The following is a 144,179-nucleotide window of genomic DNA, read 5'->3' as shown; positions in this document are numbered from 1 at the left end:
GCAAAGCTCAAAGGGCTGCCCAGGAAGCACAAATGGCTGCCCAGCAAGCAAAGGTGGATTCCCAAATAAAGGTTTTGCAAATGGAAAAGAAAGAAGCAGCATCCCTAGCAAGGCTGAAAGTCCTTGAACAAGCAATGGGAGAAAGTACTAATTCAGATTGGCATATTCCAGCAGATCTGGAAGACCCAGTTGAACGCACTAGTAAATACGTGCTAAAGCATAATATTTGCAACGATACAGAGTCATCTCCTGTGCCTACTACTAACACCATCGTTCTCAATCTCAACACAGAGACCTCTCAGCACCAAATGCCTGAGCCTCTTCAAATCCACAACACAAGTGCATCTAAGCAGCAAACCGCATCACCACCCGCTGACAATAAGGTGACTTCCAGTGACAAGCTGCAGCTCAAGCCACAGCTAGCAGAAGCCTTAGAGACTACACCACAGTTGAATGCTCTTGCAACATCATTTTATCCTGGTAAACTTCACCCTTCTTCACCAAAGAACTTTCACACCCAAGGGGTTCCTCAAGTTACTTTGGCACCAAGAGTGAGAGATCAGACTTGACTGACTTTGCCAGATACATGATACGCCGTGAGCTCATTAACACAAGCCTCTCAAGGTTTGATGACTGTCCAGAGAGCTACAGGGCCTGGAGATCAACCTTCAAGGCTGCTACCGCTGATCTCGACCTTACAACCAAGGAGGAACTTGATTTGCTCATAAAGTGGCTGGGGCCGGAATCTGCAGATCGTGTTAAAAGACTGAGAACAGTACATGTTGACCACCCAGATGCAGGCCTCGTTGCTGCATGGGCAAGACTTGAGCAAGCCTATGGTAGCTCTGAAGCCATAGAAAGCGCTCTGTTCAAGAGACTGCAAAACTTCCCAAAAATAGGAAACAAAGACTATCGCAAGCTCCAAGAATTAAGTGACCTCCTCATGGAGCTAGAGTTGGCAAAGACAGACCCACGTCTACCTGGACTAAGCTTTCTGGACACTGCTCATGGTGTCAATCCTGTGGTGTCTAAACTGCCATATAACCTGCAAGAGAAATGGGCACAATAGGGCTCAAGATACAAAAGAGACTATAACGTATCCTTTCCTCCATTTTCATACTTTTGCAGGTACATTAGCGATCAAGCCTGGATGAGAAACGATCCCAGCTTCAGCTTCTGTGAACCCAACTTGCCTGCTTCATCATCCTTACCAACATCATCAAGGTATGATAACATGGCAGCTAAACGTAGAGACTTTAATAGAGCAATATCTGTTAAAAGGACAGACATCTCATCACCCGTATCCTCTCCTGCAAACCAGAGTGACTCAGGCGAGAGAGATAAAGACCCTAATCGTCAGTGCCCTATTCACAGGAAGCCTCACCCTCTTAGGAAATGTCGTGGGCTTAGGTCAAAGACTTTACAAGAGCGCAGGGAGATTCTCCAGAAACATGAAGTCTGCTATAGGTGTTGTGCTTCTTATGGTCACTTTGCTAAAGACTGTAAAGATGTTATAAAGTGCACAGAATGCAGTAGCGACGGACACGTTACAGCTATGCATCCTACTCCACTTCCAGACAACCCACAGCAGCTAACTGACTCCACCCCTGTCTCAATTCATGGCGGGGAGCAACAAAGTCGTGCTCCAGTCACAGCGAGTGTTTCCTCTGCATGCACAGAAGTATGTGGAGAAGGCTTAGACTACAAATGCTGTGCCAAGGTATGTCTAGTCAAGATTTACCCACAGGATCAACCTGAGAAAGTTGCTAGAATGTATGCTATAATAGATGAACAGAGCAACAGATCCCTGGTTAAGCCTAAATTCTTTGAGATCTTCGGCATAGAGGGTAATGCAACACCGTATACTCTCAGAACCTGTTCTGGTCGTGTAGAGGCCTTTGGCAGAAGGGCCAATGGATTCATGGTCTCTCATATCAAAGGAAATGAAGGCATACCCCTACCAACATTAGTCGAGTGTGACCAGATACCAGGCGAAAGGGAAGAGATTCCTACTCCAGAGGCTGCCTATCACCATCCTCACTTAAGGCACCTTGTTGATGAGATTCCGGCAATGGACATGAATGCTCATTAACACAAGCCTCTCAAGGTTTGATGACTGTCCAGAGAGCTACAGGGCCTGGAGATCAACCTTCAAGGCTGCTGCCGCTGATCTCGACCTTACAACCAAGGAGGAACTTGATTTGCTCATAAAGTGGCTGGGGCCGGAATCTGCAGATCGTGTTAAAAGACTGAGAACAGTACATGTTGACCACCCAGATGCAGGCCTCGTTGCTGCATGGGCAAGACTTGAGCAAGCCTATGGTAGCTCTGAAGCCATAGAAAGCGCTCTGTTCAAGAGACTGCAAAACTTCCCAAAAATAGGAAACAAAGACTATCGCAAGCTCCAAGAATTAAGTGACCTCCTCATGGAGCTAGAGTTGGCAAAGACAGACCCACGTCTACCTGGACTAAGCTTTCTGGACACTGCTCATGGTGTCAATCCTGTGGTGTCTAAACTGCCATATAACCTGCAAGAGAAATGGGCACAATAGGGCTCAAGATACAAAAGAGACTATAACGTATCCTTTCCTCCATTTTCATACTTTTGCAGGTACATTAGCGATCAAGCCTGGATGAGAAACGATCCCAGCTTCAGCTTCTGTGAACCCAACTTGCCTGCTTCATCATCCTTACCAACATCATCAAGGTATGATAACATGGCAGCTAAACGTAGAGACTTTAATAGAGCAATATCTGTTAAAAGGACAGACATCTCATCACCCGTATCCTCTCCTGCAAACCAGAGTGACTCAGGCGAGAGAGATAAAGACCCTAATCGTCAGTGCCCTATTCACAGGAAGCCTCACCCTCTTAGGAAATGTCGTGGGCTTAGGTCAAAGACTTTACAAGAGCGCAGGGAGATTCTCCAGAAACATGAAGTCTGCTATAGGTGTTGTGCTTCTTATGGTCACTTTGCTAAAGACTGTAAAGATGTTATAAAGTGCACAGAATGCAGTAGCGACGGACACGTTACAGCTATGCATCCTACTCCACTTCCAGACAACCCACAGCAGCTAACTGACTCCACCCCTGTCTCAATTCATGGCGGGGAGCAACAAAGTCGTGCTCCAGTCACAGCGAGTGTTTCCTCTGCATGCACAGAAGTATGTGGAGAAGGCTTAGACTACAAATGCTGTGCCAAGGTATGTCTAGTCAAGATTTACCCACAGGATCAACCTGAGAAAGTTGCTAGAATGTATGCTATAATAGATGAACAGAGCAACAGATCCCTGGTTAAGCCTAAATTCTTTGAGATCTTCGGCATAGGGGGTAATGCAACACCGTATACTCTCAGAACCTGTTCTGGTCGTGTAGAGGCCTTTGGCAGAAGGGCCAATGGATTCATGGTCTCTCATATCAAAGGAAATGAAGGCATACCCCTACCAACATTAGTCGAGTGTGACCAGATACCAGGCGAAAGGGAAGAGATTCCTACTCCAGAGGCTGCCTATCACCATCCTCACTTAAGGCACCTTGTTGATGAGATTCCGGCAATGGACATGAATGCAGAAATCTTGGTCCTGCTAGGAAGAGACATTCTCAGAGTACATAAAGTACGCGAGCAGTGCGATGGACCAGATGATGCCCCTTATGCACAAAGACTTGATCTAGGCTGGGTGATAGTGGGCGATGTATGCTTGAATAGCATGCGTACGTCATCTGAGATCCACTCCTTCAAAACTTACATATTAGGAAATGGACGTGCATCCCACTTCAAACAGTGCTCTCATCATTATGAGGTAAGGGATAAGCCTCCTGACATCATCCAAATACCCGATGTTACTCCTATACTTTGTGACGACAATCTGGGTACCACAGTGTTTTGTACTACAAGTGATGACAACAAAATAGCCTTGTCAGTTGAAGACAGAGAATTCATCAAAATAATGGACAAATAATTCTTCAAGGACGCATCTAACAACTGGGTTGCACCATTGCCTTTTCGTGCTGCAAGGGTCAAACTCCCAAACAATCGTGAACAGGCGCTATCCAGATTCAACTCACTTCAATGAACACTAAAGAACAGGCCTGAAATGAAGGACCATTTCATTACCTTTATGAAAAGAATCTTTGACAATGATCATGCCGAACCAGCTCCACCACTTAAAAAACTCCAAGAGTGCTGGTACCTTCCTTTCTTCGGAGTGTATCATCCACGTAAGCCAAAACAAATCAGGGTAGTGTTCGACTCCAGTGCCAAGCATCAAGGCATATCCCTGAACGATGTTCTTCTCACTGGTCCTAACCTAACCAACAACCTTGTAGGTGTACTTATGAGGTTCAGAAGAGAGCCAGTTGCCATAACTGCTGATATTGAACAAATGTTTCATTGCTTCGTTGTACAAGAAGACCATAGGAACTTCCTAAGGTGTCTGTGGTACCGTGACATCAACATGGACAATGAAATGATTGAGTACTGCATGAAGGTACATGTTTTCGGAAATAGCCCTTCACCTGCGGTTGCAACATAAGGTTTACGAAGAACTGCTCTTGATGGAGAAAAGGAGTATGGTGTGGATGCTCGACACTTCATTGAGAGAGACTTCTATGTCGACGACGGACTTAAATCTTTACCTGTAGATGGAGAAGCCATAGATCTGCTCCAAAGGACACAAGGTATGCTTTCTGAGGCTAACCTCAGACTACACAAGATTGCTTCAAATAGTGTTGTTGTTATGAAGGCCTTTCAACCTGGCGACCATGCCACAGGGTTTAAAGACTTAAATCTGGGAATGGACATTCCACCTGTACAGAGAAGTCTGGGCATATGGTGGGCTTGTTAAAGGACACCTTTGGCTTTCAAGTCAGCTCTGCAGATAAGCCATTTACCAAACGTGGTGTCCTGTCGGTGGTGAACAGTCTATACGATCCACTGGGATTTGTGGCCCCCATCACATACAAGGAAAAGCACTATTGAGACAGCTCTCAGAGACTATTACAGATTGGGATGCTCCACTACCAATAGACAAGCTTTCAAGGTGGGAGTCCTGGAAACATTCTCTACATGCCTTAGATGGAATTGTATACCACGTTGCTACACTTCAGCTTCCCTTGCTACATGCCAGAGAAAAGAGCTTCACATTTTCTCAGATGCGTCTACTGAGGCCATAGCAGCTGTTGCCTACCTCAAGGTAAGAGACTCTTCTAATCAAACCCATATAGGGTTTCTGTTTGGGAAAGCTAAGTTAGCTCCTAAGCCTGAACACACAATTCCCAGACTTGAACTTTGTGGGACTGTGCTAGCTGTAGAAATTGCAGATTTCATTCTGCAGGAGCTAGACATCCAGATAGACGACGTCAAGTTCTACACAGATAGCAAAGTTGTTCTGGGCTACATATACAACCAGACTAAACGTTTCTATGTCTACGTCAGCAACCGTGTAGAAAGAATCAGGAAATCATCTAAGCCCAATCAATGGCATTATGTTCCATCTGAAATTAATCCTGCAGATCATGCCACCAGGCCGGTGTCTGCAAGTGTCTTTGCAAATTCTTCTTGGTTAACAGGCCCTGAATTCCTGCTGGATCATCCAGATGAAAACACAGCTGATGTCTTCAGTCTTCTAGAACCTGACAACGATCCAGAGATTTGTCCTGAAGTAAAAACCCTTGTCACCAGAACTGCACAAAGACTCGTCTTGGGCTGTCAACGCTTTGAACGTTTCTCCAAGTGGACAAGGCTTGTACGTACCATTGCAAGGTTAGTCCACATTGCACACTGCTTTCACACAAAGCCCACAGATGTTCACTGTCAAGGTTGGCACGTGTGCCAAAGGTTTCTTTCTGCAAAGGATATTGCTGAAAGTGAACTGTTCATAATACGCAGTGTACAACAGGATGTCTTTGGCTCAGAAAGTAAATGTATCCGTGACAAGAGGGGCATTCCAAAAAACAGTCCTATAGCTAACCTGAACCCATTCATTGATGATGATGGCATGTTAAGGGTTGGAGGACGATTAAACAAGGCTATGTTGGGAGGTCAAGAACAGAATCCTCTCATTATACCCGCTCGCAATCATATCACCACTTTGCTCATACGGCACTACCATGAAGGGTTAAGCACCAAGGTAGACATTTCACAGAGGTTGCCATAAGAGCTGCAGGCCTTTGGATTATAGGAGCAAAAAGACAGATTACAGCTACACTGCATAGCTGTGTTCAGTGCCGTAAACTAAGAGGTAAACATCAGCAACAACAAATGTCAGATTTGCCAGCTGACAGATTAAGTACTGACCCACCTTTCACTCATGTTGGTTTGGATGTCTTTGGACCATGGATGGTAACAGCCCGCAGAACTCAAGGTGGCCAAGCAAATAGCAAACGATGGGCAGTGCTGTTCACTTGCATGAGTGTGCGTGCAGTACACATTGAAGTAATAGAATATATGGATGCCTCAAGTTTCATAAATGCTCTAAGGCGATTCCTTGCCATCAGAGGACCAGTCAAAACATTAAGATCTGACTGTGGAACTAATTTCGTTGGAGCCTGTCGAGAGCTACATCTCAACTCTAGGCCAATTCAAGACCTTTTAGCTGAAAAGGGCTGTACATGGATTTTCAATCCTCCTCATTCTTGTCATATGGGTGGCTCCTGGGAGAAAATGATAGGCATCACACGTAAAATACTGGACTCCATGCTTATGGACTTGAAATCCACAAGACTCACCCATGAGATTCTAACTACCTTCCTGGCAGAAGCATCTGCCATAATCAGTTCAAGACCACTTGTTCCAGTTTCTGTAGATCCAGAGGCCCTAACTCTCCTCTCTCCAGCTACTCTCCTTACCCAGAAGCTTGGGTCTGTTCCTGTTCCCCCTGGAGACTTGAAAACAGGAAATCTGTGCTACAATCAGTGGAAGTGAGTTCAACACCTTGCCAACTGCTTCTGGAATCGCTGGAAGATGGAGTATCTCTCTACTCTGCAAGGACGCAGGAAATGGCAACGTCTGAACCCTAACATAAAGGTTGGAGATCTTGTTCTCCTCAAGGACCAGCAAGCTGAAAGAATCGAATGGCCCATGGGACTGATTGTAAAGAGCATTCCTAGTGATGATGGAAAGGTGCGTAAGGTGGAGGTGAAAGTTGCAATACAAGGGACTATAAAAACTTTCATCAGACCGATCATGGAACTTATCTTGCTCTTGCCCCTTGGAGACTGAACTTACTTATGTATGCTGTTGGATTCTTCCTGTGACATCAAGAAGGAAGTATCTCAAACTTTAATTGACACAACTTGAAGTTTATATTATAGTTGTTCTTGCATTATATGTATGTTCTCCTTATATCTTTCAGGTCTTCAAGACATCTCTGCAAATTACATTGTTATGCATAACTTCCGTTATTATTTAAATAGTGACATTTATTATGCCAGACGGGGAGTGTGCTGCCTCAATGAGGCATAGAATATTACATAGCCTCTGTTATGTTCATGTTGTTATAGTTAAGAAATCATATTTTTTTATGCCATTGTTTTCTAGGCTTCCCTGTGTTTGTTCTATACTGCCATCTAGCGACCCTTTTTGGTAATGCTCCTGTTTTGTAGAATGTCTTACCCCTGACCTTATTATGCATTTCCTTTTTGTGTATTGCTCCGCCCTTGTAGTTTTATGATGTTTTCCTGTGTCTTGGCTGCAGCTAACAGGCCTCATGTAACAAGCACTCATGTTAATTCATTGCAAGCTACGATCAGTATCATCTTTTGACCGCAAAATACTTTAACCATTCATTCATCTGCTGTATTCATTATCTGCTGTAACCTGATATTCAGAATAAAGCAACTTTGTGGATGAACAAGGTATTGGTGAGTTCAGCTATCTGACAAGGATTGTCTGCAGTGATTGTATCTTCTTATACAGGCCAGGCATAGAGGTCTCAGCAAGGGATAGATCATTATTACAACTATCTGAGTCAGAATACGATGAGTCATACAGTGTTGCACAAATAAATCTACAAAGTGATCCTTCAGCTTCTATGACACACTTTCACATTTTGCTAGCATTACAGATGCACCATCTGATGTAAACCCAACAATTTTTTTGGGTAGGATACTGATTTTACTCTTTCTCCAAGCAATCTATGATGGCTGCAGTTAGGTTTTCAGCATTACAATGTTCTGATATCTCAATTAAGCTTAAAAAATCGTTACAAATGTCAGCTTTATCAGTATCTACATAGCGGTGGTAAATAATCAACTGACTTTTATCACTATGGTCAGTGCTTTCATCACATATTAAATTAATGAAAGGGGCCTTGTTTTACTGCTCTAATTGTCTCACTAAACATATAGTCACCTATGTGTTCAGTGTTTCTTGCTACTGTTCTGGCACTACAGTGTAGGTGTTGAAATGGTATGGATTTTGGATACATTTTTACTGCAACTTCTTTAAAAACAACGCCAGCAGTAAATGGTAGTTTGGCTTTAGCCAAACAAAAGGCCAGATTGATGTCATTCTGGTACTATTTGGCATACTTTTTATCTCTGTGACTCTCTTTGATTTTGACTCTTGAACAAATTTTTGTTTTTGAAAATTGGTCATATTTGCAGTTTTAGACATATTTCTACACCATTTTTCAGAATGATCACGAGCTACTGTTGATTTCAGTTGCTTCATTACTTGTCCACATCTTGCACATTCCATGAGACAATCTGTAGATCTTTCAAACACTATCGCCTAGATTTAGAGTTCTGCTTTAGCCGTCCAAACCAGCGTTAGGGGGTCCTAACGCTGGTTTTAGCCGCCCGCTGGTATTTATTATTTTTTTAGGGGGCTTAGAGTAGGTGTAATTAGTTTAAAATTCTTGTAATCTTTTTTTTTGTTGTAATTTAGTAGGGGTTTTTTTGTAATTTAGTTTAGTTGATTTAATTGTAGATACTTGTAGATAGTTTAGTTAATTAATTTATTGATAGTGTAGTGTTAGGTTTAATTGTAACTTAGGTTAGGATTTATTTTACAGGTAATTTTGTAATTATTTTAACTAGGTAGCTATTAAATAGTTATTAACTATTTAATAGCTATTGTACCTAGTTAAAATAAATACAAAGTTGCCTGTAAAATAAATATAAATCCTAAAATAGTTACAATATAATTATTATTTATATTGTAGCTATATTGGGGTTTATTTTACAGGTAAGTATTTCGCTTTAAATAGGATTAATTTATTTAATAAGAGTTAATTTATTTCGTTAGATAAAAATTATATTTAACTTAGGGGGGTGTTAGTGTTAGGGTTAGACTTAGCTTTAGGGGTTAATACATTTATTAGAGTAGCAGCGAGGTCCGGTCGGCAGATTAGGGGTTAATACTTGAAGTTATGTCGGCGATGTTAGGGAGGGAAGATTAGGGGTTAATACTATTTATTATAGGGTTTTTGAGGTGGGAGTGCGGCGGTTTAGGGGTTAATACATTTATTATAGTGGCGGCGAGGTCCGGTCTGCAGATTAGGGGTTAATAAGTGTAGGTAGGTAGCGGCGACGTTGGGGGGGGCAGATTAGGGGGTAATAAATATAATATAGAGGTCGGCGGTGTTAGGGGCAGCAGATTAGGGGTACATAGGGATAATGTAGGTGGCGGCGGTGTACGGAGCGGCAGATTAGGGGTTAATAATAATATGCAGGGGTCAGCGATAGCGGGGGCAGCAGATTAGGGGTTAATAAGTGTAAGGTTAGGGGTGTTTAGACTCGGGGTTCATGTTAGGGTGTTAGGTGCAGACTTAGGAAGTGTTTCCCCATAGGAAACAATGGGGCTGCGTTAGGAGCTGAACGCTGCTTTTTTGCAGTTGTTAGGTTTTTTTCAGCTCAAACTGCCCCATTGTTTCCTATGGGGATATCGTGCACGAGCACGTTTTTGAAGCTGGCCGCGTCCGTAAGCAGCGCTGGTATTGAGAGTTGAAGTGGCGGTAAATATGCCTGTACGCTCCCTTTTTGGAGCCTAACGCAGCCCTTCAGAGAACTCTCAATACCAGCGTTGTTTAAAAGGTGCAGGGGGAAAACACGCGTAGCTAACGCACCCCTTCTAACGCAAAACTCTAAATCTAGGTGTGAATATTCAACTTCCCAAGCAGGGTTGAATGTTCTCTTTTTGGCATTCTTTGTTGATGATGCCATTACAAATCTAGATGTGTCAGACTCCGACCTGGGATTTATAAAAATATAAAAATAAAAACTATGCAACTACCTCACAGTCTCTGCTATAGAGCAATTCCAGCATTTTATTACTTACCTACCTATCTAGCTATGCCTCTGGTATATTTCTATAGTTGGTATTTATTGCCACACCTAAAGAAACAGTAAACACCTTGTAATTACAAGACATTTAGGTTGTGTTGCTATAGAATAACATATCAGCCAAGTCTAAACATTTTTAAAACAAAATTAAATTTTTTTTTAATGCAATTATTTTTCAATAGCCAAACTCCATCGACTATTAGCCTTCTTTGGAGGAGCCAGTCTGAGCTTTAGGGGCATATTTATCAAGCTCCAAATGGAACTTGATTCCCGAGTTTCTGGCAAGCCTTCAGGCTCGCCAGAAACACAAGTTATGAAGCAGCCGTCCAGATCAGATTCATAACCTGTCTGCCTGCGCTGAGCCGGCGCACAGAAATCAACTTGATCGAATACAATTGGGTTGATTGACATCCAGGGGGCGGTATTGCACCAGCAGTTCACCAGAACTGCTGGTGTAATGATAAATGCAGATAGCAATGCATATGCTGTCGGCATTTATCAATGTGCAGCGGATATGATCCGCAATATCGGATCATGTCCGCTCGCAACAAAGATAAATCAGCCCCATAGTGCACAGACATCAAGGCTAGCCACTGTAATATAAAGTTAGTATATAATTAACTTTTTTGAAGTTGTTATAATAAATTGATTCCAATTAGGGGGAGATATGTAGCAAGGTTAGACTTGAGAAAATTATATTAAAAGGGGGAAAATTAAATAATGACAATATACTTCATCTAGATTGTAAGTTCCCATGGGAATAGGGCATTTAAAGGACCAGTAAACACAATAGATTTTCATAATCAACAAATGCAAGATAACAAGACAATACAATAGCATTTACTCTGAATTTCAAATGAGTAGTAGATTCTTTTCTAACACATTTCAAAGTTATGTATATTTCCACTCCCCCTGTACCATGTGATAGCAATCAGCCAATCACAAATGCATATACGTATAGTTTGAGTTCTTGCACATGCTCAGTAGGAGCTGGTGACTCAAAAAAGTGTAAATATAAAAGACTGTGCACATTTTTTTTAATGGAAGTAAATTGGAAAGTTGTTTAAAATTACATGCTGTATCTGAATCGTGAAAATTTAATAAAACCTGAGTGTCCCTTTAATCCCACCTGTATGTGTTTGTAAATGTTGTCCTGTCTCATATTGTTTTATTTAAATTAATTGTATCCATGGACAGCGCTACGGAATATGTTGGCGCTTCATAAATAAAGTGTAATAATAATAATAATAATATACTTCAAAGTAGTTTCACGTTGTATAACTAAACACTTTATCTACAAATCTCAAGGTGTTACTGCGTACAGTGTTCATGTTTGTAGCTTTAGTTTAATTTTTTACATTTTTTTTATTAATGTCCTTTAACCCTTTTATTTTATTTGTTCTTTGGAAGAAAAAAAAAACATGCTACATAGGGTGTGTGGCATATTAATTTTTATTCAACTATATTATTTAGTATTGTTGCTTCATCTATAAATACAATAAATAATGCCACTCTTCTGATTGTATCATAGCATTTTTATTAGCTGTATAAAGTATGCTATGAAATCAGATCAGAAGTTAAACTTAGTGGAATTTATGTATTTATAGATGAAGCAATAATACTAAATACTGTAGTAGAATAAAATGTATATAGTAGATGTGATCCACCTGTTCTGTATGGCATATGCAAATAGTCTAGTATTTTTAATGTGCTATCATCAACAGAAATGTAAAATTATATTGCATATAGCAAATCACATTTACATTTACAATGAATTCCAGAATCCCAACAGCAATAAATAAATTTACACTGTACAATAAAAACAGCCCTGTTATTTTATTCTGACTGGAATCTAGTTGCAATTATTCTGTAAGTGCTGAATGATGATTTCAAATAATCATTCAAGCACTTACAGAATTATTTTTTAACCAGATTCCAGTCAGAATATTTTTATAATATCTTTTTCATACTGGAGTACACTAATTTCTGTCTGGTTGCTTGCTAATACAGTAAAAAAAATATGCAGCTGCTAGTGCTAATTGCTAACATAATAACTAACGACCTGGACCTTCCTGAAGTCCTGAACTCACCACCAGATATTTATATATATCAAATCTATTATTTTCTGTCTCTGCTGACTGGCTGTGCACTGTGCAGTGGTAGTAGCCGTTGGACTGTTCACTAGTTACTAGCTAAAATAAACTCCCGCTCGCACTGTGCACACTTCCTCTAGTAGTCTTCAGTGTTCACAGACTGGCTGCCTTTCGTCTCACTCTCTACTGTCTTTCCCGCTCGCACTCACAACTCGCAACACTGACTAATAGACTGACTGACGTCACGTGACGTCTTCCTCAACCCCCCCCCACGTGGCGCCGCTGGCTTGCGAATTGCGTCCCCTGTCCCAGGCACGCATTAATCCCTCCTCCTAGAGTCCTCCTACGTCCTGACTCCGCAGCACTCGCACAAAAATTCAGAAGTCTGTGGTGGACACTGCAAGGGCCGGTCACGGACACCAGTGTCTTTGTACGGAGACCTTGCCGATCCCTGTATAGAAGAGATTAATTAATAACATGTTAATTTTCCATTGTTCTCTCCAAGTATTGGTGATTGGTTTACAGACAGATATAAGATAAAGAAGCCTGTATACGTACAGAATGTGATAAAGTTATGAGATCTGATTATACCTATAAACTTAACCCATTTTATTAGGTTGTGGCTTCAAAACACGAAACCAGCTAATTCATATACACAAATAAACCTTAAAAAGCAAATCGCATACATTTTATACTCTGCAGCTGGTAAAAAAGTAATTGGAAACACATTAAGAGAAAAACAATTTTACAGTATACTGTCCCTTTAAGAATTTTATACTACTCCTGGTATAGCAAGTTCTGCTATCTGTTTTTTTCCAACTCTTATCACCCATGTGTTGCTAAGTTACAGATATGCATACTTTAAATTATAACATATATGGTCTAGCTTAAACTCACACCAGATACCCCTTAGAACTTATTTGTGAGGTATATAGTTATTTACCTATACAGCATCCCATTATTATGCCACCTAGAACAACATTTTGGCTTTAATTTGATATGTTTCTACTAGCCTTAGGCACTTAACTATATCTAAAGAACCTATGGTCACTTTCAGCTCTGCTCTATTATTCAGTAGCCTACTGCTTTCTGATGTCTCACTGTTTATTATGTTATGTCCAAATGCATGCAGAAAGAGAAGTGCTCTATCAGGAACAAACAACATCTCAATAGCTTCTTCTATGGTGGGTTACCACCTAGGAGCAGCCTCTTTTAGCCCAATTGTGCAAAAAAGCCAAACAAACGAACAGACGAGGGAATCAGTTGTGTTCCTTTCGCTCCTCAGGAGATCATAGTCCTCCTCTTCTCAGAAACCTGAGCCCTCCAAGTCAGCCTGGAAGCCTGGTCTGGTTCTTCGTGGTCAAAGAACAAACAATCCAAAAAGTCCAACAACACCACTAAATCAACAAGAAGGTGCGGCCAGAACCGGATTCTGTTCTATTAGGGGGCAGACTGATTTTTTTTTTCAGGAGGCCTGGTTCAGGTGAGTCCAGGACCCCTGTGTTCAAAATATTTCTCGGTCCAGATCATGTCAAGGATGATTCCTTCTGTCTCATATTCCCAAACTTCAGTCAAAGGCAGCTGCCTTTCTACACTGTGTTTAGGAATTAGAGAATATGGGGTTAATTATCCCAGTACCTGTATCTCCACAGGGTCAAGGGTTTTACTCCAACCTGTTCGTTGTCCCACATAAGGAAAAGACTTACAGACCTGTCTTTGACCTAAAGACTTTAAACACATTTGTCAGGATTCCCACAAAGATGGAAACCATTCACACAATCTTGCCCATAATTCAATAAGGTCAGTTTATGACTACAATAGACCTCAAGGATGCATGCCTGCACATTCCCATCCACAGGGATCCCTATTAGTTTCTGAGGTTTGCATATATGGACAAACACTACCAGTTTGTCGCTCTTCCGTTTGGTCTTTCTACAGCTCCACGTATCTTTACAAAGCTGCTTGGTGTTCTGTTAGTGGTGCTCAGAGCTCAGGGTATTTCAATTCCACTGTATCTGGATGACCTACTGGTGCAAGCTCCTTCTCTGTCATTTGCAATCACTCATACTCGCAAGCTTCTATTATTTCTCCAAAACCATGGCTGGAAAAGCAATGTTCCCAAAAGCTCATTATCTTCTGCTAAAAGGGTAACATTTTTCAGGAGTCATAATAGATTCACTCCATATGCACCTGTTCCTGACAGAATAGTGCAGGTTAAAACTCCAGAGAGCTTGTCTCTCCCTGCAGAGTACTCCATTGCCATCTGTAGCTCAGTGCATGGAGGTAGTGGGTCTTATGGTAGCCGCTTCAGATGTGGTACATTTTGCCGGCTTTAACTTCCTTCCCCCTTCAACTATTTTTGCAAATCTACATTTGGAGCAACTTATCACTCTGGATTCATCTGTCAGACAAACTCTGTCTTGGTGGATACAAAGTCCTTCTTTGACCCTTAGGGCATTTTTTCTTCATCCGTCATGGGCCTTTGCAATGATGGGTGCCATCTTGGGTGGAACTTCGGGCGATCCTGTAACCTCTTCAGGCCTGGCCCCTTATTAGAGGAGGAAAAATGTATACACTTCCAGTTGGGCAACATAACAGCGGTGGCCTATATCAATCATCAAAGAGATACCTTCAGTCTACTAGCCAAGCAGGAAGTCTCTTAGATTTTGTCCTGCGCAGAGAGGAATCAGTGCTCCCTGTCAGCAATTCACAAACCAGTTGTCAACAACTGGGATGCAAATTACCTTAGCCATCAATCAGGTCATCCAGGAGAATGGTCTCTCCATCAAGACGTTTAGCGGCATGGAGGTTGAACGCCTAGTTTTGAGACATAGATAATTCTCAGATTCTGTGATTGACACTCTGATACAGGCTTGGAAACCTGTGACTCAAAGGATTTACCACAAAATTTGGAAAGCATATTTTGTGTGGTGCGCTTCTAAAGGATTCTCTTGGTGTTCCTTTTGGAACCCGAGAATTCTTTAGTTCTTACAAGATGGCCTTGACCAGGGTTTATCAGCTAGTTCCCTGAAAGGTCAAATTCCCCCTTTATCTGTTCTTTTTCTTAGGAAGTTGGTTAAATTTCATGATGTTCAAACCTTTGTTCAGTAGTTAGTTATAATTAGGCAGTTGTAACTTCTCCTCCCTGGAATTTGAACTTAGTTATTTCAGTTCATCAAGGTCCTCCCTTTGAACCTATGCACTCCATTGACATAAAACTATTGTCTTGGAAGGTACTTTTCTTGTTAGCTATCTCTTCTGCTAGAGAGTTTCTGAGTTGTCAGCATTATTCTGTGATCCTTCATTTTTTTATTTTTCACAAGTACAAGGCTGTACTTCATACCAAATATGCTTCCTAAAGTGGTTTCTACAGATAACATCAATCAAGAAATTGTTGTTCCTTCTCTTTGTCCAGAACCTGCTAACTCTAAGGAAAGATTGTTGCATAATCTGGATGTAGTCCGATCTTTGAAGTTCTAGCTCCAAGCTACTAAAGAGTTCAGAAAAACGTCTTTGTTTGTGCATTACTCTGGGACTCGTAAAGGGCAAAAAGCTTCAAAGATAGAGTTGGCATCTTGGCTTAAACAGGTGATTCACAAGGCTTACTTGGTGGTGGGTAAGTTGCCTCCTAAACGTATTACAGCTCATTTAACAAGAGCAGTGGCAACATTGTGGGCCTTTGAGAATTATTCATCTTTGGAGCAGATTTGCAAAGCTGCCACATGGTTTTCTATACATTTTTATGTTTTCTAAATTTTATAATTTGGATGTCTTTGCTTCTTTGCAAGCAGCTTTTGTCAGGAAAGTCCTGCAGGCCGTGGTGTCGGCTAAATCGGAGCTGTCAGAGAAAGTATTTACCTACCCTTTCCGTAACATAGACCATCGGCTTAAGTATTAATCCCATATGTTATGGAGGACTGTGGACCATCATCATTTTACGAAATAAAACTAAATGTATGCTTACCTGATAAATTATTTTCTTTCAGAATGATGATGGTTCACACGCCCCACCCTCTTCATCTTATAATGACACCTCTATAGACCCAGCTTTGCCTTTCTATCTTTTCCTATTCTCGACACTGCTAAACGTAAACTAAGAGAGAGGTGGGAGGGTTTTAAAGCTCTTGTATGGGTTCTTGACCTCCTCCTAGTGGCCGGGAAATATCCCATATGTTATGGAAGACTGTGGACCATCATCATTCCAAAAGAAAATAATTTATCAGGTAAGCATAAATTTTGTTTTATAACATTTTGCCTGGCAGGTGCTTTAAGAGAGAGACTGAGACAAGTATTTCTTGCAGACCTTGAGATCTTTAGAACATCAGACCCTTATTGAGTGAGCCCAATCTATTTGGCAATCCCACAATAATCTGTTTTTCTAATGCATTCAGCTCAATATAAAACATATTCTATACTTTTCATGGGGACAGTTAGACACTTCTATTCCAATTAGTAAAAAAAAAACGATATTCTACTGTTTCTTAAATCATTCTTACATCTTGGAATTGTTGAAAACCATGTTTTGCCTGTTTCTAGTGTTTTTTTTTTTTTAATAATTTTTATTGAGGTGTTTAGACAAACATTGCATTATACACAAAGGAATCAATATTCAGTTGTTTTTACAGACTTACCATATGACAAAATATAACTGAAACATTAGTACCTCAATATGCAATGTCTTGAATGGCTCAAAATAAAATATTCTGAAGACAAAACAAAAAAAACCCTAAATACTTCAAAATGCAATGTTTTACACACACAAGAAAATGAACACACAATACAACAGCTCATTTGTTTCTGTTAATTATAAAATATATATCCCCACACAAACTGAAGCCACTTTTGGACTTCTGGTCACATTAAGACAACTCAGTAGGAGAGATAACAATTAAATTACACAGGCAACTTTTGGACCGCTGTAAATATGATAGAACTATTGTAAATATTTATAATAAATAACAAACTCATAGAACTTTTAGTTGTCTATTGAACTATATGGCATTAACTTACAGCTAAAATATGAACGGTCCTCCTAAAATATCTGAGGACACTTTTGAACTATAGAGAGACAGCATCTAGTTATGAATATAAAATGTTAAGTTAAGAAAATATTATAAAGCAAAGGCCTTTATTTCGGACCTGTATACACACTATAACAAAAAATAATAATATATCTTCAAATTACCGCTAATGGATATACATGGCAAGTTACTGATAATATTCTATAAAGAAAGCAGCATATGCTGCTAATAGTCAACTATATAACTAGGCGCTGTCATACCGTGTTACTGCTCTTGTAAACATATATATTTATACACCAACTATTGCTGTTATATAGAAAGATTCAGCAAGATGATATATTAAACTCAGAGTCACATATCCAGAAAATACAGCTTAGTTTAAATAAATATACCAAGCAAAAAGTGAAAGTGCCCACTCAGAGAAGGGAGCCAACATACAATCCTCAGAGCAATAAAGTGCAGATGCCCTTATAAAAAGCAAAATACTAATTTAGGTCTTGCATGTGGGCACAAATAAAATCCGAAAATGCTATTTCTCATACATTCTATACTTTGCAGCTGGTATAACAAGTCATTGGAAATACATTAAGCGAAAAACTATTTTAATGTATACTGTCCCTTTAACTGTTACGCTCAAATATAAAGTGTCACACAAAAAACATTGAATACATTAAAATGTACAGTTACACTCATAAGAACACTACCTATGTGTGTGTGTGTGTGTGTGTGTGTGTGTGTGTGTGTACTGATGTATTTGTGTTTTACTGTTTAAACATATTTAACATTCCAATGTTCTTCACTTACAGGATAATGTCCTTTTTATTCTTAAATACATATTTCTTTATATATGTGTATATACCTATACCTGCATCTCTATTCCTATAGCTATATATTTTACATGAAAAGTATCAAATATATATATATATTTCATAGTAAAAAGGACATTATCCTGTAAGTGAAGAACATTGTCTCTCTCATTCTGTCTTCTTCCTCTCTTTCTCACAGTTTCTCTTTATTATATCACTTTTGGGGCCCCATGTACTAACGGCCGTGCAGACAAGGTTGTCAACTTGAGAACCTGTCCGCAAGGCTTTGATCACTTGAGAGTGTAATGTGGCCCGCTGCGTGAGAGTCACCCTGAGCAAGTGTGTTCGGCTTGATTTGTGATGACCACTGTTTCTTATATTGAGGGAAGCAGGCTCGTATGTGCAAGCTTGCCCCACAAGGGATCAAAAGCAGCTTAAGCTGCCTAGTACATTGAGCCCAAGTCTATCTCGTTTAATACTGCCCTATATTGATGCTACATATTCTCTGAAACAAATGTTATCCTTATGATTGCATTGCCTTTCTGACATGGAGTTTGCTTGATCTTCCTTTGATTATGAATGATGTTATAGATGCCATGGATACTTCAATTTGAAGTAATTATAGAGCATGCACTGGTTATATTTACTCTCATTTTGTTCCAGTACACATTAAACCAGCACAGCTCAAGTTACATATTTATTCTCTGTTCTACAGTGACGGATGTTTTCAAACCCACCTGGACTTTTCTCACGATTCTGATCACATTTTACCTGACAGAAATATAAACTCTATATTTACACAGCTATAAAGCAAATAAGACCCTAGCAATTATAGTCAGCTTACTAAGTTGCATGGTGTGTAAATATCATCCTATTTATTGCATAGCCCATATTTATGTCTCATCCTATTTACAATAGAAAATTTGTTATTAGAACATTAAAATGTAACAACCATATTTGTCTCATGCTGCTTATGACACCAAATTATGGCGTTGTAGCCATGTAGCTTATGTTAATTTTGGGATAGATCTTCAAGTCACAATTAAGCATTCATGATTCTGATAGGGCATTCAAATTTAAACAACTTTCCAATTTACTTTTATCATCAAATTTGCTTTGTTCTCTTGGTATTTTTTTTTAAAAGCTAAACCTAGGTAGGCTCATAAACTGATTTCTAAGCTGTTGAAGGCCACCATTTAGACAGTTTTTCACAATTAGACAGTGCTAGTTAATGTGTGTCATATAAATAATATTGTGCTCACTCCCATGGAGTTATTTATGAGCTAGCACTGACTAGCTAAAATGCAAGTCTGTCAAAAGAACTGAGATAAGGGGACAGTTTGCAGAGGCTTAGATACAAGACAATCACAGAGGTAAAATGTGTATTAATATAACAGTGTTGGTTAGTCAAAACTGGGGTATGGGTAATAAAGTGCTGAAACTACTAAACAGCTAATCCATTCCCTAGTAATTTCCCGGCTGGACTACTGTAACAACCTACTAACTGGCCTTCCTCTCTCCCGCCTCTCCCGCCTCTCCCCCCTTCAATCCATCCTAAATGCCTCTGCTAGGCTAATCCACCTCTCCCGACGCTCTGTATCTGCCGCACCCCTCTGTGGGTCCCTTCACTGGCTCCCCATTCACAGCAGAATTAAATTCAAAATTCTCACTTTGACCTACAAAGCCCTTACCAATGCAGCCCCCCCAATACCTGTCCTCACTCATCAACAAATATACTCCAGCCCGTCCCCTAAGATCCAACAACGATCTACTCCTTGCCTCTTCTACCATCACCTCCTCTCATGCTAGACTACAGAACTTCTCTCGTGCGGTACCAACCCTCTGGAACACACTTCCTCGTGCTGTCAGACTTTCCCCCAACCTCTCCTCCTTTAAACGCTCCCTAAAGACCTTCTTGTTCAGGGAAGCCTATAACCAAATCAGTAACTAATGAATTCCACTTGCCTAATAGTTGCCCTCATCTAACTTCACACTAACATCATTCCCACCTTTGCAGTCCCCACCTCCTGTTTCTCACCCTCCTACCCATTTAGATTGTAAGTTCCCACGGGAACAGGGCTCCCAATTCCTCCTGTATTTGTTTGTTAAATTTTGTCTGGTGTCTCATATTGTACTGTCCTTTTATCTTTGTTACCTATGAACAGTGCTGCGGAATCTGTTGGCGCTTTATAAAAAAAGAATAATAATAATAATAATAAAGGGATTATCTTTTTAAACAATACAGATTTTCAAGTAGACTGTCCCTTTACGCCTATCACATTTATTTGCAACAGGACCTCTAATCGTCTTAATCCCTGTCACAAACAATGGAGACTCATTACAAATGAATATCCTGCTGCAAAAACAAATGAAAGCCCCATATTGATAGGTCTCAATAAATTACTCTTCCCATTACTTTCTGTGGAAAGGCCTTGTACATAGCATCACAAACCTCTTTTTCTTTAAACCTGACTTGATGTGATGTAAAGTTCTATTACCAGCCATAAGGCAGGAGTAAATTTGATTAGGATAAATATAAATGATCTGCTTTAACTGATTTAACTGGTACCTTATATACAGTAAATATATAGGGGCATATTTATCAAGCTCCATATGCAGGCTCGCCGGAAACAGAAGTTATGAGGCAACGGTCTAAAGACCGCTGCTCCATAACTTGTCCGCCTGCTCTGAGGCCGCAGACGGAAATCAACCTAATCGAATACGATCGGGTTGATTGACACCCCCTGCTAGCATCCGATTGCAGGGGGTGGCATTGCACCAGCAGTTCTTGTAAACGTAAACGTATGCAGCGGACATGATATGCTACTTTGTATCATGTCCGCTCGCACATAGATAAATATGGCCCATACTGTATATATATATATATATACAGTGGATATAAAAAGTCTACACACCCCTGTTAAAATGTCAGGTTTCTGTGATGTAAAAAAATGAGACAAAGATAAATCATTTCAGAACTTTTTCCACCTTTAATGTGACCTATAAACTGTACAACTCAATTGAAAAACAAACTGAAATCTTTTAGGTAAAGGGGAATAAAAATAAAAAACTAAAATATGGTTGCATAAGTGTGAACACCCTTTTATAACTGGGGATGTAGCTGTGTTCAGAATTAAGCAATCACATTCAAAATCATGTTAAATAGGAGTCAGTACACACCTGGCATCATTTAAAGTGCCTCTGATTAACCCAAAATAAAGTTCAGCTGTTCTAGTAGGTATTTCCTGACATTTTGTTAGTCGCATCCTACAGCAAAAGCCATGGTCCGCAGAGAGCTTCTAAAGCATCAGAGGGATCTCATTGTTAAAAGGTATCAATCAGGAGAAGGGTACAAAAGAATTTCCAAGGTATTAGATATACCATGGAACACAGTGAAGACAGTCATCATCAAGTGAAGAAAATATGGTGCAACAGTGACATTACCAAGAACTGGATGTCCCTCCAAAATTGATGAAAAGACGAGAAGAAAACTGGTCTGGGAGGCTGCCAAGAGGCCTACAGCAACATTAAAGGAGCTGCAGGAATATCTGGCAAGTACTGGCTGTGTGGTACATGTGACAACAATAGCCCGTATTCTTCATATGTCTGGGCTTTGGGGTAGACGGCAAGACGGAAGCCTTTTCTTACAAAAAAAAATATCCAAGCCCGGCTAAATTTTGCAAAAACACATCTGAAGCTTCCCAAAAGCATGTTGCAAAAGGTGTTCTGGTCTGATGAAACCAAAGTTGACCTTTTTGGCCATAATTCCAAAAGATATGTTTGGCGCAAAAACAACACTGCATATCACCAAAAGAACACCATACCCACAGTGAAGCATGGTGGTGTCAGCATCATGCTTTGGGGCTGCTTTTCTTCAGCTGGAACTAGGGCCTTAGTCAAGGTAGAGGGAATAATGAACAGTTCCAAATACCAGACAATACTGGCACAAAATCTTCAGGCTTCTGCTAGAAAGCTGAACATGAAGAGGAACTTCTTCTTTCAGCATGAAAATGACCCAAAGCATACATCCAAATCAACAAAGGAATGGCTTCACCAGAAGAAGATTAAAGTTTTGGGATGGCCCAGCCAGAGCCCAGACCTGAATCCAATTCAAAATCTGTGGGGTGATCTGAAGAGGGCTGTGCACAGGAGATGCCCTCACATTCTGACAGATTTAGAGTGTTTTTGCAAAGAAGAGAGGGCAAATCTTGCCAAGTCAAGATGTGCCATGCTGAAAAACACATACCCAAGAAGACTGAGTGCTTAATAAAATCAAAAGGTGCTTCAATAAAGTATTAGTTTAAGGGTGTTCACACTTATGCAACCATATTATTTTAGTTTTTTATTTTTATTTCCCTTTACCTAAAAGATTTCAGTTTGTTTTTCAATTGAGTTGTACAGTTTATAGGTCACATTAAAGGTGGAAAAAGTTCTGAAATGATTTATCTTTGTCTTATTTTTTTACATCACAGAAACCTGACATTTTAACAGGGGTGTGTAGACTTTTTATATCCACTGTATATATATATATATATATATATATATATATATATATATATATATATATATATATATATATATATATATATATATATATATATATATATTATATATAACTGCCTGCTCTATAATAAACAAAAATCCAAAGCAAATGTCCCAGCACTCAACGACCCCCTTGCCAGCCACTCCAGAGACCCACTCCAATCTCTGAGTCATATATCAAAGAAATCCACAGAGAGTAGCAGCAAAAGTTAGTGTTTATTAGGCACAACACAACACAATCAGCAACGTTTCGGTATTGCTACATTATTCATGCTAAACATCATACTCAAATGATTCTATTTATACCTTATCACCACTAGGTGGCGCTGCAGATGCAGCTTCCTATTAACCCTTTGTATACTTCTAATACATAATTTATTTTACTTATTCAAACAATTTAAAACCAATAATACAATGTATTAATAGAATCTTTTCACAATCTCAATTACAGACTTATATACAGATAACCTCCTATAGAAATACAGACATATCTAGATCTTTATTTAACCCATTCGGTTCCATAGTGCCTAGTTTCCAAATCCAAAAGCACTCCCGCTGTTTAAGGAGGCGTTCTCTATTCCCTAACCTTCGTGGCATGACTATTTTCTCAATAATTTGAAAACGCAATTGCCCAATTGAATGGCCCTTTTCAACAAAATGCTGAGCTACCGGGGCTTTTAAGTTCTTAGTTCTAATAGAACTTTTGTGTTCAATTGTCCTATCCTTGATAGTTCTAGTCGTTTCACCGACATAGCCCCGACCACATGGGCATTTAATTAAGTAAATTACATAAGTTGTTAAACATGTATGAAACCCATTAATTTTAAACTTTTTCCCAGTGGTAGGATGAAAAAATATGGGCCCTTTAGTCATATTGTTGCAGCATGAGCATCCCAGGCAGGGATAACAGCCCTCATTTTTACCTTTAATATATTTTTGTTTTAACTTGATGTTTGACCCTACATCAGCTCTAACTAGTTGTTGTTTTAAATTAAAGCCTTACTTATATGCTGGCATAGGTAAATTTTTAAATTCCTTTATTTGGGGGTTGCATTCTGATAATATAGACCAATGTTTCCTCACTATGCGTTGGATTTGGTTAGACTGAGCATTAAATTCAGATACAAATATTAAGCGCTCCTCTTTGTTATTTTGTTTCTTCTTTATACTCAATAAACTTTCTCTAGAGACTGATAGCGCATAATTCATTTCAGCTTCCAATATATCTGATGGGTACCCTCTCTTAGTGAATCTGTCTGCCATTTCTGTCATTCTTGTTTTCAATAAATTATCATCAGTGATAATTCTGCGAGCTCTTAAGAATTGACAGCATGGAAGGGCCTTAAGGATAGATCCAGGATGAGCACTATCAAAGTGCAATAAACTATTTCTATCTGTCTCCTTCCTAAAAAGATCCACCTTCAGCTCTCTTCCGTTTTTTATAATCTTAGTGTCAAGAAAAGTAATGTCACTTTCACTCCAAGTTAACTTAAATTTTATATGACCAGATGCTTCATTTATGTCATTTACAAACATCAATAGGGATCCAACGTCGCCCCACCATATCCCAAAGACATCATCGATATAGCGCCACCAACAGGCGCCATACCGATGAAACCCAGGATTGGAAAAGATACATTTCTCCTCAAATACATTCATAAAAATGTTAGCATAGTTAGGGGCGACGTTGGACCCCGTTGCCGTACCCTGTATTTGTAGGAAGTACTCATCTTCAAATAAGAAATAGTTACAATAAAGAATCAATTCCAACAACTGAATAAAAAAGTGAGTCTGAGCTTTAGAATAATTTTTATCCATGTCTAACACCAACTCAACTGCTCCCATCCCACTTTCATGGGTAATTGATGTATATAAACTTTCTACATCTAAGCTGTATAAGATAAACTTATCTGATACCATATCCAAAGTGTCAACCTTTCTCAAAAAATCACTAGTATCCTTCAAAAAAGAATTAGATATTTCTACATATGGTCTAAGAATACGATCTAAAAAAATAGACACATTGGTCAAGATAGATTGAGTACTCGCCACAATTGGGCGGCCTGGAGGGGTCTGTAAATTCTTATGCACTTTTGGTAATGTATAAAGCACAGGAGTGCAAGGGTGTTCAAAATATAGAAAATTAAACAGATCCCTATCAATAAGGCCAAAATTCAACACTCTGGCATACCTTTTTCAACTCTTTCTGAATAGAAAATACAGGGTTACTTGACAATTTCTTGTACACATCAGAGACACTTAACTGCTGTTTAATTTCTTCCACATAGTAATTTCTATCTAGGGCAATGATAGCTCCACCCTTATCGACTCGCTTCAAAATAATATCATCCCTGGCTTTTAAAGTTTTCAAAGCAGCTATATTGTTTGCATTAAAGTTACATTTTTGGTTTTTAATATGTTTTGAAGCGAGCCGATAAGGTTGGAGCTATCATTGCCCTAGATAGAAATTACTATGTGGAAGAAATTAAAAACGAAACACAAACACAGAGCGCAACCACAACTCAAGGTAAAAGTTTTAATGATGTAAATGGCGCTATCAAACAAATATGCACTTACAAGATTACTGTAAGAATGTTGCCTATGATAAATAATCTTTCCGGTTACACCAAAGTCTTTTAACCACTTCTGACACCCCTACCGCTCCTGTTGTGTCCCAGCGTGTATGGGGGTCAATGGCGCTGATGTGAAAACACTTCCGGTGGCAGTGACATAAGTCCTGAGTCTTGACAAAGTCCATACTAATCGGACGAAACGCGTAGACAGGAGGACAAAGGACAGCATTACATGACTCTTTTTCGCACCAGCACAAGGAAGAGTGAACTGCCACCGGAAGTGTTTTCACATCAGCGCCATTGACCCCCATACACGCTGGGACACAACAGGAGCGGTAGGGGTGTCAGAAGTGGTTAAAAGACTTTGGTGTAACCGGAAAGATTATTTATCACAGGCAACATTCTTACAGTAATCTTGTAAGTGCATATTTGTTTGATAGCGCCATTTACATCATTAAAACTTTTACCTTGAGTTGCGGTTGCGCTCTGTGTTTGTGTTTCGTTTGCAGTATCGATTGGGCTGGGCACTCTTTAGCGTCCAGCAACTAAGACAGCAGCATCGCAGTCAAGAACAGTGTGAGGAGGAAGCTGTATCATACAGAGCACACATTGTGGATATTTCTATCATACTCCTCGAGTCATTAAGGTAACATGAATTTATGTTAAAAATATATACAGACTTGTTTGTATCTTTAAATGCACACGCAAGCACAAGTGTGAGTTATACGCCAATATATATTGTCACTATTGGTATTTGGTTAAGATATTTTTTCTGCCGAGCAGCTCATCTTGATTTGTGTATTCAGTAGAAGATAAACGGGAAATTTCATCAGATGTGCCAGGGTACTCAAACGAATTAATCATTACATTTTTTGAGACCCAGCAGTTTTTTAGTCTGTTAGCGCAGTGCTAGAGAGTGAAGTGTGGAAGAAATTAAACAGCAGTTAAGTGTCTCTGATGTGTACAAGAAATTGACAAGTAACCCTGTATTTTCTATTCAGAAAGAGTTGAAAAAGGTATGCCAGAGAGCGTTGAACTTTGGCTTTATTGATAGGGATCTGTTTAATTTTCTATATATTGAACACCTTTGCACTCCTGTGCTTTATACATTACCAAAAGTGCATAAGAATTTACAGACCCCTCCAGGCCGCCCAATTGTGGCGAATACTCAATCTATCTTGACCAATGTGTCTATTTTTTTAGATCGTATTCTTAGACCATATGTAGAAATATCTAATTCTTTTTTGAAGGATACTAGTGATTTTTTGAGAAAGGTTGACACTTTGGATATGGTATCAGATAAGTTTATCTTATACAGCTTAGATGTAGAAAGTTTATATACATCAATTACCCATGAAAGTGGGATGGGAGCAGTTGAGATGGTGTTAGACATGGATAAAAATTATTCTAAAGCTCAGACTCACTTTTTACTTCAGTTGTTGGAATTGATTCTTTATTGTAACTATTTATTATTTGAAGATGAGTACTTCCTACAAATACAGGGTACGGCAATGGGGTCCAACGTCGCCCCTAACTATGCTAACATTTTTATGAATGTATTCGAGGAGAAATTTATCTTTTCCAATCCTGGGTTTCATCGGTATGGCGCCTCTTGGTGGCGCTATATCGATGATATCTTTGGGATATGGTGGGGCGACGTTGGATCCCTATTGACGTTTGTAAATGACATAAATGAAGCATCTGGTCATATAAAATTTAAGTTAACTTGGAGTGAAAGTGACATTACTTTTCTTGACACTAAGATTATAAAAAACGGAAGAGAGCTGAAGGTGGATCTTTTTAGGAAGGAGACAGATAGAAATAGTTTATTGCACTTTGATAGTGCTCATCGTGGATCTCTCCTTAAGGCCCTTCCACACGGTCAATTCTTAAGAGCTCGCAGAATTATCACTGATGATAATTTATTGAAAACAAGAATGACAGAAATGGCAGACAGATTCACTAAGAGAGGGTACCCATCAGATATATTGGAAGCTGAAATGAATTATGCGCTATCAGTCTCTAGAGAAAGTTTATTGAGTATAAAGAAGAAACAAAATAACAGAGGAGCGCTTAATATTTGTATCTGAATTTAATGCTCAGTCTAACCAAATCCAACGCATAGTGAGGAAACATTGGTCTATATTATCAGAATGCAACCCCCAAATAAAGGAATTTAAAAATGTACCTATGCCAGCATATAAGAAAGGCTTTAATTTACAACAACAACTAGTTAGAGCTGATGTAGGGTCAAACATCAAGATAAAACAAAAATATATTAAAGGTAAAAATGAGGGCTGTTATCCCTGCCTGGGATGCTCATGCTGCAACAATATGACTAAAGGGCCCATATTCTTTCATCCTACCACTGGGAAAAAGTTTAAAATTAATGGGTTTCATACTTGTTTAACAACTTATGTAATTTAGTTAATTAAATGCCCATGTGGGCGGGGCTATGTCGGTGAAACGACTAGAACTGTCAAGGATAGGATAAATGAACACAAAAGTTCTATTAGAACTAAGAACTTAAAAGCCCCGGTAGCTCAGCATTTTGTTGAAAAGGGCCATTCAATTGGGCAATTGCGTTTTCAAATTATTGAGAAAATAGTCATGCCACGAAGGTTAGGGAATAGAGAACTCCTCCTTAAACAGCGGGAGTGCTTTTGGATTTGGAAACTAGGCACTATGGAACCGAATGGGTTAAATAAAGATCTAGATATGTCTGTATTTCTATAGGAGGTTATCTGTACTGTATATAAGTCTGTAATTGAGATTGTGAAAAGATTCTATTAATACATTGTATTATTGGTTTTAAATTGTTTGAATAAGTAAAATAAATTATGTATTAGAAGTATACAAAGGGTTAATAGGAAGCTGCATCTGCAGCGCCACCTAGTGGTGATAAGGTATAAATAGAATCATTTGAGTATGATGTTTAGCATGAATAAGGTAGCAATACCGAAACGTTGCTGATTGTGTTGTGTTGTGCCTAATAAACACTAACTTTTGCTGCTACTCTCTGTGGATTTCTTTTGGTAACCACAATTAACTTAACCTTGCTGTCACTTACTACCCATTATCCCTGACTGCAACTCTCTTCCCTGACCATAATCGAACCTAACCACGCCAGACACCCACCTTACCTGAACTCCACAACCTCAATATATATTATACTGTTTTAGCCTCTATTAAAATTTACCCTAACAATCCCTGCCTTTTTTAAAGAAGTTGTCATATACTGGGACACCTCTATTGCATTAAACCTATACTTGAACCTAGTCACTTTAAACCTGTAATGTGCTTACATAGTGTCTGAGGACCCCTTAGAAACCCTCAGCTCAACCTTGGTTAACACTTAGGGCACCACGCTAAATGAACACCTAAAGAAACATCAAAGGAACAACACACAATTTAAGGCATTTTCCTCCATGTGCATGTCCTTCCACAAAATAAAATACAAAATAAAAATGTTGCCTACATATTTCCTCTCTCACTAGATGTCTATCTTCAACCTCTAATGTCCACTGCAAAAAAAGTCATTTGGTTCACATCATAACTTCAGTCTATCTAGTCCATTTTACCCCATTTTTCCAGACAGAAGATCTCCATTAAGGAATGCTACTCTAAAAGGTAATGTGGTTAGCACTTCTCTTTTTACTGGGGATTAATACAAGAGAGTTTAAATTATCTTGTATCACTTCAACAATTACAGAGCACAAAATCTCTATCTCTGACTTAGAGGTATATTTAGTACATGAACTGCCCATTAATATAACCAAGGCAGAAGGGAGTTGACTAAGCACCACAGCTGTTTAGGGGTTGACTCCAATCATATTGATTGTGTTTATCGACTGTTTTTTGGATGGATAAATCACAATCCAATAGATAACGCCATTTTTTGTGTAGGAAACATATCGGATATAGGAGATTTCACACATACAATGCATCAACATCACTGACTTCAGCAATCACAAACCTCCCTACAACAAGTTATTGACTAAATAGCGACAACAAAATAGACACATCAAATTCAGCACCCAAGTGTGTTGATAAAATGCAAACATGTTTACGAGTATTCCAACAGGAAAGAGGCCCCTCCTTTTCCTAGTTATACCCAACCATAAGCTCACTTGCTTTTGAGTTTTGAACTGCAACCTGGCTTTATTGTGCAAGCTGAGCTTACCGGCCTTTCCTGATGTGGCTTCACTTATGCCCCTTATAAGATTATAATGCCTCATATTAAGGCAAATGGGTTGAGGTGTTTTTTTATTTTTTTACTTTGGCCACTTCTGCTTCTTCTGGCTCAATCAGTATTCTTTCCCAGCTTCTGGAAGAGCTCCAGTGGTGACCTCCATGTTCTGTGATGTCACTAGAAGTGTCATCAAGGGAGTCGCGTCTGAGGGTGCTTCTGGTGTGCGCACGTGCACATTGTTTTAAACCTTGGTGTTGGCCGTCAGTTTATATAATATCCCCTTGGGGGGTCTTCTTCTATTACTGACATTGTTCATGTATTTTAAATTTTTGTGTTTATGTAGTTTGAATTGATCTTAATGCCTGTTTTCAGATGGACAATGCCCAACAGTCCTTTATTAATCCCCTAAGGTTTTCAAAGTCTTATGGCTAATTTACAAGGGAAGCGTTATCGTTTGTGCACAAGCGATATCGGGTTTTTGTGGCCGTTTGCGTACAAATTAAATTCTGCTCGTATTACAAGTTGAAAGTAAATGTAAACGCATAAGCGCAATCGAGATTTACGCTAGAATGATTACTCTGACTTCAGAGCTCTGGTTTACTGTTACGCAAGACAAAAAAGTGTAACAAAGCACATCAAAATACATTTAGTAGTATAGTTACACTCATAATAACACTAGCTAATAAAAATTATGTTGCCCGCGGCTTCACTCGAATGGATTTTGTTATTTGTAACAAATAGCGAAAAACAAGACCACTCGCAATAACGTGTGCCCTCACATGTGTGCCCGTTTGGGTTGCACACTCGCTAACATGAACTTCATGAGTTTTTCTTAATTCTCAGTGTTTCTCGTACATTGGCACCAATCAAGTTTTGGGTGGGGCATCCGTCCGGTACATCAAAAATATGTTTTTATTATTCTGTTTACAATTACTATGATATTAAATTCAGATTATTATAACCTTGGTGACTAAATAATCTTGATTTTATTAAAGACAGGAGGCAAATATTTTGCATAATTCTTTACTGACACCAAAAACAACAGCAAAGAAACTGAAAGTAAGAAAAAATAATCACACAGCAACAGTGTATAACCAATCAGGATACAGCATCACAATAAAGTGTCCAGAACAATCTAAATCCTTCCTCTTTTCTTTGGTGGATAACTAGAGGATTATAGAAGAACGAACATTAATAACATCCCGGGAAGGAGGAATCCAGAACTTTGAAGATCCTAGTCAAGCCTTGAGAGAAATCATGAAAATCCCATCCATCGAATTAAACTGTAAAAGAAAATAAAGTGACAATAATAACTGTACTCTTAGACACAGATTCAAAGAATAAAATATAAAGAATAAACATAACAGTCCACTATTCTTATCAGAAAACTTTTTTTTTTTTTTCTTTTATCCAGTATTGGGAGAGGAAAAGGGAGGGAAAATATTCGCCTCCTGTCTTTAATAAAATCAAGATTATTTAGTCACCAAGGTTATAATAATCTGAATTTTATGTCAAGACAGTAGGCTTCATATTTTGCAATTTTAAAGCAATAAAAGTAATGACTCAGAAGCATGAAGAATTGGTTTAAAATAGAAACGAGAAAAGGTAGTAGAAGAAGACCAATCTGCAGCTTTGAGGATATCTTGAAGATTACTGCCCGATAAAAGAGCTCTGGATGCCGCCGCACCCCGAACAGAATGAGCTCCAAACGAAAGGTCAATGCCTGCGGAGGACATGAGCCAGCGGACCCATCTGGCTAAAGTGGGAGAAGAGACGGGGCGAAAGGGTGGAACAAAAGAAATTAGTAATTGACCCCCGGGAGAAGGACGGGAGGACGTCGTCCTAGAAAGATAAGATTTCAAGCAGAGAGCCACACAGAGTTGAGGATCGTCCGGGAAATAAGGGTAAAAAATGGAAGATGACATAGATTTTGTGCGTTTAGAGACAGAAAAAGAAACGCCTTCAGGGGAAAAGGAAATGCCCTCGACGTCCAGCGCCCGGATGTCCGAAATCCTGCGGAAGGAGACCAGACAGAGCAACATCGCCAATTTGGCTGACAATTGCTTAAGAGAAAGGTCTACATTGGGAGGCCGATTCCTAAGAAAGGATAGCATGATGGAGACATCCCAAAGGTGAGAGTATCGAGAAGAGGGAGGAACCTTCAACCGAATAGCTTTTAAGATTCTGCAAACCAAGGGGTGTCTACCCACCGGATTGCCATCTACTGGAAAGTGGCCCGCTGAAATTGCAGAGCGGACGACATTAATGGAACGATAAGCCTTGCCTTGAGAAAAAAGCTCTGAAAGAAAGTTTACAATAAGGACTACAGGGGCTGAAAAGGGATCAACCTGCCTGCGAGAGCACCAACAAGCCCATGATGCCCAGGCTGAAGCGTAACATTTCCTGGTGCCAGGGGCCCAAGATTCTCGAAGGAGAAGCTGAGCGTCTCTTGAAAGGCCTTCGGCGGACCAGGATCCCCTGAAATCTGCCAAGCTAGCAGGGGAAGGCGATTCTGGAGAACCAGGGGATGAGGTTCCCCTTGTGGATCTAAGAGAATGTTGCATTGATTTGGAAGAAGGAGAGGGGGGAAGACTGTCATTTCCAGAAGGAGAGGAAACCAGGGTTGCATTGGCCAGAAGGGGGTAACTATCGTCAGGGAGCATTTGAGCCTCCTGGCCGTCCAAAGGGTTCTCGTGATGAGAGAGAAGGGGGGAAAAGCATAAGCTCCGAATAGAGGCCATTTCTGTAACAAAGCATCCGAAGCTTCGCTCCCCGGATCTGGAAGCCAGCTGAAATAGCGAGGCAACTGATGATTGATCCTGGAGGCAAAAAGGTCCACAGAAAAGGGACTAAGGATATTCTGAATTCGTAAAAACACAGGGCGAAGAAGTCGCCAATCGCTGGAGTCTCTCCAGAAACGAGAAAACCAGTCTGCAACAATATTGGAAACCCCAGGGATGTATTGCGCCCGGAGGGAAATGTTGCGGGAGGCACAGAACCTGAACAATTCTGAGGTAAGATCTGATAGCATCTTGGATTTCGTACCTCCTAAGCGGTTGATGTATTGGACCGCAGATATGTTGTCCATGCCAAGAGCTCTAGACAATTGATGTGAAGCGACTGTTCCAGAGGGGACCAAGATCCCCCCGTCGCAGAGGTCTCGAAAGACGCCCCCCCCCAACCCAGAAGGCTGGCATCTGAGGAAAGCACAAAGTCTGGCGAGGATCCGAAGATAGCCTTGCCATTCCAGGATTCTATGTGACGGAGCCACCAGGACATCTCTGCACGGACCTCCTCATTCAGACAAATCATCTGATGATATGAACGGCATTCCCTGAAAGATTGACTCTTCAGCCTCTGCATTTCTCGATAGTGCAGAGGGGCCGGGAAAATTGCCTGAATGGAGGAGGCGAGGAGTCCGATAATTCTGGAAAGTTGACGGATAGATATCATGGGGGACGTCAGTACATCTAGAATTTCTAATTTGATCTTGTCAATCTTCTCTTGAGGAAGAAGGAGAAGACCTGAGGTGGAGTCTATGAGAAAACCTAGAAACTCCACCTTCTGAGAGGGAATCAGAGCCGACTTCTCCGAGTTGATCACAAATCCCAGCCCTTGAAGGAGGGAGGTGGTAGTGTGTAAGTGACAAAGGAGGGAAGCCTGATCTTCTGCCATAAGGAGAATGTCGTCCAGATAAATGATGAGGCAAATGCCTTTGCCTCTGAGGGTTGCCACAACGGGCTTTAAAAGTTTGGTGAAACACCAGGGAGCTGAACTGAGGCCGAAAGGTAGGCAAGTAAACTGCCATATCCTTCCGTCCCAGAGAAACCTGAGGAACTTCCGATGGTCTGGGAATACAGGTACCATAAGGTAGGCATCTGTCAAGTCCAGGCGGATGAACCAATCTTCGAGATGGAGAAGGTCTCTGAGCATGTGGATACCCTCCATCTTGAAATGGCGGTAAACCATGAAGAAATTTAAGTCCCGAAGATTGATGACCGGACGAAAACCACCTGTCTTTTTCTTCACTAGGAAAAGGTTGCTTAGAAACCCATCCTGAGGGTTGAAAACCTCCTCTATTGCGCCTTTCAGGTGGTGAGATCGCACTTCTGAACCAATAAGGTCTGTATTTGGTTTTGATAGGTTCAGGGGTTTTGGGTGACCACTCTGGAAGGGGGGGCATATGAATTCGATCTTGAAGCCTCTCACTGTTTGAGCAATCCAAGGGTCCTGAGAAATTAAATCCCACGAATGGGAAAAAAGAGACAGCCTGCCTGCAAAGGGAGATGTGGGGAAAGAAGTCAGGTGTAAAGGAGGAGTACTCACTCTGGGCATTGGGAGGGCCTGGAGGTAATGTGGGCCTAGGAAGGGCTGGTCTGGTCCTGGCGTCTCGAGATCTTGGTGGAAAGAGAGCTCTCTGAGGGTAGGCGGGGTACTGCTGGTAAGCGACTGCTTGGAGTTGCTGGACCATGAACTGTTGACGGCCGGGCAGACGACCCCTGAATCTGCCGGCCCTGCCAAAAACCCGATTGGAACCCGATTGGAAGGGTTGAAAACCTTCCTAAGGGAAGCTTGAATCTTGTCGATAGAGGTAAAGGTGGAAACGTAATGCCTCATGATATCTAAGAAGGGTTCTCCAAAGAGAAGACCCTTGGCAGAAGAGCCTGCTTCCTCGGCAGCGAGAACGGCCAATCTGGGGTTAATTCGCAACAAAACCAACCTTCTGCGTTCAGTAGAAATGGCAACGTTGGCGTTACCAAGGAAGCAAAAGGCTCGAAAGGCCCATTCTCGAATGGCGAAAGGATCTAAAGGAGAGCCGGAAAGAAGGGCTTCATCCGAAAGATGTAAAATCTGGGCCAGAGGACCCGAAGTGTCCAGAAGTTTATCCTGAACCCCTCTGAGAGCCTTGTCTAAGCCCTTTCTTGGGTCCCTACCCTTTCTAGTTAAAAAGGTAGTAAGTTTAGCGTCAAATTCAGGAGTTATAGATTCCCTACAAGGGAGGGAAGGTCTACGACATTCAGCACATAGTTTATTACGATCTTCACGATCGAGAGGCTTTCTGAGCGATCTCTGCAAAAAGTGAGAAAGATGAGGCGCTAATGCCCAGTCAGATGACCTGGGATGTTTAATGTGTTTGGGACTAAAAATGGGGTTCCCAGCCGGGTCAACCATGTCGTCCTCTAGTTCAATATTATTTCTCTGGGAAGAACGAGAACGAGGAGCCCCCGCCTGAGGAGCCGGAAATGGATCCAGCTCAAGGTCAGACTGAGGTTCCTCATCCCAATCTAGCCCAGGAAAAGACTCCATATAGTCTTCCATGTCAAAATTTTCAGAGTCTGAGCTCTGAATCCCCTTTCGAGTACCCAAGGGGGAAAGGGTTCGTCTACCCTGTTTAACCTCTGGGGAGGAGGTTATGGCACCCCTATGTGAAACGCCCGGGGGAGGGGCTTTCTGTCTCTGAGCTTTGCCTTTATGTGCAGCAGAGCGAGAATGAGTCTTCCAATGACATTTGCGCAATATTGGAGCATCTGAATCAGAGGAAGAGGAGGAGGAGGATTCCTCAACATGAAGGGGCATAGGTTGTTCTAAAACTTTTTCAGAAGGAGAAATATTATGTTTTAGTGCCGAAGCTATGGCCGAATTAATATATGCTAAAAGTTCCTCTTTAGATTGAGAGGAAGAAGGGGCGGGGTCAATGACAGGGTCGGCAGACTCCATTTCTTTAATGCGGTGCGCTGAGTTATTGATCTAAATAAAAATATTGACATAAAAATCATTTTATTAAAAGGAAAAAATAAAATTTTAAATTACGCTGAGTAGGCAGGATTTGACCCTGAACCTCAAAAACTGTTTGCTTACAGTGTTAGTCCCCAAGGCTAAACAGAAAGTTTAATTAAAGGAGACCTTTAAAAGAAATATCTTTTTTTTTATTTTTTTTAAATATATAAATTGTGTAACAACAGAAATAAAATATCTCCCTAAAGTTTGCCCTAATAGGAGAAGGTTAGATTCGAACCCCCAACCTATAGTATCAGAGGCAGAAAGGCTACCCAGTGAACTATAGGAGCTGCAATAAAATGGAAAACATTTTAAACCTTTAGAAAATAAAAATGGCGGGAAAAAATGGCCAAGCAGCTCTGTTTAACTGATATACATAAATAAAACATATAAGTGTTAAATTATTTAAATAAAATTGAGAATTGAGAATACCAACTTTTATACTTATTTATGTAAGGAAATATATTTAAACTTTATGTTCTTTTGTTGGAATAAAAATGGAGGGATTCAAACTCTGGGACCTGAGATTGTAAGATTGTGCACTTAAAGGAAAATATCAAAACCGCCTCTCGAGCCGGAGCCGACACAGGCCGCGGCTCACACACCCGACCAGACCAGTTTGAAAAACCCCCGGTCAGGTGTGTGTCCGCGCGACCTCGCAGCGGCACCGGCCCAATTGGAGAGAGGAGAAACACAAGAGTACCGGACTTAGGGGTAAAAACGGAGCAGCCCGCTCAGCAAGGCGGCTGCTCCGAAGAGCGCAAGCAACTCACAACCTGTCAGGCATACCGAGAGCCTGACAGAAAAATAGCTTGTCAAAAATAAAGAACGGAGCAGCCACACTGAAGTGGCTGATCCGTAGGGGGAAAATAAAAGTATTTGAATACTTATAGAAAGTAAAACCCCTACCTAAAAGGTTGAAGCACATAAAATTCAACGTAATAGATTTATAGAAAAAATCTTTACATAAAAGACTAAACGAAATAACAACATACAAATATTTCAATAGTTAATTAGGAAAACACAAGTTGTTAAGTTAGACATTTGAGCTAAAAACTAGTTAATAAACACACTAAATTTATTTAACAAAAAGGTAGAGCAATAATACGTGACCTGCTGTTCTTGGTGCAGCAAAGAAAAGAGGAAGGATTTAGATTGTTCTGGACTCTTTATTGTGATGCTGTATCCTGATTGGTTATACACTGTTGCTGTGTGATTATTTTTTCTTACTTTCAGTTTCTTTGCTGTTGTTTTTGGTGTCAAAATATGAAGCCTCCTGTCTTGACATAAAATTGTAATTATATATTATGGCTCAACTGTCGGATATGAAAAAAAGTATTCATTTTAGTGATATCCATATCTTGAGAACTACTGAAGTTAGGAGCAAGAAATTTGTCATGTAAATTTACTTTATAATGAAGATTTTAAATGATTATTTTTACTAACTAATATCTTCTGTTTTTGAAATATAGGTATCCTCATAAATCACCCCCCCCCCTTTTCACCCCCTTAAAGGGACACTGAACCCACATTTTTTCTTTCATGATTCAGATAAAGCATGACTTTTTAAGCAACTTTCTAATTTACTCCTATTATCAAATTTTCTTCATTCTCTTGGTATCTTTATTTGAAATGCAAGAATGTAAGTTTAGATGCCGGCCCATTTTTGGTGAATAACCTGGGTTGTCCTTGCTGATTGGTGGATACATTCATCCACCAATAAAAAACTGCTGAATAGAGTTCTGAACCCAAAAAAAGCTTAGATGCCTTCTTTGTCAAATAAAGATAGCAAGAGAACGAAGAAAAATTGATAATAGGAGTAAATTAGAAAGGTGCTTAAAATTGCATGCTCTATCTGAATCACAAAAGAAAAAATTTGGGTTCAGTGTCCCTTTAAGTGGATTTTCAGGAAATAATAAAACACATGTTTATTTTTAAAGGAAAATCTTAATACAAAATTTCACGTCTGTAACATCTTCGATTTTTGAGATATAGGTATCCTTATAAATCACCCCCCTTTTTCACCCCCTTTAAGTGGATTTTCGGGAAATGGTAAAATACGTGTTTCTTTATTTTTAAAGAGAATGCAAATACCAATTTTCACGTCTGTAACATCTTTGGTTTTTGAGATATAGGTATCCTCATAAATCACACCCCCCCCTTTTCACCCCTCTTATGTGGATTTTTGGGAAATGGTAAAACACATGTTTCTTTAATTTTAAAGGCGAATCTAAACACCAATTTTCACATCTGTAACATCTTTGGTTTTAGAAATATAGGTATCCTCATAAAAAAAATCACCCCCTTAGGGACGTAATTTCCCCAAATCCTTCCTTAGTGGGTACCTATGTCATAAAAACAATGTACCTTCCAAATTTCACATTCCTATGTTAAAGGGACAGTCAACACCAGACATTTTGTTGTTTTAAAAGATAGATAATCCCTTTATTACCCATTCCCCAGTTTTGCACAACCACCACGGTTATATTAATATACTTTTTAGCTCTGTGATTACCTTGTACCTAAGCATCTTCTGACAGTCCCCTGATCACATGACATTTTATTTATCATCTATTGACTTTCATTTTAGCCAATTAGTGCAGTGTCTGCCACAATCCACGGGCGTGCTCACAAAGTTATCTATATGGTTTACCTGAACTAGCTCTCCCCTGTTGTGAAAAGCAAATACAAAAGCATGTGATTAGAGGCGGACTTCAAGGGCTTAGAAATTATCATATGAGCCTTCCTAGGTTTAGCTTTCAACTAAGAATACCAAGTGAACAAAGCATAATTGGTGATAAAAGTAAACTGGAAAGTTGTTTAAAATTACATGCTCTATTTAAAACATGAAAGTTTTTTTTGGACTTGACTGTCCCTATAAATGGTTTGAGCTGGGCGTTGATCAGTCAGTCAGTCAGGACTTCTTTTATATATATATATATATTTATATATATATATATTTATTTCATGTAATTGGCAAGAGTCCATAAGCTAGTGACGTATGGGATATACGTTCCTACCAGGAGTTTCCCAAACCTCAAAATGCCTATAAATACACCTCCCACCACACCCACAACTCAGTTTTACAAACGTTGCTATCTGCAAAAAAAATAAAAAGTTCACAAGTCAAATAACAAGCCAGGAGTAAAAACCAGAACTGGTAGTCAGACGAGCCAACCCAGAAGCCAAAGCAAATAGTCAGACGAGCCGGAATAAGGAACAAGGAAAACAGCAGAGTCAGAAACAAGCCAGGGATCAGGAACCAGGAAGGACGTTAGGCAGCCAGGTAATACACAGGAACTCTCACAAACAGGTCTGAGACAACGCAAAGGCAAAGCATACTGAACAGAGCCCATTTAAGTAATAAGTGATGACATCACAATTCTGAGACTGCATCCTGTCTCACATGGATGATGCACACCAGTCTGGCCATAAAAGGAAGTGCAGGAAATGAGCAGCATCCCCCACAATGCACCATAGTCAGGAAGAGAGGTGAGTAAAATGGCTGCCAGCAGCACATGGCAAACACAACAGGGGAAAAACCCTGAAAGTACCCTCCCCTCAAAGACCCCCTCCCCCGCGGGAGGACAAAAGGCTTATTGGGGAAATGGGCATGGAAGGCATGGAGGAGAGCGGGAGAATGAACATCAGAGGAGGGAACCCAAGAACGCTCCTACAGACCGTAGCCCCTCCAGTGAACCAAACCCTGCTATAGCTGTTTTTCATGTAAGCACAGTGAAATAAGAAAGGAAATTGTATCAACCACGCAGAATTTTAAATCTAATATTAAAGACACAATAAGGTGCTCTGATAAAGGGGATTATATATGTATAATCCAATGCCCATGTCAAAAACAATATTTGGGACAAACCCAAAGGATTCTGAGGGTCAGAATAAGAGAGCACTTATTTAGTATAAGACATGGATTCGAAGGACACTTGCTTTCAAAACATTTCAAAGAAACACACAATCAAGACACTAAGGGCTTTAAAATTTGGGGTATAAAGAAAGTATCCAAAGATTGGAGAGGTGGGGATTATGAGAGGAAATTGTTATATCAGGAAGCCAACTTGATTTTTGAATTGGGTACCCTGCAACCAGAAAGTTTAAATGCTTAGTTAGATTTAACTCATTTTATACACAATTAAGAGGTTCTTCCTACAGATTTATTTATCGCTGAAATCCAACTATAAGCTTCTAGTCTTTTTAGTACTTGTATTTAGAACTCTTTTGGGTAATACTTTAGGTCAATATTTTTACTTAGACCCATACCATATCTATTTTAAATGTAATTTTATACATCATTCTCATTTATTTATATATTATATTAAGTCCTATTATTGTAATGTACTTGTGTATTTATAACTCTTCTGGGTAATACTTACAGTCAATATTATCATTTACACCCATTCCACATATATTTTAAGTGCAATTTAAAATCTAAAAAAAAACTTTTCCCACATCTTTTATTTTTCATTATATTATACAGGGAGTGCAGAATTATTAGGCAAATGAGTATTTTGACCACATCATCCTCTTTATGCATGTTGTCTTACTCCAAGCTGTATAGGCTCGAAAGCCTACTACCAATTAAGCATATTAGGTGATGTGCATCTCTGTAATGAGAAGGGGTGTGGTCTAATGACATCAACACCCTATATCAGGTGTGCATAATTATTAGGCAACTTCCTTTCCTTTGGCAAAATGGGTCAAAAGAAGGACTTGACAGGCTCAGAAAAGTCAAAAATAGTGAGATATCTTGCAGAGGGATGCAGCACTCTTAAAATTGCAAAGCTTCTGAAGCGTGATCATCGAACAATCAAGCGTTTCATTCAAAATTGTCAACAGGGTCGCAAGAAGCGTGTGGAAAAACCAAGGCGCAAAATAACTGCCCATGAACTGAGAAAAGTCAAGCGTGCAGCTGCCAAGATGCCACTTGCCACCAGTTTGGCCATATTTCAGAGCTGCAACATCACTGGAGTGCCCAAAAGCACAAGGTGTGCAATACTCAGAGACATGGCCAAGGTAAGAAAGGCTGAAAGACGACCACCACTGAACAAGACACACAAGCTGAAACGTCAAGACTGGGCCAAGAAATATCTCAAGACTGATTTTTCTAAGGTTTTATGGACTGATGAAATGAGAGTGAGTCTTGATGGGCCAGATGGATGGGCCCGTGGCTGGATTGGTAAAGGGCAGAGAGCTCCAGTCCGACTCAGACGCCAGCAAGGTGGAGGTGGAGTACTGGTTTGGGCTGGTATCATCAAAGATGAGCTTGTGGGGCCTTTTCGGGTTGAGGATGGAGTCAAGCTCAACTCCCAGTCCTACTGCCAGTTTCTGGAAGACACCTTCTTCAAGCAGTGGTACAGGAAGAAGTCTGCATCCTTCAAGAAAAACATGATTTTCATGCAGGACAATGCTCCATCACACGCGTCCAAGTACTCCACAGCGTGGCTGGCAAGAAAGGGTATAAAAGAAGAAAATCTAATGACATGGCCTCCTTGTTCACCTGATCTGAACCCCATTGAGAACCTGTGGTCCATCATCAAATGTGAGATTTACAAGGAGGGAAAACAGTACACCTCTCTGAACAGTGTCTGGGAGGCTGTGGTTGCTGCTGCACGCAATGTTGATGGTGAACAGATCAAAACACTGACAGAATCCATGGATGGCAGGCTTTTGAGTGTCCTTGCAAAGAAAGGTGGCTATATTGGTCACTGATTTGTTTTTGTTTTGTTTTTGAATGTCAGAAATGTATATTTGTGAATGTTGAGATGTTATATTGGTTTCACTGGTAAAAATAAATAATTGAAATGGGTATATATTAGTTTTTTGTTAAGCTGCCTAATAATTATGCACAGTAATAGTCACCTGCACACACAGATATCCCCCTAAAATAGCTATAACTAAAAACAAACTAAAAACTACTTCCAAAACTATTCAGCTTTGATATTAATGAGTTTTTTGGGTTCATTGAGAACATGGTTGTTGTTCAATAATAAAATTAATCCTCAAAAATACAACTTGCCTAATAATTCTGCACTCCCTGTATAAAGTCCTATTATTGTGATGTTCCCCTCCCTTGGAGCAGATATCTGAAGTTATCCTTATGTTCAGGAAAATAGAGAAAGCTGATTAATCAATTTATTACCTATTCTTGGATAAAGTCTTCTTATACTTTTATTTATATATATATATATATATATATATATATATATATACTTATTTTTATGATTTTTTTTTAATAATGTCTTTTATATATGTATCAGTGTGCAAGCAGTAAAATCTTATGTATCAATAAGCAAAGGAGGATTTTTTTTTTAAAAAAAGGAAGATTGACCCCCCCATAACCACGCCCACAGATTTGAGAGACTATTTAACATGGTGAATCAAGAATATAATCATCTTGAAAAAGGCCATTTGAAGGCTGAAACGCGTTGATGATTGCAGGAGGATCAGCTCCTTAACACTGACATTGATATACAGAGCGCTCTGTGGATTATCCTATCAGTTAAAAATAAAAGCCGTCTATAAGCTGACATGGAGGAGAAAGGATTCGGATTGGACAAGGTCTGATCACGTGACCGGAGACACAGACACACCGCTGAAGCAAGCTGAGCAGGACACCAAAGGAGGGACACTGAAACACCTGAGAGAGCTATACAAACCAGTGTGGATCGCTTTTAAGTAAAAAACAGCACATGAAGTCTGGAAGCTGAAGTTGAGCTAATGGCGGGTGTTCTTTTGTCTGGAATATAACCGTGTGCATTAGACAGTAATCTCTCCTGTGGCTAAAGTGGTAATATATATATCATTACTGATAAACTGGTTTCTAAGGAAGCTGGATAATCTCCACTGCATACATTGCTTTTAACCCTTTGGACACACACTGATTTTTGGATAAAAATTTTTGTGCTAGCATTAATTTTTCTTTACTTTTTATTGTCTTAACCACCGGTGGTCATTTGAGCAGTGTTACTTGTTTTTACTTATATACATTGTTGATCAGTAAATATATTTTTATACTGTATTGCTTGATGTGTTTGCTTTTTACCACTCTTTTCCCCTCTATTTTTAGATTTGTATGATTTGTTAGGATTGGTTGTAGAGGACAATCCTCCTTTTAATGAGCTACATCACATCAGAAAGTGTGTATAGATAAAAACACCCTTTTTTACTCTGTTTGGTTTATTGCTACCTTGTACAATCTTGCCCTTTATACACATGGAGAAATAAAATATGTAAAAAAATAAATAAGCGATATTGTAAAACTAAATAAAATTTTGATCACCACAAAAGGTGACTCATTTTAGCATCCTTGCTCCTGAGGAAAGCTGTGTAGAGGCTAAAACACATTAATTTCCCTGGAAACGTTCTGTACAGGAGATTTGGAGGTCTGTAGCTGAGCTTGGGCATGTGTGACACAAGTTAATGGGGAGAAGCTGCCTGGGAGTCTGTGCGTGCAGCAGGTACTCTGCTTGATCACAGACGAAGTAGCATACGGCCGCTCCAAACTCACCAGCAGCATGCGATCCTAGACTCCAAGTGATGACGTCAGATGCCACAAAAATATGTCAGCATGTAAAAAACGCACGCAGGCAGGGTGCAATGCTGGACTCAATGCAGTGAAGAAACTGCTAAATCACAATGTAGAAAAAACTTTACCAGCAGCACAGCAGTAATTTAAAAAGCAAAAATATTTATTGGAACATGATAAAAAATAGACAAGTACAAGACAAGTAGAAGACTGCAGGTAATACATCTGATACCTCCTTATATAGGAATACCATTCTGTCTAGGAAGCTTCACCTCCAATTAAAATGTTATAGATAAAGATTTTTCCCATTGCTGTGTTATTAACCCTCTACTGGCAAGAAAGCCATATAACATGCTACATCTTGTGCACAACATTTGGTGTGTGTGTGCATATATCTATATATCTATATATATCTATATATATATATTGTATTATTTAAATATAATTAACTCCTACTGGATTATTGTTATTATTATTAAATGGGTTCACATATTATTTGTCTGCTTAATTTTGATGCTGTGTTCTAACAATAACCATATGCCCAAAATGTGTTTCAGGGACTGGTATTGTCAATATTATTGAGTAGTAGTGATGTCGCGAACCTAAAAATTTCGGTTTGCGAATGGCGGACTCGAACTTCTGGTATTGTTCGCGCAATTGATTTTAATAGGCAGGCGAACTTTAAAACCTACAAGGACTCTTTCTGGCCACAATAGTGATGGAAAAGTTGTTTCAAGGGGACTAACACCGGGACTGTGGCATGCTGGAGGGGGATCCCTGGCAAAACTCCCATGGAAAATTACATAGTTTATGCAGTCTGCTTTTAACCCATAAAGGGCCTAAATCACCTAACATTCCCAAATTGTTTGCAATAACGTGCTTTAAAACATCTGTTATGATGTCGTATCTATCAGGTAGTGTAAGGGTTACGGCCGCTTCACAGTGACAGAGCAAACTCCAAGTGTAACGCACCGCAATCAACCGCAAACAGTCCATTTGCACAACCACGAGATAGATAGATTTGATAGATAGATACATAGATTACATAGCTCAATCGATGCAATATACATATGATCGATACAATTTACATAGATCAATAGATGCAATATACATTTGATAGATACAAATTACATCGATCAATAGATGCAATATACATTTGATAGATACGAATGTTATCGAATCAAAGATGCAATATACATTTTATAGATACGAATTACATCAACCAAAATATGTAATATACATTTTATAGATACAAATTACATCGATCAATAGATGCAATCTACATTTGATAGATACGTTTGATAGTTCAATCGATTTGATAGATAAATAAATAGATTTGAAATATATATAATTTCCCTGACAGAGTATAACAATAAGACATGCGGTCTGTAACCCGTGGTGTGTTAAGTAGTACTATTTTTAGCAGTTTACTACAACCTGTTACTACCCTGATCGGGGAAGGTCTATATGGCCTTCATTTTTGGAACCGGGAGATGGAAGAAGATGATTGGTCTGTCCTCCTACTTCAAATTTGTCAAAAACACAAGTGTCTGTCTCAAAACAGTCCAGACAGAAGATAGATAGATAGATAGATAGGATAGATAGATATACATAGATTGATAGTTAGATAGAATCGATGAAGAGAAATAGATAGATTTGTTAGATATATAATTACCCTGACAAAGTATAATAATTAAACATGCGGTCTTGGACCCATGGTAACTAGGTTGTGTTAGGTAGTACTATTCTTAGCACTTTCAGCCCTGTAACTCCCCCTATTGGTGGAGGTCTATATGGCGTGTATGATTACCCTGACAAAGTATAACAACAAGACACACGGTGTTGGACCCATGGTAACTAGCTTGTGTTAATTAGTACTTTTCTTAGCACTTTAATCCCTGTTACCCCCCCCCCCCCCTATCGGGGGGAGGTCTATATGGCGTGTATGATTACCCTGACAAAGTATAACAACAAGACACATGGTGTTGGACCCATGGTAACTAGCTTGTGTTAATTAGTACTATTCTTAGAACTGTAATCCCTGTTACTCCCCCTATCAAGGGAGGTCTATATGGCCTGCATGATTACCCTTACAAAGTATAACAACAAGACACACGGTGTTGGACCCATGGTAACTAGCTTGTGTTAATTAGTACTTTTCTTAGCACTTTAATCCCTGTTAATCCCCCCCCCCCTATCGGGGGAGGTCTATATGGCCTGCCTGATTACCCTGACAAAATATAATAATAAGACATGCGGTCTGGGACCCATGTTAACTAGGTTGTGTTTTAAGTAGTACTATTCTTAGCACTTTAATCTCTGTAACTCCTCCTATCTGGGGAGGTCTATACGGCCTGCATGATTACCCATACAAAATATAATAATAAGACATCTGCTCTGGGTCTGGGACCCATGGTAACTAGGTTGTGTTAAGTAGTACTGTTCTTAGCATTTTAATACCTGTTACTCACCCTGTCGGGGGAGGTCTATATGGCCTGCATGATTACCCTAACAAAATATAATAACAACACATGCGTTCTGGGACCCATGGTAACTATGTTGTGTTAAGTAGTAATGTCCTTAGCATTTTAATACCTGTTACTCACCCTATCGGTGGAGGTCTATATGGCCTGCATGATTACCCTTACAAAATATAATAACAAGACATGCGGTCTGGGACCCATGGTAACTAGGTTCTGTTAAGTAGTACTCTTCTTACCATTTTAATACCTGTTACTCACCCTATCGGGGGAGGTCTATATGGCCTGCATGATTAACCGAACAAAATATAATAATAAGACATATGCTCTGGGACCCATGGTAACTTTGTGTTAAGTAGTACTGTTCTTAGCATTTCAATACCTGTTACTCACCCTATTGGGGGAGGTCTATATGGCCTGCATGATTACCCTTACAAAATATAATAATAAAACATATGCTCTGGGACCCATGGTAACTAGGTTGTGTTAAGTAGTACTGCTCTTAGCAGTTTAATACCTGTTACAACACCGAATGGTGGCAGCTCTATATGGCCTTCATGATTAGCTGCACCCAAACCCCAAAAAAAGCCAAGTGGTCTTGGACTAACACTCATGGCTAACTCGGTTGTTTCAAGTAGTACTATTCTTAGCACTTTCATCATTGTTACTTCCAGGCCTCTCTGGGGTGGTCTACATGGCCATCATGATTAGCCTAACAAAATACTACAATCCAACTTTGGCTCAGTCTTGATAGGCCCTTAATTGGCTGTATTTTGGTAGTACTGTTCTTATTAGTTTAATAACTGATACAACACCGAATGGTGGCAGCTCTATATAGCCTGCATGATTAGCCGCACCCAAACCAAAAAAAAGCCAAGCGGTCTTGGACTAACACCCATGGCTAACTTGGTTGCTTCAAGTTGTACTATTCTTAGCACTTTCATCTCATCCCTGTTACTTCCAGGCCTCTCGGTGGTGGTCTACATGGCCATCATGATTAGCCTAACAAAATACTACAATCCAACCTGGATCAGTCTTGTTAGGCCCTTAATTGGCTGTATTTTGGTAGTACTGTTCTTATTTGTTCAATACCTGATACAACACCGAATATTGGCAGCTCTATATGGCCTGCATGATTAGCCGCACCCAAACCAAAAAAAAGCCAAGCGGTCTTGGACTAACACCCATGGCTAACTTGGTTCTTTCAAGTAGTACTATTCTTAGCACTTTCATCTCATCCCTGTTACTTCCAGGCCTCTCGGGGGTGGTCTACATGGCCATCATGATTAGCCTAACAAAATACTACAATCCAACCTTGGCTCAGTCTTCATAGGCCCTTAATTGGCTGTATTTTGGTAGTACTGTTCTTATTAGTTTAATACCTGAAACAACACCGAATGGTGGCAGGTCTATATGGCCTGCATGATTAGCCACACCCAAACCCAAAAAAAAGCCAAGCGGTCTTGGACTAACACCCATGGCTAACTTGGTTGTTTCAAGTAGTACTATTCTTAGCACTTTCATCTCATCCCTGTTACTTCCAGGCCTCTCGGTGGTGGTCTACATGGCCATCATGATTAGCCTAACAAAATACTACAATCCAACCTTGGCTGAGTCTTCATAGGCCCTTAATTTGCTGTATTTTGGTAGTACTGTTCTTATTAGTTTAATACCTGATACAACACCGAATAGTGGCAGCTCTATATGGCCTGCATGATTAGCCGCACCCAAAGCAAAAAAAAGCCAAGCGGTCTTGGACTAACACCCATGGCTAACTCGGTTGTTTCAAGTAATACTATTCTTAGCACTTTCATCTCATCCCTGTTACTTCCAGGCCTCTCGGTGGTGGTCTACATGGCCATCATGATTAGCCTAACAAAATACTACAATCCAACCTTGGACCAGTCTTGTTAGGCCCTTAATTGGCTGTATTTTGGTAGTACTGTTCTTATTAGTTTAATACCTGATTCAACACCGAATGGTGGCAGCTCTATATGGCCTGCATGATTAGCCGCACCCAAACCAGAAAAAAGCCAAGCGGTCTTGGACTAACACCCATGGCTAACTTGGTTGTTTCAAGTTGTACTATTCTTAGCACTTTCATCTCATCCCTGTTACTTCCAGGCCTCTCGGGGGTGGTCTACATGACCATCATGATTAGCCTAACAAAATACTACAATCCAACCTTGGCTCAGTCTTCATAGGCCCTTAATTGGCTGTATTTTGGTAGTACTGTTCTTATTTGTTTACTACCTGGTACAACACCGAATGGTTGCAGCTCTATATGGCCTGCATGATTAGCCGCACCCAAACCAGAAAAAAGCCAAGCGGTCTTGGACTAACACCCATGGCTAACTCGGTTGTTTCAAGTATAACTATTCTTAGCACTTTCATCTCATCCCTGTTACTTCCAGGACTCTCGGTGGTGGTCTACATGGCCATCATGATTAGCCTAACAAAATACTACAATCAAACCTTGGCTCAGTCTTCATAGGCCCTTAATTGGCTGTATTTTGGTAGTACTGTTCTTATTAGTTTAAAACCTGATACAACACCGAATGGTGGCAGGTCTATATGGCCTGCATGATTAGCCGCACCCAAACCAAAAAAAAGCCAAGCGGTCTTGGACTAACACCCATGGCTAACTCGGTTGTTTTAAGTAGTACTATTCTTAGCACTTTCATCTCATCCCTGTTACTTCCAGGCCTCTCGGTGGTGGTCTACATGGCCATCATGATTAGCCTAACAAAATACTACAATCCAACCTTGGCTCAGTCTTGTTAGGCCCTTAATTGGCTGTATTTTGGTAGTACTGTTCTTATTAGTTTAATACCTGATACAACACCGAATGGTGGCAGCTCTATATGGCCTGCATGATTAGCCGCACCCAAACCAAAAAAAAGCCAAGTGGTCTTGGACTAACATGCAACAAAGTTTCACAGTTCAATTAATAGGATTTCAGAGAGAGAGAGAGAGATGATAAGTAAAATTTAAAATGTCATTTTATTGAATTCGTTAAAACAGACCTGGCACAGCACACAGAAATCCCCACTGCTGACGCGTTTCCTGCCTCACGGGCAGTTCATCAGAGCATACAGAGATCACCTGAAGCTGCTGTTTTACACACACAGGTACACCAAGAGAGACCAATCACATAGAAGCTAGATGAGTGCAGAAGACACCCACCCTTTAACTCCTTCCATTTCATTAACATATTGTACATTATTGAAATGTGACTGAACCAATTGGGTTCCTAAGGAATAACAGCACAAAAAATACAAAATAAAGAACAAAGTTGATTCAAAATAAAAAAAAATCGAATGTTTAGAATAAATCCTGATTTGGGAACATTTTAAATCGTAACAATTTATCTATAGTTGTTACGTCTATAATCTGATGTTTCAAAATTGCTAAAGTTTAATAATAATAATAATGAAAACAAAAGTACATGTGAATTAACCCATTATTAATAAAGTATATAAGATAAATGCAAAATGTTAACTAAGGGTCATCACCAGGACTGTGTCAGTCAAAAAATGATTATAGAAAAAATTAAACAAATAACTTTAAGCAAATGATTAGGCCAACTATTCAGTGTTTGATTACATATTCCTGAAAAGGCACATACCAAGGTAGCATTACTTTTGAATTACAAAGACACTGAATTCTGAGATTGCATGAATTGTAAAAAGTATGTAAAAAGTATATAAGAGATATCTTTACAAGGGGTCAGACTGGACAAAATAACACCTATCTTTCTACAGTCTATAATCTATAAATGTAAATCAGCTCCTATCTATGAAAAGTTTGACATAGCTAATTTTATTTATTCCCAATGGATGACCTGTTTTTAAAGTGTGAATCCAAAAGATTTCTCTTTTTGATAGGGCCTGATATCTATCTCCTCCTCTAACTCCCAGTGTGACTTGCTCAATCCCCTGAAAAAGAAAGTGAGCAAGTCCAATGGTATGTGTGAAAAAATGTTTTGCAACTGGAATCTTTGGAACCTCTGCTTCCAATGACAACAGATGCTCTCTTATACGATCTTTGAGATTCCTTGAAGTAAGGCCAACGTATTGAAAATTGCAAAATGAGCAAGTTATGAGATAAATTACATACACAGTATTACAATTGATCGATTCTCTTATTTTATAGGAAATCCCAGTCTGCATAGATGTGAAACTATTACCTACAAGTGCATAGTCACAGCACTTGCAAGGTTTAGTACCACATTTGTGAAAGCCGATATTAGTTGGTAACCAATTATTTTTTGTATTCTCCCTGGTTTTAATTTTGGAAGAGAAATTCTTTCTTATTTTGTCACCTATAGTATCAGATCTGCTAGCAACAAAGTTACAATTACCAGATATCAACCTGAGATCAGCATCTCTCTCCAGCAATGGCAATCTTGTTTTGATTATATTGCAGATATCTCCAAACTGTCTACTATATTTGGTGACAAAATTAATACCTTTTTTTTGTTTCAATCCATGATCAGAATTAGGAGTAGTACGATCTTTTAGTAAATTATTTCTATCAAAGCTTGACACCAAATTAGACTGTTTCTTTAGGGACTCTAAGTCATAACCTCTGGCTACCAGACGCTCTGTTAAATCATTGGCATGCTTCCAATAATCACTTAGATTAGTACAGTTGCGTCTAAGTCTAATATATTGGCCCTTTGGTATCCCCTTTTTTAAATGTTTGGGATGGGAAGAGTCTGCCCTAAGAATAGTGTTGCCACTTATTTCTTTCCTATATGATTCTGTAAATATTGTTTGACCATCATTCCTAAGGTATATATCAAGATAAGGAATGCTACTGTGGGATGCACTGAACGTGAACCTGAGATTGCCATCATTAGAATTGAGATAGTCTATAAAATGATTTAGTTCTCCCTCAGTGCCATCCCACACCAGCAAAATATCGTCTATATACCTAGTATACATCTTAATATTGTTATTAAAGGTGTTGCTTTCACTGAAAATTTTGAAAATTTCAAAATATGCCAATAGAGATTTGCATACGAGGGGGCAAATTTTGCCCCCATCGCAGTGCCCCTAAGTTGAATGAAAAATTCTCCATTGAAAATGAAAAAGTTTCTGTTCAATAGAAAAGATGTAGCAAATCAGCATCATACCCAGATGCACTATTATTTCTCCTTTTTTCCACAGGTTTTGAAGACATTTTTTTGGATTTTGTTTTTATTTTTGAAAATATGGTTTTTCGATTTGTATTCTTCACGATGTGTTTTTAAACATTTTTCTACAATTCATCACAAACTTTGCTTCTAAGGAACTACCCCCCTTTTTTGGCAACTTATGCCTATTACCCACACTGGATATATCTAATTTGGAACTTATTTTTTTGAACGCTAATTGTGGACATTTATATTTATAATTTTTGAACACTAATTGTGGACATTTATATTTATTTTTTCATATTTTTTCACATTTTTTCACATTTTTTCACACTTTTACACATTTTTATCCACACCATTGTGTAACCTTTAGCGTCATATCACAGACACGTCGCATCACCTGTCTATATCCAATTTTACCTATGTGATCAGCGCCCATCCAACGAAAGTTGATGGGTTTGTGACCCAACTGGGTTTTTTTCGGTATTGTGATTATTTATTATTTTATGCTGTTCTGAACGCACATTGTATTTTAGGTTTGTTTTTATATGCCCCCCATGGATCCATGTAATATGTATAATTGTTTTAACTGAATCACTGTATTAGTTATATTGTTATATTGTTTTATTGCTTGTATTAAATTGTTTTATACCAACACTTAGCCTTCTAAGCTGTAAGCGCTCACTCACTCAGTTTAGTATACCCAGAATATCTCTCCAGCATTTTATTCATGGCATTTAGCCCCAAATTGTGCGGAATACATGAGTATAAAGAGATTACATCTATGGTGACAAAAAGAAAACTCTTTTTCCATTCAAAATTTTGAATCAGCCTGATCAGATGTTTTGTATCTCTTAGAAACCCAGGTAGCGACTGCACAATTGGTTGTAATTGGGCATCAACCCATTGACCCAATTTCTCCCCCAGGGAGCCAATCGCAGAAATGATTGGTCTCCCTGGGGGATTAACCAAAGATTTATGTATCTTAGGTAAAAATTTGAAAAACGGTACTCTTGGGTTCTCAACAAAGACAAAATCACATGTTTTGGTAGTGAGTATGGAGTTCTCCAGCCCCAAATCCAAAAGATGTCTCAATTCTTTCTGGAATTTATTTGTAGGATTAAATGTAATTTTTTTTATAAGTATTGATGTCATCCAATTGCCTATAGGCTTCTTTTAAATAATCAGTTTTATCTAAGACCACAATGGATCCCCCTTTATCTGAGTCAACAATCACTATGTCTTGATTATTTTTTAAAATTCATTAGTGCCTGTGTCTCTTTATTACTTATGTTTTTATAAGTGTGTTTGCCTGTCTTTTCATTATTGATTACTTTCTCTGATAAAGAGATGAGGTCTTGTTCCAAAATAGAGTGGAAAAGCTCAATGACATCATTTCTAGCATTCACTGGATAAAAAACACTAGGTTTCGACTCTTTAATCAAGCATTGTTTTGTATAACTACCAGTATCTAGATCAACATCTTGTAGCTCACACAAAGACACTATGTCACAAAGATCTTTACAATTACATGTGTCATTGACTGTAATAGCGTCTTTCTGTGTGCCACTAGGCTGATCATCAGTGCCTAGGTTTTTAAAATGTTTAGTTAAAGTAATTTTGCGGACAAATTTATTAATGTCCAAAATTGTTTCAAATAAGTTGAAGTCCCTAGTTGGTGAGAAACCCAGTCCTTTGCTTAGTACAGATATTTCATTAGGATTCAATGTGGTTGATGACAAATTGATTATTTGTCGTTTTTGTTGTTTTTCTTCTTCCATTGTGTGCGTCGACTCGGGTACCTGGGTATCATTAGTCCCGGTGCTGTATTCTCCTCTGGTTTTTCTTTTTGTTTTTCTTTTTTGTTGTTGATCACTGGATTCTCCCCGTTTTTTGGCTTAGCTCCCAGTTTAGAATCAGTGTCTGCGGATGTTCTGATTGGTGTGGAAGTAGTGGGAACAGCTGGATCTATTGCAATCATTGAGGATGAGCTTGTATTAGTTTCACTTAAGCCTGCTGTACTTTCAAAGCTTGAAAAAGTGACTTTCTTTGGGTTCTTATCTTTGTTTTTATTTTGGTTGAAATTTTTCTGCTTATTATTCTTATTTCTTCGCATCTTCCTCTCAGTATTCCAGCTGTATACTATACCCAGTTCATAATCTTTGCAATCTCTTTCATATTTTTTTATATTTATGATCTGACAACTCCACACTCAATTTCTCTAGAGTCTCATCTAGTTGATTTTGATAGGGTATTAGTTTTTCGTCATCCTTGAATAACTCCAGTTGTTTATCCATAGATTCTATTTCAACTAGTATGTTTTCTCTTTGTTCTTTTTTGAACTTCACCAATTTCTCCATTAGTATCAGGGAGCAATCTGATAGAGATTCATTCCATGTAGACATAAATTCTGGGTATTCCCTATGAAATGCCGGAAACTTTTTCATTCTCAAACCTCTGGGAATTCTTTTCTCTTCCAGATATTGTTCTAAGAATTCTATGTCCCACCAGAGTTTTAATTCCTTGATATGTGTCCTTTCCTTGTTGGCAAAAAAGGTTCCCAAATCAGGTCTACTCTCATTATGTGCTGTGCCTTTAAGTAACTGTTCAAATCTCTCTCTCCTGTGTTAATCGTTAAATGCAGCCATATTAGATTCGTAGTCTTCTGTGTTAAACACTGTAAAGTCTCCACTGGAGATAAGCTTATTTGCAACAATATTTCAAGGTGTTGTGTTCGACTAGTACAGTGCGATAATAGTGTCCATATGACTCTTGTGAACAACCCCTCATTAGAGGCCCCAACAAGTGCGGGAATCACAGAGTTTACAGGTAAAAAAGAACCGTTCCTATAATATACACTTCAGACTTATGATATGCATAAACAGCGTGCTTACCACTCCGGTGTCAATCGATAACTGTATATTTCAGACAGTTCAGCTTGGTAGCAACGTATTGAAAATTGCAAAATGAGCAAGTTATGAGATAAATTACATACACAGTATTACAATTGATCGATTCTCTTATTTTATAGGAAATCCCAGTCTGCATAGATGTGAAACTATTACCTACAAGTGCATAGGACAGCATACGTCACAGGTACTCACCTGTTGAAATTAACAGTGAAGTATATACAGCGTTCATGCCGGAGGGCAGACGGTTTACTAACAAGTACTTCTGAGTCATTTGTATCCGCTACCAAGCTGAACTGTCTGAAATATACAGTTATCGATTGACACCGGAGTGGTAAGCACGCTGTTTATGCATATCATAAGTCTGAAGTGTATATTATAGGAACGGTTCTTTTTTACCTGTAAACTCTGTGATTCCCGCACTTGTTGGGGCCTCTAATGAGGGGTTGTTCACAAGAGTCATATGGACACTATTATCGCACTGTACTAGTCGAACACAACACCTTGAAAAAGTCTTGGACTAACACTCATGGCTAACTTGGTTGTTTCAAGTTGTACTATTCTTAGCACTTTCATCTCATCCCTGTTACTTCCAGGCCTCTCGGGGGGTGGTCTACATGGCCATCATGATTAGCCTAACAAAATACTACAATCCAACCTTGGCTCAGTCTTCATAGGCCCTTAATTGGCTGTATTTTGGTAGTACTGTTCTTATTTGTTCAATACCTGATACAACACCGAATATTGGCAGCTCTATATGGCCTGCATGATTAGCCGCACCCAAACCAAAAAAAAGCCAAGCGGTCTTGGACTAACACCCATGGCTAACTTGGTTGTTTCAAGTAGTACTATTCTTAGCACTTTCATCTCATCCCTGTTACTTCCAGGCCTCTCGGGGGTGGTCTACATGGCCATCATGATTAGCCGGTAAAATCTTAGTTTAGCGTTCTAAATGATTTTCTCAGCCATATTTCATTATTTTCCTACAAAAATTGGCGTGGGGGTTCAGATGAGGGCTACCAACAATGCTGCAATGTTTGTGTCTCCAGGAACAAAAAGGGGAGCCATATTTTGGGGTGTAAAGTCCCTGTTTTCCCCATAGACTTTCCACAGCCAGCCAGCTCTGCTCACCTACATGGATACATTGTATCAAACACTCAGCCTACAGGTTTTTATACATTTGTAACTGTTTACTGTACACAGACACTTAAAGCAGCCCTGTCAGTAACAACTGTACAAACTGCTGAGGAAATAATGTTCACACAGCCTTAAAGGGCAGGATAGCACCTGGTCACACAGTCTTAAAGGGACAAAAAAAACCAACAACACAGCCTTGAAAGGGTCAACTAGCACCACACACACACAGTCTTAAAGGGACAGATCGCAGTAATGTTCATGCAGCGCAACCTTAAAGGGCAGCTTGACACCTGCGCACAGAGCCTTAAAGGGACAGATCACTGTAATGTGGTCGCAGTGCAACCTTAAAGGGTAGCTCGACATCTGCGCACACAGCCTTAAAGGGACAGATAACCGTAATGTGCACGCAGCGCAGCCTTAAAGGGCAGCTCAACACCTGCGCACACAGCTTTAAAAGGACAGATCACCGTAATGTGCCCGCAGCGCAACCTTAAAGGGCAGCTCAACACCTGCGCACAGAGCCTTAAAAGGACAGATCACCATAATGTACACGCGCAACCTTAAAGGGCAGCTAGACACCTGCGCACAGAGCCTTAAAGGGACAGATCTCCGTAATGTGGATTCAGCGCAACCTTAAAGGGCACCTCGATACCTGCGCACACAGCCTTAAAGGGACAGATCACTAATGTGCACGCAGCGCAACCTTAAAGGGCAGCTCGACACCTGCGCACAGAGCCTTAAAGGGACAGATCACTAATGTGCACGCAGCGCAACCTTAAAGGGCAGCTCGACACCTGCGCACAGAGCCTTAAAGGGACAGATCACCATAATGTACACGCGCAACCTTAAAGGGCAGCTAGACACCTGCGCACAGAGCCTTAAAGGGACAGATCTCCGTAATGTGGATTCAGCGCAACCTTAAAGGGCACCTCGATACCTGCGCACACAGCCCTAAAGGGACAGATCACTAATGTGCACGCAGCGCAACCTTAAAGGGCAGCTCGACACCTGCGCACAGAGCCTTAAAGGGACAGATCACCATAATGTACACGCGCAACCTTAAAGGGCAGCTAGACACCTGCGCACAGAGCCTTAAAGGGACAGATCTCCGTAATGTGGATTCAGCGCAACCTTAAAGGGCAGCTCGACACCTGCGCACAGAGCCTTAAAGGGACAGATCACCGTAATGTGCACGCAGCGCAACCTTAAAGGGCAGCTGGACATCTGCGCACAGAGCCTTAAAAGGACAGATCACCATAATGTACACACAGCGCAACCTTAAAGGGCAGCTAGACACCTGCGCACAGAGCCTTAAAGGGACAGATCACCATAATGTGGACACAGTGCAACCTTAAAGGGCAGCTCGACACCTGCGCACAGAGCCTTAAAGGGACAGATCACTAATGTGCACGCAGCGCAACCTTAAAGGGCAGCTCAACACCTGCTCACAGAGCCTTAAAGGGACAGATCACCGTAATGTGCACGCAGCGCAACCTTAAAGAGCAGCTCAACACCTGCGCACAGTCTTAAAGGGGCAGGCACACACAACCTTTTAGTGAGTTTACACGCACAGTTTTAAAGGGAGCGATAGTGTGCATCCCCATGTGATGCACGCAGCCTTAAAGGGACGCTCTGTCTTAACGGGACAGTGGCACGTGCACACACACAAACACACAGAGCACTCTCAGACTTTAAAAGGACAACTTGCACAACACACATGCAGCCTAAAAGGGACAGATCACCATAATATTCAAGCAGCGCAACCTTAAAGGGCAGCTCGGCACCTGCGGACACAGTCTTTAAGGTACAGGCACACACAACCTTTAGTGGTTACACGCAGACCGTTTTAAAGAGAGCGATAGTATGCATCCACACGCAAAGCACTGCGCCTTAAAGGGACACTCTGTCTTAAAGGGACAGGGGCACGGGCACAGCCTTTAAAGGGTCAATTAGCACCACACGCACAGTCTTATCACAGTAATGTTCATGCAGCGCAACCTTAAAGGGCAGCTTGACACCTGCGAAACAGAGCACTAAAGGGACAGATCACCGAAATGTATACGCAGTGCAACCTTAAAGGGCAGCTCGACACCTCTGCACAGAGCCTTAAAGGGACAGATCACCATAATGTGGACACAGTGCAACCTTAAAGGGCAGCTCGACACCTGCGCACAGAGCCTTAAAGGGACAGATCACTAATGTGCACGCAGTGCAACCTTAAAGGGCAGCTCGACACCTGCTCACAGAGCCTTAAAGGGACAGATCACCGTAATGTGCACGCAGCGCAACCTTAAAGGACAGCTCGACACCTGCGCACAGAGCCTTAAAGGGAAAGATCACTGCAATGTGCATGCAGCGCAACCTTAAAGGGCAGCTCGGCACCTGCTCACAGTCTTAAAGGGGCAGGCACACACAACCTTTTAGTGAGTTTACACGCACAGTTTTAAAGGGAGCGATAGTATGCATCCCCATGTGATGCACACAGCCTTAAAGGGACGCTCTGTCTTAACGGGACAGTGGCACATGCACGCACACAAACATACAGAGCACTCTCAGCCTTTAAAAGGACAACTTGCACAACATGCATGCAGCCTAAAAGGGACAGATCATGGTAATATTCACGCAGCGCAACCTTAAAGGGCAGCTCGGCACCTGCGCACACAGTCTTTACGGTACAGGCACACACAACCTTTAGTGGTTAAACGCAGACAGTTTTAAAGAGAGTGATAGTATGCATCTACACGCAAAGCACAGCGCCTTAAAGGGACACTCTGTCTTAAAGGGACAGGTGCACGTGCACAGCCTTTAAAAGGACAACTTGCACCATAACCACAGTGTTAACGGAACAGCTCATACCATGCACACCTAGCGCAGCCTTAAAGGGCAGCTCACCGCCTGCTCACACAGTCTTAAAGGGGCAGGCACACACAACTTTTAGTGGGTAAAGTCACACCACACGCCGCACACAGTCTTAAAGAGAGCGATAACAGTATACATCCACACGCAACTCACACAGCCTTAAAGGGGCACCCAGTATTAAAGTGACAGACACAAACGCAGACTTTAAAGGAGGAGCTCACACCACACACACACAGTTTTAATGGTACAGGTGCCACAATGTTCACACACACAGCTTTAAAAGGACAGCTCATGGCATTCACGCACAGCCTTAAATGCTTTAAATGAATGGTTTATGGTACACACAGACTTTGGGGCCAAATTATCAAGTTCCGAATGGAGCTTGATGCCCCCTGTTTCCGTGCAAGCCTTCAGGCTCACCAGAAATGGCAGTTATGAAGCAGCGGTCTAAAGACCGCTGCTCCATAACTGATCTGCTGCCTCTGAGGCTGCGGTCTTCAATACGCCCGATCCTATACGATCAGGCTGATTGACACCCCCTGCTAGTGGCCGATTGGCCGTGAATCTGCAGGGGGTGCCATTGCACAAGCATTTAACAAAATTGCTTGTGCAATGATAAATGCAGGCAGCGTATGCTGTCAGCATTTATCGATGTGCGGCGGACATGATACGCTACATTGTATCATGTCCGTCCGCACTTTAGTAAATCGGCCCCTTAGAGATGGCTCAAGGCAATCGTAAAAAGAGTTATAGAGATTTTATGGCATCCACACAAAGCCATGAGCTGTGCTTTTAGTCTGCGAGTGTGTGTGTTTTTTTGTTGTTGAGCTAACAGTTTGAACGGTTCCCCAATCAGCCCTCTAGTCATACAGCACCTTTGTTTTAGAGAGATGATTGGAAAATATTTCAAACTGTTAGTTCAATAAAAATATTACTTTTCAAGTTTGTGGCCAGGGCAGGGTATTTGAATTTCAGCGCTACATTAAAAAGTAAGTTATAGCGCATCTTCATATAACTGAAGAGTTAAACTCCTAAAATATCTATAACATTCCAGATTTGTTTAGACAAAGGGGAAAAGTTTACTATCACTTTAAGGACTGTGTGCATTGTGTGAGGGTGTCCGTGCCGTTAAAGGGACAGTTCACCCAAAAACTTTCTCCCCTTTAAATTATTCCCAATTATCCTTTTTACCTGCTAGAGTGTATTAAATTGGTTGCAAGTAACTCCTTTACTCATATTTCATCATTTGAAATAGCTGATTTAGCTTGTGGTTTCCCAACCTATACTGAAAGTTTTGATACTGGCGTATACGCTATTGACAAGCCTAAGTAAATACAGCCCACAGAAGAGATTACATTCTCAGTGGGGGGGATGATAGTTAAGTAATAAAATTATAATTTTCCATTGTTCTCTCTATGTATTGAGCTTTGGTGTTCCAGACAAATATAAGGTAAGGAAGCAAGTTTGTGTACATAAAAGTGATAACATAATGAGATCTGATATTACCTGAAGCTCAACCCATTGTAATAGGCTGTGGTTTCAAAGCACAAAACCAGCTACTTCAGATACACAAATAAACCCAAAAATGCAATTTCTCAAATATTTTATACTCTGCAGTTGGTATAACAAGTCAGTTAAAATAAATTTATGGAAAAACAATTTTACAGTGTACTGTCCCTTTAAGACTGTGCAAGCGTAATGTGATCTGTGCTGTTAAGGCTGTGTGTGCTGTGTTTGTGCACCTGTACCATTAAAACTGTGTGTGTATGTGGTGTGTGCTCCCCCTTTAAAGTCTGCGTTTGTCTGTCACTTTAATACTGGGTGCCCCTTTAAGGCTGTGTGCATTTGGGTGTGCTTAAAAGCCTGTGTGCCTGCCCGTTAAAGACTGAGCATTGTGTGAGATGTTCCTTTAAGGCTGTGTGCGTTGTGTGTGGACTGTGGATGTATACTGTTAACGCTCCCTTTAAGACTGTGTGCGTGTGGTGTGACTTTACCCACTAAAAGTTGTGTGTGCCTGCCCTTTTAAGACTGTGTGAGCAGGCGGTGAGCTGCCCTTTAAGGTTGCGCTAGGTGTGCATGGTGTGAGCTGTTCCGTTAACACTGTGTGGTTATGGTGCAAGATGTCCTTTTAAAGGCTGTGCACGTGCACCTGTCCCTTTAAGACAGAGTGTCCCTTTAAGGCGCTGTGCTTTGCGTGTGGATGCATACTATCACTCTCTTTAAAACTGTCTGCGTTTAACCACTAAAGGTTGTGTGTGCCTGTACCGTAAAGACTGTGTGCGCAGGTGCCGAGCTGCCCTTTAAGGTTGCGCTGCGTGAATATTACCATGATCTGTCCCTTTTAGGCTGCATGCATGTTGTGCAAGTTGTCCTTTTAAAGGCTGAGAGTGCTCTGTATGTTTGTGTGCGTGCATGTGCCACTGTCCCGTTAAGACAGAGCGTCCCTTTAAGGCTGCGTGCATCACATGGGGATGCATACTATCGCTCCCTTTAAAACTGTGCGTGTAAACTCACTAAAAGGTTGTGTGTGCCTGCCCCTTTAAGACTGTGAGCAGGTGCCGAGCTGCCCTTTAAGGTTACGCTGCGTGCACATTGCGGTGATCTGTCCCTTTAAGACTCTGTGCGCAGGTGTCGAGCTGCCCTTTAAGGTTGCGCTGGGTGCACATTGCGGTAATCTGTCCCTTTAAGGCTCTGTGCGCAGGTTTCGAGCTGCCCTTTAAGGTTGCGCTCCATGCACATTATGGTGATCTGTCCTTTTAAGGCTCTTTGCGCAGGTGTCAAGCTGCTCTTTAAGGTTGCGCTGCGTGTACATTATGGTGATATGTCCCTTTAAGGCTCTATGCGCAGGTGTCGAGCTGCCCTTTAAGGTTGCGCTGTATAAACATTACTGCAATCTGTCCCTATAAGACTGTGTGCGTGTTGTGCTAGTTGACCCTTTCAAGGCTGTGTGTTTTTTTTGTCTGTCCCTTTAAGACTGTGTGACCAGGTGCTATCCTGCCCTTTAAGGCTGTGTGAACATTATTTCCTCAGCAGTTTGTACAGTTGTTACAGGGCTGCTTTAAGTGTCTGTGTACAGTAAACAGTTACAAATGTATAAAAACCTGTAGGCTGAGTGTTTGATACAATGTATCCATGTAGGTGAGCAGAGCTGGCTGGCTGTGGAAAGTCTATGGGGAAAACAGGGACTTTACACCCCAAAATAGGGCTCCCCTTTTTGTTTCTGGAGACACAAACATTGCAGCATTGTTGGTAGCCCTCATCTGAACCCCCACGCCAATTTTTGTAGGAAAATAATGAAATATGGCTGAGAAAATAATTTAGAACGCTAAACTAAGATTTTACCGATTAGCCTAACAAAATACTACAATCCAACCTTGGCTCAGTCTTCATAGGCCCTTAATTGGCTGTATTTTGGTAGTACTGTTCTTATTAGTTTAATACCTGAAACAACACCGAATGGTGGCAGGTCTATATGGCCTGCATGATTAGCCGCACCCAAACCCAAAAAAAAGCCAAGCGGTCTTGGACTAACACCCATGGCTAACTTGGTTGTTTCAAGTAGTACTATTCTTAGCACTTTCATCTCATCCCTGTTACTTCCAGGCCTCTCGGGGGTGGTCTACATGGCCATCATGATTAGCCTAACAAAATACTACAATCCAACCTTGGCTCAGTCTTCATAGGCCCTTAATTGGCTGTATTTTGGTAGTACTGTTCTTATTAGTTTAATACCTGAAACAACACCGAATGGTGGCAGGTCTATATGGCCTGCATGATTAGCCACACCCAAACCCAAAAAAAAGCCAAGCGGTCTTGGACTAACACCCATGGCTAACTCGGTTGTTTCAAGTTGTACTATTCTTAGCACTTTCATCTCATCCCTTACTTCCAGGCCTCTCGGGGGTGGTCTACATGGCCATCATGATTACCCTCACCAAAATATAACAACAAGACGTGCGGTCAGGGAACCATGGTAAGGTTACTTCCTTTCGCAAAATCGAGTATAACAGTTGCAGGCAGAGGTTCTGACCCTGCATTATGGCTGCACCTCTCCCTAAAAGAGGCATGCGTTACAGAGTCTGTGGACATGTATGCAAAGAGCTGGCCTGCCTTAAAGGAGCAGCAAGGCAGTACAGGTCGTTCTCCTTCAGCCGTTTTATATGATGGCCCACGACCCTCAACAGAATGAAACACCACATATGCCATCCTTTTGAACAATAGAGTACAGGTATGGCATTGATTTTAGTTACACTGAGATATTTTTTAGGAACCATGAAATTGAAAAAAAAAACATCATTGGACACCCAGTACAGTACAGGTCGTTCTCCTTTGGCCTTTTTAGAAGAGGGTCCCGGACCCTCAACAAAAACAACAGCAGGAAAGAGGACATATGGCATCCTTTTTAACAATAGAGTACAGGTACAGCATTGATTTTAGAAACCCAGAGATAATTTTTAGGAAATGTGAAATAGAAAAAAACATTGATTGGACAGGACACCCAGTACACTTCTTTCTCCTTCGGCCTTTTTATAAGAGTGTCCAGGACCCTCAACAGAAAAAACACCAGGAAAGAGGACAGATGGCATCCTTTTGAACAATAGATTACAGGTAAGGCATTGATTTTAGAAACCCAGAGATAATTTTTTGCAACTGGGAAATAGAAAAAAACATTGATTGGACACCCAGTACACTTCTTTATCCTTAGGCTTTTTTATAAGAGGGTCCAGGACCCTCAAACAAAACACCAGCAGGAAAGAGGACATATGGCATCCTTTTGAACAATAGATTACAGGTGAATAAACCTCTCACTACATCCCCTTGTACGTCACAGGTGCCAGAATTTTGTTTTTTCTTTAATTCGCTAATTGCTAGCAGATTATTTAAATTCTTAGCTTTTTTGTAAATAATCTCAGGGTGTTTTCTGACGGTCTCCCAACACATGGTCTTTCTTTACTAAACGCCAGCGTTTATTTAAAATTGCTTTCATCACTTTATGTTGTTCATTGAATTGGGTGATGAAGGGTACTGATATCTTAGTCTCATCCTTTTTATCTTCCTTAGATTTTATTTTAAGTAAATTGGCCCTCTCTTCTTGTCTCACTAGATGTATTGTTTCATCTACTCTTTCTTCATCATAGCCCCTTTCAATTAATCTTGTTTTTATAATTTCAGCTTGAATATTATAGTCTTCAACACTACTACAATTTCAGAAGGTGCCCTTTGAGAATATTGTTCACCCTATTATCTAGGTAGCAACTTTCCACGTGTATGTAATTGTCTGCATCAATTTTCTTAAAGTGTGTTTTAGTGTTTATTTGATTATCTACTATAGTAATCTCAATACCTAGAAAATAAACCAAATGTTTTCTTCTAATTTTCATTTTTTATTGAGCTAGTGCTAAATGTGGAAGCATAAACTGTATGGAATATTTAGGAAATAATTACTTCCATAATGGAGTTCATATATATATATATATATATATATATATATATATATATATATATATATATATATATATATATATATATATATATATATATATGTATACTGTAGATATCCCCCTCCTCACATACACACTGAAAATCCCTTTATGTATTTTGCATGGTAAATTATGATCTAGATAACAAAAAAACTAAAACTGAGTATAATGAAGTCAAAGCCTATTACTGCCTCAGTACAGGACTGAGCAATAACTTAGAAGTGAAAGGGTTAACAAGATTATATCTAAACTGAGTGAAAATGATTCAAGTTGTGTTATTCCATATGTTGTTAAGGGTCGTATTGTGTGATACAATTGTGTCCCAAAATCATATAATTACATTTTATAGAAACAAAACAGAACATTAAAATTCCTGTCCTTAAGTCAGTGTATGAGAGGAATGGAAAGAAGCAAAGGTTACATGCGACTCCAACAGAGCAAAGACCAAAATTGGATGTAAATTGTGAATGAATGTGAATTGAACTGTCTGGATACAGCTGAGAAGATCAAAGATAGCCAGGAAAACAAACAGAGCGTTAGAGTCCCTTTTATTTTAAATCATATGGTGGAGAAGGTCTTAAATAAATGGAATAAGATAATTTGCTTACATAGGAGAAATGTAAATTGCGTATGTCAGAGAGATAACAGGAGTATAAAAGCTGACATAAAAAAGGATATGCTCAGATATACGGCTCCAGTCAGATCATAGAACTTACACCTGTCATTCACAGGTACTGGATGCAATCTGCAATGGAACCTGAAGAGTACAGAAAGAGAGGTAGGTTATATAGCATCACAGTAATGGTTAACATAATCAGCATTTGGTAGACCATGGCCTGTGGCCTAATTCATCTTTAAAATGCAGACACCTTTGTATTTATTTCTGAATATTTATTATAAATTCATGGTGTACAAATAGTATGATTATGTTAAAAAGTTTATATGTTCTTAGACAAACAGATAGATATATTTTTTTATCTACAGGTTAGTATTTTATTTAAACAATTATAATACATTCAGTTCTAATCCTTAACTATAGAATTCTAAATGTCTTTTAGTCTTGTTTTACTCTTTATTTTGTTCTTTTTTTTTAATTATTATAGCTTGTATTGACCCTTAACTATCAAATGCCTTAAAGATAATAAAATAATTAAATATGTTTCCTTTTGAATAAACATTTTACTGTTTTTCCTCTTATTATACAACAATTTGTTTTCAAAGCTCAAGAACAGCATAAGCACTTTTTAAAATTATATAATTAATACTATCTCTGTAGATTGTAAGCTGTTCAGAACATATTCCTCGTCCTCCTATTTGTTTTATTTAGTCTGTTTTAAGTACAAAAACTACATAACAGTGATAGTAATTATAATACAATATTAAAAACTTTTTATTTTTAGATTTTACATCTGTATTATTATTATTATTATTATTAATAATAATAATAATTATTATTATTATTATTATTATTTCTATTCTAAACAAGTTAAATGATTTGTGTGTGAGAATGTATTATATTTGTATTTTTCCCAATTGTGTTTACAAACTGAACTAAAAGAAAATGTGGGTGACAATAAATGGAAAATTAAACAAATATTTATTCTTTTATTTTAAATGATTTTAAATGAATAATTCTGCACACTAGATACATAAGAAATGTGTGCACACCTATAAAAGCAATGGGTACCCTCCTTTTTTTGTCCAATCTAAATGTTTTATATTTCTGTTTTATTAAAATTACTAAATATTGGCTCGATTAAATCCTAACTAAATTTAAAGGAACTGTTTTTTTTTACAATAGCCACCATTAATATGCATAAGACATGTGCACTTTTTTATTATTCATTTGAAAATGAACAACAAATTTGAACACATTTTCCCAAATACAAAATTCATTGATTTGTACATTCTGTTGTTTAATATTTAGAGAAACTTGAACTAAGGATTTTGTATTTGTTCATTTTATTAATTAAGGAATTAACCGGAATTTTTTTTTTACCTTCCTTTTTTTCCAAACGACTAATGAAATCATGCGTATGTCTATTAACCATTCAGCTTCTTTTAATTCACTTTATATAAACTTTGATCAACTTTGCATCCAGCTACTACCCCTAAACAAATCTAGGTTTTGTAACTGGGTTTAATTTTATATTTTCCAGAACTTTTTCTGTTGACCTTATATGTGTATTTTCTAATTATTTTGTAACTGTATATTGCCCTGTGTATTACCAGGTAAAGAGCTGGTGGATTACATTTGTCAGTATCTTAGTACAGTGCGAGAACGGCGAGTGAACCCCGATGTACAGCCAGGTTACATGAGATCCCTCCTGCCGGATAGTGCTCCAGTAGAATCTGAGAGCTGGGAAAACATCTTCAGGGACATTGAAGATATCATTATGCCAGGGGTAAAATTTATTATTATTATTATTATTATTACTGATATTTACAGAATTCCATTGTGCAACCAAATTAGATAACATTGCTTGATCACTGGATTTCCTTCTCATATGATTTATATAAACTAACACCAAAGCCAAATTGCGTATTTAAAAATGTATTAATTCAAGCAAAACTGGTGTTGATTTACATTATATAAGCACTAATTATCATTTATTTTTAAAGCACAATTATATTTCTTAAAGGGACACTGAACCCAAAAATTTTCTTTCGTGATTCAGATAGAGCATGCAATTTTAAGCAACTGTCTAATTTACTCCTATTATCAATGTTTCTTCGTTCTCTTGCTATCTTTATATAAAAAAGAAGGCATCTAAGCTTTTTTCTTGATTCAGAACTCTGGACAGCAGTTTATGATTGGTGGATGAATTTATCCACCAATCAGCAAGGACAACCTAGGTTGTTCACCAAAAATGGGCCGGCATCTAAACTTACATTCTTGCATTTCAAATAAAGATACCAAGAGAATAAGGAACATTTGATAATAGGAGTAAATTACAAAGTTGCTTAAAATTTCATGCTCTATCTGAATCACAGTGTTCAGTGTCCCTTTAAGGTTGAAGGACACTGCAATAGTTAAAACATTTTTTTATTGTTTTTTAAAAAAAAATTGTGGACTGTATGTGTTGGAGTTTTAATTTCTTTACCCGCCTGGTTTACAATAACACAATAGTTTATTTTAGTCTTCTATCAAATGTTTCAGAGGAGGTAGGAATTTCTATAAATGGTACAATATCATCTCTAGTTCTTAGATATGTTACTAATATCAATATGTGTTTGTGTTTCTACTATAGGTGGTACATTGGCAGAGTCCGCATATGCATGCATATTTTCCTGCACTTACATCCTGGCCTTCTTTACTGGGAGATATGTTGGCAGATGCTATAAACTGCTTGGGATTTACATGGGTATGGACTTCAATGTAAAATGTCACTTGTGCAGTTGCCTGGCAAAGTAATGTAATGCTATACAAAGTGGTATTATGAAGTTTAGCAACAAGTCTTTATCTAGCACCCAGAGCATTTGTAGGCTAACAAACATGACTACAACTTTACAGTGATGAATTCCTAACATTGCTTAATATAAATGTATCTACATGCTTATGGCAAACTTATTGCACTATAACAGCTATGCAATATGTCAAAGTTGCCATGGAAGTGCCTCCAAATATCCACAGAGAAAAATTAATGGATAGGGTAAAAAAATGTAATATTACACAAATAACCAATCATTTTGAAATTCTTACATTTCATTATTCAATTATTAGTATTATAAATAAGTGTGCAAGCTGCACTGTGGATTAGACAGTGTACATCATACAAATTATAGGATATTAGGGGCTAACTTAGCTGCGTATGGTCTGATTAACTTGATGGCCATACATTACAAACCCATGATTAATTTTAAATAGTGATTATACACCCAACAAAGGTGTAGAATTTACTACTAAAAACATGTTCATGTGCTTATTAAAGTAGCCTTTTTTATGTTTGTGGTGAGTGTCCCTGTTCACCAATAGAGGCATGGGAGTTGTCCTTATCAGCCAGTGAGTAATTCATCTTTAAAGGGACAGTTTACTCTAAAAATTGTATTGTTTAAAAAGATAGATAATTCCTTTATTACCCATACCCCAGTTTTACATAACAAACACTGTTATATTAACATACTTTTTACCTCTGTGATTACCTTGTATCTAAGCATCTTCTGACAGCCCCCTTATCACATGGCTATTTATTTATTATCTATTGACTTGCATTTAAGCTGATTAGTGCTGTGCCAGGCACAACTCCATTGGAAAGGGCACAATGTAATCTATATGGCACACATGATTTAGCAGTCTCTTGTTGTGAAAAGCTAATAAAAAAGCATGTGATAAGAGGCTGTCTGTAGTGACTGAGAAACAGGCAGACATTTAAAGGTTTAAATGTTATAAAGTATATTAATATAACAATGTTAGTTGTGTAAAACTGGGGAATGGGTAGTAAAGGAATTATCTATCTTTTTAAACAATAACAATTTTGGTGTAGACTGTCCCTTTAATTATCAGCTGTTCCCAAAGATGACATATTCGCTAGTTTCAATGTCAATTACAACAGTTTTAACTATTTTTAATGCAAAAATTATGTTTATGTCTTATTTTTTATCTTTCCTATGCATAATAGACTATTGTATTTCCCTTTAAGGAAATGTAAAGCAGTAAACCTGAATATTGTATAAGATTGGGTAATAAATCAGTTTTTTTCTTACCTGCCAGTAATAAATTGTACAAGGAGCGTTATTTATACTTGGTATAATGCACAACATTTATCTAATTAAAGAACTATCTCTGTATTTTGGCTTAAGAATAGACAAAATATTATAATATTGAGTGAAAATTGGTGTGTACCTGCAAATATCAGCCATTGTCATCTGTATTTCTCTCTTTTGAAAAGGCATCTAGCCCAGCATGCACTGAGCTGGAAATAAATGTCATGGATTGGTTGGCTAAAATGCTGGGGCTTCCATTTCATTTTCTACATCATTACCCAAACAGCAAAGGAGGTGGAGTGCTACAAGTAAGTTACCTAGATATTGTTGCAGCCACTGTGTATATGTGTCTCATCTGCTCCGTGGGCCGTCTCAGTTTCCCCTTAGTTTGCGTTAGAACACCTGTGTTACTGATTGGCAGGTACCCCCGCCCCATCCTATATTATAAAAGACAAGAGTTTGTCTGAAGCCGTCATGCGCAGTTCAGACAAACTCTTGCAGCTGATCGCACGCGCACCCTTGGCCTATAGCTGACAGCTGTTGATACTTCGCACGCGCACCCTCACCGCACACCGCTGACCTCGCACACGCACCCTCACCGCGCGCACCCGCGTACAAAACTGATGCGTACAAAACTGATGTGACACTTTCACCGCGCGCACCCTCGCACCTACGTGACCTCATGCGCACCGTACCCTCAAAGCAAAAACTGATGTTGACACCCACTTAGCCTATCACACAGCACACTTGATGTTGACACCCACTTAGCCTATCACACAGCACACTTGCAGAATGCGCACGCACCCTCGCAACTGCGCACGCGAACGCAAACATAGCCTCAGAGAGAGTGAGAGAGACAGGGGGGAGAGAGTGAGAGAGACAGGGGAGTGAGAGTGAGACAGGGGGGATAGAGTGAGAGTGAGACAGGGGGGATAGAGTGAGAGAGACAGGGGGGAGAGAGAGAGAGAGAGACAGGGGGGAGAGAGTGAGAGAGACAGGGGGGATAGAGTGAGAGTGAGACAGGGGGGATAGAGTGAGAGTGAGACAGGGGGGATAGAGTGAGAGAGACAGGGGGGATAGAGTGAGAGAGACAGGGGGGATAGAGTGAGAGTGAGACAGGGGGGATAGAGTGAGAGTGAGACAGGGGGGATAGAGTGAGAGAGACAGGGGGGAGAGAGTGAGAGAGACAGGGGAGTGAGAGAGAGACAGGGGAGTGAGAGTGAGACAGGGGGGATAGAGTGAGAGTGAGACAGGGGGGAGAGAGAGAGAGAGACAGGGGGGAGAGAGAGAGAGACAGGGGGGAGAGAGAGAGAGAGAGACAGGGGGGAGAGAGTGAGAGAGACAGGGGGGATAGAGTGAGAGTGAGACAGGGGGGATAGAGTGAGAGAGACAGGGGGGATAGAGTGAGAGAGACAGGGGGGATAGAGTGAGAGTGAGACAGGGGGGATAGAGTGAGAGAGACAGGGGGATAGAGTGAGAGAGACAGGGGGGATAGAGTGAGAGAGACAGGGGCGAGAGAGTGAGAGAGACAGGGGAGTGAGAGAGAGACAGGGGAGTGAGAGTGAGACAGGGGGGATAGAGTGAGACAGGGGGGATAGAGTGAGAGTGAGACAGGGGGGATAGAGTGAGAGTGAGACAGGGGGGATAGAGTGAGAGAGACAGGGGGGAGAGAGAGAGAGAGAGAGAGAGAGAGAGACAGGGGGGAGAGAGTGAGAGAGACAGGGGGATAGAGTGAGAGACAGGGGCGAGAGAGTGAGAGAGACAGGGGAGTGAGAGAGAGACAGGGGAGTGAGAGTGAGACAGGGGGGATAGAGTGAGACAGGGGGGATAGAGTGAGACAGGGGGGATAGAGTGAGAGTGAGACAGGGGGGATAGAGTGAGAGTGAGACAGGGGGGATAGAGTGAGAGAGACAGGGGGGAGAGAGAGAGAGAGAGAGAGAGAGAGAGACAGGGGGGAGAGAGTGAGAGAGACAGGGGGATAGAGTGAGAGAGACAGGGGGGATAGAGTGAGAGAGACAGGGGGGATAGAGTGAGAGAGACAGGGGGGATAGAGTGAGAGAGACAGGGGGGATAGAGTGAGAGAGACAGGGGGGATAGAGTGAGAGTGAGACAGGGGGGATAGAGTGAGAGTGAGACAGGGGGGATAGAGTGAGAGAGACAGGGGGGATAGAGTGAGAGAGACAGGGGGGATAGAGTGAGAGAGACAGGGGGGATAGAGTGAGAGAGACAGGGGGGATAGAGTGAGAGTGAGACAGGGGGGATAGAGTGAGAGTGAGACAGGGGGGATAGAGTGAGAGAGACAGGGGGGATAGAGTGAGAGAGACAGGGGGGGATAGAGTGAGAGAGACAGGGGGGATAGAGTGAGAGAGACAGGGGGGATAGAGTGAGAGAGACAGGGGCGAGAGAGTGAGAGAGACAGGGGGGAGAAAGAGGGGAGAGAGAGAGATAGGGGAGAGAGAGACAGAGAGAGAATATAAAAATAAACCACACGGCCCGTGTGAACGGGCTTTAGGACTAGTTTATAATAAAATGTTTAATTAAAGGCACATTATATGCCATGGTCTGTGGCATTTGGCTCATTTTATCCAGATTTAATGCAGTAAAAGTGCAACACACAGATATTTGTGTTCTGCCCTTTTACTGTATTAAATCCGCTGCCAAAATGAGTGAGTCAAACGCCACAGATCACAACCATTTAGGGAAACAAATGTCTAGTAACAAATATTTGTACATCCCCAACCAAAAGCTAAAAAAGCCACATTATAGACTTCTATGTTTCTTTAATATTTCCTAATGTCTTTTTCATTGACCTGCAACTTTATTCTATAAACAGCTTTATTAAAAATTGTATTTCAGTACTTCTCTAACATGCCCCTGCTATTGAAATCAATTTTGCTTTTTAGTAATTTTTTTTAACATTTTCTTTGCCCCGTGCACAGATACAAGGCTCGCCGGAAACAAAAGTTAAGAAGCAGCGGTCTTAAAGGGACACTGGACCCAAATATTTTCTTTTGTGATTCAGATAGAGCCTTACATTTCAGCAACTTTTTATGTACTCCTATTTTCAAATGTTCTTCATTTTTGGTGAACAACCTGGGTTGTCCTTGCTGATTGGTGGATAAATTCATCCACCAATAAAAAAAAGTGCTGTCCAGCACCCTGAACCAAAAAATAGGAGTAAATTAGAAAGTTGCTTAAAATCGCATGCTCTATCTGAATCACGAAAGACAAAACTTGGGTTCAGTGTCCCTTTAAGACCGCTGCTCCTTAACTCATCTACCACCTCTGAGGTGGTGGATAGCAATCATCCCGATCGAATATGATCGGGATGATTGACACTCCCTGCTAGCGGCCGATTTTTTATACTTTAAAAACTTTACAATTCACTTTTATAATCAAATTTGCTTTGTTCTCTTGGTATTCTTTGGTGAAAGCTAAACCTAGGTAGGCTCATATGTTTATTTTTGAACCCTTGAAGGCCGCCCTTATTTCAATGCATTTGGCATTTTATCACAGCTAGAGGGCGTTAGTTCATGTGTGACATACAGGTGACATTGTGACCATGCCCACAGAGTTACAAATGAGAGGGCACTGATTGGCTAAATGCAAGTCTGTCAAAAGAACTGAAATTTGCAATCGGCAAAGGCTTAGATACAAGGTAATCAGAGAGGTAAAAAATATATTAATATAACTGTGTTGGTTATGCAAAACAGGGGAATGGGTAATAAAGGGATTATCTATCTTTAAAAAAAAATAGTTCTGACGTAAACTGTACCTTTAAGGAAACCAACATTTCCAGTATTGTAGAATTAAAGGAATGGAAAAATATCAATAGTATTGTTATTAGATTTATACAACTTTTACAGTAACGAGTGATAACAGAACTGGAAAAAGGTTAAGTTTGTTACCAGTAAAATAGAACATTCAAGAACTGTACTAGTTTACCTTAATAACAGTGGTACATTTTTTCTAGTGATAGTTAATATTCAACTTCTTGTATCTACTGTGGTATAGTGGGAATCTGTGATTTTTTTCCAATAGCGAGGTATTAGTCTGTTAGCGCTATTGAGCATAATTTGGAATAGCTGGAGCTTATATTTACAGTTAAATTGGGGTAATTTATTCAGCATATTCATTTAGGATTAGGGGATTTAGTTGGCTATTACTGTGTACTTAGTTTGCTATGTGGTGGGATACTAGTTCCCAAAAAGGTTTAATCAAGGGACAAGTCCACCATATGTTAGTTAAGGTACCCTGGACTCTGCATTGTCTTCAGCATTTAGTTGATATAGATGGGTATATCTTATGGAGGTGGGTTGGGGTCAAGTACCATCTAGAGATAATTTTGTAGTTTGTTTCCACTATACGTGTAGATATGGATGATTTTTTAAGGCTGTGAAAACATTTTTCCCCTTTCTGAGTCTGTGAGTTGCACATCTAAATCTTTTTCCCACATGGTTGTGAATGAAGGGGATTTTCTGGGATCAGATAGACCTAGAATGTTATTAATGAGAGATATCAAGTGTCTGGGTGTTTCCAGTGTTGTACATAAGCATTCAAAAGAATGAAGATCTGAGCTTTGCTAGGGTGGCTATAGAAGAAAAGTGACAGAGTTGAAAGTAGAACCAAGTATCAAATGGATAACCAATTTCATTTTCTATTTCATGTTGTGTTTTAATATGTTTATTAGTTAATAGTAGATAAATGGGAATGTGTGAGTAGCCCTTTATGACAACTGTTTTATATAAAAAATACATGGATAAAATCTGCTATCAAGAAGAGGAGCGAGGGAAGAAATCGCTCCAGAGAGCACTATGTGTGTGATTAATATTTTATCCCATATCTTCTGGGTTTCTGCCATTAGGGGATTAGAGTATATGTGAAAAGGGCAAATGTTTTTAGGGGTCCAGCATATATCACTAAAAAGTGGCACTATTGTTATCTGAGCTTCTAGAGTCACCAATTGTTTAGGATTTTTAATTTGGTTCCAGGACACTATACGCGTTAAGTGTGTAGCTTAATAGTAATTTAGTAAATTGGGAACTCCTAAACCTCCACTGTCCTTAACTAAGAAAAGAGTAGTTTCAGGAACTCTAGGCCTAGAGTTAGACAATATAAATGTACTGAGTAGGTTTTTTAATGATGAGATGTATGATAGTGATGGAACTAATGTCAAAATTTGGAACAAATAAAGGGCCATTGGAAGAATAGACATTTTAATCACATGTACGTGGCCCAATCAGGATAGATGTCCTGATCTGTGCCAATACTATAACTCTAAATCATTTGTACTTCTTAAAATTTTGTAGTTCAAGTCTATCATTTGTGGGATAGTAGGTTTAAGAGTAATTCCCAAGTATTTGAAGGAATCAGAGATAATTTGTGTGATTATGCAGGAAATGCGTTTCATCGGGAAATAGATGTAACGGTATAATGACTGACTTGTCCCTATTAATAGAGAAGTTGGAGTCAATTTTATAGTCTTGTAAAATACTCAAAAGCGGAGCAAGGGAAGTTATCAAGGGCCCTTATAACTTTTTTGTACAATTTCAAAAAAAATATTTTTATTAGTGTTATTATGAGTGTAACTGTACTTTGTAATGTATTTTTTAAGTGTTTTGTGACACTTTTTTTTTTTGCAAAACAGTTAATCAGATCTCTGAGGACACGATATCTCAACGAGCATTAACTTCAATTGCGCTTAGGCAAACACCCGTGATAAACCATTTTTTTGTTTGCGCATAACTGTTAGCGCTCCACTTGTAAATAAAGTTTAGAATCTTTAGTAGATGGTACAATAAATGACAAAAATTAAATTTCCGGACATAGACTTAAAGGGACATTAAACCCAAAAACATTATTTTATGATTTAGATACATAATACAATTTTAAACAACTTTCCAATTTACTTCTATTCTTCTATTGTCTAATTTGCATCATTCTCTTGATATCATTTGCTGAAAAGCATATCTAGATAGGCTCAGTAGCTGCACATAGATAATAGAAGTAAATTGGAACGTTGTTTAAAATTGTATTCTCTATCTCAGTGCTTTCCAAACTGTGTGTCGTGACACATTAGTGTGTCGGCGGCAGTGTGTAGGTGTGTTCCTAGTGTGGGTGACACAATACCACTAGGCCAGCCAAATAAACCCTGTATTAAATCTAATGAGCAGCAGGTTTTTCAGATGGACCCCAGAGACATAGGACATAGAAGGGGGAGGAGGTATAGGAAGAGGCTCAAGAGGCAAGCAGGGATTCAGAAGAGCAAGGGTAGGTCGCAACAAGTACAAAATATAAAAAATATTGACTTATCTAATGTAGAACTGTCACCAGATGAACAGCAGGTGCTGGGCCTAGGACTGGGCTTTGTTCCAACAAACAATTTTGATCTCTTTAGAACAATTGTGGATGTCAATAGACTTATAAGAGATCTTACTTTTAAAAAGTTTTTTTGGAATAAGTCCGGTGATAAAAATAAAGTGACTGATAGTGCCGACTTTTCAATGGACAATGCCACCAGACCTTTTGATCTGGTCGAATTTTCCGATACTTGTGACTATTTAACCCTACATGATTTACTAGCAGAATCTAACACCTCCTCTTCTGAAACAAAAACCACACATGGAGGTTATAAACCTCGCTCTACCTTCTACCCAACTAGAGAAAGAGGGCCCTTCATTGAGGCCTTACACCATAGAATTGAGGAAGATCTTATTGATTTGGCAAAAAATCATTAGAAAAGTTTCCCAAATTTGAGTGATTCTCAGCAATTAGCTTTGACTAAACTCAAAAACGGAAATGACATCATAATTAAAAACTCTGACAAAGGAGGTAGTCTTGTTATTATGAACAAAACAGATTATATTTTAGAAGCCAGGAGACAGCTATACGATGTCAATGTTTATTTGAAGCTTAAGGGAAACCCAATAGAAGGTTTTAAGACCGTACTATGGGACCTGTTGGATGACGGACTGCAAGTGGGATTTATTGATGAGGACACTAGAGATTTTCTCTTTGTGAATGTAACCATTACCCCAATCTTCCACCACCTACCAAAGGTCCATAAATCTCTGGTTGAGGTGCGTGGAAGACCTATAGTATCCGGTATTGGATCTCTATTTGAAAAGCTCTCTGATTGGGCTGAATCTCTCTTGCAGACCCTTGTCTACCTTTTACCCTCCTACATCAAAGATAATAAACATCTATTAAATACATTGGACCAAGTTGATTGGGAGGCAAACTACTCATGGTTAACAGTAGATGTAGTAGGGTTGTATTCTACAATACCACACCAACTTGCCATGGAGGCTATTAAATTTGCACTGGACACATATAGCAACTATTATAGTGGCCTAACAAATTATCTTCTGAGGGTACTTGATACTTTGTTGACACATAATTTCTTTGAGTTTGGAGGTGAGTTCTTTCTGCAGAGATATGAGACCGCTATGGGGGCCAAATTTGCCACTGCGTATGCCAACCCATTTATGGATTGGTGGGAGCTGTCCCATGTCTATGCGGATAGAAACCCTTTTTGTCGATGCATCAAACTATATAAGAGATACATCGATCTCCTTTTGATTTGGACTGGTACGGAGACAGAAGCATGTGACTTTGTCAATCAGTTGAATGACAATAATGTGAACCTTCAATTCACATTTTCTTATCACGCTATCAAAATACCCTATTTAGATGTTACACTAATGGGAGACAATTCTAACAGGAATATCAATACGATACTTTACAGAAAACCTATCTCGTCCAATGCGGTCTTACATGCCCGCAGCAATCACCCACCCCATAGGGTTTTGGGATTGCAAAAGGGCAGTTTATTCGCATTAAGCAAAACTGCTCTAGCAACTTAGATTTCTAGAGAGAAAGTGAGGAATTGAAAGCTCAACTTAAGGAGAGGGGCTATAAAAATAAAATCATAAATAGAGCATACCTTGAAGTCAGTAGGCTGTCTAGAGGGGAGATATTGCAGGACAAAAGTAGAGGTGAAACTCATGGTAGGTTAGATTCCCTAAAACCAGTGTTTGTTACTACATATAGTTCCCAATATAGAGCAATATGTAATATTGTAGAAAAACACCTACCCATCCTAACTGCGGAAGATGCCCTAAAAAACTATCACCTAGATTACGAGTTTTGCATTAGAGGCTGTGCGGTGCTAACGAGCAGTTTTCCCTCACTGTTCACTTACATGCAGCGCTGGTATTAAGAGTTTTCAGAAACCCGTCGTTAAAAGACAAGAAGTGAGTGTTGAGCAAAATTTTGCTCATTACCGCACTCCAATACCAGCGCTGCTTAAGTCAGCGGTGAGCTGGTGTAACGTGCTCGGGCATGATTTGCCCATAGGAATCAACGGGGAGAACCGGCTGAAAAATGTCTAACACCTGCCAAAAAGCAGCATAAAACTCCTTAACGCAGCCCTATTGATTTCTATGGGGAAATAAAATTTATGTCTACACCTAACACCCTAACATGAACCCTGAGTCTAAACACCCCTAATCTTACACTTAAAAAGTGCTAAAAAGTACACTAACACCCATAAACTACCTATTAACCCCTAAACCGAGGCCCTCCCGCATCGCAAACACTATAATAAAAATTGTAACCCCTAATCTGCCTCTCCAGACACCGCCGCCACCTATATTATATTTATTAACCCCTAATCTGCCATCCCGACATCGCCGACACCTATATTATACTTATTAACCCCTAATCTGCCGCTCCGGACACCGCCGCCACCTACATTATACTTATGAACCCCTAATCTGCTGCCCCCAAAATTGCTGCCACCTACATTATATTTATTAACCTGTAATCTGCCGCCCCCAATGTCGCCGCCACCTACCTCCACTTATTAACCCCTAATCTGCCGCCCCCAACGTCGCCGCCACTATATTAAAGTTATTAACTCCTAAACCTAAGTCTAACCCTAAACCTAACACCCACTAACTTAAATATAATTTAAATAAATCTAAATAAATATTCCTATCATTACCTAAATTATTCCTATTTAAAACTAAATACTTACCTATAAAATAAACCCTAAGCTAGCTACAATATAACTAATAGTTACATTGTAGCTAGTTTAGGATTTATTTTTATTTTACAGGCAAGTCTTCATCCAAGCCGGGCAGAAGTGGTCCTCCAGATGGGCAGAAGTCTTCATCCAGACAGCATCTTCTATCTTCATCCATCCGGCGCGGAGCGGGTCCATCTTCAAGACATCCGACGTGGAGTATCCTCTTCTGGCGATGACTAAAACAGAATGAAGGTACCTTTAAGTGACGTCATCCAATTAAGGTAGAAAAAATCCTATTGGCTGATGCAATCAGCCAATAGGATTAAAGTTCAATCCTATTGGCTGATCCAATCAGCCAATAGGATTGAGCTGGCATTCTATTGGCTGTTCCAATCAGCCAATAGAATGTGAGCTCAATCCTATTGGCTGATTGGATCAGCCAATAGGATTGAACTTCAATCCTATTGGCTGATTGCATCAGCCAATAGGATTTTTTCTACCTTAATTCCAATTGGCTGATAGAATTCTATCAGCCAATCGGAATCTAAGGGACGCCATCTTGGATGGCGTCACTTAAAGGTACCTTCATTTTGTTTTAGTCATCGCCAGAAGAGGATGCTCCGTGTCGGATGTCTTGAAGATGGACCCGCTCCGTGCTGGATGAATGAAGATGCTGTCTGGAGGACCACTTCTGCCCGGCTTGGATGAAGACTTCTGCCCGTCTGGAGGACCACTTCGCACAGCAAGGATGAAGACTTCTGCCTGTCTGGAGGACCACTTCGCCCGGCTTGGATGAAGACGTCTCCCGGTAAGTCGATCTTCAGGGGGTTAGTGTTAGGTTTTTTTAAGGGTTTATTGGGTGGGTTTTATTTTTTAGATTAGGGTTTGGGCGGCAAAAGAGCTAACTGCCCTTTTAAGGGCAATGCCCATCCAAATGCCCTTTTCAGGGCAATGGGGAGCTTAGGTTTTTTTAGATAGTATTTTATTTGGGGGGTTGGTTGTGTGGGTGGTGGGTTTTACTGTTGGGGGGGTTGATTGTATTTTTTTTTACAGGTAAAAGAGCTGATTACATTGGGGCAATGCCCCGCAAAAGGCCCTTTTAAGGGCTATTGGTAGTTTAGCTTTGGCTAGTTTTTTTTTTGTTTGTTTTTATTGTATTTAATAGTATTTAATTTAGTTAATTTATTTAATTATAGTGTAGTGTTAGGTGTTAGTGTAACTTAGGTTAGGTTTATTTTACAGGTAAATTTGTATTTATTTTAGCTAGGTAGTTATTAAATAGTTAATAACTATTTAGTAACTATTCTACCTAGTTAAAATAAATACAAACTTGCCTGTAAAATAAAAATAAACCCTAAACTAGCTACAATGTAACTATTAGTTATATTTTAGCTAGCTTAGGGTTTATTTTATAGGTAAGTATTTAGTTTTAAATAGGAATAATTTAGTTAATGTTAGGAATATTTATTTAGATTTATTTAAATTATATTTAAGTTAGTGGGTGTTAGGTTTAGGGTTAGGTTTAGGGGTTAATAACTTTAATATAGTGGCGGCGACGTTGGGGACGGCAGATTAGGGGTTAATAAATGTAGGTAGGTGGCGGCGATGTTAGGGACGGCAGATTAAGGGTTAATAATATTTAACTAATGTTTGCGAGGCGGGAGTGCGGCGGTTTAGGGGTTAATATGTTTATTATAGTGGAGGCGATGTTGGGGGCTGCAGATTAGGGGTTAATAAGTGTAGGTAGGTGGAGGCGACATTGGGGGTGGCAGATTAGGGGTTAATAAATATAATGTAGGTGGCGGCGATGTTGGGGACGGCAGATTAGGGGGTAATAAATATAATGTAGGTGGCGGCGGTGTTGAGCGTAAATCTATATGATTGTAAATATCCCACAAAGAGTAAATTTAATATCAGACGGGCTTACAGATTAGTGTTGTGTTTACATATTTTTCTGTACTTGAAAATGCATACATAAGTTAATTATATATTGTACATTTAATAAGCCTACTATTTTTTACAGGGAATTTGCTTTTGCTGAAATATGTATAGATTATAACACTATAGAATGTAACTATATGCTTAGGATATGCCTTGTCTATTTATGGGACATATAATGTTTCTTTCAAGTAGATGTGATCTACTGTTCCCATTTTTTAGGTAGTGGTACCTTTAAGATCTCTCTCAGCATTTTGTGATTAGTTAATTAGCCTAGGGTTATTTAAGCTCTGGCTGGTATCTAACTAATATGTCTATGAGCCTATACACAGCCGAAACGCGTAAGACGTTTATCAGCTGAGAGTTTTTGATTTTATCTTTTGAATTTTTGTGCTCCTGTCTATTATTATTAAAGTATACTCATTTTTTATGTCTGGAGGCTGGCTGGAGTTCTTTCTTCTTTTGTTGTGTCCCTGCTTCAATTTTTTTAAAATTTAAATTTTCTTTTATATTTTTTTTTGGTTTCTAACTTTCCGCCTGTCTGCTACGCATATCACATGGTTGACACGTGATTGATACCTAGTGGGTCACAGATCAGCTTAACCTATTGACACAGCTCAGTGGGAACTGAAACTATTCCCATTGGCGGCTTTGGCATCACATTGGCTCCTGACTGCACGTGTAGTCTCCTTAATTGGCTCGTGACTGCATGTGTAGTCAGTGAGTGGGACAGCAGTGTGTTTACAGCGCAGGCAGTAATCAGTCAGACTCACAGAGCTCTGAGGGTGGCATCTTAAATGCTGAGCTGAAGTCAAAAGTCAAAGTGTTTTTTTGGGTTTTTTTGCAGCTAGCTCCCAGTAGTGCATTGCTGCTTGTGCTCTTAATATATGGATAGGAAGTGGAAGCTTAGAAATGATTGATGATAAAATGCGAGTATCTTTATCTAATATTCCACCAATATTCAGAAACTGTTTTCATCCCATCAACTTCATACATCCCATTAAAATAGTAAGTAGCTATTGGTGTTATTAAACTTTTTTTTAACTCTTTCACATACATACTGTTACTTGTAAATACATTTCGTTATTATATAATATATCATATGTATGTGTCCGTACTAACAAGTTAGTTTAAAGGGACACTGAACCCAAATTTTTTCTTTTGCGATTCAGATAGAACATGCAATTTTAAGCAACTTTCTAATTTACTCCTATTATCAAATGTTCTTCATTCTCGTTATTTTTATTTGAAAAGCAAGAATGTAAGTTTAGATGCCGGTCCATTTTTGATGAGCAACCTGGGTTGTCCTTGCTGATTGGTGGATAAATTCATCCACCAATAAACAAGTGCTGTCCAGGGTCCTGCACTTTCTTTTTCAAATAATGATAGCAAGAGAATGAAGAAAAATTGATGATAGGAGTAAATTAGAAAGTTGCTTAAAATTGCATGCTCTATCTGAATCATGAAAGAAAAAATTTGGGTTCAGTATCCCTTTAACCTCCTGTTTGTTAGTACAACTGAATTACTGTGTCACGAAATGATGTAGGTCCAAAAAAGTGTGTCACCAACATGAAAAGTTTGGAAAGCTCTGCTCTATCTGAATCATGAAGAAAATGTTTGGGTTTAATGTCCCTTTAAATACATTAAAATAGCAGCAATGATACTAGGGACGGTAGACATATTCCACAAAGTCTGGTTCTACTGGATAATGCGTCCAACCTAACTTATTTGACTTAAAGGGACATTAAACCCCAAAAATTTCTTTCATGATTCAGATAGAGAAAACAATTTTAAACAACATTCCAATTTACTTCTATTATGTAATTTGCTTAATTCTTTAGATATCCTTTGCTGAAGAAATAGCAATGCACATGGGTGAGCCAATCACAAGAGGCCTCTGTGTGCAGCCACCAATCAGAAGCTACTGAGCCTAGATATGCTTTCCAGCAAGGAATATCAAAAGAGTGAAGCAAATTAGATAATAGAAGTAAATTAGATAGTTGCTTAAAATTTCATGCTCTTTCTAAATCATGAAAAAAAATATTTCGTTTTCATGTCCCTTTAATTTTACATAAGGGGAGGGGAACATATACTAAATGAGGAATAGGAAGAGGAGAGGGATCTGCACAAGGTTAAATAGGAAATAGGACTGCTTATTAGATTAGCTCAACTAATGAGGGTTCTCCTTCATCATGGATGAGGGGAGGAATAGAAGAAAAAATACTTATAAGAGGTGGCTATGATAAATGATTTTTAAATCCTGAATGACCAAATGTTATGTTTGTGTAATTATTTCTACTTGATAGTAATAAGAAAATGGTACATGTGACAGTTGTCTTTTATGAGAAATACACCAGGTGGGATATCCTAGTTTTCAGAACATACTGTGTAATGAAGATATACACGATAGAAATGATGATTTGGAAAGCTGAATATAGTAATTATCGTGATTGTTAATGTAACCAATGATATAATGATGTATTATGTTTAACGATGTTATTTCAATAAAAACTATTTTAACATAAATACATTAAAATACCATTTTCCAAATGCCTTTTTAACCCCTTAATGACCGGACCATTTTTCAGTTTTCTTACCCTTAATGACAATGGCTATTTTTACATTTCTGCGGTGTTTGTGTTTAGCTGTAATTTTCCTCTTACTCATTTACTGTACCCACACATATTATATACCGTTTTTCTCGCCATTAAATGGACTTTCTAAAGATACCATTTTTTTCATCATATCTTATAATTTAATATAAAAAATATATAAAATATGAGGAAAAAATGGAAAAAAACACACTTTTTCTAACTTTGACCTCCAAAATCTGTTACACATCTACAATCACCAATAAACACCCATGCTAAATAGTTTCTAAATTTTGTCCTGAGTTTAGAAATACCCACTGGTTACATGTTGTTTGCTTTTTTTGCAAGTTATAGGGCAATAAGTACAAGTAGAACTTTGCTATTTCCAAACCACTTTTTTTCAAAATTAGCGCTAGTTACATTGGAACACTGATATCTGTCCGGAATCCCTGAATATCCCTTGACATGTATATATTTTTTTTTAGAAGACAACCCAAAGTATTGATTTATGCCCATTTTGGTATATTTCATGCCACCATTTCACTGCCAAATGCGAGCAAATAAAAAAAATTGTTCACTTTTTCACAAATTTTGTCACAAACTTTAGGTTTCTCACTGAAATTATTTACAAACAGTTTGTGCAATTATGGCACAAATGGTTGTAAATGCTTCTCTGGGATCCCCTTTGTTCAGAAATAGCAGACATATATGGCTTTGGCGTTGCTTTTTGGTAATTAGAAGGCCGCTAAATGCAGCTGCGCACCACACGTGTATTATGCCCAGCAGTGAAGGGGTTAATTAGGGATCTTGTAGGGACCTTGAAGGGTTAATTTTAGCTTTAGTGTAGTGTAGTAGATAACCCAAAGTATTGATCTAGGCCCATTTTGGTATATTTCATGCCACCATTTCACCGCCAAATGCGAGCAAATAAAAAAAAAAGTGACATTTTTCACAATTTTAGGTTTCTCACTTAAATTATTTACAAACAGCTTGTGCAATTATGGCACAAATGGTTGTAAATTCTTCTCTGGGATCTCCTTTGTTCAGAAATAGCAGACATATATGGCTTTGGCGTTGCTTTTTGGCAATTAGGAGGCCGCTAAATGCTGCTGCGCACCACACTTGTATTATGCCCAGCAGTGAAGGGGTTAATTAGGTAGCTTGTAGAGAGCTTGCAGGGTTAATTTTAGCTTTAGTGTAGAGATTAGCCTCCCACCTGACACATCCCACCCCCTGATCCCTCCCAGACAGCTCTCTTCCCTCCCCCACCCCACAATTGTCCCCGCCATCTTAAGTACTGGCAGAAAGTCTGCCAGTACTAAAATAAAAGGTGTTTTTTTTTTGTTGTTTTTTTTTTTAATTATTCAGCTGTGATGGACCCCTGCCTTAACCCTCAACCTCCCTGATCCCCCCCAAACACCTCTCTAACCCTCCCCACCTACCTATTTGCCACCATCTTGGGTACTGGCAGCTGTCTGCCAGTACCCAGTTTTCCCCAAAAAATAAAGTGTGTTTTTTTTTATTTTTAGTTGTTTTTTCATTTTTTCTGTAGTGTAGCTGCCCCCCCCAGTACCCCCACCCCCCTAACCCTACCAGATCCTATTATTTTTTTTTTTTTTAAAAGTTTGCTGCCCCCCCTCCCTCTTAACAGAACTCATTGGTGGCAGTGTTTGCTGCGCGCGCGCGCAGTGGCGTCACTAGGGGGGGGCGGGGGGGGGGGCGGGCCGCACCCGGGTGACACCCACCAGGGGGTGACACCAAAAAAAAAAAAAAAAAAAAATTTTTTTTTTTTTTTTTTTTTTTTTTAATTTTATTGAAATTCAAAGAAATACAGTGTTGAGATGCATAGATTTTTTTTTTATTAGAGGGGCTGGCATTTGTGAACATTGGTGGGACTGGGGAAGATGTAGACACACAATTTTTTTGCCCCTTGAGCCAGTGCTGCAATTTCAACAAATAGTTTTCCCGGCTGCTCCTAGCCTAAACCTGCCTGCCTATCTGTGCTCACTGCTCAGTGACATGTGGAGCAGTGGAGTCACTCACTGCTGTGCTGTCTCTCTAAACGGGAACTGGCAAATCATGAGGGGATACCTGGCACCTGACCGCATGACTGTTTGACACTGTCTTTAAAGTGAAGCAGCCACATATGATGCCCACCAGACCATTACGGTTACGGTACACTAAGTGCACACTGAACAGGTAGGAGGGCGGGCGGGGGTCTGGGGGTGGGCAGAGTGCAGAGCTGATTGGCCATAAGAAGCGGTAGGCACGCGGCCCGTGGCTGTGCACTGACAGACTTGGAACAGAGTCAGAGAGCAGAATTTTCATAGTTTGCACCTAAAACTTTTCTTTAGTGATTTATTTTTAGAGTGCTCTGTTTATCTTTCATTTGATGCTCTGCTGAGCCAGGGAGCAGCTCTAGGCATGAGCTTTATAATTAATGCAGTGCAGTTTACATATTTTGTATGTGTGTCTCAGTGTTTTTGTGTGTGTGTGTTTTTGTGTGTGTGTGTGTGTGTCTGAGTGTTTTTGTGTGTGTGTGTGTCTGAGTGTGTTTCCGAGTGTTTGTGTGTGCATCTGAGTATGTTTTAAGTGTGTCTGAGTGTTTGTATGTGTGTTTGCCTGTGTTTTTGTGTGTGTCTGCTTTCTGGGGGGGGGGGGTGACACCATAACTTACCGCACCGGGTGACACCAACCCTAGTGACGCCACTGCGCGCGCGCGCACACGCAGGCCCCCCCTCCGCACGCTCCCGGCATCCGGCGTGCACAATGCACTTGTAGGAACCGGATGCCGGGTAGCGATGGGCCGCCCACCCTCCTCCCTTGTAAGCTCCCACCCACCAACGAACGGCCCCATCGCTACCGGTGCAGAGAGGGCCACAGAGTGGCTCTCTCTGCATCGGATGCTTTTTAAAGGGTATTGCAGGATGCCTCAATATCGAGGCATCACTGCAATACCCTGAGAGCTGCTGGAAGCGATTGCGATCGCTTCCAGCACTCTCTTAGACAACTGACGTACCAGGTACGTCCATTGTCACTAACTGCTAGTTTTTGCAGGACGTACCTGGTACGTCAGTTGTCATTAAGGGGTTAAAGTTAAAGTAAGAAACAAGAGATTTAAAATGGAACACTTTAGAATGGAAAGCTTTGTTTTCATGTAGAAAAATCTGCATCAGAAAGTAAAATAGATTCACTCTTTACGGAATAAGGGGCATATTTATTAAAGTCTGGCGGACCTGATCCAACAGTGCGGATCAGGTCCGCCAGACTTCGCTGAATACGGCAAGCAATACGCTCGCCGTATTCAGCATTGCACCAGCAGCTCACAAGAGCTGCTGGTGCAACGCCGCCCCCTGCAGGGGGGTGTCAATCAACCCGATCGTACTCAATCGCGTTGATTTCTGGCGATGTCTGTCCGCCTACTCAGAGCAGGCGGACAGGTTATGGAGCAGCGGTCTTTGTGACCGCTGCTTCATAACTGCTGGCTCACCAGAAACACGGGGCATCAAGCTCCAATCGGAGCTTGATACATATGCCCCTATGAATGAATTAATCAAGGCTTTTTTTTCTACAAAATGCTTGATTAAAGGGACGGTCTACATCAGAATATTTTTATTGTTTGAAAAGATAGATAATCCCTTTATTACCCATTCCCCAGTTTTGCATAAACAACACAGTTATATGGAAGCATTTTTTTACAGAAAGGGTGGTGGATTCATGGAATGAACTTCCATTTGAGGTGGTAAACACAAAGACTGTAAAGGAATTTAAAAATGCCTGGGACATGCATAAGGCTATCCTAAGGAAAAAGTAACATGTAATATGGATAGACTTGATGGGCCTTTTTGGTTCTTATCTACCGTCAAATTCTATGTTTCTATGTTTAATATAATTTTTACCTCTGTGATTGCCTTGTATCTAAGCCTCTACAGACTGCCCCCTTATTTCAGTTCTTTTAACAGACTTGCATTTTAGCCAGTCAGTGCTGACTCCTAGGTAACTCCATGTGCTTAAGCACAATGTTATCTATATAGCACACGTGAACTAACACCCTCTAGTTGTATAAAACTGTCAAAATTAATTCAGAGAAGAGGCGGCCTTCAAGGGCTAAGAAAGTAGCATAGGAGCCTACCTAGGTTTAACTTTCAACTAAGAATACCAAGAGAACAAAGAAACATTGATGGTAAAAGTAAATTGGAAAGTTGTTTAAAAATACATGGCCTATCTGAATCATGATAGTTTATTTTTGTCTAGACTGTCCCTTTAAAGGCTATGCAAGTTTTGTATCTATATTATTTGATAATATTTTCTATTAGAGTATAGTATACTGCTGCATAGATAGGAGTAGATGCGCTAATGCAGTTATTCAGTAGCTAATATAACATTTAGTAATACATTTTTAGGGCTAACATTACGGGGCTGATTTATCAAGCTTGATGCCCCTTGCTTCCGGCACGCCTTCTAAAGACCGCTGCTCCATAACTTGTCCGGCTGTTCTGAGGCCGCGGACAGAAATCAACACAATCGAATACGATTGGGTTGATTGACACCCCCTGACACACCCTTAATATTTAGCTAATATAACTCCAATCCTCTATAATGTATATAATGAAACTAATAGTTTGTATTTTTCAGAGCACTGTGAGTGAATCCACCTTGATAGCTTTACTGGCAGCAAGGAAAAATAAGATCTTGGAAATGAAAATTTTAGAACCAGATTCAGATGATTCCTTCCTAAACTCCCGTTTAGTAGCTTATGCATCTGACCAGGTATGTTCAAAATACACGAGTGTGAAGAAATTGGGTGTTGTTTGGTCAGTGCAAAATACTCAATAACAACCGATTGTGTAGAGTGTCTGTTTATCAATCAGGGGCTTTTCATACTCATACAGTAAGAAAAGCAGAGATTAAGAACATGTATCCGTGGTTGTGCGCACGTGTGTGTGTATGTGTGTGTAGTTTGTGTATACATTAGTATATACAATAAATAAAAAGCTATTATTCCTTGGTTTCATAATGACCTTATACATTTTTACAGAAGACCTATGTGAAGACTTAATGGTCCTTTTACACCCTAAGTGTTGCGGATGGGGTTGCCACCAAGCCTGTATTTTACCAACATTGCTGGTATTTTTAAGGTTCAGGTCAAAGTTGAAAATAAAGATAACAATACATGGGAGAAAAGAGCAGGCACTACTGGAGGGTATTGCATAAAAATAGAGATTTATTGAAAAAAAGAACAATAAAAACAGCTTTAGCTGAGCGCTCTTGTGAAGCCAAGTAACAGCAGACAGGCAACAGGCACAGAGTCTGACGCGTTTCACGCCCCCTAGTGGTGCTTATTCATAGACATAGCTATCATACTTAGTAAATTGTCTTTATAGGCACAACCTGCATTTAATAGGCTAAAAAACAGCCAATAAATGATATACATGTGACCATAAAATGGAATGCAGATTAGCACTACAAAGAGGGGCTAATAAGTGAAAAAAGAAAAACAGATCCATATAATAACATATAACACATGATAAGCATATAATATATATATAGTAAAAATCGCAAGTGCATATAGCAATCTATACAAGAGTTTCCATACTACTAGCCTTGGATTAGCCATATTCTCTTTTTCTCTTTACTAAAGAGTTAGCTTGAGAAGTTGGTAAAATATACATTTTCATTTAAATATATATTCCGAATCTTATATTAAGACCAATTTTTGTTACAATAATTTGCGCTTAAATTAAATAGGAAGAGAATGACACAAGGAAAATATAGGAATTTGGAGCAAACCACATTATCACAAAGGTACAATTAGAAAGAAACCCAGAGCTAGGTAAAGGGGGGCTAACCATAGATATACTTTACGATTAGTTATCAATGAAATAGTTAATGTCACACTCTCTATTCATACCCATAGGGAGTCTAGTTTTTAATTTTAACATCTAGTACAATTCCTTCTTCTCTAAAATCTTATATCTATTCCCACCTCTAATTGGTATAGTTGCTTGGCCAATAATTTTAATAGTTAAAGGGACATTCCGGTCAAAATTGAAATGCACATAAATGAATTACATATTTGAATAGAAACATATTTGCAATATACATTTATTGGCAAAAATGTTTCTAGTAAAAGTTATCACTGTTTTAGTGTTAACATTTTTCTCTGCACGTGCATGTGAAGAATGGCCAGATATTCTCAGTGTACCAGCGATATAAATACTGCAGCTGCTCAGAGCATCAGCTTGTAATATTTCAGCTATTAACAAATTGAGTCATTACCAGATGGAACAAGCACCTTAGGCTCGCTGAGCAAGTGCTGTGTTTAAAATGCTGGTGCACGGCATACTTAAATACACTTTTGAAACAGCAATAGCTTTTATTAGAAGCATTTTTGCTAATACTTGTATATTACAAAAATGCTTCTATTCAAAACTGAAATGCAGCCATGAGGATTCCAATTTTGACTGAACTATATCTTTAAGAGCAAAACGGCCTCTGTAACTTTGTGTTTATAATAATGCTGTTATTGTCTTTCTCTATTCTGCAGGCCCATTCTTCTGTGGAAAAGGCTGCTTTGATTTCATTAGTAAAGGTCAGATTTTTACCAGTGGATGAAAATTTCTCACTTAGAGGAGAAACTCTAAAGGATGCTGTGGAAGAAGACAGGAAAAGAGGGCTTGTTCCTATTTTCGTGAGTGAGCAGATGTACTGAAAACACCACACAATTTATACGGGAGTCTTAATGATAATAATTATTATTGATTTTAAGGAAAATAAAATATTTTATTTCGAAAACAACATAAATATATGAATACAGGTAGTCCTCAGTTTACGCCGGGTTTGGTTCCAGAAGGAATGGTTGTAAATCGAAACCGTTGTAAATTGAAACCCAGTTTATAATGTAAGTCAATGGGAAGTGAGGGAAATAGGTTCCAGGCCCCTCTCAAAATTGTCATAAGTAACACCTAATACATTATTTTTAAAGCTTAGAAATGAAGACTTTAAATGCTAGACAGCATTATAAACCTAATAAAATAATCACACAACACAGAATATATAATTAAACTAAGTTTAATGAACAAAAACATTTGCTAAACAGCATTATAAATCTAATAAAATAATCACACAACACAGACTTCACTTGCAGTTATAGACAAGAAGATCTTGTTCCTTTGAAATCTGCTCGATAGCTCAGGTCTGGTTAAACTGATTAATTTCAGCTTGCTTGACTTTGCTGCAACACAAGCGGACAGCTCCACCTACTGGGTATTTTAATAAATGCACTGCTTCTCAATGCTTTTCATTAGCAGTCACATGACTGGAAAAAAGGTTGTTATTCTGAAACGGTGTAAATTGAACCGTTGTAAAACGAGGGCCACCTGTACTCACTTTTGACAATATACATGAAATTTCTTGGAAAAACACTACCCATGATAATTTGTATACATTAGCATAAGTCCTCTTTCAGCACTACAATGAAAAGGTTGATATGACTAAAATGATAATTTTTTTCAAATGGGATTCCCACACACTTTTATGAAGTGTCAGCATAACAGGGGATTTATTATTCATTATCTACATTGATTTGAGCAATAAACATATCACTATATCAAAATACTGAGTGGCAAACCTAAAGATAGTCTGACATATTTCAAACACCAGCAACATGTCTCTATATCTTACATACGTTTTACTTGTTTTTTAACAAAGTTGCTGCTCCATGAACCAATTGTTTCCCTTTTAGCTATATTCGTTGTGCAGTGAATTTCTTAGATAATTATAATGTCTGTAGTTATTCATTAGAATATGTTTCTACCATGATGAGTGTCTTTACTTAGACACGTGGTGTTGGCAGCCATTTTGATTCCTCAGAGTGCTGGAAGTCAGGCATCTATAAACACATTTGTAAGCTAGATCATCATTCCAAGATTTTTACATAGTCTACAATATTCTCACAGAACTCTCATAACTATTGATCAGCTAGTTATCTTCACTTGAATAAACTTTTTTTTTCTTCTTCTTAGGTTTGTGCAACTTTAGGAACAACTGGTGTCTGTTCATTTGATAACCTAGCAGAGCTAGGCCCAGTGTGTAAGTTATTGTTAATATTATCAATCATTTGTAAAGCTCAAATTTCATAGAAATGAGTTCATAAGTAGGGGTTACATAAGTAGGGGTAAACAGTGCCAATGTTTCAATATTTAAAGGGACAGTAAACCTAGCTTTTTTTCTTAAAATAATTATAAATGCCACATGTAAATATAGCAATCTAGCTGCATTTCACCTTTCTAAACATTGTAGATGGTTATTTAAAACTTATCTAAACTTACTTCCATGTTCGGATCTCAGGCCGCCCAATGTTGGTAATGTAAATTATTATTTTTTTATGCTGCATCTGTCAAGGGCGCGCGTTACTTGATTGACAGGGATTGTTAAATTAAAACACTGACTCTCTATAGTTATTACGCTCTAGTGCAGGTATTGCGCATGTGCAGTTTTAATTCATGGCGAGAATCGCTTGCCTGAAAATAGACTGTGAACAAGCATTAATGAGCGTTACTAGGGGCGTTATTAGATTACACTAGCCGATCCCACTGCAGGATCGGCTAGATGGGCGGCCAGATAGGACTTACCTAACTATCGTTTTGGGTAATTTCAAAAAGCTATAACTTAATATTTACATATGTGATTGAATTTTTTTTATCTTGTAGTGCTCATAACATTACAGTGTAACTATATGTGAGCCGTAACACACCTTCATTTACTGACACTTTAAATAATTAAAAATGTGATATATAAACTATATGAATACAAAATATGAGAAAGAGAACTATATGGATCAAAATAACTTACCCATGCATGAGGGTGCAAAAGTATGCATGAAAAACAAAAACAAAACATTATTAAAGGGACAGTCACGTCAAAATTAAAGTTTAATGATTCAGAAAGGGCTTGCAATTTTAAACAACGTTCCATCTTACTTTTATCATCAAATTTGCTTTGTTATCTCGGCATTCTTTGTTAAAACCTAAACCTAGGTAGGCTCATAAATGTATTTCTAAGCCGTTGAAAGGCCGCCTTTGTGGTCTCTACAGGAAGGCTGAGGAGGAGCATCCTCTTTTTAAGTGGTTGCTAGGATACATGTGCACTAGCTCCAATCAGTTTCTTGGCCATGCTCAGTAGAGCATGCTGCAAAAATCATGTGACAGGATGAAAAAAAGAGGGGAAAAAAACTACTTATTAAAAAATTCTACCTCTTCTGGAGGACAATCCAAAGTATGTACTACTACTGAAAATGATTGACCATTTTTTTTAATATTGTGATTTTCTGATTCTTGCTATTATTTGTATTATTTGTATTAGTAGTCAGTACATTGAACTGCCTATTATAAGAGGTGGTTAAAAAAGCAAAACACATGTATAAATACCACCTCTTTTGAAAGCTAATTAATAGTATGTACTACTACTGAAAATTATTGTCCATTTTTTAATATTGTAATTTTCTGATTCATGCTACCATTATTATTTACAGTAGCAGTCATTGCCTTGTACTGCTTATCAGAAGATGTGGTAAAGAACAAAAAAAAACACTTGTGTTTAACTTGAGCTGACGTCACAGGATATATGTACACTTGCAGACACGTACACGCAGATTAGCAATAGGAAGTCCGTTTCTTGCCCATGCTCAGTAGATGACTTTTACTGATAAATTCATGTGGCAGTAAGCTTGCGGCAGCACCATTATGTTTCTACGTTTTAACACAATCTATTTATTTTTATGTTTTTTTTAAACTAAAGTACTGGCTCATGTCCCTTTAAAGTGTATTGTCCATCTTTTGACTACAAATGACAACCACTCTGAAAGTTTAACATTACCGTACACTTTTGGCAATGGCTAAATAACATGTAAAGTTGTTTACACAGTTCTGTATGCACAGTAAACAAAATCTCATATCACAAAAGTATTTCAGAAGAAGTGTAGTTAACAAAACCCATTGAATGCTACATACTGTTTTCGTTTTCTTGCTATATTTTCACTATGTATGTTTTTCTTTAGGTGCCAGAGAAGGCCTGTGGCTTCATATTGATGCTGCATATGCAGGAACCGCTTTTCTTTGTCCAGAATTCAGGTCACTGTTGAATGGAGTGGAATATGCTGATTCTTTCACCTTTAATCCTTCCAAGTGGATGATGGTTCACTTTGACTGCACTGCTTTCTGGTGGGCGTAATAATAAATATTCTTGTTAGCCACTGTATTGGCCACACCCAGTATGCTGTACGAAGTGTATATGTATTCAAATGCCATAATAGTAAATAATTACATGCTCTTGTTTGAGTATGTAATTTTAAGACTAGCACTTCACTACTTTAACACTCATTAGAAGTTTAACTCTGGACCTGCAGAGCATTGCTGGTCCTGAGTGTTAACTGCAGCTGATCCAATCAGCAGCCCTAGTTACACAGTTGAGTCATGCGACTTGCACTGCTGATTGGATCAGCTGTGGTTTCCACTTAGGACCAGCAGAGCTCAGTGGTTCCCGAGCAGATTTTCTACTGTGTGTTTAAACAGTTTGCAGGCTAAAGGGACATTATACACTAGATTTTTCGTGGCATAAATGTTTTGTAGATGATCCATTTATGTAGCCCATCTGGGTGTGTTTTTGTAAAAATGTATAGTTTTGCTTATTTTTAAATAACATTGTGCTGATTTTCAGACTCCTAACCAAGCCCCAAAATTTTAGATGTATACTGATGTATACAGACTTCAGACTGCTTCTGTTTTTATAATGGGTCTTTTCATATGCAAGGGAGGGGGGAGGTTCTGCTATCAGATCCTTTCAGTGGGTGTCCCAGGCTTATCTTGTTAACAGTGTTAAATTGGAAGCTTCTAAGTAAGTTTTTAAAAGGTTTTACACTGGAGTTTTATATCAGTATCTGTAGCTGTGCATATCCTTCTTTATAGTAATGTCTACTACATGCAGTTATAGGAAAATTAGTGTATACTTCCCCTAAAACACACAGTAGTGCAGGGTCACTAGTCTTAAAATGACATGCTTTAACAAATTAGAGCATGTCATGTCATTGTTCAACTATGTTGGCCCTTTAAGATCTATGTGATACTGTTTCAATAGCACACATTTCATATTCTGTAATATAGAACTTACATTATCAAACAACAGTCTTTTTTTAACAGTGAATTTTAAAAAAAACATTCCCACTTGTCATCAAGGATTTGCCATATTTTACATTTTTCTCCATTTGTTTCCTGTCCAGAATTTTAATGAGACAAAAACAGAGAGAGACAGGGATTGTATTTGTTCTGTATACATTTGTATGCATATAAAGAGATACACCAGGGTTGTGTTTGTTCTATATACAGTATGTATGCATATAAAGAGATACACCAGCGTTGTGTTTGTTCTATATACAGTATGTATGCATATAAAGAGATATACCAGGGTTGTGTTTGTTCTATATACAGTATGTATGCATATAAAGAGATACACCAGGGTTGTGTTTGTTCTATATACAGTATGTATGCATATAAAGAGATACACCAGGGTTGTGTTTGTTCTGTATACAGTATGTATGCATATAAAGAGATACACCAGGGTTGTGTTTGTTCTATATACAGTATGTATGCATATAAAGAGATACACCAGGGTTGTGTTTGTTCTGTATACATTTGTATGCATATAAAGAGATACACCAGGGTTGTGTTTGTTCTATATACAGTATGTATGCATATAAAGAGATACACCAGAGTTGTGTTTGTTCTATATACAGTATGTATGCATATAAAGAGATACACCAGGGTTGTGTTTGTTCTATATACAGTATGTATGCATATAAAGAGATACACCAGGGGTGTGTTTGTTCTATATAAAGTATGTATGCATATAAAGAGCTACACCAGGGTTGTGTTTGTTCTATATACAGTATGTATGCATATAAAGAGATACACCAGGGTTGTGTTTGTTCTGTATACATTTGTATGCATATAAAGAGATACACCAGGGGTGTGTTTGTTCTATATAAAGTATGTATGCATATAAAGAGATACACCAGGGTTGTGTTTGTTCTATATACAGTATGTATGCATATAAAGAGATACACCAGGGTTGTGTTTGTTCTATATATAGTATGTATGCATATAAAGAGATACACCAGGGTTGTGTTTGTTCTATATACAGTATGTATGCATATAAAGAGATACACCAGGGTTGTGTTTGTTCTATATACAGTATGTATGCATATAAAGAGATACACCAGGGTTGTGTTTGTTCTGTATACATTTGTATGCATATAAAGAGATACACCAGGGGTGTGTTTGTTCTATATAAAGTATGTATGCATATAAAGAGATACACCAGGGTTGTGTTTGTTCTATATACAGTATGTATGCATATAAAGAGATACACCAGGGTTGTGTTTGTTCTATATATAGTATGTATGCATATAAAGAGATACACCAGGGTTGTGTTTGTTCTATATATAGTATGTATGCATATAAAGAGATACACCAGGGTTGTGTTTGTTCTATATACAGTATGTATGCATATAAAGAGATACACCAGGGTTGTGTTTGTTCTATATACAGTATGTATGCATATAAAGAGATACACCAGGGGTGTGTTTGTTCTATATACAGTATGTATGCATATAAAGAGATACACCAGGGTTGTGTTTGTTCTATATACAGTATGTATGCATATAAAGAGATGCACCAGGGTTGTGTTTGTTCAATATGAAGTATGTATGCATATAAAGAGATACACCAGGGTTGTGTTTGTTCTATATACAGTATGTATGCATATAAAGAGATACACCAGGGTTGTGTTTGTTCTATATATAGTATGTATGCATATAAAGAGATACACCAGGGTTGTGTTTGTTCTATATACAGTATGTATGCATATAAAGAGATACACCAGGGTTGTGTTTGTTCTATATACAGTATGTATGCATATAAAGAGATACACCAGGGGTGTGTTTGTTCTATATACAGTATGTATGCATATAAAGAGATACACCAGGGTTGTGTTTGTTCTATATACAGTATGTATGCATATAAAGAGATACACCAGGGTTGTGTTTGTTCTATATATAGTATGTATGCATATAAAGAGATACAACAGGGTTGTGTTTGTTCTATATGCAGTATGTATGCATATAAAGAGATACACCAGGGTTGTGTTTGTTCTATATACAGTATGTATGCATATAAAGAGATACACCAGGGTTGTGTTTGTTCTATATACAGTATGTATGCATATAAAGAGATACACCAGGGTTGTGTTTGTTCTATATACAGTATGTATGCATATAAAGAGATACACCAGGGGTGTGTTTGTTCTATATAAAGTATGTATGCATATAAAGAGATACACCAGGGTTGTGTTTGTTCTATATACAGTATGTATGCATATAAAGAGATACACCAGGGTTGTGTTTGTTCTGTATACAGTATGTATGCATATAAAGAGATACACCAGGGGTGTGTTTGTTCTATATAAAGTATGTATGCATATAAAGAGATACACCAGGGTTGTGTTTGTTCTATATACAGTATGTATGCATATAAAGAGATACACCAGGGTTGTGTTTGTTCTATATATAGTATGTATGCATATAAAGAGATACACCAGGGTTGTGTTTGTTCTATATACAGTATGTATGCATATAAAGAGATACACCAGGGTTGTGTTTGTTCTATATACAGTATGTATGCATATAAAGAGATACACCAGGGGTGTGTTTGTTCTATATACAGTATGTATGCATATAAAGAGATACACCAGGGTTGTGTTTGTTCTATATACAGTATGTATGCATATAAAGAGATACACCAGGGTTGTGTTTGTTCTATATACAGTATGTATGCATATAAAGAGATACACCAGGGTTGTGTTTGTTCTATATACAGTATGTATGCATATAAAGAGATACACCAGGTTGTGTTTGTTCTATATATAGTATGTATGCATATAAAGAGATACACCAGGGTTGTGTTTGTTCTATATACAGTATGTATGCATATAAAGAGATACACCAGGGTTGTGTTTGTTCTATATACAGTATGTATGCATATAAAGAGATACACCAGGGGTGTGTTTGTTCTATATACAGTATGTATGCATATAAAGAGATACACCAGGGTTGTGTTTGTTCTATATACAGTATGTATGCATATAAAGAGATACACCAGGGTTGTGTTTGTTCTATATACAGTATGTATGCATATAAAGAGATACAACAGGGTTGTGTTTGTTCTATATGCAGTATGTATGCATATAAAGAGATACACCAGGGTTGTGTTTGTTCTATATACAGTATGTATGCATATAAAGAGATACACCAGGGTTGTGTTTGTTCTATATACAGTATGTATGCATATAAAGAGATACACCAGGGTTGTGTTTGTTCTATATACAGTATGTATGCATATAAAGAGATACACCAGGGTTGTGTTTGTTCTATATATAGTATGTATGCATATAAAGAGATACAACAGGGTTGTGTTTGTTCTATATACAGTATGTATGCATATAAAGAGATACACCAGGGTTGTGTTTGTTCTATATACAGTATGTATGCATATAAAGAGATACACCAGGGTTGTGTTTGTTCTATATAGAGTATGTATGCATATAAAGAGATACACCAGGGTTGTGTTTGTTCTATATACAGTATGTATGCATATAAAGAGATACACCAGGGGTGTGTTTGTTCTATATACAGTATGTATGCATATAAAGAGATACACCAGGGTTGTGTTTGTTCTATATACAGTATGTATGCATATAAAGAGATACACCAGGGTTGTGTTTGTTCTATATACAGTATGTATGCATATAAAGAGATACACCAGGGTTGTGTTTGTTCTATATACAGTATGTATGCATATAAAGAGATACACCAGGGTTGTGTTTGTTCTATATATAGTATGTTTGCATATAAAGAGATACACCAGGGGTGTGTTTGTTCTATATACAGTATGTATGCATATAAAGAGATACACCAGGGTTGTGTTTGTTCTATATACAGTATGTATGCATATAAAGAGATACACCAGGGTTGTGTTTGTTCTATATACAGTATGTATGCATATAAAGAGATACACCAGGGTTGTGTTTGTTCTATATAAAGTATGTATGCATATAAAGAGATACACCAGGGTTGTGTTTGTTCTATATACAGTATGTATGCATATAAAGAGATACACCAGGGTTGTGTTTGTTCTATATACAGTATGTATGCATATAAAGAGATACACCAGGGTTGTGTTTGTTCTATATACAGTATGTATGCATATAAAGAGATACACCAGGGTTGTGTTTGTTCTATATACAGTATGTATGCATATAAAGAGATACACCAGGGTTGTGTTTGTTCTATATACAGTATGTATGCATATAAAGAGATACACCAGGGTTGTGTTTGTTCTATATACAGTATGTATGCATATAAAGAGATACACCAGGGTTGTGTTTGTTCTATATACAGTATGTATGCATATAAAGAGATACACCAGGGTTGTGTTTGTTCTATATACAGTATGTATGCATATAAAGAGATACACCAGGGTTGTGTTTGTTCTATATACAGTATGTATGCATATAAAGAGATACACCAGGGTTGTGTTTGTTCTGTATACAGTATGTATGCATATAAAGAGATACACCAGGGTTGTGTTTGTTCTATATACAGTATGTATGCATATAAAGAGATACACCAGGGTTGTGTTTGTTCTATATACAGTATGTATGCATATAAAGAGATACACCAGGGTTGTGTTTGTTCTATATACAGTATGTATGCATATAAAGAGATACACCAGGGTTGTGTTTGTTCTATATACAGTATGTATGCATATAAAGAGATACACCAGGGTTGTGTTTGTTCTATATACAGTATGTATGCATATAAAGAGATACACCAGGGTTGTGTTTGTTCTATATACAGTATGTATGCATATAAAGAGATACACCAGGGTTGTGTTTGTTCTATATACAGTATGTATGCATATAAAGAGATACACCAGGGTTGTGTTTGTTCTATATACAGTATGTATGCATATAAAGAGATACACCAGGGTTGTGTTTGTTCTATATACAGTATGTATGCATATAAAGAGATACACCAGGGTTGTGTTTGTTCTATATACAGTATGTATGCATATAAAGAGATACACCAGGGTTGTGTTTGTTCTATATACAGTATGTATGCATATAAAGAGATACAACAGGGTTGTGTTTATTCTTTATACAGTATGTATGCATATAAAGAGATACACAAGGGTTGTGTTTGTTCTATATACAGTATGTATGCATATAAAGAGATACACCAGGGTTGTGTTTGTTCTATATACAGTATGTATGCATATAAAGAGATACACCAGGGTTGTGTTTGTTCTATATACAGTATGTATGCATATAAAGAGATACACCAGGGTTGTGTTTGTTCTATATACAGTATGTATGCATATAAAGAGATACACCAGGGTTGTGTTTATTCTATATACTGTATGTATGCATATAAGGTAGACATGTGGGATTCGGTTCGGTTCGATTCGGAAAATTTGGAAAATTCGGCGATTCGGATCGAACCGAATTTCCGATTAAAATGTTGCAGAATTTTCCGAATCGAACCGAATCGAATCGATTAGATTCGTATATTCGGATGGCCATTGGGATTACACTAGTATTATACAGTATGTTAGGTTAACACCTAATATACAGTATAATACTAGTCTAATCCCACCTAACACTTACCGAATTGCCGAATTTCCAAACCGAATCCAGATGAATTTCTTCGAATCCGAATGAATCCAAAATGAATCCGAAACGAATCAATTCGAAATTTTCCGAATTCGAATCGATCCGAACCGAACTTCGTTTGTTCTATATGCAGTATGTATGCATATAAAGAGATACACCAGGGTTGTGTTTGTTCTATATACAGTATGTATGCATATAAAGAGATATACCAGGGTTGTGTTTGTTCTGTATACACTATGTATGCATATAAAGAGATACACCAGCGTTGTGTTTGTTCTATATACCGTATGTATGCATATAAAAAGATACACCAGGGTTGTGTTTGTTCTATATACAGTATGTATGCATATAAAGAGATACACCAGGGTTGTGTTTGTTCTATATACAGTATGTATGCATATAAAGAGATACACCAGAGTTGTGTTTGTTCAATATACAGTATGTATGCATATAAAGAGATACACCAGGGTTGTGTTTGTTCTATATACAGTATGTATGCATATAAAGAGATACACCAGGGTTGTATTTGTTCTATATACAATACAGTATGTATGCATATAAAGAGATACACCAGGGGTGTGTTTGTTCTATATACAGTATGTATGCATATAAAGAGATACACCAGGGTTGTGTTTGTTCTATATACAGTATGTATGCATATAAAGAGATACACCAGGGTTGTGTTTGTTCTATATATAGTATGTATGCATATAAAGAGATACACCAGGGTTGTGTTTGTTCTATATACAGTATGTATGCATATAAAGAGATACACCAGGGTTGTGTTTGTTCTATATACAGTATGTATGCATATAAAGAGATACACCAGGGGTGTGTTTGTTCTATATATAGTATGTATGCATATAAAGAGATACACCAGGGTTGTGTTTGTTCTATATACAGTATGTATGCATAATAAAGAGATACACCAGAGTTGTGTTTGTTCTATATACAGTATGTATGCATATAAAGAGATACACCAGGGTTGTGTTTGTTCTATATACAGTATGTATGCATATAAAGAGATACACCAGGGGTGTGTTTGTTCTATATACAGTATGTATGCATATAAAGAGATACACAAGGGTTGTGTTTGCTCTATATACAGTATGTATGCATATAAAGAGATACACCAGGGTTGTGTTTGTTCTATATACAGTATGTATGCATATAAAGAGATACACCAGGGTTGTGTTTGTTCTATATACAGTATGTATGCATATAAAGAGATACACCAGGGTTGTGTTTGTTCTATATACAGTATGTATGCATATAAAGAAATACACCAGGGTTGTCTTTGTTCTATATACAGTATGTATGCATATAAATAGATAAACCAGGGTTGTCTTTGTTCTATATACAGTATGTATGCATATAAATAGATAAACCAGGGTTGTGTTTGTTCTGTATACATTTGTATGCATATAAAGAGATACACCAGGGTTGTGTTTGTTCTATATACAGTATGTACGCATATAAAAAGATACACCAGGGTTGTGTTTGTTCTATATGCAGTATGTATGCATATAAATAGATAAACCAGGGTTGTCTTTGTTCTATATACAGTATGTATGCATATAAATAGATAAACCAGGGTTGTGTTTGTTCTGTATACATTTGTATGCATATAAAGAGATACACCAGGGTTATGTTTGTTCTATATACAGTATGTACGCATATAAAAAGATACACCAGGGTTGTGTTTGTTCTATATGCAGTATGTATGCATATAAAGAGGTACACCAGGGTTGTGTTTGTTCTATATACAGTATGTATGCATAGAAAGAGATACACCAGGATTGTGTTTGTTCTGTATGCAGTATGTATGCATATAAAGAGATACACCAGGGTTGTGTTTGTTTTATATACAGTATGTATGCATATAAAGAGATATACCAGGGTTGTGTTTGTTCTGTATACAGTATGTATGCATATAAAGAGATACACCGGCGTTGTGTTTGTTCTATATACAGTATGTATGCATATAAAAAGATTCACCAGGGTTGTGTTTGTTCTATATACAGTATGTATGCATATAAAGAAATACACCAGGGTTGTCTTTGTTCTATATACAGTATGTATGTATATAAATAGATAAACCAGGGTTGTCTTTGTTCTATATACAGTATGTATGCATATAAATAGATAAACCAGGGTTGTGTTTGTTCTGTATACATTTGTATGCATATAAAGAGATACACCAGGGTTGTGTTTGTTCTATATACAGTATGAATGCATATAAAGAGATACACCAGGGTTGTGTTTGTTCTATATACAGTATGTATGCATATAAAGAGATACACCAGGGTTGTGTTTGTTCTATATACAGTATGTATGCATATAAAAAGATACACCAGGGTTGTGTTTGTTCTATATGCAGTATGTATGCATATAAAGAGGTACACCAGGGTTGTGTTTGTTCTATATACAGTATGTATGCATAGAAAGAGATACACCAGGATTGTGTTTGTTCTGTATGCAGTATGTATGCATATAAAGAGATACACCAGGGTTGTGTTTGTTTTATATACAGTATGTATGCATATAAAGAGATATACCAGGGTTGTGTTTGTTCTGTATACAGTATGTATGCATATAAAGAGATACACCAGCGTTGTGTTTGTTCTATATACAGTATGTATGCATATAAAAAGATTCACCAGGGTTGTGTTTGTTCTATATACAGTATGTATGCATATAAAGAGATACACAAGGGTTGTGTTTGCTCTATATACAGTATGTATGCATATAAAGAGATACACCAGGGGTGTGTTTGTTCTATATACAGTATGTATGCATATAAAGAGATACACCAGGGTTGTGTTTGTTCTATATACAGTATGTATGCATATAAAGAGATACACCAGGGTTGTGTTTGTTCTATATACAGTATGTATGCATATAAAGAAATACACCAGGGTTGTCTTTGTTCTATATACAGTATGTATGCATATAAATAGATAAACCAGGGTTGTCTTTGTTCTATATACAGTATGTATGCATATAAATAGATAAACCAGGGTTGTGTTTGTTCTGTATACATTTGTATGCATATAAAGAGATACACCAGGGTTGTGTTTGTTCTATATACAGTATGTACGCATATAAAAAGATACACCAGGGTTGTGTTTGTTCTATATGCAGTATGTATGCATATAAAGAGGTACACCAGGGTTGTGTTTGTTCTATATACAGTATGTATGCATAGAAAGAGATACACCAGGATTGTGTTTGTTCTGTATGCAGTATGTATGCATATAAAGAGATACACCAGGGTTGTGTTTGTTTTATATACAGTATGTATGCATATAAAGAGATATACCAGGGTTGTGTTTGTTCTGTATACAGTATGTATGCATATAAAGAGATACACCGGCGTTGTGTTTGTTCTATATACAGTATGTATGCATATAAAAAGATTCACCAGGGTTGTGTTTGTTCTATATACAGTATGTATGCATATAAAGAAATACACCAGGGTTGTCTTTGTTCTATATACAGTATGTATGTATATAAATAGATAAACCAGGGTTGTCTTTGTTCTATATACAGTATGTATGCATATAAATAGATAAACCAGGGTTGTGTTTGTTCTGTATACATTTGTATGCATATAAAGAGATACACCAGGGTTGTGTTTGTTCTATATACAGTATGAATGCATATAAAGAGATACACCAGGGTTGTGTTTGTTCTATATACAGTATGTATGCATATAAAGAGATACACCAGGGTTGTGTTTGTTCTATATACAGTATGTATGCATATAAAAAGATACACCAGGGTTGTGTTTGTTCTATATGCAGTATGTATGCATATAAAGAGGTACACCAGGGTTGTGTTTGTTCTATATACAGTATGTATGCATAGAAAGAGATACACCAGGATTGTGTTTGTTCTGTATGCAGTATGTATGCATATAAAGAGATACACCAGGGTTGTGTTTGTTTTATATACAGTATGTATGCATATAAAGAGATATACCAGGGTTGTGTTTGTTCTGTATACAGTATGTATGCATATAAAGAGATACACCAGCGTTGTGTTTGTTCTATATACAGTATGTATGCATATAAAAAGATTCACCAGGGTTGTGTTTGTTCTATATACAGTATGTATGCATATAAAGAGATACACAAGGGTTGTGTTTGCTCTATATACAGTATGTATGCATATAAAGAGATACACCAGGGGTGTGTTTGTTCTATATACAGTATGTATGCATATAAAGAGATACACCAGGGTTGTGTTTGTTCTATATACAGTATGTATGCATATAAAGAGATACACCAGGGTTGTGTTTGTTCTATATACAGTATGTATGCATATAAAGAAATACACCAGGGTTGTCTTTGTTCTATATACAGTATGTATGCATATAAATAGATAAACCAGGGTTGTCTTTGTTCTATATACAGTATGTATGCATATAAATAGATAAACCAGGGTTGTGTTTGTTCTGTATACATTTGTATGCATATAAAGAGATACACCAGGGTTGTGTTTGTTCTATATACAGTATGTACGCATATAAAAAGATACACCAGGGTTGTGTTTGTTCTATATGCAGTATGTATGCATATAAAGAGATACACCAGGGTTGTGTTTGTTCTATATACAGTATGTATGCATAGAAAGAGATACACCAGGATTGTGTTTGTTCTATATGCAGTATGTATGCATATAAAGAGATACACCAGGGTTGTGTTTGTTTTATATACAGTATGTATGCATATAAAGAGATATACCAGGGTTGTGTTTGTTCTGTATACAGTATGTATGCATATAAAGAGATACACCAGCGTTGTGTTTGTTCTATATACAGTATGTATGCATATAAAAAGATTCACCAGGGTTGTGTTTGTTCTATATACAGTATGTATGCATATAAAGAGATACACCAGGGTTGTGTTTGTTCTATATACAGTATGTATGCATATAAAGAGATACACCAGGGTTGAGTTTGTTCTATATACAGTATGTATGCATATAAAGAGATACACAAGGGTTGTGTTTGTTCTATATACAGTATGTATGCATATAAAGAGATACACCAGGGTTGTGTTTGTTCTATATACAGTATGTATGCATATAAAGAGATACACCAGGGTTGTGTTTGTTCTATATACAGTATGAATGCATATAAAGAGATACACCAGGGTTGTGTTTGTTCTATATACAGTATGTATGCATATAAAGAGATACACCAGGGTTGTGTTTGTTCTATATACTGTATGTATGCATATAAGGTAGACATGTGGGATTCGGTTCGGTTCGATTCGGAAAATTCGGAAAATTCGGAAAATTCGAAAAATTCGGCGATTCGGATCGAACCGAATTTCCGATTAAAATGTTGCAGAATTTTCCGAATCGCACCGAATCGAATCGATTCGTATATTCGGATGGCCATTGGGATTACACTAGTATTATACAGTATGTTAGGTTAACACCTAATATACAGTATAATACTAGTCTAATCCCACCTAACACTTACCGAATTGCCGAATTTCCAAACCGAATCCAGACGAATTTCTTCAAATCCGAATGAATCCAAAATGAATCCGAAACGAATCGATTCGAAATTTTACGAATTCGAATCGATCCGAACCGAACTTCGTTTGTTCTATATGCAGTATGTATGCATATAAAGAGATACACCAGGGTTGTGTTTGTTCTATATACAGTATGTATGCATATAAAGAGATATACCAGGGTTGTGTTTGTTCTGTATACAGTATGTATGCATATAAAGAGATACACCAGCGTTGTGTTTGTTCTATATACAGTATGTATGCATATAAAAAGATACACCAGGGTTGTGTTTGTTCTATATACAGTATGTATGCATATAAAGAGATACACCAGGGTTGTGTTTGTTCTATATACAGTATGTATGCATATAAAGAGATACACCAGGGTTGTGTTTGTTCAATATACAGTATGTATGCATATAAAGAGATATACCAGGGTTGTGTTTGTTCTATATACAGTATGTATGCATATAAAGAGATACACCAGGGTTGTGTTTGTTCTATATACAATACAGTATGTATGCATATAAAGAGATACACCAGGGGTGTGTTTGTTCTATATACAGTATGTATGCATATAAAGAGATACACCAGGGTTGTGTTTGTTCTATATACAGTATGTATGCATATAAAGAGATACACCAGGGTTGTGTTTGTTCTATATATAGTATGTATGCATAAAAAGAGATACACCAGGGTTGTGTTTGTTCTATATACAGTATGTATGCATATAAAGAGATACACCAGGGTTGTGTTTGTTCCATATACAGTATGTATGCATATAAAGAGATACACCAGGGGTGTGTTTGTTCTATATATAGTATGTATGCATATAAAGAGATACACCAGGGTTGTGTTTGTTCTATATACAGTATGTATGCATAATAAAGAGATACACCAGGGTTGTGTTTGTTCTATATACAGTATGTATGCATATAAAGAGATACACCAGGGTTGTGTTTGTTCTATATACAGTATGTATGCATATAAAGAGATACACCAGGGGTGTGTTTGTTCTATATACAGTATGTATGCATATAAAGAGATACACAAGGGTTGTGTTTGCTCTATATACAGTATGTATGCATATAAAGAGATACACCAGGGTGTGTTTGTTCTATATACAGTATGTATGCATATAAAGAGATACACCAGGGTTGTGTTTGTTCTATATACAGTATGTATGCATATAAAGAGATACACCAGGGTTGTGTTTGTTCTATATACAGTATGTATGCATATAAAGAAATACACCAGGGTTGTCTTTGTTCTATATACAGTATGTATGCATATAAATAGATAAACCAGGGTTGTCTTTGTTCTGTATACAGTATGTATGCATATAAATAGATAAACCAGGGTTGTGTTTGTTCTGTATACATTTGTATGCATATAAAGAGATACACCAGGGTTGTGTTTGTTCTATATACAGTATGTATGCATATAAAAAGATACACCAGGGTTGTGTTTGTTCTATATGCAGTATGTATGCATATAAAGAGATACACCAGGGTTGTGTTTGTTCTATATACAGTATGTATGCATAGAAAGAGATACACCAGGATTGTGTTTGTTCTATATGCAGTATGTATGCATATAAAGAGATACACCAGGGTTGTGTTTGTTTTATATACAGTATGTATGCATATAAAGAGATATACCAGGGTTGTGTTTGTTCTGTATACAGTATGTATGCATATAAAGAGATACACCAGCGTTGTGTTTGTTCTATATACAGTATGTATGCATATAAAAAGATTCACCAGGGTTGTGTTTGTTCTATATACAGTATGTATGCATATAAAGAAATACACCAGGGTTGAGTTTGTTCTATATACAGTATGTATGCATATAAAGAGATACACAAGGGTTGTGTTTGTTCTATATACAGTATGTATGCATATAAAGAGATACACCAGGGTTGTGTTTGTTCTATATACAGTATGTATGCATATAAAGAGATACACCAGGGTTGTGTTTGTTCTATATACAGTATGTATGCATATAAAGAGATACACCAGGGTTGTGTTTGTTCTATATACAGTATGTATGCATATAAAGAGATACACCAGGGTTGTGTTTGTTCTATATACTGTATGTATGCATATAAGGTAGACATGTGGGATTCGGAAAATTCGGAAAATTCGGAAAATTCGGCGATTCGGATCGAACCAAATTTCCGAGTAAAATGTTGCAGAATTTTCCGAATCGAACCAAATCGAATCGATTCGATTCTTATATTCGGATGGCCATTGGGATTACACTAGTATTATACAGTATGTTAGGTTAACACCTAATATACAGTATAATACTAGTCTAATCCCACCTAACACTTACCGAATTGCCGAATTTCCAAACCGAATCCAGACGAATTTCTTCGAATCCGAATGAATCCAAAATAAATCCGAAACGAATCGATTCGAAATTTTCCGAATTCGAATCGATCCGAACCGAACTTCGTTTGTTCTATATGCAGTATGTATGCATATAAAGAGATACACCAGGGTTGTGTTTGTTCTGTATACAGTATGTATGCATATAAAGAGATACACCAGCGTTGTGTTTGTTCTATATACAGTATGTATGCATATAAAAAGATACACCAGGGTTGTGTTTGTTCTATATACAGTATGTATGCATATAAAGAGATACACCAGGGTTGTGTTTGTTCTATATACAGTATGTATGCATATAAAGAGATACACCAGGGTTGTGTTTGTTCAATATACAGTATGTATGCATATAAAGAGATATACCAGGGTTGTGTTTGTTCTATATACAGTATGTATGCATATAAAGAGATACACCAGGGTTGTGTTTGTTCTATATACAATACAGTATGTATGCATATAAAGAGATACACCAGGGGTGTGTTTGTTCTATATACAGTATGTATGCATATAAAGAGATACACCAGGGTTGTGTTTGTTCTATACATAGTATGTATGCATAAAAGGAGATACACCAGGGTTGTGTTTGTTCTGTATACAGTATGTATGCATAAAAAGAGATACACCAGGGTTGTGTTTGTTCTATATACAGTATGTATGCATATAAAGAGATACACCAGGGTTGTGTTTGTTCTATATACAGTATGTATGCATATAAAGAGATACACCAGGGGTGTGTTTGTTCTATATATAGTATGTATGCATATAAAGAGATACACCAGGATTGTGTTTGTTCTATATACAGTATGTATGAATATAAAGAGATACACCAGGGTTGTGTTTGTTCTATATACAGTATGTATGCATAATAAAGAGATACACCAGGGTTGTGTTTGTTCTATATACAGTATGTATGCATATAAAGAGATACACCAGGGTTGTGTTTGTTCTATATACAGTATGTATGCATATAAAGAGATACACCAGGGGTGTGTTTGTTCTATATACAGTATGTATGCATATAAAGAGATACACAAGGGTTGTGTTTGCTCTATATACAGTATGTATGCATATAAAGAGACACACCAGGGGTGTGTTTGTTCTATATACAGTATGTATGCATATAAAGAGATACACCAGGGTTGTGTTTGTTCTATATACAGTATGTATGCATATAAAGAGATACACCAGGGTTGTGTTTGTTCTATATACAGTATGTATGCATATAAAGAAATACACCAGGGTTGTCTTTGTTCTATATACAGTATGTATGTATATAAATAGATAAACCAGGGTTGTCTTTGTTCTATATACAGTATGTATGCATATAAATAGATAAACCAGGGTTGTGTTTGTTCTGTATACATTTGTATGCATATAAAGAGATACACCAGGGTTGTGTTTGTTCTATATACAGTATGTACACATATAAAAAGATACACCAGGGTTGTGTTTGTTCTATATGCAGTATGTATGCATATAAAGAGATACACCAGGGTTGTGTTTGTTCTATATACAGTATGTATGCATAGAAAGAGATACACCAGGATTGTGTTTGTTCTATATGCAGTATGTATGCATATAAAGAGATACACCAGGGTTGTGTTTGTTTTATATACAGTATGTATGCATATAAAGAGATATACCAGGGTTGTGTTTGTTCTGTATACAGTATGTATGCATATAAAGAGATACACCAGCGTTGTGTTTGTTCTATATACAGTATGTATGCATATAAAAAGATTCACCAGGGTTGTGTTTGTTCTATATACAGTATGTATGCATATAAAGAGATACACCAGGGTTGTGTTTGTTCTATATACAGTATGTATGCATATAAAGAGATACACCAGGGTTGAGTTTGTTCTATATACAGTATGTATGCATATAAAAAGATACACCAGGGTTGTGTTTGTTCTATACATAGTATGTATGCATAAAAAGAGATACACCAGGGTTGTGTTTGTTCTATATACAGTATGTATGCATATAAAGAGATACACCAGGGTTGTGTTTGTTCTATATACCGTATGTATGCATATAAAGAGATACACCAGGGGTGTGTTTGTTCTATATATAGTATGTATGCATATAAAGAGATACACCAGGATTGTGTTTGTTCTATATACAGTATGTATGCATATAAAGAGATACACCAGGGTTGTGTTTGTTCTATATACAGTATGTATGCATATAAAGAGATACCACCAGGGTTGTGTTTGTTCTATATACAGTATGTATGCATATAAAGAGATACACCAGGGTTGTGTTTGTTCTATATACAGTATGTATTCATATAAAGAGATACACCAGGGTTGTGTTTGTTCTTTATACAGTACAGTATGTATGCATATAAAGAGATACACCAGGGTTGTGTTTGTTCTATATACAGTATGTATGCATATAAAGAGATACACCAGGGTTGTGTTTGTTCTATATACAGTATGTATGCATATAAAGAGATACACCAGGGTTGTGTTTGTTCTATATACAGTATGTATGCATATAAAGAGATACACCAGGGTTGTGTTTGTTCTATATACAGTATGTATGCATATAAAGAGATACACCAGGGTTGTGTTTGTTCTATATACTGTATGTATGCATATAAAGAGAAACACCAGGGTTGTGTTTGTTCTATATACAGTATGTATGCATATAAAGAGATACACCAGGGTTGTGTTTGTTCTATATACAGTATGTATGCATATAAAGAGATACACCAGGGTTGTGTTTGTTCTATATACAGTATGTATGCATATAAAGAGATACACCAGGGTTGTGTTTGTTCTATATACAGTATGTATGCATATAAAGAGATACACCAGGGTTGTGTTTGTTCTATATACAGTATGTATGCATAAAAAGAGATACACCAGGGTTGTGTTTGTTCTATATACAGTATGTATGCATATAAAGAGATACACCAGGGTTGTATTTGTTCTATATACAGTATGTATGCATATAAAGAGATATACCAGGGTTGTGTTTGTTCTATATACAGTATGTATGCATATAAAGAGATACACCAGGGTTGTGTTTGTTCTATATACAGTACTGTATGTATGCATATAAAGAGATACACCAGGGGTGTGTTTGTTTTTTATACAGTATGTATGCATATAAAGAGATACACCAGGGTTGTGTTTGTTATATATACAGTATGTATGCATATAAAGAGATACCCCAGGGGTGTGTTTGTTCTATGTACAGTATGTATGCATATAAAGAGATACACCAGGGTTGTGTTTGTTCTATATATAGTATGTATGCATATAAAGAGATACACCAGGGTTGTGTTTGTTCTATATACAGTATGTATGCATATAAAGAGATACACCAGGGTTGTGTTTGTCCTATATACAGTATGTATGCATATAAAGAGTTACACCAGGGTTGTGTTTGTTCTATATATAGTATGTATGCATATAAAGAGATACACCAGGGTTGTGTTTGTTCTATATACAGTATGTATGCATTTAAAGAGATACACCAGGGTTGTGTTTGTTCTATATACAGTATGTATGCATATAAAGAGATACACCAGGGTTGTGTTTGTTCTATATACATTATGTATGCATATAAAGAGATACACCAGGGTTGTGTTTGTTCTATATACTGTATGTATGCATATAAAGAGATACACCAGGGTTGTGTTTGTTCTGTATACAGTATGTATGCATATAAAGAGATACACCAGGGTTGTGTTTGTTCTATATACAGTATGTATGCATATAAAGAGATACACCAGGGTTGTGTTTGTTATATATACAGTATGTATGCATATAAAGAGATACACCAGGGTTATGTTTGTTCTATATACAGTTTGTATGCATATAAAGAGATACAAAAGGTTTGTGTTTGTTCTATATACAGTATGTATGCATATAAAGAGATACACCAGGGTTGTGTTTGTTCTATATACAGTATGTATGCATATAAAGAGATACACCAGGGTTGTGTTTGTCCTATATACAGTATGTATGCATATAAAGAGTTACACCAGGGTTGTGTTTGTTCTATATATAGTATGTATGCATATAAAGAGATACACCAGGGTTGTGTTTGTTCTATATACAGTATGTATGCATATAAAGAGATACACCAGGGTTGTGTTTGTTCTATATACAGTATGTATGCATATAAAGAGATACACCAGGGGTGTGTTTGTTCTATATACAGTATGTATGCATATAAAGAGATACACCAGGTTTGTGTTTGTTCTATATATAGTATGTCTGCATATAAAGAGATACACCAGCGTTGTGTTTGTTCTATATACAGTATGTATGCAGATAAAGAGATACACCAGGGTTGTGTTTGTTCTATATATAGTATGTATGCATATAAAGAGATACAACAGGGTTGTGTTTGTTCTGTATACAGTATGTATGCATATAAAGAGATACACCAGGGTTGTGTTTGTTCTATATACAGTATGTATGCATATAAAGAGATACACCAGGGGTGTGTTTGTTCTATATATAGTATGTATGCATATAAAGAGATACACCAGGGTTGTGTTTGTTCTATATACAGTATGTATGCATATAAAGAGATACACAGGGTTATGTTTGTTCTATATACAGTATGTATGCATATAAAGAGATACACCAGGGTTGTGTTTGTTCTATATACAGTATGTACGCATATAAAGAGATACACCAGGGTTGTGTTTGTTCTATATATTGTTGGTATGCATATAAAGAGATACACCAGGGTTGTGTTTGTTTTGTATACAGTATGTATGCATATAAAGAGATACACCAGGGTTGTATTTTTTCTATATACAGTATGTATGCATATAAAGAGATACACCAGGGTTGTGTTTGTTCTATATACAGTATGTATGCATATAAAGAGATACACCAGGGTTGTGTTTGTTCTATATACAGTATGTATGCATATAAAGAGATACACCAGGGTTGTGTTTGTTCTATATACATTATGTATGCATATAAAGAGATACACCAGGGTTGTGTTTGTTCTATTTACTGTATGTATGCATATAAAGAGATACACCAGGGTTGTGTTTGTTCTATATACAGTATGTATGCATATAAAGAGATACACCAGGGTTGTGTTTGTTCTATATACTGTATGTATGCATATAAATAGATACACCAGGGTTGTGTTTGTTCTATATACAGTATGTATGCATATAAAGAGATACACCAGGGTTGTGTTTGTTCTGTAAACATTTGTATGCATATAAAGAGATACACCAGGGTTGTGTTTGTTCTATATATAGTATGTATGCATATAAAGAGATACACCAGGGTTGTGTTTGTTCTATATACAGTATGTATGCATATAAAGAGATACACCAGGGTTGTGTTTGTTCTATATACAGTATGTATGCATATAAAGAGATACACCAGGGGTGTGTTTGTTCTATATACAGTATGTATGCATATAAAGAGATACACCAGGGTTGTGTTTGTTCTATATACAGTATGTATGCATATAAAGAGATACACCAGGATTGTGTTTGTTCTATATACAGTATGTATGCATATAAAGAGATACACCAGGGTTGTGTTTGTTCTATATATAGTATGTATGCATATAAAGAGATACACCAGGGTTGTGTTTGTTCTTATACATACAGTATGTATGCATATAAAGAGATACACCAGGGTTGTGTTTGTTCTATATACTGTATGTATGCATATAAAGAGATACACCAGGGTTGTGTCTGTTCTATATACTGTATGTATGCATATAAAGAGATACACCAGGGTTGTGTCTGTTCTATATACAGTATGAATGCATATAAAGAGATACACCAGGGTTGTGTTTGTTCTATATACAGTATGTATGCATATAAAGAGATACACCAGGATTGTGTTTGTTCTATATACAGTATGTATGCATATAAAGAGATACACCAGGGTTGTGTTTGTTCTATATACAGTATGTATGCATATAAAGAGATACACCAGGGTTGTGTTTGTTCTATATACAGTATGTATGCATATAAAGAGATACACCAGGGTTGTGTTTGTTCTATATACAGTATGTATGCATATAAAGAGATACACCAGGGTTGTGTTTGTTCTATATACAGTATGTATGCATATAAAGAGATACACCAGGTGTGTGTTTGTTCTATATATAGTATGTATGCATATAAAGAGATACACCAGGGTTGTGTTTGTTCTACATACAGTATGTATGCATATAAAGAGATACACCAGGGGTGTGTTTGTTCTATATACAGTATGTATGCATATAAAGAGATACACCAGGGTTGTGTTTGTTCTATATACAGTATGTATGCATATAAAGAGATACACCAGGGTTGTGTTTGTTCTATATACAGTATGTATGCATATAAAGAGATACACCAGGGTTGTGTTTGTTCTATATACAGTATGTATGCATATAAAGAGATACACCCGGATTGTGTTTGTTCTATATACAGTATGTATGCATATAAAGAGATACACCAGGGTTGTGTTTGTTCTATATATAGTATGTATGCATATAAAGAGATACACCAGGGTTGTGTTTGTTCTTTATACAGTACAGTATGTATGCATATAAAGAGATACACCAGGGTTGTGTTTGTTCTATATACTGTATGTATGCATATAAAGAGATACACCAGGGTTGTGTCTGTTCTATATACAGTATGAATGCATATAAAGAGATACACCAGGGTTGTGTTTGTTCTATATACAGTATGTATGCATATAAAGAGATACACCAGGATTGTGTTTGTTCTATATACAGTATGTATGCATATAAAGAGATACACCAAGGTTGTGTTTGTTCTATATACAGTATGTATGCATATAAAGAGATACACCAGGGTTGTGTTTGTTCTATATACAGTATGTATGCATATAAAGAGATACACCAGGGTTGTGTTTGTTCTATATACAGTATGTATGCATATAAAGAGATACACCAGGGTTGTGTTTGTTCTATATACAGTGTGTATGCATATAAAGAGATATACCAGGGTTGTGTTTGTTCTATATACAGTATGTATGCATATAAAGAGATACACCAGGGGTGTGTTTGTTCTATATATAGTATGTATGCATATAAAGAGATACACCAGGGTTGTGTTTGTTCTACATACAGTATGTATGCATATAAAGAGATACACCAGGGGTGTGTTTGTTCTATATACAGTATGTATGCATATAAAGAGATACACCAGGGTTGTGTTTGTTCTATATACAGTATGTATGCATATAAAGAGATACACCAGGGTTGTGTTTGTTCTATATACAGTATGTATGCATATAAAGAGATACACCAGGGTTGTGTTTGTTCTATATACAGTATGTATGCATATAAAGAGATATACCAGGGTCGTGTTTGTTCTATATACAGTATGTATGCATATAAAGAGATACACCAGGGGTGTGTTTGCTCTATATATAGTATGTATGCATATAAAGAGATACACCAGGGTTGTGTTTGTTCTATATACAGTATGTATGCATATAAAGAGATACACCAGGGTTGTGTTTGTTCTATATATTGTTTGTATGCATATAAAGAGATACACCAGGGTTGTGTTTGTTCTGTATACAGTATGTATGCATATAAAGAGATGCACCAGGGTTGTGTTTGTTCTATATACAGTATGTATGCATATAAAGAGATACACCATGGTTGTGTTTGTTCTGTAAACATTTGTATGCATATAAAGAGATACACCAGGGTTGTGTTTGTTATATATATAGTATGTATGCATATAAAGGGATACACCAGGGTTGTGTTTGTTCTATATACAATATGCATTCATATAAAGAGATACACCAGGGTTGTGTTTGTTCTATATACAGTATGTATGCATATAAAGAGATACACCAGGGGTGTGTTTGTTCTATATACAGTATGTATGCATATAAAGAGATACACCAGGGTTGTGTTTGTTCTATATATTGTTTGTATGCATATAAAGAGATACACCAGGGTTGTGTTTGTTCTGTATACAGTATGTATGCATATAAAGAGATGCACCAGGGTTGTGTTTGTTCTATATACAGTATGTATGCATATAAAGAGATACACCATGGTTGTGTTTGTTCTGTAAACATTTGTATGCATATAAAGAGATACACCAGGGTTGTGTTTGTTATATATATAGTATGTATGCATATAAAGGGATACACCAGGGTTGTGTTTGTTCTATATACAATATGCATTCATATAAAGAGATACACCAGGGTTGTGTTTGTTCTATATACAGTATGTATGCATATAAAGAGATACACCAGGGTTATGTTTGTTCTATATACAGTATGTATGCATATAAAGAGATACACCAGGGTTGTGTTTGTTCTATATACAGTATGTATGCATAAGAATTACCACCAGGGTTGTGTTTGTTCTATATACAGTATGTATGCATATAAAGAGATACACCAGGATTGTGTCTATATACAGTATGTATGCATATAAAGAGATACACCAGGGTTGTGTTTGTTCTATATCTATAGAGAGCCATAAGGATTGTGTCCTTTAATTTATTTATGAGTATAGATTGGAATACTGCTGAACTTTAATCTCTGAAACTCTGGTTGGGTTTAGACTGTAGTGTGCAGAGAGTTGAGGGCTGTTATTTTATTCTTGGGCCCAGGCAACACAATAGATTCTATTTAAGAAGCTGTGAATGCAGCGTCAAGGCACATTTGGCTTCAGGCTCACAGGAGCGAGCATGCAGCCGAGAGTTAAGAAGCAGCTTTCATCAGACCGATGCTTCTTAATCTGCTTTGCCAACTGTAAAGTGGCATTTCTCGATTCCTCCGGACTTCTCTGACCAGTGAGATTGACAGCCCCTGCTTGCATGCGACTGGCCAAGCGCTAGCAAAGGCAGTCGTTGCACATATGGCAGATTGTGCTTTGGTAAATCTTTGGTAAATCTAGGCACCCTGCCCACCCCTGTTTATCCGGTCCTTGTTAAAGAACCAGTCAACACTGTAGATTTGCATAATCAACAAATGCATGATAAGAAGACAATGCAATAGCACTTAGTCTTAACTTCAAATGAGTAGTAGATTTTTGTTAAATATATTGCAAAGTTTTGACTATTTGTATCATATGACAGCCATCAACCAATCACAAATGCATATACGTATATGCTGTGAATTCTTGCACATGCTCAGTAGGAGTTGGTGACTCAAAAAGTGTAGATATAAAAAGGCTGTGCACATTTTATTAATGGAAGTAAATTGGAAAGTTGTTTAAATTTGCATGCTCTATCTGAATCGTGAAGTTTCATTTTGACTTGAGTGTCCCTTTAAATAGATCCCAATGTCTTGGGTTGACTCAGCACAATCCATATATAGTAATAAATTAGGTTTTTATATATATAACCTAAGAAATATGACAGAGCTACAATATGGGTATAGAGAGATGTCTCTCATCAGACCAGGAATATCTGTTCTGCAGTATTTTCTACACTGATGCCAGGAATGTAGCTTTTCTGCTGCATGTTTATAGGTCAGGAGAACGTCAAGAGTAGGAATAGAAATGTACGTTTACAGAAAAAACAAGCATATGTCTATTGCAGCCTCTTTGCTGCAGTCAAGTTTTGTAGCATGTGTAAATACTTCTAGTGTAAATGTTTCTGATACATAATGTTTGTTCACCCTGATAATGTCTTGGAAAAAAAGAACACACTAAACATAAATACATTTCTGTTAAGGTGCAGCATAAAAAAATGCCCTTCTTTGACTGAGAATTTATAGATGTGTATTCTTAATCTTTAAAAGTTACAAGACTATAAAGATATTAAATGGGCTAAAAATATTATAATTATGTATTTTACACTGTTACTGAAGTGCTTGTGGTTTCTATAGAAATTAAATGCTAACAGCTATATTTACTTTAGGGTGAAGGACAAATACAAACTGCAACAAACATTCAGCGTAAACCCAATTTACCTCCGGCATGCAAACACTGGAGCTGCCACTGACTTCATGGTAAGGGTGTCAATTTAGTTCCTAAGTCTCAAAGTGCTCACAAATAGGGCAGAATTATGCACAGAGCTTTTGCCAGTATATATTACTGCTCTCAATATTATTGTACATTTTCTAAATCTGCTTACTTATTCCAGCACTGGCAAATTCCCCTGAGCCGCCGCTTTCGATCTCTAAAACTTTGGTTTGTGATTCGATCTTTTGGTGTAAAAAATCTTCAGGTGCATATCAGACATGTGAGTATGGCAGTGGTTTATGATTTAATCCATGTTGATTCTTCTAATATTAAAGGGACACAACCCCCCCAAGTTTTTCTTTCAATATTCAGATAGATTATACAATTTTAAACAACTTTCCAATTTACTTCTATTATATAATTTGCTTCATTCTCTTGATATCCTTTGTTGAAGTAGCAATAATGCACTACTGGGAGCTAGCTGGAAGCCAGTGACAAGAGGCATATATGTGCAGCCACCAATCAGCAGATTTTGAGCCTACCTAGATATACTTTTCAGCAAAGGTTACAAATAGAACAAAATAAATTAGGTAACAGCTAGCGCTAATTGGAAAGCTATTTAAAATTGCTTGCTCTATCTGAATCATAATAGAAAAAAACTGTGTTTCATGTTACTTTAAGTAACAGATCTGTTTTTGTCTTCCTTTGTAAACCACTATACTTTTTTTTACTAAGGCTCAATTTTTCCACTTTAATTTGTTCCAAATGATCCACTTTACCTGCTGGAGTGTATTAAATAGTTTACAAGTTTTTCCATTACCGTTATATTGGCATTTGAAATAGTTGATTTAGCCTTTGGTATCCCCACCCATTCTGAAAGTTTGTGGCCTTAAAGGGACACTGAACCCAATTTTTTTATTTCATGATTCAGATAGAGCATGACATTTTAAGCAACTTTCTAATCTACTCCTATTATCAAATTTTCTTCATTCTCTTGGTATCTTTATTTGAAATGCAAAAATGTAAGTTTAGATGCCGGCCCATTTTTGGTGAACAACCTGGGTTGTCCTTGCTGATTGGTGGATAAATTCATCCACCAATAAAAAAGTGCTTTCCACAGTTCTGAACCAAAAAAAAGCTTAGATGCCTTCTTTTTTCAAATAAAGATAGTAAGAGAACGAAGAAAAAATGATAATTGGAGTAAATTAGAAAGTTGCTTAAAATTGAATGCTCTATCTGAATCACGAAAGAAAAAAATTGGGTTCAGTGTCCCTTTAAGGCTAAGCTGTGTAAACACAGCCAGCAGAATAAATTATACTACCAGTGGGGTATAGAAGAGATAAGGTAATAAAATGTTAATTTTCCATTGTTCTCTCCAAGTATTGGTGATTCGTTTATGGACAGATATAAGATAATGAAGCAGGTATATTTACACAATGTGATAAAGTAATGAGATCTGATTATACCTACAAGCTCAACCCATTTTATTAGGTTGTGGCTTCAAAACACAAAATCAGCTCATTCATATAAACAAATAAACCTTAAAAAGCAAATCTCATACATTTTATACTCTACAGCTGTAATTGGAAACACATTAAGGGAAAAACAATTTAGTATACTGTCCCTTTAAGTTGCTTTTTTACAGTCCATATATTTCTTGTCAGATAACCCCCAGGTGTGGACTTCTTTGACTACTATAGAAATCATTGTAATCCAGCCTCCAGGCTAATGTTTGAGACCATTGGGTAAATTTATCATAGTGCGGATAGACATGATTCGCTATAGCGAATCATGTCCGCCGCACATCGATAAATGCAGACAGCATACACTGTCGGCATTTATCATTGCACCAGCAGTTCTTGTTAACTGCTGGTGCAATACCGCCCCCTGCAGATTCACGACAAATCGGCCACTAGCAGGGGGTTTCAATTAACCCGATCGTATTCGATCGGGCTGATTGCTGTCCGCCACCTCAGTTGGTAGCGGACAAGTTAAGGAGCATTGGTCTTAGGATCGCTGCGTCTTAACTTCTGTTTCAGGCCGAACTGAAGCGGAGTGGGTCGGAAGCAGCGTCCGCTCTTTCATAAATCGACCCCCATAACTCTCCTAAATGACATCCCTTCTTTAGCTCAGCACTCCTCAAAACAATTTTAGAGCTTTAGGGGTTTATTTATGAAGCAGCGGATGCTGCTTCCGACCCACTCCACTTAAGTTCCGCCTGAAGCAGAAGTTAAGAAGCAGCGATCCTAAGACCGCTGCTCCTTAACTCGTCCGCCACCTCTAAGGTGGCGGACAGCAATCAGCCCGATGGAATACGATTGGGTTGATTGACACCCCCTGCTAACGGCCGATTGGTCATGAATCTGCAGGGGGCGGTATTGCACCAGCAGTTCACAAGAACTGCTGGTGCAATGATAAATGCCGACAGCGTATGCTGTCAGCATTTATCGATGTGTGGCGGCCATGATTTGCTATAGCGAATCATGTCTGTCTGCACCATGATAAATTTCCCCCTTAGTTGTTAGTGAAGTACTTGGTAAGGAGGAGCAATATTCTTCCAGTTGTGCTTGTGTGCACCACCAGGGGGAGTAAAGAGTTTATGTTTTAAATGTCAAAGGAAGTACCAAATCCCAGAATTTCTCTGTTTTGCTTTTAAGGGCCATTATATCAAATAAAAAATACATGCTCCTTAGAACACAAAAAGGTTAAACACAAAGTAAAAGTAACATTTGGGAGCTGCAGAGAACTGCTGATCCCGAGTGAAAATTGCTGCTGATTCAATCAGTCGTGTTAGTTGCACATTTGGGTCATGCGATTAGCTTTGCTGATTGGGCTAGCTGCAGTTTTCTGCTCGGGCCAGCAGTTTCCTAAAGTTACTAAGTGGTAATTTAACTATGTGTTTAACCCATTTACAGGGGTGGTAGGTATGTGTGGTATTACTCTTTGCAAGGGGTAAACACATACGGCTAGATTACAAGTTTTGCGTTATGAGGGGTGCACGTTATTGCCACCGCTCACTTACCTACAGCGCTGGTATTACAGGTTTTTATAAACCCGGCGTTAAAAGGCAATAAGTGAGCGTAGAGCAAAATTGAGCTCCATACCACACTCCAATACCAGCGCTGCTTAAGTCAGCGGTGAGCTGGTTGTATAGGCTTGTGCACAATTTCCCCATAGACATCAATGGGGAGAGTTGGCTGAAAAAAAGCCTAACACCTGCAATAAAGCAGCGTAAAGCTCCGTAACGCAGCCCCATTGATTCCTATGGGGAAACTTAATTTATGTTTACACCTAACACCCTAACATGAACCCAGAGTCTAAACAACCATAATCTTACACTTATTAACTCCTAATCTGCCACCCCCAACATCGCCAACACCTACATTATACTTATTGACCCCTAATCTGCCGCCCCGACATCGCCGACACCTACATTATACTTATTAACCCCTAATCTGCCGCCCCCGACATCGCCGACACCTACATTATACTTATTAACCCCTAATCTGCTGCCCCCAAAATCGCCAACACCTACATTATATTTATTAACCCCTAATCTGCCGCTCCGGACATCGCCGACACCTACATTATACTTATTAACCCCTAATCTGCTGCCCCCAACGTTGCCACCACTATAATAAACATATTAACCCCTAAACCACCACACTCCCGCCTCACAAACACTATTTAAATATTATTAACCCCTAATCTGCCGTCCCCAACGTCGCCGCCAGTATATCAAACTTATTAACCCCTAAACCTAAGTCTAACCCTAACACCCACTAACTTAAATATAATTAAAATAAATCTAAATAAAACCTACAATTAATAACTAAATAAATCCTATTTAAAACTAAATGCTTACCTGTAAAATAAACCCTAAGCTAGCTACAATATAACTAATTGTTACATTGTAGCTATCTTAGGGTTTATTTTTATTTTACAGGCAAGTTTGTATTTATTTTAACTAGGTAGAATAGTTATTAAATAGTTGTTAACTATTTAATAACTACCTAGCTAAAATAAATACAAATTTACCTGTAAAATAAAACCTAACCTAAGTTACACTAACACCTAACACTACACTACAATTAAATAAATTATCTAAATTAAATACAATTAAATAAATTAAATACAATTACCTAAATTACAAAAAAAACAAAAAACACTAAATTACACAAAATAAAAAACAAATTACAAGATATTTAAACTAATTACACCTAATCTAATAGCCCTATCAAAATGAAAAAAAGCCCCCCCCCCCAAATTAAAAAAAAACCCTAGCCTAAGCTAAACTACCAATACCCCTTAAAAGGGCCTTTTGCGGGGCATTGCTCCAAAGAAATCAGCTCTTTTACCTGTAAAAAAAAATACAAACAACCCCCCCCAACAGTAAAACCCACCACCCACACAACCAACCCTCCAAATTAAACCCTAACTAAAAAACCTAAGCTCCCCATTGCCCTGAAAAGGGCATTTGGATGGGCATTGCCCTTAAAAGGGCATTTAGCTCTATTGCGACCCAAACCCTAACCTAAAATCAAAACCCACCCAATAAACCCTTAAAAAACCTAACACTGACTCCTGAAGATCCACTTACTGTTTTGAAGACCGGACATCAACGAAGCGGCAAGAAGTCCTCAACGAAGCCGGGAGAAGTCTTCATCCAAGCCGGGAGAAGTGGTCCTCCAGACGGGCAGAAGTCTTCATCCAGACGGTATCTTCTATCTTAATCCATCCAGCGCGGAGCGGGTCCATCTTCAAGACATCCAACGGGGAGCATCCTCTTCTTTCCGACGACTAACGACGAATGAAGGTTCCTTTAAATTACGTCATCCAAGATGGCGTCCCTTAGATTCCGATTGGCTGATAGAATTCTATCAGTCAATCGGAATTAAGGTTGAAAAAATCCTATTGGCTGATGCAATCAGCCAATAGGATTGAGCTCGCATTCTATTGGCTGTTCCAATCAGCCAAATTGCATAAGTTGATTTGCGGTAAGACCAAAAAAGTGTGCGGGACAGCTGTACCTACAAGACTCGTAATAGCAGTGGTAGTAAAAAAACAGCGTTATGAGGCTTAACGCTGCTTTTTTACTCATAACGCAAGACTCGTAATCTAGCCGAAAGATTTGTAGCGTTGATAGTGATAAAATTGCATGTGTTAATGTTTAAATACTGGTGCATGGCCTTCACAGGATATGTACGTATGCCACTGAAAAACAGTAATAATTTTTACTAGAAGCATTTTTCTAATGGAAGTATATCGCAAAAGTGCTTCTATTTTTAATTGAAATACACACGTGCACATTTCTTTTTTGACCATTCTTTCCCTTTCTAGTTGCTCTAAATCATATAAGTTCAATTCTGACTTCAATGTCCATAGCATTTATATACAGTAGTTCAGTACTTGAAGTATTGCTCTTATAGTTTAAGCCTCAGAAGCTTTGCAGGGATTCCATTCTATGGGCTAGATTACATGTGGAGCCCTAAAAATAAATATATTAGCGCTCCACTTTGTAATACCAGTGCACGATAATATGCACCGGTATTACAAATAAATCGCAATGCGAACGACGAGCTTACGTTCACATTGCTAGGAAGCATTGCACTCACGAGAGCACGCTTCTATAGGCTCCTATGTAAGCCTCATTCTGATGACGTCGGAGATGGCATCAGATGCTCACGCAGCGAAGGGAGTAAGTAGCGCAGCGATGAACAGCATTTTTAAATATATATGTATATATACATATATATTGATTTGGTAATAAGTGTTCATCCACCTATTAACACATAAATAGATATGTATATAAGGCTGCATATATATATATATATATATATATATATTAACATTGTGGTCTATAGGAACACACACTTCCCATAGACCAATTAAATAAATTATCTAAATTAAATACAATTAAATAAATTAAATACAATTACCTAAATTACAAAAAAAAAACAAAAAACACTAAATTACACAAAATAAAAAACAAATTACAAGATATTTAAACTAATTACACCTAATCTAATAGCCCTATCAAAATGAAAAAAAGCCCCCCCCCCAAATTATAAAAAATCCTAGCCTAAGCTAAACTACCAATACCCCTTAAAAGGGCCTTTTGCGGCGCATTGCCCCAAAGAAATCAGCTCTTTTACCTGTAAAAAAAAATACAAACAACCCCCCCCAACAGTAAAACCCACCACCCACACAACCAACCCTCCAAATAAAACCCTAACTAAAAAACCTAAGCTCCCCATTGCCCTGAAAAGGGCATTTGGATGGGCATTGCCCTTAAAAGGGGATTTAGATCTATTGCGACCCAAACCCTAACCTAAAATCAAAACCCACCCAATAAACCCTTAAAAAACCTAACACTGACTCCTGAAGATCCACTTACTGTTTTGAAGACTGGACATCCTCAACAAAAACAGGAGAAGTCCTCAACGAAGCGGCAAGAAGTCCTCAACGAAGCCGGGAGAAGTCTTCATCCAAGCCGGGAGAAGTGGTCCTCCAGACGGGCAGAAGTCTTCATCCAGACGGTATCTTCTATCTTAATCCATCCAGCGCGGAGCGGGTCCATCTTCAAGACATCCAACGCGGAGCATCCTCTTCTTTCCGACGACTAACGACGAATGAAGGTTCCTTTAAATTACGTCATCCAAGATGGCGTCCCTTAGATTCCGATTGGCTGATAGAATTCTATCAGTCAATCGGAATTAAGGTTGAAAAAATCCTATTGGCTGATGCAATCAGCCAATAGGATTGAACTTCAATCCTATTGGCTGATCCAATCAGCCAATAGGATTGAGCTTGCATTCTATTGGCTGTTCCAATCAGCCAAATTGCATAAGTTGATTTGCGGTAAGACCAAAATAGTGTGCGGGACAGCTGTACCTACAAGACTCGTAATAGCAGTGGTAGTAAAAAAACAGCGTTATGAGGCTTAACGCTGCTTTTTTACTCATAACGCAAGACTCGTAATCTAGCCGATAGATTTGTAGCGTTGATAGTGATAAAATTGCATGTGTTAATGTTTAAATACTGGTGCATGGCCTTCACAGGATATGTACGTATGCCACTGAAAAACAGTAATAATTTTTACTAGAAGCATTTTTCTAATGGAAGTATATCTCAAAAGTGCTTCTATTTTTAATTGAAATGCACACGTGCACATTTCTTTTTTTACCATTCTTTCCCTTTCTAGTTGCTCTAAATCATATAAGTTCAATTCTGACTTCAATGTCCATAGCATTTATATACAGTAGTTCAGTACTTGAAGTATTGCTCTTATAGTTTAAGCCTCAGAAGCTTTGCAGGGATTCCATTCTATGGGCTAGATTACATGTGGAGCCCTAAATATAAATATATTAGCGCTCCACTTTGTAATACCAGTGCACGATAATATGCACCGGTATTACAAATAAATCGCAATGCGAACGACGAGCTTACGTTCACATTGCTAGGAAGCATTGCACTCACGAGAGCACGCTTCTATAGGCTCCTATGTAAGCCTCATTCTGATGCCGTCGGAGATGGCATCAGATGCTCGCGCAGCGAAGGGAGTAAGTAGCGCAGCGATGAACAGCATTTTTAAATATATATGTATATATACATATATATTGATTTGGTAATAAGTGTTCATCCACCTATTAACACATAATAGATATGTATATAAGGCTGCATATATATATATATATATATATATATATATTTACATTGTGGTCTATAGGAACACACACTTCCCATAGACCGCAATGTAAAGGCACTTTTCAGTGATTTTTTTTTTCTAAAAACCTACTCTCACCAACTTTAAAGCCCCAAAACTGCCTAGTATAGTTAATTTTTATTTTAAAAAAAAATGGTGATTTTTTTAAAAAAAAAGTTAAAAACTATAATGCCCTCTATTTTGAGGGCATTTTGGGCACCTTTAGAAAATTAACCAGAGATCTGATTTCTGGTTAATTTTTGGAGCGCTACCACGAGCTTGCAGTAGCAATAACCAGCCAATTGTAATGGCTGGTTTACCGTTCCACTTGTAATCTAGCCCTATATATATTATGCACCCCTAGACATCACTTATGCTAAGGTAAACAATTTTCCCAGACCCAAGTTCTGGACACCTCAGACCCAAATTCTGGATGTACACCTCATAAATGTTGAGGAGGCGTTAAAAAACTATTTATACCTTAAAGGGAATAGTGATTATTCGTGCCAAATAAGTAGCGTTAATTTTGGGCTACCTTACACTAAACTATGTAGCACACACGAATTCGGGACAATCTGGAAAATCTGAAAAATTAGGGACAGACTTCCAAGATTTGGGACTGTCCCAAAAATATTGGGAATTCTGGTAACCTCACTAAAGCTTATGGAGACCACTCAATTGTATTAGTTCCCAGGAGTAATGGATCATGGACTCTTACCACCTTTATGAAAGAAAATATCATTTATGCTTACCTGATAAATTATTTTTTTCATGGTAATGAGAGACCATTTTTTTTCCTATTGTGATTGTTTTTTTCTGGTGGCAGTTTGAGTATGCACCTCTCTTTTCCCGGTTACTTTTTATTGTTGTTATTTTCTTTTCCTGCCTTCTTCTTTTCTAGCTTGGCTATACATTGGGCTAGTTTCCAGTAAGGTGGGAGGGGTTTTAAGGGCTCTGGGAATTTTGGTATCTTTGTCTCCTCCTAGTGGCCTGGAGTATAATTTTCAGGAGTAATGGGTCATGGACTCTCACCACCATTAAAGAAATTAATTTATCATGTAAGCATAAATTATATTTTTCTAAGGACATCCCAACATAATTATTATTATTATTATTACCTATGGTAGAAACACGAATAAGTAAGCTCAGATAATTTTGACAGATTTATAACCAACAGTAAATGTTTGTTAATTATATATTTATAAATATGTATTTTACAAATGATTGGTAGTTAATATTTTATCGCTTACAATTTCAGGGAATTGAAATGGCCAAGTATTTTGAATCTTTGGTTAACAATGAACAGCTGTTTGAAATTCCTGCGAAGCGACACTTGGGATTGATTGTATTCCGCTTAAAGGTAATTGATATTCTATTCAATGGTTATTGATTTTGTCCTAGTATGCATTCTTTAAGATTATACTCTTTAAATGTAAACTAATTCATATTATCTCCTCTTTAATGTGTCCCCATTGATCCATTTTACCTGCTACAATTTATTTAATTGTTTACAAGAAACATCTTTACCTTTATTTTGACATTTGAAATAACAGTTTTTGCCTGTTGAAACCGCCACTTATACTGAAACTTTCAATTACTGCAAAAAACTTTGTAAACAAGAGCCAGCAGAGAAAATGGGGAGTGGGAAAGATAGTTAATAAAATGTTAATTTTCAATTGTTCTCTTTAAAGGGACATGAAACCCCAATTTTTTTATTTGTGATTTAGACAGAAGATACAATTAAAAAAAAAAACAATATAATCAACTTCTGTCAAATTTCCTTCATTCTCATGTTATGTTGTTGAAGAGATATCTAGATAGGTAGCATGCACATGTCTGAAGTACTACATGACATGAAAAAGTGCTGCCATCTAGTGTTCTTGCTGATGTATAACATTCTTGCAAAACTGCTGCCATATAGTGCTCCAGACACGTGTACACTCAGGAGCTTACCTCTCTGCTTTTCAACAAACGATACCAAGAGAATGAAGAAAAATTGATAATAAATTAGAAAGTTGTAAACATTTGCATGCTCTATCTGAATTTAAAATAAAAAAATTGGGGCTTCATGTCCCTTTAAGGGCTTAATGATCAAACATTCTCAAGCAAGGAGAGAAATCATGCAAAATACCTTCTATCCTTCACATCCAAAATCCTGTATAATGAGATAAAACCTCTCAAGCTAAAAATTACCTTTCTAATATTTTTTGAGGGACCACGCATCACTGATGAGACGTCTTAGATAATGAAGCGGAGATCTTTTGATCATCAAGCCCTAATTATTGGTATTTGTGTATAAAGACAGAGACAAAATAAAATAAGAAAGTCTGTGTGTTATAAGATAAGAATGTCTTATCTCCATGCAACCTCAGGCCATTTTAATGGGTTGTGTTTTAAAAGAGCAAAAAACAGCTATTTTATATACAAAAATAAACATAAATAATTAATTTCCCATACATGTAATACTCAGCTGGTTTAACAAGTCATTAAGGGGAAACCACTTTTATAGTACACTTTTCCTTTAAATACTATGGCCATTTTATCAGGGCATAATCAGACCTCATTGGGTCCTAAAGCACAGGTTGTAGCAGGGCCCTCATGTCAACAGTGCCTGTTCTGTCCATTTGCAAAAGCTGAGCTGGCAGGCACAAAGGAGAAAGAGGAGTGGTTCTGAGTCGTCCTTCTCCCTGCGGTACAGAATATGCACTTGTGTAGCCTGCCTGTACATATATGGACGACAGGTTTTCTGTATAGCAACACTGTGACGGCCATTTTGAAAACTTTGGCACCATATTGTAAAAGCAAATCCATACACGTTCCTTAAAGGGACATTAAACTACTTTGCACAACTACAAAAGAATAGTAAGTACTCACTATGTTATTGCATTTCATCCTGTTCCTACAGTTCTTTACAAATAAGTTGTCCTGTTTAATAGCTTAAATGTGCCAGATACTGAAGCTCCGCCTCCTTTGTTTTGGGGGCTGCCATCTTGGTGCTCAGGCATTCTCACAACCTCTAACAAAAGCTGTGCACACTCACAGATCAGTAAAATTGTCGACTTTTTTCCTGCTGTATAATGTCCTTCGGGTTCGTGTGCATGATCAAGAATGTAAGCGTTACATTTTTGCATTTTTTACACAGTTTTAGCTACACAAAATATATTTAAAAAAACACTCAACAATAATATATAGCAATGCAGACACAGCAAAAATGTACAGCTCCTGCTTTGTATCATGCACCCTAACCTGAAGCATATTACACAGCTGTAAAAAAGTGGACAATATTACTGATCTGTGAGTGTGTACAGCTTCTGTCAGAATACCTGAGCTCTAAGATGGCAGCCCCCAGTACAAAGAGGCGGAGCTTCAGTATCTGGCACCTTTAAGCTATTAAAACAGGAGAACAGATTTGAAAAAGAACAGGATGAAATGCAATAGCTTACACCTAAATTACAAGTTGTGCGGTACGGCTATACCGCTGAAAAATTGGCCTTTGCATGTGGAATGGCAGCTAATCCGTATTACAAGTTGCAGCCATACGGCTATACCGCTATTGTTTTAGCCTGTACTGCAACTCTCCATTCCGCACTCAAAATATGGCTTTTGACTGTGGAAATTTCAGGTCACCAATATTACAGATTATGCGGTCCGGCTATTCCGCTAGTATTATAGCTTATACCGCCCCGATCCATTCTGCTAAGAAAAAAAACAGTAGTTATGTATTTTGCAAAACAAAAATGTTTCACAAAACTCATAACAATAATTTTACAAAGTACACTAACACCCATAAACTACCTATTAACCCCTAAACCGTCACCCCCTGCATTGCAAATACTATATTAAACCTATTAACCCCTAATCCTTTGCCCACCCATATCACGACTACCTAAATTCTTCTTAAAATTACATGCTCTATCTGAATCATGAGTGTTAACTTTTCCTCTGACAGATCACCCATTATTAGACTATAGTCTCTTAGAATACTGTCCTCTCTTTACCAGCCTAGTTGTGGGGTAACTGACTGTTCTTGTATAAAACAAATCTTCTGTTTTCTATCTATATCACCAGGGTCCTAATATTTTAACTGAACAAGTTTTGACTGAGCTGACAAAGTCTGGAGATATGTTTCTTGTACCAGCAACTATCAATGAGAAGCTCATTATCCGTTTCACAGTTACTTCTCAGTTCACCACAAGGGCAGATATTCTGCGTGACTGGAACCTGATACATCAAACAGCCATCAACGTGACCAACAAGCATCACAATCTCAACAGCACCTCCATAATCTCTACTGACAGTGAAAAAGTAAATAGTTTCCAAAAGATCACAGTTCAGCCAAAGCATGCATCCTTTAGCCCTAAAAACTGGGCAGCGCACATTTCTCAAGATGATTTGGATCCTTTTGAAGATTGTTTTCCAGACCACATAACAGTAGATAACAAACACAGGCCAACATCTTTCAAGTATAAATATTGGTCTGTCCAAGAAAAGAAAAAGACTGCCCGCTCTCTTAGCTGCAACAGTGTCCCACCACATAACCTTAGGGAAGTAACAAATGAAAATATAGTGACACCAGAAGAGCCCCCAAAAGATGGTAGCATTTTTTCTAAAATCCCTGGAAAAGTCATGATTCTTGAAAAAAATGCATTCAGAAAATTAATAAAGTTTTATAGTGTACCCAGTTTCCCAGAATGCAGCATTCAATGTGGCCTTCAACTTCCCTGCTGTCCACTACAAGCACTAGTGTAAGAGCTTAAATTGACATTAACACCTCAATATATTATTATAAATTGTTTAATTACATGTAGTAAAACAATTTTGCATAATACTTTAATTATTTATTTTGTTGACCTTTCCTGTAATTTATTTCTCAATATTGTGGGCTTTCCAAATCATGTTAAACATGGAAATGCAGACACAGCTATATTCCACACAGTCATTGGTTGCACACTATAGTAAGCCATTTATAACCATTCCTAATTGGCCTCAGAAGAAAAGGACACCTAAGTTACAATATGGTGGCACCCTCTGCTTTATGACCATTAACTTCACCCTTATTTTTTCAATATTTAAACAACTAATATAATTTTTAGAAATACATGCGCACATTATTCTCAGGCTAATCTATGCTCTGAATACATCATTCAAGCAATGCTTTATTTAGTGTTTAATGTCCCTTTAAATCACCAATTATCTGAAGGCTCTTTATCAATTTATTGGCAAATGGTGTTCTCAACATATGGAAGAGTTTAGCACCATTGAAACTAATGGAGCTTAAATGTCCCTAAATAAAAAAAAGTTGGCTTTACATTGTATTAAGTTCGACAAGTAATAAGTAACATAATAACTCTTATGCAATCTGATACGTTATTGGATTTTCACAGATATAATTGATTTATAAATAATTTTCTTTGTATTTAAAATATATATTTAAACTGATTTACTATGCATTTAATGTAATTGCCTTTTAATCTGCATTAACTGTCAAATTAACGAGACATTAAAGTATTTTTTTCTTTGTTGCATCTAAACTCTTATAGTTATGTTTGTAAAACAGATTTCAGTTTGGATAAGAAGCTTTTGCATTACAAATGTAGTAGCACAAATTCAGCTTGTCATTTTTAGTTTCAGTGATAGCTTTTACTGTGCATAGAGCATATGTAGAAATGCCCAATGCTTCTGCATTCAAACACTACCCCTGCTCATTGAACATATGGGTCCAGATCACAGGTGGAGCGCTAATTAACGCTCAGGCTGGAGTGTCAACTGTGCTAGAAGTAAGCTTTTTGGCATGTCGGTATTCACTTGTATTATAAGTTTAAAGTAAACTGTTTTCGCTTGCATGCTAACCCAGCGCAAAAAGGCGGACATAGAAGTCAATGGAGCAAAAAAAAGTGCAAACCCGACCACATATTATCATATGCGCTAACCCAACATGAAAAAATGAATATTTCACGTTCCAATATTCTTCACATAGAAGAATATGTTCTATTTAGTCATAAATACACAAATATATATATATATATGATGTTTTTTGGTACAATATATATTTATACCTCTATATAGAGATGATTATATATAGTTATAGATATATACAGATATATAGGAATATCTATTTATAAATACATAGAACATATTCTACTATATACAGAACATTGGAATGCGAAATATTTACAGTGAATGCACAGTATAAAACTTTATTAAATTTGAATATTGCATAAATAGGATTTTTCATGTTGTCATCTACTTAAAGGGTCATAAAACCCACATTATTTCTTTCGTGATTCAGAAAGAGCATGTGATTTTAAATAACTTTACAGTTTACTTCTATTATTTAATTTGCTTCCCTCTCTTGTTATCCTTTGCTAAAGAGTTTATCTAGGTAAGCTCAGGAGCAGCAAAAAAACTAGGTTCTAGCTGCTGATTGGTGGCTGCATATATATACAGATTGTCATTGGCTCACCCATGTGTTCAGTTAGAAGCAAGTAGTGCATTGCTGCTCTTTCAACAAATGATACCAAGAAAATGAAACTAAATTGATAAAAGAAGTACACTGGAAAGTTGTTTAAAATTGTAGGTTCTACCTAAATCATGAAAAAAACATTTTTGGGTTACATGTCCCTTTAACTTCAAAGGGCTCCAATGCATTTCTATATATGTCTATATATGTGTGTATATGTGTGTAAATACACATTTAAATACATATGTATACATATATATAGCCATGTATATATAGATACATCTCCATCTTTAGACATGTACTGTATGTATCTCAAAGTTAAAAGAACATGAAACCCATATTTTTTCTTTCATGATTTAAAAAGAGCATGTCATTTTAAACAACTTTCTAATTTACTTCTATTAGCTAATTTGCTTCATTCTCTTGATATACATTGCTGAAAAGCATATCTAGATAGGCTCAGTAGCTGCTGATTGGTTGCTGCACATAGATGCCTCGTGTGATTGGCTCATCCATATGCATTGCTATTTCTTCAACAAAGCATAGCTAAAGAATTAAGCAAATTAGAAAATAGAAGTAAATTGGAATATTGTTTAAAATTGTATTCTCTACTTGAATCATGGAATAATTTTTTGAGGTTTAGTGTCCCTTTAAAGCCGTTTGCCTGCCTTTTTTTCTCTAACACCTAAGACCTCATTTTTTGAGCCCTTATAACTTTTGTGTGCAATCATTATTAGGTAGTGCTATTATTAGTGTAACTATACTTCATAATGTATTTTTTATGTCTTTTCTGCAACTTTTTTGTTTCTCAAAACAGTTAGCCAGAGCTCTGAAGTCTCACTAATCATTGTAGTGTAAATCTCGATTGCGCTCGAGCGCTTCAGAAAGAGCATGTGATTTTCGCACACTCATAATCCAAATCAATAGCAGATATTGCATCAACTCAGATGAATAAATCCCACCTCTGTCATAATATTTACTAGGAATATTTTTTATTAATGCATCAAAATGCATTTATCATCTCTATATGTATTAGTGCCCATACAGGAGTTGTGTAAGGACATTAAACACTGTGCTCTTTGTGTTTATTACAGGGAAGAAAGAGTTAATTACAAACTGTGCAGTCGGGAGAAATCTACATGAGGCAGGGTATGACAGTGGCAGAGGTTTTTGTTCTTCATATTACTTTGCACTAATTATAATTACCCTTTTTAAATGTAATTTTGATGTGTTTTGTGCAACTTTTTAACAGTTAACCAGAGCTCTGAGGTCAAGCTATCCCGACGCATGTTAAATTCAGTTGCACTCAAGCAAACGTGTTTACTTACAACTCATAATACTGTGCAAAGAGTCACGATAAACCTCTTTTCGCTCGTGCGAATCACTCGTAATCAAGCCCAAAGGCAGATTCAAGATGCCTGTTCATGTAGGCTCAGGTTACATTAAAGACATTTGCCTTTTCACATGTGATTAGTGCCACTAAAAAGGGACACATGAAAAATACATATGTCAGGGCTGTTTTCAGGGCTGTTTAAAGAAATGTTTTGTATCAGAACCCTGACATATGCATTTTTCATATGTGTCCCTTTTTAAAGCGGCAATATGGTCCCCCTACACTAGCACATGCATCAGCACATCAAACCTATTAAAAGGCTTTAGATTAACCACTGTGCTTTCTAAAATGATTGTACCACACACAATCAAATACAGATTGGTTGAATAATGCGCAACATTATAAACTGAACTAAATATACGTGAAGAATGCAGTATTATAAGATATCTGTGAGATGTTGCTTCTAGCACAAATACTGGTCCTGGGCTGTTCAGCAAGGAACATGTGGCAATTGATTATTTCTTACTAAAGGTTGCCAATTAAAATAATTTGTGTGACTTCCGGTGGGCGGAGCTAACGGCTGGCAGCAGAGGTAAAGAGCTCTGCAATTTAAAATATATATATCTCACTGCCAGCCGCCTCTCCCTCAATGCTGCCTTGTTGGGCTACTTGCCCTGTGAGCCCCAACTGGCCTAAGCTGTGAAGGGCCGGAGATCGCCCTTACCCCGGGAGGACATTGAATACTGCGCAACGCTGCGCAAAGTTGCACTACTTGCAGGCGCCATCTTGGAGGAGCCCTCCCCGCCTTAATAACTGCATCGGCTCAGACGGAGCCCAAAGAGGACTGCACTTGCCCTGTGGAGCCTATAAGGGGACCATACGTACCCCGGTAGTACAGGACACTCATTAGGCTGCAACAGCCACTAAGACAACTGCTGCAGGAGGCCGGTAAGAGGTTCGTGCACCAAGACCTCATGTAGATCATACACGGCCCTGTAAGAAACTCTACCCCTGCCTTACCTACATATGCAGTGGATAATTTATATATCAAGAAATCGCCTGGGTCATTTGTTATTCTAAATCTGGGTCCCTGTCTCTATTATCATTAGTCTGAATGTGCCTGAATACAAATAAGGGACTCTTTATTAATCGCTTTGCCTTTCTGGTGTTTAACTCAGCCAGCCTGCTCTATACTCTACAGTCTATACAGGCATATACCTATATCTCTGGAGCTTAACTTAACATAATAAAAATCCGGTCATTTTGTGTTGGTGTGAAGCAGTGGAGGAGGCAGACAAACAAAAAAAAAAAAAAAAAAAGTAACAAAAAGAGAGAAAAAGGGAAAAGTTGTGGACAGACTCAGCATTCCGCTGTAAAACAACTTGCAACTGTGACAACTAAGGCTTATAGCACCATCTTGTGGTCTCTCAGAAGCATTACACCTGATATCTTTTGCTGTTGAATATCACCTAACAGAGGGTTCTTGTATGAGGTTAGATCAGTATTTCTCATCTGCTCCCAACTCTCTGGTGGGAAAGATGACCTCTAGAAACAAACAACTAGACAAAAGAAAGGCTATTGCTGAAATACATGTAGAATCTCTGCCTTCCCCCAAGGCCCCAAGGCCTCAGACACTGCTATCATGGACTCATCTGCTTTGCTTCAAGAGCTTAAATCCTTTTTTTTTTAACCAAAAATGGAGTCCCTTCAGGCAGGTGTGGACACCCTCACCAGTGAGGTTTGCCAGTTCTCCACAAGAATCACGCAAGCAGAACAGCGGATATCTAGTAGAGGACAGACAAGAATCAACAACTGTGTCAAGCATTGCAGGAGAAAGTGGAAGACCTCGAGAACCGTAGCCGGAGAAATAACCTTCGAGTAGTATGGGTCCCCAAATCTGTAAAAAGCAAAGATTTACTGGAATTCACGACATTAACACTTCCTAAAGCACTGAAAATAAACCCGGATATTCTTCCTTTTGATATAGAACGAGCTCACCACATAGGCCCAGATAATGGCCTGGAAACATCTAACTTCAGACCCCGCCAAGTAATTTTTAAATGCCTCAACTATCAGGAGAAGCTTGTACTACTATGGACATACCGTGCCCACAAGGGAGACTTGATATTTGAAGGGAAAAAACTCTTAATCTTTCAAGATTTCTCTGCAGAGGTGACTAAGCTATGAAAAGACTTTGCTCCCCTATGCTCACGCTTGTATAAAGAAGGGAGACAGGCCTCCCTGTTATACCCAGCTAAGTTAAGGTTGCAGACAGCAACTGGAACCAAGTTTTTCCATACCCCCAAAGAACTACAAGCTTATTTGGATGCAGAAGATCAAGGTGATATCTGCTGATTAAAGGAAAACAATCCCTCAACCGCCTCTATTTTACTATGGAGAGACCAATACTGCAACGACCTCCATGCAGGAGGAGGTTTTCTGGACAGCTTCCATGGTGGATGAACCACCTTGGGGATTCCTCCACACTTAGACCCTTGTCTGGGTAACTATGTCACATATATGTGCGGCCTCCTTTGCTTCCCCCCTAGGGGTGAAGGGTGAGACGAGCAGGAAAGTTTGTGTTTCTGTTTTTATTGTTTCCAATGTTGTTGCACTGTTTTGCATTGTTTGCACCATTACTTATGCTCTGTTGTTATGTATTGTCACAGAACTGTTTTTGTTTTATGGTTTGGCCGATTCGCGGCCACTTTTTACCGTTACAACTTACAATGCCAATGTAGACATACTATTTCTTATAGTTTGCACCTCTCGGACCGATGACTGTAAGAGTACTTCTCTGACCACAACTAGTAACCACATGCCAAAGGGTGGGACCCTATACGGGTTAAATTTATTTCAATACAGGGTAACTGTCCTAAGACTGACTTACATATATTCATTAACTAACTATATCTTCTCCCCGGTGACTAACAGTTCAAGACTAGATAGCAATTTACATTCTGGGCCAAGTATGCGCAGACCATGGACTCCTATTAGGGCTTCATCCCTTCTATCTCCATTCCTATATAATGTATCAGGGTCTATCATCATCATTTTCTTGATAGGAGTAATCTCCAATACCAATGTCAAAACTTGGATGAAATACTGGACCGTCTGCTTCACGCCACCGCCTCCTCCTCTCTCTATACAGGACTTGAGTGTCTGCCTATTTTGTATTATGGTTTGGTCTAAACGAGACATCAACCCCACTAACTCTACTATATACCTGAGACTATTAATACCTTTATTGATGTCTATCACATTGCTTACAGTACAAAACCAACCTCTACAAATGTATATGTCCAAAATATTGACACTTGTGTTTGTCTACCCTATGCAGAAGTCATGTCCATTGCGCTATGGGAAGCCAGAGTTCATAGAGCTTTTCGCTCTAACCGGCCCATCTCTACTACCACAATGTGGGACCCGAGGAGCTGGTGGATTTGCCTGCCCTGGTGAGAATCATGGATACATACACACAATGAGCTCTTCACATAGGCACAACATATCCACACTCATAGCTAATTGCTGCATATGCCCTTTGATGGTGCATATACTTCAAAACATAACCCACCGATATGGCTATAAATTATAAGATAACTTCATGGAATATTGGGGGAAAAAACCTCTCCGGCTAAACGAAGCATGATCATACAACACCTTAACACAATGCACACAGACATATCACTAATCCAGGAAACCAGGCTGACTCCAATAGAGCATGAAAAGTTAAAATCTAGGTGGGTAGGCCAAGTCCTTTACACGCCAACAGAGGGTAGAAAACGTGGTGTGGCCATACTGGTTAGCAAGGGGCTCCCAATATCCTTCACAGACACAGTGACTGATAGCGGGGGTAGATACATAATCACATTAATGCGTATTCAGAATTTCACCTATGTGATGTGCAATGTCTATGGCCTCAACGCCTACTGACCCAGTTTTTGGTCTGAATTATTGGCAAAGTTGGCCACCTATGACAACTCATTGTTAATTGTTGGGGGTGACTTTAACTTGGCACAAACTGTGCCTTTAGATAGATTCAAAGAGCCCATGATATCTAACGCATCCATAGGATACATTTCACGACATGAGAGAAGCAATCTACTGAATATGTTTAGGGAGAATCTTGACCTAGTAGATACCTGGAGGGCACAACACCCAGACAATAGGGACTATACTTGTGTCTCTACGTCACATAATACACTGTCACGCATTGATTATTTCTTGACTTCTAGAGCTTTAACACCTCAAATCCACTCACCAAAAATTGGACAAATTACAATTTCAGACCATGCTCCGATTCATTTGGGACTCCGGCCGGTAGAACAGGAACATACAAGTAGATCTTGGAGGTTCCCTGTCTTTCTGTATGACAATGCAGAATTTAGACAGTCTTAAGCAGGCGGGGACACAATTTGCAACAGACAATAATCAACACATATCAAACCTAGATTTGTTCTGGCATGCTTCTAAAACGGTCATGCGAGGTCACATTACTTCACACACAGCCCATTTTAATAAGTTGTCTAAAAGGATAGACGAGTAATTTCTATCACGACTTACAGAAGCTTACAATAACTTCCTTTTAGACCCTTCTCCCACCACGAGACAAACCTACTATGACCTCAAGAAAGCTAGGGACACTTACCTGATCCAAAAAGACAATAGATACAATATTCATAGACAAGGCCGACTTTACAGACACGGAAACAAGGCAGGCAAGTTGTTGGCTAGAATGGTAATGGCACACAACCCTAGATCCTATATCACTTAAATTCAAACAAAATCCAATAAGGTGACGCACACAAAAGAAATTATGGCGGAATTTGTGAAATACTACCAATCGCTATATTCCCAACAGCACATTAATGTAGAAAATAAAAACAAATTCTGGGGAGATATTACAACTCCATCTCTGACGGATGCACAGAGAAACACTCTGAATGCCCCAATAACTGCACGAGAAATAGCCAAAACGATTAAACAGCTGAAATTGGGCAAGGCAGCGGGCCCTGATGGGCTTCCTGCTGAGTATTATAAACTCTTAAATGAGGAGGTTAGCCCCATACTAGCATCCCTATACACAGACTACCTAATTAATAATACCCAACCTGATAAGCGCTTCACAGATGCAAATATTTGCATTATACCAAAACCCGATAGGAACCCTACGCTCACATCTTCCTATAGACCTATCTCGCTGCTTAACAGTGATTACAAACTACTGACAAAAATTATGGCAGATAGATTGGCAATGGTCCTTCCACTCTTGGTTCACCTAGACCAAACTGGATTTGTCATGGGACGCTCCTCCATGATGAATATAAGAAAAACCCTGGCCGTATCCTCTTACTACTGGTATAACCAACACTCAAAAAAACAACCCATTCTCCAAGATGCCTGTCTTTCGGCATTAGACGCCGAAAAGGCTTTTGACAGGATTGAATGGAACCATCTCTACACAGCCATGACACGATTCAGTATAACTGGCGCATTCTTTAACCTCATCCAGACTTTATACACTGCTCCTCAGGCTTCGATCATAATAAACGGCAGACTATCCACTTCTTTTAAGCTACAGAGAGGGACCCGGCAGGGATGTCCTCTCTCCCCATTACTTTTTGATTTGGCCATAGAACCTCTGGCATGCCATGTTCGGCAACACAGTGAGGGAATTGACGTTAAAGGCCATAAACAACATTTATCATTGTACGCGGATGACCTCCTTATGTTTGTTAGCAATCCAGAGTCAAATGTACCCAAACTTTTAGACACTATAGACAAGTTTGAAACTTTTTCGGGTTACAAAATCAATAAGGATAAGTCAGAAGTCACTTGGTTAAAAATACACAGCGCAATACACTTAGTAACACCGGCCTCCAGATAACAGACGGCATGTTTAAATATCTGGGCATCCATATACATGTAGATCCAAATAAATTGTACCCATTAAACATCAGCAAAACTCTTCTAAAAGTGTGCGACATGTTGCTCGGATGGGACAAACTCCCTCTGTCCTTGACAGGTAGGATACACCTTTATAAAATGGTAGCATTACCAAAAATACTCTACCCTTTACAGATGCTTCTATTAATGCTAACACAATGAGATGCTAAGAATATACAAACTGCCTTAGGCAAATTTATATGGAAAGGGAAAAAGCAGAGGATAAGTAGGCTTAGCTTGGTTATGCCATTTACTAAAGGGGGGCTCCGCCTCCCAAACATTCTGTGGTACAATTTGGCGATTGACCAAGATAGTGCTGGACTGGCTGGTAGGGAACGGAAAATTCACAATCCCCACGTTAGAATCAGGTCTCATACACCCGATACACATGGCCTTCCTGCCTCACACAAAACTAAATTTATTACCACTCGAAATCCAACATCATGTTCTGTTTAGAGACCCTCTGAGAGCATGGGCAAAACTGTGTAAGTTTTGGGGAATAAAATTTCATACTAGCAAATTCCTTCCTATTCAGGGCAACTTATCCTTTTTACCAGGATACACCACAGCAGTATTTGGGACTTGGAAAGAAAAACACCTTACAACCATAGGACAGTTATTTAACCCACTGACACTACATATCCACTCCTTCCAAGAACTACAAAACACCTATCAGATAGCGAACACACATAGGTTTGCATATCTTCAGTGTCGGCATTACGTTACCAAATTAAAGTCAGAAGGCCTGCTTACTGTGGAAAACAATAATTTCAACACTTTATGCTCATTAGCCAAACAGGGTATATATAAGCTAACGAACACATATGACCTCATCCTTAAACACCAGGACAATCTTGCCACCCAAAAAATGTCCATGAGATGGTCCACCTGTAGTGACATAGAGGTAGATTCCGAACAGATGACATCTAGTTTTGAGGAAGTCAGGAACACAACGCTATCAGCAAACCTGAGAGAAACACACACAAAAATTCTTCAACAAGCATATATTACTCCAGCCCTCAGATCCAAATGGATACCAGATGCGGAAAATGTCTGTACCAAATGCACACTAGCAAAACCTGATTGGATTCACTTGTTTTGGGACTGTCCCAAGTTAAAATGGTTCTGGAACAAGATCGCATACTGGCTAACAAAAGTAATGAAAAGAGAAATACTCCTTTCGGCACAACAAGTTGTGTTCCTGCTCCCCGCTAAAAATACACAAACACAAGACATGCTAGTAAAAATAACTATTCTAATTGCAAGACAAATAATATTGCAACACTGGGCAGATAAGAAATCTCCTCCATTTCAAAAATTCCTCACCAAGCTACATACTCAGATGCTCATAGAACAGGCAGATGTTAGGGGGGATATTGAAAAGAGGATATCCAGGTTCATTAACAAATGGGAATTGTATTTACTATACCTGCAAGATAGTGTCAGAGAAAGAGTTCTATATATTTATTTAGAAACAGTGAATTTATTTTAACAGAAAACCTTAAGGGGAAATGGTGTTTCTCGAATACCCACACACTAACTGCCTAGGTGCATAACAAATTCACACCTACACTTCAGTTGATGAGGAGGGATGCTCTGGGGCTGGCGATCCGCGGGCATCTCGGGTAAGTATGGTCGGCTTTTTTTTTTGGAATATAGTACTACTCTAACTTGTGGTTTATTATAAATCGTTGTTATTTGTTGTTTATTGTTTATAATGTTTTGTAAGAAAAGTGGAAAAAGAGAGGGGACAGCATGTCCTACGACATATTTGACAAGTTGAAACGGGACTATCATGAATCTTTTAAGGGACTATAACCTGCCATCAAAGTCTTGTGTCTAGCAAGATGTTTAAAAAAAACCTTCATGAATGTATAAGAACTTATGTGGTTGTTGGTTCATGTAAAACCCCTCTTGGTGAAGAAATAAAGTTTAAAATAAATAAATAAATAATTTGTGTACTGTCAGTATATTTATGAAAATCTTAGTAGTGCTATCCAAATAATATATCAGCTTATGGCAGGGTTATGACACAATACAACCAATAATTTTCCTTAAAAATAGAAACTCTTAATAAACATGCATCTACTAGACCATACAATTAATATAAATATCTGAATTCTTTTATTTAGTTAATATCCATGAACATATTGAAATATATTTACAATAAAAAGGAATATGAAATAAAAGTTTATGCGGTTGAAAACTATTTAAATATGCTATGCAAAGTTCATACACGCTTATCTTTAAAATCAACCTTATTTATAAATAACCTTTAACATCCAAGCAATACAATTTTAAACTGTGCTCTTAAACAATAGGATATATATATATTCTGCTATTTAACTGCAATTTATCCTAATACAATAATTAACTTACAATATCAGAACTCGCACAGATGAGTTACTTAGCCAATCAGACACAGATTTAAACAATACCTAGGCTTATGACTACCAATTTAAAATACAATATACTTCTGAATTATTATTATATATTTGCATAGATGAAACAATTTAGTAGCAAAAATTTGTTTAACCATACACAGGCTGAATAGTAAAAATGCAGACTGTTCTCTAAATCTATTAAATACAAGTTGACTATGCTCTCACCAGTTCCCTTTTTTGTTTCAAGTTTTTAAAAATTAGAACAATATATATATATATACTTCACCAATTTTGAACCAATTCGTAGCGGTCTTTAGGTCATCTCATTCGAAGGAAGGTTTTTGCACAAATCAAAATTAAGTTTTGAGCTCCTTGCTGAAGTGAAATTTTTCCCAGGTATATCGCAGCCAAAATCAGATCACTAGTTTTCAGCAAGTTACAGACAACTGTCCCTTGTGCATTCAACACTCCCATTATATAATCATTGATAACCTGTTTCGTTCACGCCCTTTTTGCTTGTCCCTTGTCATTGGATGATTGGTTTAGTATACATTGTTGTTATGGAAACGCCCATGGAGCCTTGTCCCTTTTCATTGGATAACCGGAATATTTCATTCCCAACAGCCAAAAGGCTTTCTGGCTGTAGTTCTCTCATGGCAACACCGGGTGGCAGCATTATAAACAGACATAGCAACATTTGAATCAACTTAAATCAGTATTTCTATGAAATGGTTATTCATTTTATCATAATTTACTGCAACAACTATTCACAATATTTGTTTTGGATAAGTTATATCTTAATGAATTTTCTGATCATTTTGATATGAAACATCAAAGACATCTAACATTATATTAAAATAATTTATATTTCATTTATCCTAACAGAAAGTTTATATTTCATAGTCATATCACATCAAAGTAACTTCCATATCTTCATTTCACTATATTTTAAGAGGTGTATTTAAAACTTTATAAACATTTATTGCACATTCATATGATATGACTTATTTCATTTCATGCAGGCATTTCGTCTCTTTCTAAATGCATAGATTGATGCCCATGACCAATGGTTGTCTGCAATAAAAATAGAAATAATTATTAGAAGTGATCCAAGCATTCATATGTCTATGGTCCATCTGAAATAAAAATAAATGTTAATAATCACTTCTCTTCAGGTCCATAAACATCTATTCATGTTCTTAAACACACAGAGGCTAAGATATTCATGCCTTCAAAATATACATATATATATATATATATATATATATATATATATATATCATTCAATCTTTTACTTTCCATATATATATATTTAGATGTTAATATTTGATATCACATAAGTATACATCTCATATCCATTAAAATATATATATTTTCCTGGAATTATATTTTATTTGAAATCTAAATACAGTTATTTTGAAATCATAATGTAAGTCATGTGCTTTCTCTATGTTATCCTAACCCCAGACACAATGTCTGTGTCACGTGTATTCTGGTGTTATCAGCCACACAGCCTGAGTCACTTAACAGGCAGCTGTCAATTTTCAGCTCCTTTGTTGGCAGGAAGTTCATATGTGAGTGTGTTTCCAGGCTCTTCGTCTCTTGCTCACCACATGTGGTACAAGAGTGATATGAAATTTGCACACAGAAAAAAAGGATTAGGCAGCTGCTCAAAAAGAGTGAATAAATATAAGGGCTGGCAAAAACAAGGTTAAAAACAAAAAACCTTTATTAGACCATTAAAAATACTTAGGCAGTACAGGGCACACAAACTCCCTGACTAGTTTCGTGCTCTGTTGAGCACTTAATCATAGGGTGAGTTTGCTTGGTGTTCATAGCCTATTTAAAGGCACAGAACACCTGAAACAAATTATACATTAAAAACTAAAACAGTGATAAAACAATAGCAGAATATACCTAATTACAAACACTATGTGTGGGGAAATGGAAAAAAGTAAAGACAAACAGTTGAGCAAACCACAGTACACAAGAACCAATTTAATTTACATAGTCCTAATCATATTTATATTGCAGACATTATTCTCATATCTTTTTTATATCTTTTTTATATTCAATACTTCATCTAGATTGACTTTAAACTGTATTAGAGATATACTTCATGCTGAAACTGTTTATAATGCCTGTATTAGGACAAAAAGCTGAATAGCAAAAAATGTTTAAACAATGTGTGTGTGTAAAAAGGTGGAAACCAAACTTATACTAAAAGATGCTGTTGATATGTATATATGAATACCACATAAAGGACAAAAAATTCCAATAAGTGGTACCCATACAATACCAACAAAAACAAAACTAAAACTATAAACTAGAAAACGCCCATAAAGGGAATAGATACTAGAAAACGCCCATAAAGGGGATAGATACTAGAAAACCCCTTTCTAGGGGATAGATAGAATAACTTCTCAGATAGATAAACATAAATGCCCATATAGGGGATAGACAGTTATAATAGCCCATATAGGGGATAGATCATATGATTGGTATCCTAACAAAGGAATAAAGAAATCAATTTAACTAACCAAATTCACATTTCATTTTTCAACAAAATAGCTCATATCCCATTCTCTGTTTAAACCCAGGGGGGTTATAGTTCTTAATTTGTATATCCAATACAATTCTTGCTTCAGCAACAAACTACCCCTATCACCCCCCCTAGGTGGAAACATAACACGGTCTATAACCTGAACCTTCATATCAAAAATGTTAGTCATATGTACCCGATTAAAATGTCTAGCTATCGCTGATTCTTTAACATATTCTCTGGTGTCCCTAACATGTTCTCTGATTCTTGACCTAAGTTCCCTACTTGTTTGACCTGTGTATTGGAGGTTGCAATATTTGCACTCTAGGAGATAGACCACAAAAGTTGTTCTACAGTTAGCGTAGAATTTGTGTTTGAACTCTTCTCCTGTCTGGCTACTCCTGAAACCATCACCCACCTGTACAAAACCACAAGTTATGCATGAACCATGACCACATTTATAAGTTCCTCTCCTCCTAATCCAATCGCTCCTATCTGGGTTATTGGAACGGATTAAACTTGGGGACAGCTTAGAAGCTAATGTAGGTGCTCTTCTCTGTACAAATTTAAATGAACCAATTATAGGTCTTAAAACATCATCATTCTCTAACAAATGAAGATTCTTCTTTAGTATGGAACAAACCTGATAGTATTCTTTAGAGTATTCAGTTGAGAATACTACAGTATCATGTTTTATGATGTTTTGTTTCCTAGTCCCTCTCATTAATTCTTGCTGTGATTTTTGTCTCACCTCATTGAGAACCTCATTCAAGAGGTTTTCGGCATAACCCCTAGCTTTAAGGCGCTCAATGAGGGTCTTGGCTTGTGCATCAAAAAGACTATCTGAGTTCGTATTTCTTCGAAGTCTCATGAGTTGACCCCTGGGAATTGACCGTACCAAATGTGGTGGATGACATGATTCAGCATGTAAAATGGTATTCCCAGCTGTCAACTTATGATAAGTGTCACTGATCACTATACCTGTTTCAGAGTCACCATGTAGAGTAAGATCCAATAAATTCACCACATTCTCGTACAAATCTCCTACAAATTTTAAATTAAACTCATTTTGACACAAGTAACCTAGGAAATCCTCATACACAAAAGGTTCCTTGACTATAAAAATCAAATCGTCAATAAAACGCATATAGAAAACTATGTTTTCTTTAAATGGATTACTCTCAGTGTATAAATAAAGATCCTCCCATAATCCCACATACAGGTTCGCGAATGAGGGGGCAAATTTGGCCCCCATGGCAGTTCCGCAAACCTGTATGTGGAATTCACCATTGAACATAAAAAAATTATGTTTCAATAGAAACTCTATTACTTCACATAGTATAAGTCTTACATCCTCCGTGAATCTGGTGTGCTTGTCAAAAAAGTACCTAATTGCTTGTATCCCTATGTGATGGGGTATGCTTGAGTAAAGTGCAGTGGCGTCCACCACTACCCACTTATACTCCTTTTCCCACTTAAGATTCTTAAGCATCTGTAGGAGATGTGTTGAATCTCTCAAGTAACTCTTGAGACCCCTCACCAGGGGCTGCAAAATAGAATCAATCCACTCTGAGGTGGGTTCAAGCAATGACCCAATCCCCGAGACAATAGGTCGCCCGGGGGTTGGGTCAGACTTTTGTGCGTTTTGGGTAAATAATGGAAAATCGGAATCCGGGGATTCTCAAGAATCAAAAATTCCAGCTGAACCCTGGTGAGGAGTCCAACAGAAACAGTCTGTTCTAACAATCTAACCAACTTGGCTTTAAATACAAATGTGGGATTAGAATCCAATTTTCTGTAGGTGGAGTGGTCATTCAATTGTCTACTACTTTCTTGCAAATAGTCATTCTTGTTAAGAATGACTACATTGCCACCTTTATCCAAATTCCGGATAACCAAATTTGTATTATTCTCAAGTAAGGCCAGGGCGGCTTTTTCTTTCCTAGTTAAATTGGTTCTTACCATCTTTTTTTGTTGTTTCACAGTGTCCTCTAAGGCCAAAATTTCCCTCTCTACCCTCTTCTGATAAAGATTCAAAGCTGGACCCCTAAACTGGACTGGATAAAAACTTGAAGATTGTTTTACAGAAGTAGGAATATCACAATTTT

The 144,179-nt window shown here is 38.0% G+C and overlaps 1 protein-coding gene across 1 annotated transcript; it reads left to right on the top strand.

Annotated features, from left to right (window-relative positions):
* Window positions 1-63,581: 63,581 nt before the first annotated feature.
* HDC (histidine decarboxylase) lies at window positions 63,582-128,155 on the top strand. The gene is made up of 12 exons (XM_053719893.1): window positions 63,582-63,609; window positions 65,064-65,236; window positions 66,083-66,196; window positions 67,721-67,843; window positions 85,731-85,865; window positions 87,643-87,786; window positions 89,120-89,186; window positions 91,153-91,315; window positions 115,658-115,748; window positions 115,883-115,981; window positions 124,665-124,766; window positions 127,475-128,155. Exons 1-12 carry the CDS (start codon window positions 63,582-63,584, stop codon window positions 128,153-128,155), a joined length of 1,920 nt encoding a protein of 639 aa, XP_053575868.1.
* The last annotated feature ends 16,024 nt before the right edge of the window (window positions 128,156-144,179 follow it).

This window comes from Bombina bombina, chromosome 6 (genome assembly GCF_027579735.1).
Source record: "Bombina bombina isolate aBomBom1 chromosome 6, aBomBom1.pri, whole genome shotgun sequence".
Taxonomy (NCBI): Eukaryota; Metazoa; Chordata; class Amphibia; order Anura; family Bombinatoridae; genus Bombina; species Bombina bombina.
The sequence above is the reverse complement of the archived record's forward strand: the minus strand, read 5'-3'. Positions and strand labels throughout refer to the sequence as shown.

Excerpts from the sequence above, each read along its gene's own strand:
- HDC (XM_053719893.1), top strand. The coding sequence starts at position 63,582 with ATGGAACCTGAAGAGTACAGAAAGAGAG. Across the intron at positions 66,197-67,720 it reads ACTGCTTGGGATTTACATGG|GCATCTAGCCCAGCATGCAC; the intron begins GTATGGACTTCA and ends TCTTTTGAAAAG. Across the intron at positions 115,749-115,882 it reads GAGCTGCCACTGACTTCATG|CACTGGCAAATTCCCCTGAG; the intron begins GTAAGGGTGTCA and ends TACTTATTCCAG.